This window comes from Cnephaeus nilssonii (assembly GCF_951640355.1).
Source record: "Cnephaeus nilssonii genome assembly, chromosome: 5".
NCBI classification, from domain to species: Eukaryota; Metazoa; Chordata; class Mammalia; order Chiroptera; family Vespertilionidae; genus Cnephaeus; species Cnephaeus nilssonii.
Genome location: NC_137076.1, coordinates 28,686,656 through 28,808,551, shown reverse-complemented (window position 1 = coordinate 28,808,551; position 121,896 = coordinate 28,686,656). Strand labels below are relative to the sequence as shown.

The 121,896-nt window shown below is 55.6% G+C and overlaps 1 protein-coding gene and 1 pseudogene across 4 annotated transcripts; both read right to left on the bottom strand.

The window, feature by feature from the left end:
- Positions 1 to 3,023: 3,023 nt before the first annotated feature.
- On the bottom strand, positions 3,024 to 69,550 carry PTPRS (protein tyrosine phosphatase receptor type S). Of its 3 annotated transcripts, XM_079773233.1 has the most exons (35): positions 69,417 to 69,550; positions 62,274 to 62,470; positions 55,948 to 56,093; positions 55,214 to 55,355; positions 52,246 to 52,434; positions 46,837 to 46,947; positions 35,684 to 35,953; positions 33,676 to 34,257; positions 32,625 to 32,758; positions 32,008 to 32,152; positions 25,486 to 25,544; positions 25,239 to 25,353; positions 23,899 to 24,092; positions 21,541 to 21,658; positions 20,193 to 20,801; positions 19,687 to 19,784; positions 19,107 to 19,360; positions 18,455 to 18,548; positions 18,135 to 18,350; positions 17,565 to 17,722; positions 17,077 to 17,088; positions 16,746 to 16,858; positions 15,497 to 15,544; positions 13,310 to 13,407; positions 13,104 to 13,227; positions 12,386 to 12,561; positions 12,187 to 12,306; positions 9,501 to 9,655; positions 9,127 to 9,412; positions 8,807 to 8,985; positions 7,611 to 7,737; positions 7,372 to 7,497; positions 5,102 to 5,256; positions 4,808 to 4,943; positions 3,024 to 4,210 (listed from the first exon to the last, which is right to left on the bottom strand). In XM_079773233.1, the coding sequence occupies exons 2-35, from the start codon at positions 62,362 to 62,364 to the stop codon at positions 4,142 to 4,144; spliced, it is 5,649 nt and encodes a 1,882-aa protein (XP_079629359.1). In that variant the 5' UTR covers positions 62,365 to 62,470; positions 69,417 to 69,550; the 3' UTR covers positions 3,024 to 4,141. The 3 variants fall into 3 exon arrangements, with proteins under 3 accessions (XP_079629359.1, XP_079629357.1, XP_079629358.1); XM_079773231.1 differs by lacking the exon at positions 17,077 to 17,088 and having other exon boundaries at positions 25,239 to 25,544; XM_079773232.1 differs by lacking the exons at positions 15,497 to 15,544; positions 17,077 to 17,088 and having other exon boundaries at positions 25,239 to 25,544.
- Positions 69,551 to 113,968: 44,418 nt separating this feature from the next.
- Positions 113,969 to 114,240, bottom strand: LOC307099985 (coiled-coil-helix-coiled-coil-helix domain-containing protein 7-like; annotated as a pseudogene). The gene has a single exon. The product of its transcript is annotated as a coiled-coil-helix-coiled-coil-helix domain-containing protein 7-like (transcript).
- Positions 114,241 to 121,896: the final 7,656 nt, after the last annotated feature.

Here is a 121,896-nt window from a genome sequence, read left to right as displayed (position 1 = left end):
GAGTTTCCCTTTATGACCTAATACATGTTCTGTTTTCATGATAGCTCTGTGTTTGGGCAGAATGTACATTATTTGTTGGTCATAAAGACCTGTACGTATGTTTGATCACGTTTGCTATTACATTATTCATCAAGATCCTTATTTTGAGGACTTGATCTTTCTGTTCCTGAGTTAGGTTCAGTCTCTAGCACCACTGTGATTCTTTCCATTCCTCCTTGTGGGTGTTTTTGCTTTAAACATTTTTAATTGTTGTTGTTAGAGATAGTGTATTTAGGGCATTTGCACTTAACAGAGCACTACAGTGCTGTGGCTCCTGCCAGATCCATGGTGATGGGAGGTGGGCTCCGTCCTTCCCAGCCTGGGGCTGTGGTGTGTGTGGCTGATACTGACCACGGGCCGGCAGAGCTCATAGATGCCTTGAACTCCTTCACTATGACCATGGGAAATGGGCAGACCTGGACCCACGTCCAATTCTACTACTTACCATCTGCATCATCGTGGGCAAGAGACCTGACCTCTTAGCACCTGTTTTCTGATCTGTCCATTATCAGAAGGATTTGGCAAGTATACAATAAGTGCTCAATAAATGGGGTGCATGTTATGGTATCCTGTGGCAGGGCCAAGATAGCTGGGGATATTTAGTGTCTTGGTGGTCATGCCTGTAGGTTAAGACAATTCCTAAGGGTCCTCCTCTTCCAGGAAGCCCTCAGATAAATTCCTGCCCGCCACCACCTACTTCGAACCACAGCCATGAGCATCTCAAGGGCTGAACCACAGAACTGAGGGTCACACATATTAATTTTCCCTGAAGACCCTCTTAGTCCAGTTTCCAGTAAGGAGGGCAAGATAGATCCTATTTAGACACCTCAGAGTCGTGGGCTGGGAGACCAGAGGGGCTTTTAGAATGGGGCTTTGAGGACCGAGTGGGAGTTATCTGGGCAGAGTAATCATCTGAGATGATTCAGCAAGGACAGTGGTCTGCAAACCGTGGCTCGCGAGCCACATGCGGCTCTTTTGCCCCTTGAGTGTGGCTCTTCCACAAAATACCATAGCCTGGGCGAGTCTATTTTGAAGAAGTGGCATTAGAAGAAGTTTAAAAAATTTGGCTCTCAAAAGAAATTTCAATCATTCTACTGTTGATATTTGGATCTATTGACTAATGAGCTTGCCGACCACTGGGCTAGGACCAAACTTAGGTAAGAGTCTGACGTTTCTGTTCATTTTGTCCCACAATCTGTCACTAAGAAGAGGATCCCTCTCCTTACTGAATTCAGAAGTCAGGAGCTAAATGTATTTTTAATACAAAAGTACCTAAAAAATTCCCAGTTAATTTCACTTTCATTTTTATTTTTTATTAGGATTACTCTCTAGTTATTTGAACTGAACGCTTGGAACATTTGTTTTTTTAAGTTCACTAGGTTTCTGAATTTATTGCTTTCTGAACCATGAGTTCAAGGCTATATATTTTCCTCTGGGCACCTCTTTGGCTACAATCCAAAGGTTTCATTACATAATACTAGTACTTCTTTATATTTTCTTTAAACCCATGCTTTATTTAGAAATGTGTTTTAAAATTTCCCACATTAGGCCTTTTGGGGGAGGCAGACTTTAATTATCACTTACATAATCTACTCCTTGGTGCCAAGATCAGGTTATTTTATCTAATATTTGTTTCTTGGAATTTGTAAAGATGTCCACTGTTGCCCTGGCCAGGTGGCTCAGTTGGTTGGAGCACCATTCAGTGTTGAAAGGTTGCAGGTTTGGATTCCCGGTCAGGGCACGTGCCCAGGTTGTGGATTCGATCCCGTCAGGGTGCATGCAGAGAGTGATATCTCTCTCACACATTGATATGTCTCTCTCCCTTCCTATCTCTCTAAAAATCAATCAAAACATGTTCTTGGGTAAGGATTAAAAAAAAAAAAATCCACTGCTGGTTTTTCTAAATGCTGATTTTTCATAGATGGTCCATGAATATTTGCGAATTTGGGGAATATAGAATTTGATCAATCTATTTGATATGTTTACGAAAGGTGTTGTCACAGCTTTTATATATTTTTGAATACTGGACCTGATAGTTTCTAAAAGGGATGACCCCACCCTTTCCTACCTAACCTGGGCCCGTCCTCACTAAGACCACCCTTCTCATCCCTGGAGCCTCCGTGTGACCAAGACGGCTGCTAAGCGGCTGACGGGCGGGGAGTCGGGGAGCGTATACAGCGCTGACACGCCGGGCGAAGGGCGTCAAGGTATAGACAGGAAATGGCTCCCCTGCACCCCCCGGGGCCAGACCCTGGCTCTGAGTGTGGGCCCACTCACTGGCCAAGAACAGTGTCCCTAACCCAGTGCTGCCTTCCGTGGGCTCAGCTCCATCACCGGCCCTTCTGGAGAAGGCAGCGTGGCTGGAGATGAGACCGACCAGGAATCCCGGCTCCAGCTTCTGTCTGTGTGACTTTGGGTTAGCGCCTGCCCCTCTCTGAACCTGTTTCCCCATCTGTAAATTGGGCTGATGATGCCCATCTCAGAGAACTGGCTCCCGATAGGTGCTCGATGGTAGTCACACTATAATCAACAAGAATAACTATCATCAAGGAGGCCGCCCCTGTCAGACCAGAACTTGGGTTCTAGGTTCATATCCCAGCCCCTTAGACACTGTGTCATCTTAGACCAGTGGTCGGCAAACTGCGGCTCTGTTGACTAATGAGTTTGCCGACCACTGACCTAGACTCTCGATTCCAATAATTACAGGCTGTTGTTGTTCCTTGTGATGAAGCCCCTATTCCAGTGGTCGGCAAACTCATTCATTAGTCAACAGAGCGGCAAACCGTGGCTCATGAGCCGCATGTGGCTCGCAAGCCGCAGTTTGCCGACCACTGCCTTAGACCAGCAACACCGCCTCTCTGGGCCCCGCCCTCGTTGGACTGTCACACGACGGAAGGAGAACACAGCTTTTCCAGACCCCCGCCAGCCCCAGGACAAGATGGGACAGACAGGGGCACGACAAAGATGCCACCCACGGCCGGGTTCAGACGATCTTCCTTTAATACAAAGTCGATATATCTACATACACAGAGGTGGGAAAGCCACCCAGCTGCTTCCGTTTGAATAAACAGTGTTGAGAGCAGCGGCAGATCTGCTCTTGTACAAAGAGGAAAACTCGCTTGCCCAGGGGTGGGGGATACCGTCCTTTCTGCTTTTGCCCCGGAACTGCCCCATGGTCCCAGGGGAAGGCGCCCTGAACGGGGCAGCACGCAGCCTCTCTGTCCCCGAAAAGGCAGCATCTCCCGTTCTGTTCGCTCTTCCTCCTCGGGGGCGAGGGATGGGAGGTTCAGGCTGCAGTGCCCACCCCTCCACGCCCCACCCTCAGCACTGTCCTTGATATGTCTGAGAATTTAATCATTAAAAAAAGAGAGAGAGAAAAAAAAAAAAAAAGGAAAAAAGAAACCAGGAGCAAAAGGGCGTCCTATTCGTGAGGGAGGCCGGGCTCCTGAGGGCAGGAAAAAGGAAGAGGCCAGCCACGGGCCAGATGAGGGCGCACGGCGGACGCAGCCGCCACACAAGACCGTTTCCTGCTGTGAAAAAACAGACTGCGAAGAGAACAGGAATAAGCAATGCTTTTCTTTTTAAATTCATTGACTGCAAGTCACTTTTTTTTTTTTTCAGTTTGTTTCTTCTTAAAAAAAAAAAAAACACGGGGAAAAAAATACGTTATTTTAAAAAAAAGGAAATGTCACTGGATAGTTACACGGAGAAAAGAAAGCTGAACTCTGCCCTCCCCTCCCAGCCCGCCGCCCCCAGAGTGCAGGCTGGAAGGAAGGCTATCTGGGGGGGACGCGAGGGGTCAAGTTCATGGCCCCTGCCCTCCTCTGGTTCTGGGGAGAACCCCCATTTGCTCACCATCCCCCCACCCCCCACCCCGGAATTGCTCATTTTGGAATCGGAAGGAAACGAGGAATGTGGCAAGTATTTGAAGGCGGCGGCCGTGCCAGGGAGGTTGCTGGGGGCCGCATGGGGGGGCTCGAGGGGCCGCGTCGTTCCCAGAGACCGTGTAGAAATGCTGCCGCCGGAGCCCAGGCCTCCCGGCCCCCCCCAGCGTGGGCAGAGGCCTCCGGAGCGGTGGAGTCAGGCCAGGGCGACCATGGCTTTAGGTTGCATAGTGGTCAAAGCTTCCCAGGTACTCCAGGGCGGCCTGGTAGCAGAACTGGTACTCGTCCTGCGGGAGGGAACAGGGGCTCAGCCGGGGCTCTCCTGCCCCGACGCCTCCCAGGGCCCAGGGCAGCCCCCCTCCTCGGCCTGGCGTGTCCCTCGCATGGGCTGACTCTCCACCCGAACGCCCTCCCCTCTCTCTGCCTACAGGTCATGTACATCTTTTAAGACATGCTTGCTCAGCCGCCCTGCCACCTGCCCCTTCAGGCTAGGGGTCTGTGACCCTGGCTGTGTCTCTCCAGAAGAGTTTGGGGACACTGTTAAAATGCCCCGTGTGAATGCGATCGCAGGGAAGACCCTTCCCACTCTAGGTGTTTCCCCATCTGGAGAGCGTGGGATGTTAGAATCTGGGGCCTGTTCTGGGGTCGTGGCTGAGCCATAAACTTGCTGTGACTCTGGGACAAGAGCGGACCCCTCTGCGTCCACTTCACTTCTTGGCTCTGGACTTCAACCTGCTCTCGTGTCGAGAGCCGACTAGTCCCCTCCAGCCCAAAGCAGGAGCACTGAGGACCGCCCCTTCACGGCGAGCCCACCTCACAGAGAGGAAACGGAGGCTCGCGAGACAGAGTTGCCAGGCCGGGGCGTCTCCCCGTCCCCGCCTCACCTCCGTCTGCACCATGGCTGGCCTCTGGGTCCGCAGCATCTTCACCGTCTGGAAGATGTCGACCACACCTTCGTACCGCATCCGCTCCAGCACGATGCTGAGCGTGATGAAGACGCCAGTCCTGCCCACGCCGGCGCTGTGGGGGGAAGGGCAGCTCAGGGCAGGGGCTCTGGGGCCCCCAGCTCCCCCGGCATGAACATAGCTCAGACTGGACCACCCGAGGCGGATGGTTATCCTCCTGAGGCCTCAGTTTCCCCAGCCAGGAAACGGGCTGGGGCTCGGGGAGCAGCGCACCTGCAGTGGACGGAGATGGGGCCGTCCTGGCCGAACTGCTCCTTGGTCTTGTGCACTTGGCCGATGAAGTCAATGAAGCCCTCGCCCGACTTGGGCACGCCCTGCTCCGGCCAGTCCGTGAACTGGAACTGCCGGACGGTCCGGGACTGGCCGTCCTGGAGAGGAGAAGAGCCCCATCTCGCTGTTGGCTGTTTCCCGTCCCACCCCCATCCTCCCCGCCCACCCTGAGGACTATCGGCCATCTTTCGCCGAGATGCTCCAGTCTCACTGCCAACAACACCGCCCTCCACATCTTCTAGGTCGCCATCCAGCTCCCAGGGACACTGTCCACTCCCCACCGCCCAGCTGCTCCTCCCTCCACATGGCCATCCCATCCCCCACAACCAGAGCGACACCCAGCACCTCCACGCCCGGCCAGCCCCCCTCCCACCCATCTCTGTGTCCTCGGCCCTCCTGCGCGGCTCCGAGCACCTCCCCACACCATCGCCTTCCATCCTTCACCACCCGGCAGTGCCACCTTCCACCATCCACCGCTCCAACTCCTCACTTCCTGCCCGAGCCGTCCCACCCCTCACCACCCACCCGAGGGCAGCAGCCCCTCCCTCATCTGCGGTTTCGTTCCCATGCTTTCAGTTACCCGCCGTCAACTAGGGTCCAAAATAGGAATTGTGTATTCCTGGAATTTCCCATTTAGCAAGTTTTAAATGGTGTGACGTCGAGGAGTGTGATGAAACCTCACACCCCCTGCCCGGCCTGGTACGAGGCATCCCTTCGCCCGGGGTGGGGGGTCGGCGCCCTACACACTCCGCAGAGCTCACGTTCCAGGGACCCAAGTTTTACTTCATGTGGCCCCAGAGCCACGCACACAGCTTTTGTTACCGTGTCTTGTCCCAGCTGTTCTAGTTCCTCATTAGTGGTTGTTAGCTACTGTTGCTAATCTCTTCCTGTGCCTAATTTATAAATTAAACCTGGTAACTGTACGAATGTATAGGAAACCGTAGTCTATCCGGGGCTCGGTGCCATCTACGGTCCAGGCTTCCACTGTGGTCCTGGAGCACAGCCCCCGTGGGTAAGTGGGGACCCCCGTGCTTGCCACCCTCTATCACTAAGAGCGCCACCAACCCCTCCTGTGTTACCCCCACTGGCAACTGTCCCTGACCATCAATGAGGTCACCTTCCACTGAATCCCCCCCGACCCCCCATCATCCTTCCCTCCAATCGGCCTTCCTACACCCAGCAGCGCCGTCCGCGTCTTCACTCTGCCATCCTCCATTCTTCACGACCCAACAGCACCTTTTCCCACAGCCCGTCATTCCGGGTTCACCCTGGAGGGGACCCACCTTCCACTGACCTCCTCTCACCGCCTCCCCTGTCACCGGCTCCCTCCAGCCCCATCCTCCTCCGTCTGCACCCCGCACAGCACTGTCTACTGCCACTGAACGCTCATCATTCTCGACTTCTAGAGCCATTTCCCATCGATTTTCTTCACCATCATCACCCCCTCCTCCCCGCCCGGCTGTTCTCCAATCTCCCTCCGTCCACTGCTGATAACACATCACCCTCACGGGCCACGCTCTCCATCCCGTTATCCGCACGTTCCATCCTCCAGTCCCGTCTTCCTCCCACCCAGCACTGTCCTCCCCGTCCAACAGCACAGCCTTCCACTGATTCTCCAACCACATCCCACCAACCCACTGGCCCCATCTTACACCAGCAGCACCAGCACCACGACCAAGGATGCTGCTCCTTCAATCCGGCTTCCCCAGCCACTGGCAGCACCCGCCTGCCCTTCCCCAGCCCCCACCCCCACCCCTGCCAACATCCCCTCTGCCTGTCGTTTCTCCCTACCGGGTGGTGCCAACTCCCAGCACCGAATCCCGTGGTTCACCACCCTTTTCCTTCCCACGGCACCAGCTGTATCCGATCCCCACCAGCTCTCAGCCCCTCACACTCTCCACTGGCTGCTGCTTCCAGGGGACACCCCCTCGCTCCCTTTCACATGACCCCTTGGGCCGTGTTCCCTAGTGAGGGGTCACACATGCTCAGATGGGGACACTGTGGGGTCAGCACAGGGGCACGCACGGTCCTCCTCCACCCACCTGGTGGCAGGAGCGATTGGTCAGCTCCCTCTCTCCTCCCAACCCCCGTGCTTATTCCTGTCCCTGGGCCTTTGCTTCTACCCCCACTGGGGAGCCGTCTCCAGACCACCAGGGCACCAGTGAGCTCGGCCTGGGTTCTAGTCCCTGCCGCCAATGCGTCCCCGCACTCACCCGGGCGTCCGTGACCTTGAATTCCCGCAGGATGTACTGTGGCATGTTGTACTCCGCCATGGGATCCACCACAAAGTACTGGTAGCGGGCGGAGCGCTCGGCCGGCCAGTACTGATGACATTTTTCCTGTCGAGGGGATGGCATCAGTGGTCAGCCCGGTCTGGGTCCCGCCGGGCCTGCCCTGCCCCCCGCGGGGCCTCCCCCCGCAGCCCCCGCCCGGCCCTCCTCGCCCCGCGTACCCGGCCCATCTCCCGCAGCTTGGTGAGCATCACCACGATGGTGGAGTTGTTCTCCCACAGCATGCGCCAGAAGTCCTCCGTGGTCTCCGCGAGCGGCCCCTGCGTGGCGATGTAGGCCTTCTGCTGCCTGCGGGGTGGGGTGTGTGAGTCCAGGCTGACGGGGGGTGGCCCCGGGCCGAGGCCTGGCACTGGCTTGACGCTGCCCGATGGGTCAGGAGCAAAGCAGGACCACGGCAGCCGCACCTGCCACGTGCCCGCCTCCTTGGGAACGGCTGACCGTGGACCGCCTCCCTGGTGAATTCGGCCCTCCAAACCACCCCCTTCTGCACACAGGGAAGCCATCGGCCTCAGGACACACACCAGCTCGCAGAACTGCCCGCTGGCCTCTCCTGCCTGCCCGCGCCACCTCCCTCAAGTGGCAAACTACTTGGGTGTCTGCACAGGCCACGTCCTCTCTCCCAGCCAGGCCTTGGCACAAGTGGTACCTTCTGCCCAGACAACCTCCCTTGGCCACGGTTTCTCAACGTCAGCAGGACTGACCTTTGAGGCTGGCTCACTCTGTGATGGGCACTGTTCTGGGCAAAATCCCTGGCCTCCACCCACTATATGCCAGTAGTAGCCACCTCTCCCCTCCACACGTACTCAAATCACAACAATCAAAAACGTCCTTAGTCCAGCCCGTGTGGCTCAGTGGTTGAACGTCAACCTATAACCCAGGTGGTCAGGGTTCGACTCCTGGTCAGGGCACATGCCCAGGTTGCAGTTGTGGGCTCCATCCCTGGTGGGGGGAAGGCAGGGGGGCAGCCAATTAAGGATTCTCTCTCATCATCGACGTTTCTATTTCTCTCTCTCTCTCTCCTTTCCTCTCCAAAATCAATAAAAGTATATATGTTCTTAAAAAGTCCCTAGACTTTGCCAAATTTCCCCTGGGGACAGAATTGCTCAGACAGAACCACGAGCATAGAAGAAAAGATGGACCCACATCTTTCCTTCGACCACGAGCGTGGGCGCGGGGACAGGGACCTGCCTACCTGCAGCTGACCAATCGTTATGAATGGCAGCCCTCAGCTAACAGCCTGGACGATGCCCTCCCTCCGCCTCAGCTGTGCCTGGCGACTCCCAAGCGAGAATGGAGGCCCCTCAGGGACCAGGCTGGGACCCTCCGGGGCCGAGGATCGCCAGGCAAAGGCGGGTACCTGTAGCCATCGATGAAGCTGGCGTTGATGTAGTCGGAGCCCTCCACGCCCCGGATGGGCTGCAGGCAGACCCGCGTGCTCTCGTACGGCATGATGTTGACCAGGCGGTTCTTGAACTTGTTACAAGGCAGATTGGCACTGATGAAGCGGGATGTGTGGGCTTTGGAGTTGGCCAGCCGCTGCGGGGCGAGGAGGCAGGGCTGCCATCAGAACAGCCTCCAGCCAGAGCCCCGAGGGACCGCGGTCGGCAGGGATCACCACCCACACCCGGCCCCCATCGCTGGGGGCGATGTCCGTCTCCGCTCCTCGGCCCCTCCCACCTTGAACTCGAGCTCCATGCCGGTGACGTGCTCGCCGGGCTCCACCTGGGCCAGCTTCTGGATGTAGGCGTAGAGGCTGCGGGCGGGCACCTCCGTGTTGCCGCAGCCCACGGCCTCCAGCAGGGCCTCGTGGATGAAGCTGTACTGGTCCTCGGTCTGCACCATGTAGTTGCGCTGGGACCGCATGAGCGTCACGTGGCCGTACACATCCACCGTCTTCTCCGGCTTGATGCGCTCCAGCATGGCGTCGATGACGATGAAGCAGCCTGTGCGGCCCACCCCGGCGCTGCGGGGACAGGGGGCGACCGGGGTCCTCAGGAGAGGGGAGAGCGAGCGGGGCGCGCAGGTGGGAGCGGGGACAGGGACCTGCCTACCTGCAGTGGACCACGACGGGGCCAGCATCGGGGGGATTGCAGGTCTTGACTCTCCGTAGGAAAGCCAGGAATGGGGTGGGGTACTCGGGCACCCCGTGGTCCGGCCACGCTGTGAACTGGAACTGGCGGACTTCACGCTTCTCGCTGGAGCCGTTCTGGGAGCCACAGGGACACGCCTGTCACCACAGCCCGCCACCCACACGCAGAGGACACCCAACGCACGCCTCCGACCCCTGCGCCCATGTCTGACTCGGGGGCCCAACTGCCCCCTGACACAGAGGGGTCCCCACAGGAAAGTGTCATGTCTGTCTCACACAACAGGGCCAACATTGTGCCCCCACTCTCTCCCTCCACCTGCTCCCTCCATCCCAGCTGATGGCGGTCCCATCCTTCCAGGTGCTCTGACCAGAACTTAAATGTCACCCTCGACGTGACTCCCTTTCTACACCCAACATACCGGCCAACACTATCACGGCCTTCAAAGTCTATCCTAAACCTGCCCACTTCTCACCCCCCCATGGCAGTCACCACGGTCCTCCCCATCATCATCCTGGCCCCTCCAGTCTGCCGGTGCCACCCCCACAGAAGCCAGAGAGCGCCTGTGAGCATGAGTCAGGGCCCGTGCCTCCTGTGCCTACAGCCCTGAGGGCTCCCACCTCCCTTGGGGTAAAAGCCCAAGTCCTCCCCATGGTTATAGGCCCTGCACAACCTTCCCCATCCCCTCCTTGTCCTCATCTCCTCTCTCTCCCCGCACTGTTCACTCAGCCCCAGCCACGTGGCCTTCTCACTGTTCTTCCAACACGCCAGGCACGGTCCTGCCCCAGGGCCTTTGCACTAGCTGTGCCTTCTGCCTGGAATGCTATTTCCCCACATCTCATGGCTCCCTTCCTCCAGGTCCCCTAGTACACATTCTATTCCTCTCCTCTGCTTTATTTTCATCCTACACATGAGATTTCCTGTCGTGTATGGACCTTGGTCTCAGAGGGTTTTTGTAAACTTGACCTCCCCTCCCCCAAAGGCAAGAGACATAAAAGAAAAAATAAATGAATGGGACTGCGTCAAGCTAAAAAGCTTCTGCACAGCAAGAGAAACCATCAACAAAACAAAAAGGCAACCAACTAAATGGGAGAACATATTTGCAAGTGATATTCCAATACAGGGCTAATATCCAAAATATATAAAGAATTCATACAACTCAACAACAAAAAAACCATCTGATTAAAATATGGGCAGGGGACCTGAACAGTTTTCCAAGACATACAGATGCTCAACTTCATTAGCGACCAGGGAAACGTAAATCAAAACCGCAAGGGGGTGCCACCTCACACCTGTCAAAATGGCTATTACCAACAAGACGAGTAATAACAAGTGTTGGAGAGGTTGTGGAGAAAAGGGAACCCTCTCACAGCTGGTGGGAACGTAAACGGGCACAGCCACTATGGAGGCTGCCCCCCAAAATTAACAGTAACCCATATGGCCCAGCAATCCCTCTCCTGGGCATCTACCTGAAAGACTTGAAAACACACATAAAGATCTATGTACCCCGATGTTCACTGCAACATTATTCATGGTGGCCAAGACTCAGAAACAACCGCAGTGTCCTTTGAAGGACGAATGGGTAAAGAGGATGTGGTCCGAATACACAACGGAATGCTGCTCAGCCAAAGGCCAAGACAAAATACTGCCATTGGTGACAACGTGAATGGACCTTGAGAATATTACGCTACATGAAGTCAGACAGAAAAGAACAGGAAGCAACACATGAACACACTCGTACGTACAGACAACAGAATGGTGGTTACCAGAGGGGAAAGGGGTCAAATACACAGTGACAGGAGGAGACTGGACTCGGGCGGTGAGCACACAATGGAGTACAGAGATGTCATATTCCCAAGACAGACACCCTAAGCGTATTATCGACCAATGCCACTACATTTAATAAAAAAGGATTCATTATTGGCATGTCTTTTGTCCGTGTCTTGTCCACTAGACTAAGCCCCACAGGGTCAGGATATTCCGTCTGTCTTGGTCCCTGCTGTGTCCTGGTGCTGGGTCAGGGCCTGACACACAGCAAGTGCTGGACGTGTGTGAATGAGCTAAGAATCCTTTCTGCCTCCTCCTGTCCATCCACTCAGCTTTCTGATGCGCGGGCCAGGCCTGTGCTTCATGCTGAGAGAGGACCTGACTGAGTCGAGGGAGTATCGTGGTGCCGGTAAGCACCTCCTCTCCCCTCTGGATTGCAAACTGCTGCAATGGAGAACCATGGATGTAGGACAGGTGGAGCCGTACTACGGAGAGCAGCCTTCAGTTAAATACTTATCTGAAGATTACCTTTGGCCCAGCCCTGACTGCCCAAGGCCTGCGGGGTCCCTCCAGCTCTGTTCCACCCAAGACTTAAGCTCCCTTAAGGGCAGGGCTTAGCCTCTGCCAGGACCCGTCCGAGGCCCAGGAGGATAACAGATTCACTGCTCAACTGGGTTCTGCTGGTTTTGTTCTCTCGCGGTGGCCAGGGACACGAGGTGCCCCACTCCGAGCCTTAGGCTTCATGAGGATGTGGTCAGCCTGGGTCAATGCCTGGTTATCTCCGCCTGATGGGGAGCTTCCAGGGCAGAAGCTGGGCCCGTCTTCCTCCTCTGCCTCCCGCTCTCCCTCTGCCCCCCTTAGCCTCCAGCCCGGCCTGGCCTACCTTGTGCAGGGAGAAGGTCCGCACGCAGAACGTGGCCAGCTCGATGGTGTCCAGCAGCGTGACCTGGATGAAGCCGTAGGTCTCCGTGCCCCTGTTGGGCCAGTACTGGTCACATTTGATCTGTGCCGGAAAGGAGAACGGAGGTGAGTGTGAGCCTGGGCTGGCTGGGGACTCTGGGGGGGCGGGGTCCAGGCCTCACCCGCGATTTCTCCTCTAGCCGGGTCATCATGACGATGGTGGCCGAGCGCTGCTCCCACACCATACGCCAGAAGTCCCCGAAGGTCTCGGGCAGCGGCCCCTGCGTGGCGATGTACGCGTTCTGCCGTCGGTAGCCGTCCACATAGTTGGCGTTGATGTAATCGCTGCCCACAATGCCTACGGCGGGGGCGAGAAGCCGAGATCAGTGGGGGCGCCCCGTCCTTTCAGGCTGGCTCCATGAGCCCAACTGGAAGCCCGCTCAGAGCGCCCCGATCTGTCCCCCAGGAATCGTGGGCAGACGTTAGGATCCCACCTCAGCACGGCTGCCACGCGGGGCCGGATCGTGCGCTGTGGGGCCGTCCTGGGCACGGCAGGGTGTGGAGCAGCATCCCCGGCCCCACCCTCCAGCTGTCACTAGAACCCCCTCCTCCAACCGGGGACCACAGAAGTGTCCCCAGACACTGCCCTACGTCCGTGGGGGGCAGAACGGCTCCAGCTGAGAGCCAGTGATGCAGAGAGGCCGGCGGAAACACATGAGGGATAGCAGCCATCACTGAAATACACATCTAACCACTCCCAGTGGTTCCTGTGCTGGACCAGGCCTGAGCCCAGAATCAGCCTCCTCCCCATCCGACCCCTGGCTTGTCGATGCTGGCCTGCCCTGTGGCCTGGAGGCACGGCGGGGCTGTGGGCACTCGGGAAGGAGGAGGGCAGGATACCTTCAATGGGCTGGAGGATGACGCGGGAGTGGTCGTAGGCAATGACGTTGGCGTAGCGGTTCTTGGGCTTGTTCACTTCCAGGTTGGAATGCTCCCACGTGAACTGCTGGCCCGGGTCAATGGACTGCGGGGAAGGGGAGGTGGGGGTGTCAGGTGGCCATCGGAGGGCTGGGGCGGGGGGAGCCTGGGGGGAGGGCTCAGCTCACCTCGTACTCCTGGGAGAGCTTGAGGCTGTCATTAGCCTTGAGGCGCTCCGTGTGCTCCGCCATGTCTGAGATGGGGATCGGCGGGTGGCTAAGCATGCCTGCGGGGAGAGCAGACCCCGCGGTGCGGGCGGTCATGGGGGGCCAGCCCGAGGCCGGGGGGTGGGGGTGCTCTACAGTGTGAGTCTGCGATGGACGAGCTGTGGTTAGAGGGCCTGGCGGGTGCGGGGACCCTGGCCCGAGGGTCTGAGTGGAGCAGCAGGGGCTGCAGCCCCGGCCACGCCCGGCACCCCTGCTCACACGGTCCTCCCACTCTGTCCCCACCCAGCTGGGGGAGGGGCGCCCTGGAGGACTTCAAGCTCCTAGTGCCTCGTGGCAGGAAGCAGGCGGGTGACACAGAAATGGAGAAGCAGATGGCAGCTGGCTGGGCCTCCAAAACACTGTTCCCTGGGGTGGGAGACACACTCCTTCCTGCCCCTCTGGGGTCCGAGGGCCTACGAGTCCCCTGCCAGGAGAGCTGGGGGCCTGCGGGCAGTGTCTCCGCCCAGCTGGGACAGACACTACACCCCTCACTCTGCAGCCGTTTCCTCATCCTGTACACGGGCCCTCCTGTACACGGACCATCTTGTACACGGGCCCTCCTGTACACGGACCATCTTGTACACGGGCCATCCTGTACACGGGTCATCCTGTACATGGACCACCCTGTACACGGGTCATCCTGTACACGGGTCATCCTGTACACGGACCCTCCTGTACACGGGTCATCCTGTACACGGGCCATCCTGTACACGGACCATCCTGTACATGGATCATCCTATACACGGACCATCCTGTACACGGGCCATCCTGTACACGGGCCATCCTGTACACGGGCCATCCTGTACACGGACCATCCTGTACACGGGTCATCCTGTACACGGGTCATCCTGTACAAGGACCATCCTGTACACGGGTCATCCTGTACACGGACCCTCCTGTACACGGGTCATCCTGTACACGGACCCTCCTGTACACGGGTCATCCTGTACACGGACCCTCCTGTACACGGACCATCCTGTACACGGACCATCCTGTACACGGGCCATCCTGTACACGGGCCATCCTGTACACGGGTCATCCTGTACATGGATCATCCTATACACGGACCATCCTGTACATGGACCATCCTGTACACGGGTCATCCTGTACACGGATCATCCTGTACATGGACCATCCTGTACACAGGTCATCCTGTACACGGACCATCCTGTACACGGACCATCCTGTACACGGGTCATCCTGTACACGGACCATCCTGTACACAGGTCATCCTGTACACGGGTCATCCTGTACACGGACCATCCTGTACACAGGTCATCCTGTACACGTACCCTCCTGTACATGGACCATCCTGTACACGGGTCATCCTGTACACGGACCCTCCTGTACACGGGCAATCCTGTACATGGGCCATCCTGTACACAGACCATCCTGTACACGGGTCATCCTGTACATGGATCATCCTATACACGGACCATCCTGTACATGGACCATCCTGTACACGGGTCATCCTGTACACGGATCATCCTGTACATGGACCATCCTGTACACAGATCATCCTGTACATGGATCATCCTGTACACGGATCGGTGACAGCCCTGATCTTTGAGCCCCTGGGGTGTGGTGGTGACTGGAGGCAGGGGGGTGGGTCTGGCTCTTTCTTCCTGATATCTGGGTCTGCCAGACCCGTCTCCACGCCCGGGCCAGTGCTGGCTATGCGCTCACACAGGCACTCGGCAGCTACGTGAATCGGGTAGAGTGCTGCCAGGCCGGCTGGTAAACAACTATTGTTCGGGTGGGGCGCCCGGGGGTCTCCCAGGAGCCCACCCCTGTGGAGTCTGAGGTGGGTGTCCATCTGTCTGGTGGCTATGCCTGCCTGTCACAGGGGTGGGCTCCTGCTCTGCCTGCCTGTCACAGGGGTGGGCTCCTGCTCTCCCGTACGTATGTGTCTCCCCTGCATCCCTGTCCCCACCCCCACACACAGTCACAACCAGCACTCTAAGGGCACAATGGGCCAGACCCCTTTCCCTTGAAGCCAGCGCAGGACAGGCGGGCAGAGAGAGGTGGCGGGATGGAGAAACCAAAGATGAAAACAAACGAGGGGCGGGTGAGGAAGGGAGCCGAGAACAGAAAGACACAGGAACTAACTTTCAAAGTGAAACCCCGGCTCCCTGAGGGGGCTGCTGAGGCCCGAATCTGCAGAAACAGCAAACAATAAATAAATGAAAACACGCGGGGCGCGGCCTCCCCCACCCCGTGCTGGGTGCACGCACACGGCTGCCACAGACGCAGGGCAGAGCACTTCAGCAGTGAGGGGCGCGTGCTGCGGCCCGACCCCAGGACCTGGAGCGGCGGCGGCTTCCTCTGCCTGGCGTTTAGCCACGAGTCTGGGAGGATCCCACCGTTTTAGTTTCTTCTGTCAACGTCACCCACACCCATCTGGCCTTGGGTGCCCCTGTGGGTCATTGCGGGGTTTGGAGAATGCAGGATGGTGGGGGAGAACTGAGGGTGGAGGAAGAACAGGGGCCGATGCCATGAACTTTGAGAGGACGTCAGCCATCAGTTAAACACACAAGTTGAAAGCCCTCACGTGGATGGAAACAACTGCCATAGGAGAGCTAAGAGAAGGAGTACGTTCGAGGTGCCACATGGAGACCTCCCATGATTCCTACGGAGGACGGCAGCCATCAGTTAAATACGTTTAAAATCTCTATTTGGTTGGGAAACCGAGTTAATATGAACCAGTTCAGAAAGAGAAAGCAGATTCCAGAGTGCAGGTGGAGGGAACGAGGGAACCACGTTAAGAACAGCCGCCATCAGTTACATTAAAAATCCCTTATTTGGTTAGAAGCAGCTGGCACGAGCCTGGTAAGAGGGAGGAGGCGCGAGTGCGTGGTTCCTGTACACGAAGAGGATCACGGACAAGGCTGATTCAGTTTCCCACCAGGCGTGGCGGTGACCTAAGCTGCACCTTATTCATCTACAGGGAGCTGTTCGGAGGCAGAAGGCGCACGAGCATCTGTGGCCGTGGAGGGGAGATGCAGGCCACGTGGGAGGTATAATTAGTGTCTTGCTAGGGGCACATCCCAGGGAGTGTGGAAAAGGCCAAGTGGTCTTAAGACTAGAGGTGTGAACAGAAGCATAGCTCTTTCTGCCAGAAGAAAGGAGGAGGGCTTTGTGGTTTTTACACGTCCTTTAAGCTCCCCACAGAAGACAGCAAAAGCCTCATGTGGTTGTAAGCAGAACCAACCCATGTGAGTTCCAAGCCTGGAACAGGTAGGAAGCTGGGAATCAGGAATTGACTGCACCAAGCAGTGTGGCGAGGCAGGGGAGGTCGCCGCAGGCAGCGTCCTCCCCCCGGGCAGTGCTGTCCCTGGCACCTGGGGTAAGCACATACCTGGTGTCTGGAAGTTAATGCGCCTCATTTCCACGGGGTCCTTGGGGTGGTGGGGGGCGAGGTCGGCGTTGTTCAGCAGGCATTTGGTGCGGGGCTCCGAGTCCTTGCGTTTACTTTGGAGGAGAAAGAGAAGAATCGGTGAGTGCCAGCATGTGCCCACAGACGTGTATGCACGTGTGAACACACTCCAGGCCCTGTGTATATGCACGACTGGGGTTCCCAGGGTCATGTGTACACACGTGTGCAACTATAGGAGCAGCCAGGGCCCTCCCCCCACCCATTCCCCCTCCTCGGCCTCCTTGGGCCTCTAGAGGGCAGGGCCAGTTCTTACCTGTCAGGTTTGCTGCTCCCAAAAGCAGGCGCGGGAGAGGAGGGAAAGAAGACAGGTGAGGGGGGTGGCCACGTGGGCCTGCTCTGTAACGGTGGGTGGCTTTCCTAACCTCTCTGAGCCGTGGTCTCACCCAGGACACGGGGCTCATCCTGGTTGCCAGGCCCACACCCTCCCTGTCTAAGCTGAGACAGGGCCCACGTGGCCGCTGGGAGCACTATCGTCAGTAAACTGGACAGACAGCCTCTGCCCCAGGGCACTGTGAGGCCTAAGAGGAGTCAAGCCGCTGGCCGGTGTGAACCCCAGTCCTGCCACTCCCCGAGCTGTGTGACTTCGATCAGGCAGCTTAACCTCTGGGCTCAGTCTCCCCATCGATACCATAGAGGGCTCCCGTGCTGATCTTCTGAGATGGCCGCCCCCAGACACCCTCCTGTTCCAGGAACCGCCCCCCCCCCCGCCCCCCTTCTGTCAAGGGGAGTGCCGGGCCTCACTTCTTGTAGAGCAGGATGGCAATCACGATGCAGATGATGAAGACCACCGCCAGCACGGGCCCGATCACCCAGATGAGCCCCTCCTCGCCGTCCACAATGGGCTGGGGGTCCGGGTTGTCCAACTGGAAGGGGTCTGAGAAGGGACTGGCTGCGAACGTCTGCGTACACAGGTGGAGAGAGCGTCCATCAGCGTCCCTCCGCCTCACGCCCCGCTGCCCCTCCCAGGCTCCACACCCTCCCGTGGCCCCCGAGAACACTGGCCCAGGTCCCCGCCTGCCACTCGGAACCCCTTTCCGTTCCTCCTGCCTCCAGACCTTTGCCCGTGCAGACCCTGCGGTGCCTTTTCGGTTGAACTCCTACACATCCAGCCAAAGCCCCAATCCCCAAGCTCCTTCCTCTGAAACGCCTTCCTCTTGGGATTCCCCCCTCTTCGAGTCCTTCCCTGGGCCCAGGAAGCTGGGAGGATCGGTGTCTGGTTCTGAGGTCAGGGCCCTGGGGGCTGAGGCCATGCTGGGGCCGGCCTCACTCAGCGGGCGTGGCTGGGTGTGGGCGACAGCGCTGGGGACCTACGGGCTCGCTCTTCTGCAGCACGGCGAGCACGAAGAGAACGTAGCGGTGGCCAGGCTCCAGGCCTCTGTTGTCAAAGCCGCCGTACTGCTTCTGGTCCCCGGGCTGGAAGGTGGGCGGCAGCACGGAGAAGCGAGCGGCGATGTAGGGCCGGGGCACCTCCAGCTGGCGCGAGTGCCGCAGGCTGCGCCTCTGCAGCCGGGAGACGTCCTGGATGAGCTACGGACACAGAGGCGTGGGCTGCTCAGAGCCCGGCTGGGACCCACGGGGCTCGGGACCGCTGGGACGTGTCTGCCCCCCGCAGGCTGGGCGCTGGCCCTCACCTCCTCCAGGTCCATGTCCTCTGGGCTGCCCAGGGGGGTCAGGAACTGGCCGCCACGAGACTTGCGCAGCGGCACCATCACAATGAAGTAGTTCCTGTCAGGAGACGGAGCGTCAGAGGGGCGCTGTCTGTCGGCATGCCCGGACAGAGCTGCTCTCTGCGGGGTGAGCGGGGAGCCTCCCTTTCTAATTCCTTCCCTTCTGCTCCCACAATGGGGTCTGCTGCCCTGCAGCCCCAGCCAGGCCGCTGATCACGCGGACTTCTGCCTACAGTCTTTCCCATGCAGTTGTATTTCTTGAATTCCTACGCACCCTGCAAAAGCCCCAGCTTCCAGGCGCACACAGTTTTGGAGCCCTTAATTCTTCTCTGCCCTTCACTGCCACACCCAGGGGCCGAGAGTCTGTGTAGAGCGGCCTCCCCACCAATCTGGGAACCCCAAACCAGTAGAAGGTCAGGCACACAGGGTGTCAGAAAACGGAGAAGCACTGGACCTTCGTGGGGACCACACCGTTGGGGCTGGCGGAATCCCCATTATCAACACCACCCCAACACGCCTCGGCTCCGGACCTAGCCCTAACCCTGGCCGAGAACGGAGGCTCAGAAAGGTCAGGTGGCTGGCTAACGGGGGCGAGGGCCCTGGGGTGTCGGCATACTGGACGGGCACGGGGCTCTGGCCGTCAGGAAGGTACACCAAGATGAAGCCGTCGGTGTTGGGCTTGGGGGCCACGCTGGGCTTGCCGCTGAGCAGGTTGAAGGCGGTCCAGGCCGTGACCGTCTGCTGGAGGCCGCCCAGGCTGCTGCCGCGGTTGGTCAGCACGAAGTTGTAGAAGGTGTTGGGCTTGAGATGCGTGATGAGCTTCTTGGTGGTGCGGCCATCCACGTCCAGTGTGAGCCCGTTGTACTGGATCTGCGGGCCGGGGCTGGCTGAGTGGGGTCTGGGCTGACCTCTGACCCTGACTAAACCTAGATCCCAGCTGAGCCCTAACCCTAGGCTGAGCCCCAATCCTTGCTGAGCCCTAATCCCAGGTTAAACTTCAATCCCAGCTGAGTCCCAACTTTTGAGACCTAATCCCCGAGTGAACCCCAACCCCAGGCTGAGCCTCAATCTCCAATGAAGCCCAATCCCACTCAGCCCCACGTCCAGCGGAACCCCAACAAGCCCCGACTCCAGACCTAGCCCTCACCCTGGCCAAGCTCTAAAGCCTGACCCGCACACCGCCTGCGGGGCCACACCTTGTAGGGGGTGGGCGAGTTGTAGTTGTCGGGGAACTCCCAGCTGAGCAGGACTGACGTCTTCATGATCATCTTCACCTTGAAGTTCTTGGGGGAGACTGCCAGGCAGCAGTCCAGCGGGAGAGAGCAGAAGAGAAGCCCCGTGAGTGCCAGGGAGGGCCGGGCGGGCGGGGGGTGGGGCGGCCCAGGCATTCCCTGTTGTCCGCTGTGCCCACGGCCTTCCTGCCTGGCCCTGGCCCGGCCCTGCCTGGCCCTGTCCCAAGACCCTGCGGGGGAGACGGCGCGGCTGCAGAGAGAAGGCAGAGGAGAAGAGGGGTGGGGGAGGGTGGTGCCACCGAGGCACGTCCCACCTTTGCCAACGCCAGAGCCTCGGGGTCCAGACTCGCCTCGAGCAGCACGAGGAAGCAGAAAAGTGACCACTTACCTGGCGGGGGGAGGGAGGGGGCTGGGGTGGGGGTGGGCACAAGGCCCGGTCCGGCTCTGGTGCGGGGTCTCCGCGCGCCTACCTTGGTCCCGCAGGAACGTCCGGTAGCGGACAGGGGGGCTGTATGGGCCGGGGCCCCGGCGCGTGTGGGCCCGCACTTGGAGGTCATAGGCCGTGTCGGGCTTGAGGCCCTGCAGCGTGAGCACATTCTCGGCACCCGGCTCAGCCGCTGCCAGCAGCTCAGTCTCCCGGGCGGGGCCCGGGGCACCGGCCTCCCGGACGGCCACCGTGTACTTGACGATGGCCCCGTTGCGCTCCGCAGGCACGGGTGGCAGCCAGCGCAGCAGGACAGTGCCGGCCGAGGCGTTGCCCGCCGCCTCGAGGATCTGCGGGTGGCCACGGGGCGTGTCCTCCGGGATGCTCAGGACCTCCGCCGCCTCCTCGCCCAGGCCACCTCGGCTCCGGGCCGCCAGCCGGAACACATACGTGGCCCCCTTGTGCACGCCTGATGCCGTGTAGTGGTCCTCGGTGGGCAGGAACTCCAGCGTGGCCAGGGGTGACGAGTCCTCTCGGCCGAACTGCAGGCGGTAGCCCAGGACCTGGTCCTCGGTGGTGCCAGCTGGGGGCTCCCAGCGTGCCAGCAGGCTGCCCTCGGGGGTCTGCTGCACCGACAGGGTGGGGCGGCCCAGCACTGTGGGGACACAGGGCCAGCATCAGTGACCGCCCGCCAGTCAGTCAGGGAGCACGGGGCAGGGCTGCAGTTTTAAAAAGTGGGTCTCAGAGAGGCCTCACTGAGAAACAACAACTTGAAGAAGGCAAGGTAGGGCCCCAGCTGGTTGGGCTCAGTGGATAGAGCGTCAGCCTGTGGACTGAAGGGTCCCAGGTTCAATTCCGGTCAAGGGCACATGCCTGGGTTGTGGGCTCGATCCCCAGTCGGGGGCGTGCAGGAGGCAGTCAATGATTCTCATCATTGATGTTTCTCTCTCTCCCTCTCCCTTCCTCTCTGAAATCAATAAAAATATACATATTTTTAAAAAAGAAGGCAAGGTAGGGAGCCGCAGGGAGGTCTAGGAGGAACAGTGTTCCAGGAGAGGGAACCACAGTGCAAAGGCCCTGAGGTAGGCCTGTGCTGGATGAGGGTAAGGAACAGCAAGGAGAACCCAATAAGGAAAACACCCACAGCCAGGAGGGGGAGGGCGTTAGCCGTGGCTGTTCACTATTTGCATCCGGATGGAGCCCAGTAACTAAGGAAGAGAGTGATGACGAGGAGATGGGGCTGGGCCTTGCTGGGCCTTGAATGCCCCTTGAGCAGCCCCCTCCCCGTCTGCTCTGGCAGCGCCCCCTGCCCAGTACACCCTTCCCCCACGTGGGCTCAAGAACGCAGCAGGGACGCCAGGGGCAAAGGAGCCGTGGGGGGAGGGGTCTCATACCTGCTCCCTTGGTCACTACCACCTTGGGTTTGCTGCGCGCGCCATCGCCTTTCATAGTGTAGGCGGCTACAGTGATGGAGTAGGTGGTCTCAGGCTGCAGGTTTGTGATGATCATCTCCTGCAGGCAGGGGTGGGGTCAGTGAGGGGCGCAGGGTGAGGCCAGCCCTGTCCACCCTCCCTCCAGGGCTGGGCTCAAACAGCGTGGCTGTGGGGCCTGGTCCTCAGACAAAGACGTGCACACGACCTCATGCAGAGACCCCGACAGGGAGCAGGTCCATGCTGAGATGGGCACATGCAGCCTCCCTGGAACAGGGAGTTGCCCCTGCCCTCGTCATCAGGCTCCCAACCCATCCCCGGAGCCTGTCCTCACTGCAGCAGCCACCAGAGGGTGCCTGTGAGCATCGGAGTAGGTCCCATCCCTCCCCTGCCCACAGCTCTCTAGGTTTCCCACCTCCCTTGGGGTAAAATCCCAAGTCTTCCCTATGGCCTACAAGGCCCTGCCCTACCTGCCATATCTCCTCCCCACTCTCACCTCCTTCTGTTCCCCTCACCCACTCCGCTCCAGCTACAAGGACCTCCTTTCTGCTCCTCCAACACGCCAGTCACGGTCCTGCCCCAGGACCTTTGCACGGGCTCTTCCCTCTGCCTCCACTACGACCATTGGTGTGCTGGAATTTCCTATCCCAGCTCACGAGAGCCAATATTTAAATTTTCAGGAATTTTGTGAGCCAGTTAGTAAACACCGCCAATACTAAGAAGTAAATTATGTAAACTTACAATTAAATAGAAATTTAAAAAGCGCAGCGGTATTAAATACTCAATACCCCCCTCCTAATCATTCTACTACGTTTACACTAGGTTATCCGGTCACTTGTCCCTTGTGGCAGAAAACTACACAACAACTGACATGGTGGGAGTGCTGACCCCCCGCAAAGGCTACAGGTCAGGGCTGCCCCACCCACCCACCCGGAGAGCTGACATTTACACCACTGTCTCCACCCGCCTCCACCAGCGCTGTAACGATATGTAACGATACGCATATTCGTATCTTTCCCCGTTAACGTCCCTCTCCCACACGGGACTGGGATCCCAGGAGGGCAGGCTCAGAGCTTTGTCTCTGTCAGGCTCATTTCTGCTGCACCTCCCTCAGGGTCTAGCCTACAGTAGGTGCTCGGTAAATGACTGCTTGTTCAACAAATGCCAGAGCACCCTGGCTTGCACACACACCCACGAACACCATCACACATGTGTCCATGTTCCCACACATGCACACCACAAACACGTCCAGCATGCCTGGGAGTTGAGGGGGGTCCCCAGGTCAAGAGCATGAGGGGGGGGGGCAGGGATGCACGAACAGAGGGTCTCCTGCCCTGAGCCTCACCTTTAGGCCCTCCCGGGGTCTTGGGGGAGGGGAGGCTGAAACTTCCCTATGGAAGGGGGCAGGGCGTGTCCATTTAGCACCAGGCCTGGGGCTCTCAGAAGAGCCTGTGGCCTCCACAGGAAAGGCAGAAAGACAGCCCAGAGGGGCAGCGACCGGCCCCGAGTCACACAGCAATCCCAGCCCTGGCTCAGGGCCTCCGGAACACGCGTGGGAGGAGGAAGACAGTGGTGCTACAGGCCTTCCTAACCCCGGTCCCCTGCCCCTCCCTCGCCCAAGGGCCAGAATGAAGTGGACACTTGGAACAGAGAGAGAAGTTTCTAGGTCAGGGAAGGCTGCAGCAGGTGACAGAAGGGTCAGGCTGGGTTGGAAAGTGGCCCAGCTCTGGTCTGGGTCCGACAGGGGAGGCGGTGGGGTGGAGGAGTGGGTGGGCACTGTAGGAAAGGCATCCCAGGCCTCAGGGACAGCTTGTGCAAAGGCTTGGTGGTGAAGACGGCCAGTGTGTGTGTGTGTGTGTGTGAGAGAGAGAGAGAAACTGGGATCCAGGGGCTCCCCAGGTAAGAAGGAAGGGATGACCTGTCTTGTGTCCAGGTCACTCCTCTGGGGTCCCCCGCAGGTGCCCCTGGGGCGGCTGTGCCCATTTGCCGGATGTGAAAACTGAGACTGCTAGCTCCAAGAGGGGTGCATCGGGGACCCAGGGGAGGAGACCCTTTGACAAGGGGCGTGCAGGGGTGGGTGTCACAGAACAGCAAGGCACGGCCCCAGGCAAGAGCACGCCAGTGGCCAGAGGGCACTACTTACATATTCGGCCGTGTCATCCGTCTCCCACTGAGCGTGGGAGGAGGCGGCAGGGGAGAGAGGAGGAGATGAGCGGGGTGGCCAGAGAGAGAAGCAGCGAGAGGGCAGGAGCGCAGGGGTGGGGCACATCCCCACCCCCCGGAACGCCACCCTCCCAGGCCCTGCCCCAGAGCCCCGCCCACCTGGGCATCAGCCAGCATGATGTCCTTGATGCGCGGCGGCCCCCGGGCCTCAGCGCCCTCCATGCGCACGTAGTGGACCTGGTAGCCGCGGATCTGGCCATGCTGCCGGCCTGGCAAGGGTGAGCGCCACAGCACGCGGATGGCCGTGGCGTTGAGCGCCTCCGCCTCCACCTTCCGCGGCGGCGCGCTGGGCACTGGCAGGGGGAGGAGGGAAGCAGGAACGAAGGGGAGGGTGGGGGGTGGCGTTACTGGGGCGCCCGGCCTTGCCCCGGGCAGCTGCCCGATGCCGGGGTGACAAGTGGCTGCTGATTAACTGGGCGCCCTAAGCGCACACCACCATTTACAGACGGGCAACTGCGCAGCCCAGTGCCCATGGCTCCCTCCCAGGGCCGCCTGACATGAGAGGGCACCCTCGCTTCTAAGAACCGCAGGCAGACTCCACCATCCCACAGCACGCCTGCCGCATGGGGGCTCTATTCCCGTTTACAGATGGGGAACCGAGGCCCAGAGAGTGGACTCCATGGTCACAGGGTTAGAAAGAGGCAAAGCAGGGTCTGACCCCAGGCAGTGCAGCTGCCCACTGGGCACCGGAGCTCTTTCTCAGCCAGCCCCCAGATCGGGGCGGCCCACCCCCCCACACTCCCCTCATGAAGAGCTGCTTCCGACACAATGTGGGGCTGCCCACCCGACCTTCCAGGGCCATGGCTCGGAAAGCAAACCAGGGGCTCAAAGGGGCTCCGTGTTATTGGGGAAGCTCCCCGCTTCATCCAGCCCCAGGCCCTCAGCATCCATCTCACTTTGCAGCTTAAAACTTTCTACCTCGCAACGGGCCGCGGCAGGAATACCGACACCCCGGAATTTGACCAACGGTACAAATCGGTCTCTCTGTCTCCCAATAGCTGGTGGTTAAATGTTATCAGCACACAGTCAGCCTACGCTTAGGTAGGAGGGGTCAGACCCAAGAAGCCGCAGATCTGGGCTCATCCCAAGAGAAGTCTGAACGGTAGGTTTCTGGGGTGAGGGACCATAGGTTTTCTGCAAGTGCTACTTGCTGCTTCTTACATTTGGTTCCGTGGTTTCTACCACTGGACCAAGTGCCGGGGGTGCCAGCTCCACTTCCCAGGCACAAGGCTCAGGGAGCCGATGGCGCCCAAAGGGCTAGAACAGAGAATTCCAAGCCCAGGAGCCAGGGTTTCTCGGGGTGAGAGCTGGCTTCGCGTCTCCCTCTCGTGACAGTGGCTTCTACCTCTGGGCCACCAGCCAGCCCAGTTTTCCAGACAGGAGGCTCCGAGGCGGGCGGGCGGGGCCTGCAGGGGTCCCCAGGCCAGGGCGGTGCTTACCGTCCTCGTCGGTGCGGACGACCACGGGCGAGCTCTCGGGCCCTGGTCCCACCTCTGTGTGAGCGACAGTCGTGATGCGGTACTCCGTCCACTTGTCCAGTGCCTCCAGCAGGATCTGAGTGGTGGTCGGGGGGATGCCGTTCACCTCCTTGGGTTGCGGGTCCTCCGAGCCCAGCGGTCGGTAGCGGACGCTATAGCTCACCAGGGCCCCGTTGTGTGTTTCCGGCGGTGGCGGGCGCCAACTTACCAAAATGGCCGTGGAGCGTGTGCTGACACACTTAACATCTTGAGGGGGGGCAGACGGTTCTATTGGAGGGGGAAGAACGTGGGGGTGGGGAAGGGAGCGGGATGGGCAGGGAGGGGACGGGGAAACAAAAGATGGGAAAGAGAAAATAAAAAAGAAGATGATAACAAACAAAACAGGACCAAAGCAAAGAGAAGTCGAACCCAAAAGAAGCGGGTGTCAACCAAAGGTGAGATGGGTGGGTGGGGGTGGGGGCTGGGAGGGCTGGCCAAGAACACTGCACTCACTTACGTGGCTGAACCTAGCTGACACATAGTAGGTCTTAGGTAGTGGGCCGCCACAGTCCCTGTGGAGCACACGTGTGTGCCAGGCATTGTGATGAGAGGAACAGCCATAAAAGCCCCATTTATTGGGTACACACTATGTGTCGGGCACCTCGCCAAGTGGAATAGCAATAAAAGCCCCATTTACTAGGCACCTACTGTGTGCCAGGCATGGTGCCAAGGGCTTCACAGAATAACAGCAAAAGCATCTATTTATTGCCTTGGCTGGATGGCTCAGTTGGTTGGAACATTGTACACCGAAAAGGTTGTGGGTTTGATTCCCCGTTAGGACACATGCCTAGGTTGCAGGTTCGATCCCCAGTCAAGGCGAGTGTGAGAGGCAACCAATTGGTGCTTCTCTCTCACATCGACCCCTCCCCCTTCCTTTCTCTCTAAAATCAGTAAAAACATATCCTTGAATGAGGATTTAAAAAAACAACCTATTTACTGAATCCCCATATTACACCAAGCATCATGCCAAATGCTTCATAGAATAGTAAATGTACTTTTTAAAAAATGTTTTTATTGATTTCAGAAGAGAGGAAAGGAGAGGAAGAGAGAGACAGAAGCATCAATGATGAGAATCATCGATTGGCTGCCTCCTGCACGTCCCTTCCCGGGGATCCAGCCCACAACCTACTGTATGTCAGGCACTGTGCTGCAGGCTTTACTGGATAACGGTAATAGTCCCTGTGTGCCCTGACCGGGAATCGAACCGTGACCTCCTGGTTTATGGGTCAATGCTAAACCACTTAGCCACACCGGCCAGGCTAAATGTACTTTTTAATCAAACATCTACTATGTGCTAGATATTTTGCCAGAGGAAAAACAATAAAAGCCCCATTTTCTGGGCACCTACTGTGCGCCAGCCACCATACCAAGTGGAAAAGCAATAAAGTCCCATTTATTAGGTAACTACTATGTGCCAAGGGCTTCACAGAATAACAGTAAAATGTTTATTGAACACCTACTGTGTTGCTAGGCACTGTGCCAGAAGAATAGCAAAAACTCCATTTACTGGGTACCTATTGTGTGCCAGGCGCACCACCAGGGATGGTATAACAGTAAACACATTGATTTACTGAACACCTACTGTGGGTCAGAGGAACAGCAATAAAAGCCCCATTTATTAGACACCAACTGTGTGCTAGGCACCTATGGTGCTAAGAGCTTCATCAGATAACAGTAAATGCATTTATTTACTGAATACCAACTGTGTGCCAGGGGATACCACTGCCAGGGAATAGCGATAAACGCCCTATTTATTGAGCACTTACAGTGTGGCAGCCACCGTGCCAAGTGGAAATGCAATAAAAGCCCTGGCCAGTATGGCTCAGTTGGTTGGAGTGTCGTCCCATACACCAAAAGGTCTCGGGTTCAATTCCCAGTCAGGGCACATGCCCAGGCTGCAGTTCAATCCTTGTTCAGGGCGCATGTGGGAGGCAACCTATCAATGCTTCACTCTCACATCCATGTTTCTTTCTCTCTTTCTCCCTTCTCCTTTCCTCTCTCCCTAAAATCAATCAAGAGCATGTCCTCGAGTGAGAATAATAATAAAAAAGAAAGACCCATTAGGTAATTACTGTGTGCCAAGCACCATGCCAAGGGCTTCACAGAATAATAGCAAAATACTTATTTATTGAACACCTACTGTGCGCCAGGTACTATGCTAGGTAACACAATAAAAGCCACATTTATTGGGCACCTACTATGTGCTAGGCATTGTGCTAGAGCTTCGTAGGATAATAGTAAGCACATTTATTTACTGAACACCTACTGTATGCCAGGAGAATAATACTGCCAGGGAATAGCAGTAAAAGCCCCATTTCCATTTATTGGGTACCTACTATGTGCTAGGCATGGTGCTAAGTGCTTCATGGGTTAACAGTAAAAGCATCTATTTACTGAACACCTGTTCTACCAGAGACTCTAGAGGCTACCCCCATGGCTTACAGCAACCAGGATCACTGTCTCGGCCTCACTTGAAAATGATGCCAATGTCTTGAGCAAACTATTGTGTACCAGTTAGCCTGCCAAGGACTATACCAGAGTAATGCAAGTGCCTACTGTGTTAATCCTAGGTTCAGGGCTTTATAGAGAACACAGCCCATATTTAGCACCTACTGTGTGCCAAGGTCTTTATTAATCAGAGTTCTGATCAGAGTTCTGTTTTGACCCCCTACTGTGCATCTGGCACTACACTAAGCATTACAGATCAACAGTAAGTCTTATTTACTGAGCACCTACTATGGGTGGGGCATCATAACAGCCCTCTAAAGATAAAAATAGCATTGCCTTTTATGCAGCACCTACTGTGTGCCAGGCATTGTGCTAGGAGGCTAACTGAAAAACAGTAACAATTCCCTTATATTAAACACTTACCATGTGCTAGGCACTGTACTAAGGGCCTTGTAGAAGATTAACAGTTCTCACTTCTTAGGCACCTACTGTGTGCCAAGAACTGTTAATGCAGTAACAGTAGTCCCCATACATTAAGGACCTACTGTATGTCAGGCACTATGCTGAGGGCTTTATTGGATAACGGTAGTAGTTCCCATGTATTAAGCACACCTACTGTGTGCCAGACACTATGCCAAGGGCCTATAAAAACGGTAATAGTTCTTATTGAGCGCTTACTATTTGTACACATGATGCCAAGGGCTTTGCAGATAATAACTCCACGTTTTGAGCAAAATCTGTGCTCCAGCAGCATGTAAGGCCCTTTCAGACTGACAATGGCTTCCATCTGAGCACCTACTTTGTGCCTAGCACCAGGCCAACCTCTTTTAAGAAAGTACCACTTGCCCTAGATGGTTTTGCTCAGTGGATAGAGCCTGTGAACTGAAAGGTCCCAGGTTCCATTCCGGTCAAGGGCACATACCTGTGTTGTAGGCTCGATCCCCTGTAGGGGGTGTGCAGGAGGCAGCCGATCAATGATTCTCTCTCATCACTGATGTTTCTATCTCTCTCTCCCTTCCTCTCTGAAATCAATAAAAATATATATTTTTTTAAAAAAAGAAAGCACCACTTATTGAGCAGATTGTATGCCAGACATTGTGTCAAACAAAGGCTTTGCAGAATAGTAGCCTCCATGTTTTGAGTACCTACTGTGCACCTGGCATGAGGTTAACCTTGTGACAAACTGCTAATACCATCCATTCATTGAATGCCAACTATATGCCCAGCACTGTGACAATCCGTGTTTAGATTTAAAACAGCAGCTGTATATATGAAGCATCTACTGTGTGCTAGGCAATGTACTACAGTGACAGTTACCACATATTAAGCACATTCTGTGTGTTAAAAGGCTTTATGAAATAACAGCAATAGTCTCCATGGGTTGAGCACCTACAATGGGCCAGGCCCTGTGTTATGGGCATTACTGATAATAAACCTCAAGTTCTATGCACCTTTTTTGCCCACGCAGCACCCTAAGTCTTCTATAGACTCAAAATGCATCCTACTGATCATACCTCATTTAATACTCATGACTCTCCTAGGGAGCCAGATCTATCACCCCTATAGCCCTACCCCATGCTACAGATGGGGAAAGCAGGTTCAAAACACAGCTGCTTGGTTTCCTATTATCACTGATTGAGTACCTACTGTGTACACAGCCAGGCCCCCACCCATACTGGTGCTTTTTATAGATCACCTCCCATTTTGCAGATGAAAAAACTGAGACCAAAAAATAGCAAGTTGCCTGCCCAAGGTTACATGGCAAGGATCTAAATCTGAGCTCAGCTGTTCTCCACGGACTCTCTCAGCTTAAGGCTGGGAAGACTGACCTCAGCCTGTACCTTCTCTCAGCTCAGGCCAGTTGAGGGTGGCTGGAGCCACACTCCCGCGGCTGCCCAGGACTCAAGAGTCAGCCTTGCTAGAGGGAGGCCCCGAAAGTCACTGGCCTCGCACCGAGCACCTTCCCCATCATGCCAGCCTCCCTGTCCACTGGACATGTGTTTATAGAGCATCGACTACAGGCACACCCTGTGCTCGACCCGGGGATCCAGAGATGAGTTGGAAGCCCCATCTTCAAAGGGTGATGAGAGAACCCAAGGCACTCCAGTGACTGGCTTCAACCAGAATCACCCTCCAGCCTCCCTTAAAGTGAAATACCAGAACTAGACACTTGGGGGTCCCTCCTTCAAAAATAGACACTTAGGGTCCCCTCCCCCATTTCTTGACCAGCCACCCCAACCAAAAATGCCCAAGGGAATCATCAGGCAAGAGTGAAAAAACCACTCAAGGAATGTGCCGGAAGGAATGGATTCACTGAGAAAGGGGGAGGAAAAATAAAACCAAAACCATAATAAAATACAAAACAACAGTGATAGTGATGATGATGATGAGGAAAACCATAATAAAAGAAGGACGCCTTCCAGAGCACTCCCAGTCTGGTTACCTACCTTCCACTCTTCAACTGCTAACCTATAAGACTTTCTTACGAGGGAGGGAATGGCGAACGCTGAGCTACCAGGCGAGACCCAGCTCTGGGTGGGTCTCCAGACGCAAGCGGGCCTACAGCCCTGCTCCGGCCCCAGTGCGGCCGCAGCAGCTCCGGACAGGTGCCGACGAGGCAGGCAGGCGGGACGGTGTCTGGGGAGACCCACGGCTGAGTGGTCTGGCCTCCACCTACCCTTGAGTTCAGCCTAAGCAGCCCGCAGCCCCCGGGATACGCCTGGCCCTGAGTCTCGGCTGTCGTTCTCTCAGGCCCCACCCGTCTCAGGGCGAGAAGTGGAGTCCCTTCTCCCCCAGTCCCTGGTCCCTGTCCTGGGCCGCCCCCGAGGTCCGCAATGCTGGGCCAAAGCCGCTTTGTCGACGACCCTGGAGGCCGCCTCCTTCACAATCCGGCCCAACCTGCACAGCATCTTGGGAGGGGGTGGGTGTGGACAGAAACACAAACACGGGACTCGGGGCGTCATAAAGACAGAAACAGCAGAGGCCTTTGACGCAGCATCCACTGTGTGCCAGGCACTGTGCGAGGCGGTAACGAAAAGCAGTAAGATGTCTGAGCAGGCATGCTTCTTGGCTGTGGGGTAGATTGGGGGGCGGGGGGGTGAATTTGGGCTCTGGCCTGTCCGTGCAGCCCAGAGCGGCGGGGCAGGTGGGAGCACACAGGGTGGGCCGTCTTTGTGAACCTGCTTGAGACCAGCGCGTACTCACCTTCACGGCACCCGTGCCGGTCTCTCACGTGGCCACCCGAGCCACAGGACACCCTCACTGATCGCCTCACGCACAAACACGCCCAGACGCCTGTGACCTGCAGAGCGCTCGGCTCGGCACGGAGGGGGGTTGGGGGGAGGAGGGGAAGGCTGTGTGTGGGGGTGCATCTCCAAGGCCCCCGATCCCAGTGGCTGATGCCCTGGCCCGAGTTGCTGTTATTCTCGACTGACCCGAGACTTCGCCCGGGAGCACACACCTAGGCGGGCTGGAACGTCAGAGCAGGGAGGCCTGGGTGGCTAACGCGACTGACTGAGAAGTGGGAGGGGAGGAGGGCCTCCTCGACGAAGGCCGCAGCAGCGGAGGCCACGCCAGAGGCCACACCAGGCCACGCTGAGCAGAGAGGAGAGAGCAGAGGAAAGAGAGGGAGGCAGGGACGCAGCAGGAGGGGCGTGTGGAGGACCTGGGTTCGGAGGAGGCAGGGAGGGCGGTGCCGGGGCCACGGTGTGGCCCAGAGCCAGCTCCCGGCTGCAGGGTCCTGGCCAGAAGGGAACTGGCTTGTGACAGGAAGGCCGGGCAGGCACAGCAAAGAACGCTGGGAATCTGAGAGCCCTGTAGTGGGCCCTGTGCTATCCTAGGCTCTGGCTCCCACCACCCCGTCCTCGGTCATGAAGACCCTGTGTTGGGGGAAGGGCCACCTGGGGTGCGAGCTGTTACAGCCACATGCACCCCTCTCATTAGTCCCAGATCAGGGAGAGGAAGGGAAAGAGGTGCCGTCAGCAACTCCTCCCAAACGAAGGGCAAAACCACAAAACTGGTCCCAGAGACACAGCAACCAGAGCCTGTAGGACCCCCTGCCCTGGGGGGAAAGCGAGGGCAGCGCCCGTGGACATGTCTGAGGTCGAGGAGCCAGGAGGGGTGAGCCAGAGGCGCCCCCCCCACCCCTACAGCAGGATCCTTCCTCCTGGGTCAATGCACAGGGGCCATCTGCGTCGGCCGAGGTCCCCCCAGAAGACGAGGGCGGGGTCCGCGAGACACCTACTGGACTGCAGCGTGCGCTGCCGCACCACCGAGGTGAAGGCGCCCAGGCCCTGTGGGGAGCGTGCCGCCAGGCGGAAGGCATACTCCGTGTTGGGCTTGAGGTCGTCCACCACGAACGCTGTGGCCGGGTCGAAGGTCCTCCCGACCTGGGAGCAGGGGCAGGGGCCGGGGCAGAGAGAGACACCGGAGAAATGGAGACATACACAGAGAGAGACACAGAGAATCAGACAAAGAAATGCCAACAGAGACATAAACAGACACACACAGAGAAACAGAGAGGGAAACAGACATATCAGACAGAGGTGACGAACGAGACAGAAAGACAAAAAGACAGAAAAAGGGAAATGGAGAGGCACAGAGAGAGACACCAATGCATTACAGAGTGAGACACAGGAGAGGAGAGAGAGACAAGGGGGCAGAGGGGCGGGGGAACAGACAGACACGGAGACGGAGACGGAGAAACAGAAAGGAGAGAGGAGGGAAAATGAGCGACACGGGGGGCAAAGGGCAGGGGGAAGAGAAACACCCAGACGTCAGGGGGACACGGGAGGACGCGCCAGCAGGCGAGGGGGCCCAGTGAGCGCCCTGCCGCCTCGCCCCCCACGGGCCTCCGGGTACCTCTCTGCCGTGGTCGCCTTCCCGGAACAGGAGCTCATACTTGACGATGCTCTCCTGCCGTGGGGGGCTCCACGAGAGGCCGATGCTCGTCTCAGACTTGGCCTCGGCCCGGAAGTTCATGGGCTGGCCAGGCACTGGGGGAGGCAGAGGAACCGCGATGGGGGAGGCCGGGGCGGGGTTCACCCCGGGGACCTGACCTGCCGGGCGCCCGCATTCCCCTCCGAGTCCCGTGGAGCTCAGGCTGCTTGTCTCCGAACGCTTCCAGAATGTTCTCCCACTGTTCTCACTACTCCTATGTTCCCAGAAGCCCCTACTGCCCTCTTGTTGTCAGCCGTCCACCTCAATTCTCCCACCCTCGCTGCGTCCAATGGAAAAAACATTTACAAACCCCCTTTTCAAACCTTCCCCGCCCCCCACATTAAGTGACAGAGAAGGTGGTGGGGACGCTACTTGGAATGTGCAGCTCCATCCTTTCCTCTGTGGGGGGCAGAGCCCCAACCCTCCCGTCCCTTCGCGTGGGTTGCCTCAGTCTTCCTGGATTTGGGGTTCAGAAAGCCTGAGCCCATGAGGAAAGGACGAGAAACTGGCAGAAAGCTGGGGTCCCACACACCTAGATGGCTCCCCGCCACCCCGCCGTCCTTCCATCTGAGAGGCCGGAGCCCAGCCCACTGCCTTTGGGTTATTTCGAGACGGCGGCATGCAGCTCTCCAGTGAGAGCAGCGGTCGGGGCTCTCAGACGCCCACGGCCCGGCCGTGAAGAATGACTGGAAACGGCGGGGAGCTATCTGGGTGTCTGACTGCAGCCCCGCGGGCTAGCCAAACTAGACTTTCCAAGGGAAGCCAGAAATTCGGGTTTTCTAGGACAACCTCCTGCTTTGAAACGCTGGCACGAAGGTATTTTAAAGCGCCGTGTGGGACAAACCCACCACTTTGTGGCGTCCAGGCGAGATCAGCCAGCTGCCCGTCACCGCTGCACCGCGGCCTCTCCCTCTGCCGGGGGACCCCGAATCCTGCTCCCCCACAGGAGCCACACCTCCTGCAGGCACCTCACCTCCCTGCTGCGTCTTGACCTGGATGGGGTCCGAGAGGGGCCCGTCGCCCACGGAGGTGAAGGCCAGCACGCGCACGGTGTAGGTCTCGTCCTCCAGCAGGCTGCCCACCGTGGTCAGCAGGCTGTCGTCCACGTTGTGCTTCTGCCAGTTGCCCACAGGGTGCTCGGGCTCCATGGTGTAGTAGATCCTGTAGCCCCGGATCAGGCCGTTGGGCTCCACGGGCTCCTCCCACTGGATGATCATGGTGGTGGCGCTCAGCATGCGGGCCTGCACGTTCCGCGGTGCACTGGCTGGGGCCTGCTCGCCCGTGCGGGTGACGACCGACTCGCTGGGGGGGCCCTGGCCGATGGAGTTGACGGCTGACACCCAGATCTCGTACTCGGAGTTGGGGCTCAGGCCCCCGATGCTGTACCGCGTCGTGGTGATGTCCTCTTTGATCTGGTACGGCCCGTCTTGGCTCTTGGATTTATACTCGATGACGTAGTAGGACACGGGGTCTGGGTTACCCGAGTCCCACGTGATGGTGATGCTTGTCGCCGTGTTCTCTGTCACCACGGGCGTGCCGGGGGCTTTGGGGAGAGCTGTGGGTGGGGGGCATGGTCATGGGCCGCTTCCTACGGGCCCGGAACGCTGTGTCACTCTCAGCTACACCACTGCTCTCTCTGAGCCTTGGTTCCCTCGGCAGTGACATCGGGCCCAAGGACCCCTGTCCCATCACCTGGAGCCGGGTCAGCAAACGCCGGTCCAAAGGCTGGCACCTGCTTTCGTAAATACCGTTCTATTGGAGCGGCACTTACTTACGGCCAATGGCCACTATTCCACTGGGATGGGAGAAATGAGTGGCTGCAGCAGAGGCTAGATGGCCCATAAAGCTGAAAACACTTACTTTAAAAGAATATTTGCTGTTTAAGAAAAATATTCACGTTTGAAGGAAACACAGCTCTCTGGTTCACTCTGCTCAGCCACAGGGCCCTTCTGTCTGTTCCCATTCACACTTGCTGTTCCAGTACCTGGAATGCCCAGATGGCCACATGGCCAGCTCCTTCTAAATCCATTCCTTAAGCCTTCACTCACCACCTAGGCTAGAAGCTACCTTGCCCAGTTCCTATCACCACATAGGTTATCTCATTTTCACATGTGTCCGTCCACCCCACCAGTAGGGTCCAAGTGTTGTTTACAGCTGTGTCTCAGCACCTGGATAATTGTGGCTTTCTCCACACCGGCCTCAGGAAGCATTCACCAAGAGTTCAATCCCTCGGCAAAATGACCAACAAACCAGCTGACCTAGGGCTCATTAAACTTTTCCTGCAAAAGCTCAGACAGTAAATACTTTTAGCTTTGCAGGCCTTTGTTGAGACTAAGCTCTGCTTTTGTAGCCAGAAAGCTTCTATAGACAAGGCATGAACAAATGGGTGTGTGCCAATAAAACTTTATAAAAACAAGTTGAGGGCCAGATTCAGCCTGAGGGCTGCAGTTTGCTGGCCCCTGTTCTAAAGCTAGAAAAATATTTGTGGGTACCTTCCTCTGAATCTCACCACAAACTTGAGACATAGGGAGAATCTGCCGTCCTCACACCTTACCCTCCCGATCTCTCTGAGTCTTTACATAAGCTGTTCCTTTTCTTAAAACTATGCTCCATCTCCTTTGGCTTACTCCCTTTCAATTTAAAGTCTTTCCCTGACCTCACTTTCCTGGGAAATGGGACCTTTACTCTGGGGGTGTGAATGGCGCTATGTGGCCCCCATCACAGCCCTAACCAGCCTGTATCATAGCTACATGGCTACACAGGTGTTTCCCACTTTGGACTGTGAGGTCCACAGAGCAAGACCATGCCTCATTCCATGGGGGCAGGCCCAGAATAATGTATAAGCAATAAACATATGACCACAGAACTATCCCCTTCAAAGCCAAGAACGTCCAAAGCCAAAACTCAGAGGTGTTCTACCTGTACCCCATCACCTGCACCAGGATCAGGGGCCCCCCTGCCTCCCCACGCCCCCTGCTTACATTTCACTGTGATCTGGGCCACAGCCTCGATGACGCCCAGGCTGGACATGGCTACACATGTGTAGTTGGCAGAGTCCTTGACATCCGTGAGTTCCAGCACATTCCGACCCACGGGCATGTCATCTTCGGGTGTCAGGTCCTCAGCCCCCTGCATCCACTTGACATATGGCATGGGCGAGCCCACGGCTACACAGGTGATGTTCACGTTGCCCCCTGGCATGATCTCGTGGCTCATGGGCAAGATGGAGAATCGAGGAGCCACGCGGCGGACTGGGGGCAGGAGGGAGATGAGTGGGGTTGGGTGTTGGGGGGGAGACAGAATGCAGAGGGAAAAAGAAAGAAAAGCAAGAAGAAAGATAGAAAGGAAGGAAGGAAAGAAAGAAAAAAAAGGGGGAAAAAGTGGAAAACAATTTAAATATAAACAGGGCTGTTTCCTTTTCCCCAGTTGAATTTTTTTAAAATTCCAAATGAAAAGAAAACAAAGAAACCAAATTAAAAAACCAAATTCCAACACAAAGAAACCAAAACTTCAAAGGAAGGTACTTCACAAACAATAGAGATATATCGATATAGAATCAGAGACATGAAGCATTATTTCATAGCAACAGGGTTTCAGAGACCAGAGGCCTGGTCACAGCACAGTTACGAACACAAAAATTTATCAGCTGTTTCTCATCTTTGATGACAGATGTGGCTTCAGGGAGTTGACCCTCAACTCGCTCTCCCAAGTGGGGAGCTTCGGAGGGTCCTGGCTGCATGTGGGGGGCTCTGGGAAGGACAGGATGAAGAGGGGAGGTCAGGGGAAGAGTTGGAACCAGGCGGCACAGGGGGCTGGGAATCTCAGCGCCCCCCCCTCTTCCCCCTGGTGACAAGGGCCCCGCCCACTTCCCCGGGGGCCCTCCAGGAAAAGATGAGAAACTCTAATGAAATTTTTGTGGTTTTTGGGTATAGAAACCCTTCTAAAAGCTTCTGTCGGATCTCACAAGTTTCCATTGATAAATGCAGCTCTCAGAGTCACAAACAGCATGCAAAAGAGATTGGTTGAGAGAAGGAGAAAGAGAGAGAGAGAAAAAAGAGAGAGAGAGAGGCAGGAAGAGGAATGGAGAGAGAGCTAATGCATGGGAGAGGCCTGGATCTCAGGGGCCTTAGTGCATACTCATGTGGGTGCCAGAGAGAAGAGACAGGGGAGGCAAGAGAAAGAGAGAACACAGGGAGAGGGACAGAGAGAGGGAGGGAGAGACAGAGAAAGGAGGAGGAGGGAGGGGGCCCACTTCAATGCTGCATATTAATTCTAGCGGATGTGACCCAATGTGACATGCCACATTGTCACATCACAGCCCTGGCAGAATACAACAACAACGATAATAATAATAATAATAATAATAATAATAATAATAATAAACGTGGGGAATGAACTTGAACGCTGAGAAAAACAGGGACATGTTCTGTGCATTTCTTAGCAGGGAAGCGGATGCAGCCTTCGGTCCCCATCTTGCAGACCACGAAGGCAGCAGGACATGTTTCGGGGGCTCCATTTTCAGAAGTTGGACAGGTTTCTGGGCTGGGGTGTGGGAGAAGGAAGGGGCTCATGCTCACAGGCACCTGAACTTCCAAATGGCTTGCTGCCCCTTGGGGAGGCGTACGCCGTGGGAAGGACTGAGGGTAGTCTGGTAAATCCTTCCAGCCAGAGAGAGCTTATCCCTGGCTAAGACCCGGGACCTCAGGAAGCCACGTGGGCAGGTCCCCAGCCCTGGGTGGGCCAAGGAGTCTGGTCTCTAACTGTGGGGAGGACAGAATGGAGTCTCCAAAGGCAGCACAGGGCCACGTGACTGTCCGCGTTCCAACCTGCCTCTCATTTCCACAGGGTGAAGGGGTACAGCTGCACCCTAAGAGGGTGCTGGTAGGGGGTGTGGTCTGCTCTACAGAGGAGGGGGCTACAGGGGGTAAACTGAGGCAGCCTGGTTCCTGCTCTTGCAGCCTGGGTTCCCAGTCGAAACCCCAACCTCTGTTTTCTGAACCCCTGAATGGAGGCAGAGAGACGGGGGGAGCTCCGTGGGGGGAGGGAGGAGGGCCAAGATGCTGGCAACCCTTCGGAAAAGGAAGCCCCACGAAAAGTCCAGAGTCACACTGGAGACAGGATGGAGGGCGGGGAAGGCACCCCCTGAGGGAAGGAGTGGGGGCAGGGCAGGGAGGGGAGACAGAGGGGCCATGCTGACAGACAGACGGGGGTGTGATGGGTGGGGCTCTGAGATGGGGGCAGCTTTCTGGCAGGGCTGGGTGGAGGGTAAGGGGAGTTGGAAGAAGAAAATGGGGTCCGGCCAGCCAGCGGACGTGGTCCAGGCCAGCCACCGCCACCAGCATCCACAGCGAGGCATACGAGTGGGATGCCCGATGCTGCGTTGTCATGGAAACGGAACACGATGGGGGATGAGCGCGGGGAGCTAATTAATCAAGGACAGAAAACAGCATCGACGTCCAAACCAGGAGAAACTAATGAAGAAACAAAGCGGAAAAAAAGGAGAAATCCAAAACACCAACCAAACAAAAAATTCTTCCAAAACAAAACACCCAAAAGCAAGAAGAAAAACAACAACAACAACAACATGGAATGGGTGTGGGGCTGAAAATCGGGGTCTGAAAGGAGGAGGGCTGTGGCTTCCCCAGGGAGGTGCCCCCCACCCCTGGCAGAACACAGGGTCTGGCCCCCCTACCCAGCACCCAAGAGCCTCAGCGCCACAAAGGTGACATCCTCGCAGAGAAAGAACCTTCGGGGCAAACCAGCCCGGCCCCACTGGGGTCCCCTCTATAAAGCCCCTCTAGGTCCACTTCTCCTTTAGGGCTGAGCAAACAGGACCAGACACCAATGGCACAAGAAGACCCGCTCCTCGAGGCCTGTCCGGGCAGAGGTGGGGGCACTGCGGTGGCTGCAGAGCCCTCTGGCCTTGGGAAGACCCCTCATCCTCCCGGAGCCTCAGTTTCCCCATCTGCAATGTGGAGACAACCTGTGACATCCTGAGGCCACTAGGCTGCCTGGGGCAGTGCCTAGGACAGAGCTCAGCCGAGCGCAGGACGAGTGCCGTTTCCTGCCGGACTTCCGGGCTGCTGGGAAGACCAATCGATTCTCTGCTTTAGGAGAGTTGGGGGATGGACTGGAATTAAAGCATTTAAAAAAGGAAATAGTAAGAATTGCTATTGAATCCCTATCTCACTGGATCCCCAACCACACTGAGAGGCAAATGTTCTGATGCCCGGTTGTGGATGAGGGAGTGGAGGCTCGGAGAGGGGCCAGGGCTAAGCTGGGAGACACAAAGGAAGTGGCGGGGCCAGAGATCAAAGCCAGGAATGCCCGGCCCCTGCCTCGGGTAAAGCGAGCCTTCTCTTCGGTCCCCGTGGGAGGTGGCAGAATCATAGCCAGGTGTCCCTTCTTGGCATTTGGCTCTTTGAACCTTGTGTGTCCTTACCCACTGAGGACACCAAAGAGGGCAAAAGTACCCGTCCCCTATGCACAGCTGTCCACTGGATAGTGCCCAGCGACCACCAGTTGGATAATAACCAACAACCATCATAATAAATGCCCAGAGCCTTCAGTAAAAGGCTTACACGGAAAGGGATTGCTGGGACATCAAAGGGCCTTAAGCGCTAGCTTTAGAATTTAAAGATTAAGTGTGAGCCCAATTTATCCCTCGGTAAGGCTCAACATCCCGCCCAAAAGACCCTGTTCACATCTGATCTTAAAATATCTCCCCTCACGCCCAGCTGGCGTGGCGCAGTGGTTGAGCATCGACCTATGAACCAGGACACGGTTCGATTCCCGGTCAGGGCACCTGCGTGGGTTGCAGGCTCGATCCCCAGTATGGGGCGTGCAGGAGGCAGCCAATCAATGATTCTCTCTCAGCACTGATGCTTCTATCTCTCTCTCCCTGTCCCTTCCTCTCTGAAATCAATAAAAAAAAAAAAAATTTCTTTTTTAAATCTTCCCTCAGGAAGTATCACAATTTGGAAAGTACCTTTTTTTCAGAAGTAGAGACAAGGCATACATCTTGAATATGTAAAAGACTTGCTGTGTGAGGTTGTTAACTGTAAGTCAGTTAAATGTGGGAGGGCATTTATCAACCACAGTAATTTTAGTGCCTAGAATCCCCACCATGGCCAGCAGCCATCAGTGAGACGGATCTGCCAATAGCTATAAAAGCTGACGCCTAAGACACGTTGCCCACTTGCTTTCTCACCACCCCATCCCCTTCGAAGGGTGGGCCGTGGGAAGAGGGCTGGTTTGCCGCGAGTTTGGGGAGGACTCTGCCCTTTGGCACCAGGTGACGCAGACCCTGTGTTCTGCCCAGTTTGGTGCTGACACCCACCCGCGTCATCTTTCCACCCCCGGCTGCGAGATTGAGGTGCGGGTGAGAAAGTAAGGTGGGCGCGGAGCCCACGGGACAGAGTGGCCCCGCGGGACCCCCGCCCCCAATTACCGACCTGAATGGAGGGTCCAGGCGGGTTATAAGGGGACCACACCAGCCGTGGTCCTCAGCACGCTGCAGCTGGCTCTCGTTTCCAGCTCTTCTCATCACCGAGTAGCCGGGGGTCCCAGCGGGGGGACCCGCGTGGGTGAGGGGTCAGGAAGGTGGGCGGTGGGGGGGGGGGGGGTGGCGGGCTTGGGAGGGGGTGGGTCGCTTCAAACCCCGATTCACATGGAAAAACAACTCAAAAACCATCAAAGCAACCGGGAGACGACCCCTCCCCCAAGCAGGAAGAGGCAGAAACTCAAAAACCAAAAGTGGGGTTCAGGGGGGAAGGGTGGGGGAGAGGGGAAGGGGGAAACTCAAAAGTGAGGTGATCTGGTTGAAGCACTAGGTAAGGGAACTCGACAGTGTCAGACATCTCAATGGTTCAGCAAGCCGCAGCTCCGAGGGGTGGGGGTGGGGCTCTGCTGGGCATTTTGGGGTGAGAGAAGCGACTGGCTGCTCCTCTGGACTCCAAAATGAGGATGAGGGTGGGGAGGGCAGGGGAGAGATGCCCAAAGTTCTGCAGCCTCCACGGGTTGAAGCTTAGATTACACCTGTCAGGGGGAGGGAGGGGCTCCGAGGCCTAATTTCAAACCCCGCTTCTCAGCCTCTCCACTGAACCTCAGCCTGTAGCCCAGGGAGGGTGGGTACGGCCTGCCCTATGCCTCTCCCCCTCAACCCCCACCTTCCTGTCTCCCTCCTCCCTCCACCAGCTCCCTCCGCCATCAGGCAGCATGCGAGGCCTGGAGGGACCTGGCTGGACCCGTGGCCCACGGGCTGACCAGCAAGCGGCCTTGGCCTTGGCATTTTGAGCTGGACATTTTGCTGCACTGAAGATTTTTCTATTGGTGTTGATTCTTTAATACCCTCTCTCTCCCCATGTTTTTTTGCTGTTGTGTTCTAGCAGAAAATGAGATGAGATCTGGCCAATCGACGGACTCCCTGGCCCCTTGGCTGCAGCTGGGACGCAGGCTTTCCAGATGACAAGGTGTAATCTAATGTTCCCCTCACCCCCACCAAAAACAGAGGAAACAGCGATGCAAAGAGTGTGAGGCAGGCAGCAGGCGAGAGGTGTCTAGAGCTCAGTGTTCCTGCAGAGCGCCTCCCTCCCGCCGCCCGCCAAGCCCACCCTGGAGCCCCCTCTCTCCTAGGGATAGGGTGGGATGAGGAGAAGGGCTGGGTCCTGATCGGCCATCGCCTACCCCCAGGGTCAAGTCCGGGCCCTTGGGGGCAGCGTGGCTGGGTATAATCGGCAGAACTGGGGAGCTGGCCAACACTCCCCACTGGAAGTCTTTCTGGAGATATAGGAGGGGAGAGGGGTTCCAGGCCCGATATCTTCAACTACTCCTGTTTCGGGGGGGGGGGGGGCCAAGAGGTAAGGGGAGCCCTTAGAGGTCATGTCCACTAATTATATGGCTTGAGTGCCAGAAATTTAATTTTAAAAACAATCTGTCCTATAAAATTCCATACTATGAGTTGATATGAAAAGACCGGGGGACAGGTCTCAAAGGAAAGGTTCTGAAGAACGCCTCGGAATGGGGCAATCTAGATCTCCCTCTGGTGATGGGCATCGAGTCCCAGGTGCTCAGCTCAGCATTCGAGACCGGCGTGAGTGACGCCAGCCCCACATGGCCTCCTCCAAAACCCTCATCGTAAGTCCCTGGAAAGTGAGTTACTCCCCATGTCTCCAGCGGCTCTGAGTTCTCCCTGCGTGTCTGTCCCCACAACGGAGGTGTGTGGCCCACCGTTTACTGGGTCCTGTGCATCGTGGTTCAATGAGGCTCCATTGCTAGACCAAGCGGGAAAGACACCATCTTTGGCCACTAATTTATCCCTTAACGGCTTACAATTTTCAAGACAAAAAACAGCTTTAACAGCCAGGGAGTATATAATCTGGTCACCTTCCCACCTTGTCAAAAGCCGTGGCCGCACCTCCCCAGGGGGGTTCTGGGAGCGTGGCTGCCAGCTGCATTACAAAACGGGCTTGGTTTTGACTCTGGTCCTTTGGATCTCAGAGATGAAGTTCAGGGGAAGGGCAAGTCTGAATATCCCACCCCCTAAACAACCCAGGATCAGCAAAGCTCGTGATGGTGAGTTGAAAAAAAAAGAGTCAGATTTGGAAATTCTTTGCAATTAACCCCCAGGGCTGGCTGCTCTGGCAACAATGTAAATGCTTGTAGCGTTGAAGGCAGAACAAACGTGCCAGGTGGCCCATATCTCGTGGGGGTGGGCTGGTTCTTATCTGCAAGGGTAGCCTAGCACCCAAACTGGGCCTTTTTTTGCCCCCTTCTGATACTGTGGCCACAGAACTGCCTAGGGGAATGACAGGGCACAAGAGGAGAGACGTGGCTCTGGGGAGGCCACTGATCTCACGGGGATGGGTTTGGAGCCAGGAGAAAATGAGATCATGAAATGGCCTCAGAAAAGCACTAGTAAAAAATGAGATCTGAGCAAACGAATTAGCTTCTGCCCTTCTTTTCCAAGCACTTTCCCATCAGCCATATTCTTCAAACAGGGGATCTGTGAAGTGCGTAACAGGGAAACCGAGGTCCCCAAACAAGGCCAGTGCCTAGTCCAGATCATTTGCTTGAAGTCTTGACTTCCCTGTTCTACCACAATCCCACCGGCCATTTCTGTTGTGCCATGAACTACACAGGGCCCTTGAGGAGCGTTCACTAGCTTGATGGAATCCTCCCAACACCCTGTGAGCGAGACATACTAACGACCCTTCCTGTTTAGATGAGGAAATGGTGGCTAGCCAAAGCCACACGGCCAAGAAGCAGAGGCAGGGTTTGAACCCTGGTCTGCCGGAGCACAGAGTCTGTGCTCTCACCACTAGGCAATACTGCCCCCAAAGTCCAAGTGGTCTTCAGAGACCCTCACCTCCAATTCACTGGGACATGATTTTGGTAGAGGGGCTGGGAGACCCCTCTCTTCCATCTTTTGGAACTTCCTTGAGGGTCAGCCTGATGCTCTCACAGTGGATTAAAAAAGACAAGAGAAACACATCTCCTCTTTTTGCATCCAAACTCCTCTTGCCAACTTGGCCCTAGGCTTAATAACTGGGAGTTACGTAAAGGGACAAGAGGGGGAAAAGGTGACCCCAGAGAGGCGGCCTCTGCCCTCGGTGATCCTCTATGCTGGGCAGAGGCTGGGGGCTGGAGATTTGACATCTAAATGGGTATTACTGGAGACTGGTTTGGGGGTTGGCGTGGGACTCTCGAGGGTTTGCCATTATTCAAGGGAGGGAGCAAATGATGGGAGCATGCATCTCTGAAGGTCTGCGAGAGTGAGAGAGACACAGAGAGAAAGAGAGCCGACAGAGAGAAAGGCAGAGAGAATCGGGGAGGCAGAGAGAGGGGCGGAGAGGCTGTGTCCAAAGTTCCCTTGGGTTTTCTCCAGAATTCCACAGTTCTGATGCTCAGGGACTCAGAAAGTGACCGTGCTGTATTTCTGGACAAAACACACCTGTGACTAGACCCAGAGCCTGCGAGGTGGTGGGGGAATCGGCCGACGCTGCTGGGAAGGCGAAGGCATGACGCGGAAGGCCAGGATAGCTGGCGAAGTACTTCCAAAGTCTGCCGTGCTACGTTTTCTGATGGGCGGTTCCGTATCTGTGCCCAGCCAGGCCCCACAAAGTCACACACCAGCTGCCATTCCGAATGCTGTCAAGCATGCATCATTTTGGGAGGATGGTCCAGTTTAAGGTAGCCACTTCCCACATGTGGACTTGTCACCATATTGAACAAGAACTCAAAATGCCGACGGCCCATTCAGCTGTACTTCAAATGCCTGTTTTTTGGGGGGTTGTTTGGGAGTGGGAGGTGGTCTCACGCCGAGGCAGAGGATGGGAACCTGCCTGCTTAAGTCCCCTTCCCACATTGCTGCCTGGCAAGGCTGAGGTGCCAGATCTGGGTAAAAGGGGGCTGGCTGGGGAGGGCCAGGCAAATTGGGCTGCTTATGACACCCCACCAACTTATGACCACCTCCCATCATCTGTCTGCCCTCCCCGCCTTGAACCCGGGCGGTCACTTTCTGCCCAGCATCCCAGCTGTGGGACTTCCACCCTCCCAGATGGTAGTTGGGACAGGAACACTGGCTTTTAAGTCACAATGCGTTTGGAGAACAACCACAGAACAGCTCAGCCCAAGAAACCGAAATCAAATAGCACAGAAACACAAGACAGAACCAAAGACAAAATGCTTTGGAGGAGGAGGGGGCCGGGTGAAAGGGATGGGAGGGGGGAAAAATAACGAACTGATCGGTTTTTTCCCCCCCAAAATGAAACAAAACGAAACCAAAAATACCTCATAATTAAATAAAAGGAATAAAGAAAGAAAAATGAAGAAAACCAAAAGAGAAAAACGGAACGGAAGACGAGAAACACTCCAACAGAAGGCGTTGGGAATTCACCAAACCGAACCGACAAGAGTGGCATGCAGAGAAATTTTTACATTCTCCCAGCATGCATCAGGCCCAAGTTACCATGACGACGAGGAGTGCAAAAAACTTAGCAACAACATTACCAACAGGATGCATAGAGGCGACCACAATGCAAGCATCGCATGTGTGCGGCCTGCCCTAGGCCGGGCTGGGCGCGGCTGAGATTTTCGTGTCTTTCTGGATTTTTGCTCACGCTTGGCGGTTTTTTTGTTTTGTTTGCTTTGCGCTTATTATTCGTATTCCGTTCTTTTTTTTTTTTTTTAGTTCATTTATCATTTTCCACGTGCGTGTCTTGTGTGTGTCCATGTGCGTGTCTGTGTGTATTTCATGTGTGTGCATGTGTGTGTGTGTGTGTCACTTTCAGAATGTAAAAATGTGGGTAAAGAAAGTAAAAAAGAAAAAAACACACCAACCTTCTCGAAGCTCTGAGGGATGTAAAGGGGGTTTGATGCAGAACACAATGACATGGGGAGGAGAGAAAAAATAGGGGAGATACAGAGAGTAAAAAGAGGACTTCCCAAGGCTAAAAGCTGCAATCGCTTGTTGTTTTCTTTTCTTTAAACCAAAAAATAAAAATAAAATTAAAAAATAAAGAAGAACAGCAATGACCTTTTTCCTGTCCTCCACTCCTTCCTTGACAAACACAATCTATATTTGCCTTCCACAATTCTTTTTTAAGTTCAATTATGGAGCATCTGAGACCCAGGCAAAGATTGGGAGGCTGGATACCCCCCCCCCCAAAGGAAGGAGGCACATGCCGGGGACCCCACCTCTGGGGGGCTGAGGACACGAAGGCCCCTCTCCCTTGTCATAGCCTGGCTAGAGGCCCGCCCCCACCCTGCTTGACCTCTGCCAGACTTCTACACCCCATCCCAGGTGTTTGCAGAAAAACGAGCAGGTTAGACAAAGACCAGTCAGTTGGAGCCATGGACGCACTATAACTCACCAGAGGGCCGTGGCAGCGGGTCAAATGCGTGCCCCCTGCCCGCCCGCCCGCCCGCCCGCGTCCCCGTCCCCTCCCTCCATGCAGCCTCCTCCTCAGAGAACAGATGCAAAACCCAAGGTGCAGAACCAAGGAGCGGCTTCCGGGCCGGTGGGCTGTGTGCTCGGTAGGGCTGTGCTTGGTGGGCTGTGGGTGAGGGAGGAGCCGCCCCCCTCCCGGGTGAAGAATGGCAGGGGCCTGGTGTGTCAAATGGGGAAACTGAGGCCTGGAGGAGGGCTGTGATGGCGTCAGGTGCACAGAGCCCGTGGGGACAGCCCTGAGGCAGGCAGAAGCTGTTTCTACCACCAATCTGATCAGAAACATCCGTGGGGAGGCGGGCGGCGGGCGGAGGAACGAAGTCAGTGGAGGAGGCGGGTTAAAATTTCTGAAAGGACCGAAGAGCAGCAGCATAGGGATAAGGGGTCGCAGACACACCTGGGGGCAGGGGAGCCCCCAGGGTCTTTGAGGGGACCAAGGGACCCCAAAGGAAGTATGTGTAGATGCTTCCGGGGGCTTCCTTGGGGGGAGGGGGCTGGGGCAAGAGCCCCATGCCGCGGGCGGGAGAAGCCTGGCTGGCGTGACAGAGCCCGGAGCTGGGGGCAGGTGCCTGCTGTGCCCTGGTCTCGCGCTGGCCCCCCCGAGTCCTTTCTGAGGGTGACTGGGAGAGAGAGCACTGGACTCCAGGAAGGCTGAGGGCCAGCCGTGGGGGGCACCCTCGAAGACCCCTCCCCAACTCTTAGATGGAGGGCGCTGGAGGGGGGGGCAGTGAGGCGAGCTACGAGGCCACGGATTTTGGAGAAGCGAAGCGAGCACATGACAAGGGAGGCACGCACGACACACCACAGAAGAAGCTGACTGGGGCGGGCGGGCGGGTTGGGGCAGAGGCCTGCAGACTCCCCCGGCCCTGTAGGCTCAAGGCTGACCTGACCCCCCACCCCCCACCCCGGCCCTGTTCCCTCCTGCTACCCTCCTCCACGTCTGGTACTCCACTCGGGCGTCCATCCCAAGGCACAGGGGTGGGCACTTAAACTGCCCCATTTTACAGGCGAGGAAACTGAGGTCTGGAGAGGGACGCCGCCTGGCCCAAGGTGCTGCCTCGACTGGGCACGGGTGCCCTCCTGCTCAGGTCTGCAGGGGACAGGGGAGCCCAGAGGCTGTGAGCCCCAGGAGGAGGAGGATGGGATGGGGCGGGTCCCTGCCTTCGACCTGGATACGGCGTTCCCTACCTCGCACGTAGAGGTTGGCAGGCGAGGAGTAGCGCACGCCGGCGCTGTTGGTGGCCACACACTCATATTTGCCCTGGTCGGTCTCCTCGCTGCTCTCAATCTGCAGAGCCCCTGTGGGGAGAGGGGAGAAAGTTTGCCCAGTCAGTGGGGACCCAGGGGTGCTCGGAGGGCTCTCCCAGAGCCCCATCTGGCCCGGCTCTTGTTCCGGCTGGGCCGGAGAGGTAGACGAAAGAGTTGAGTTAGCCTGGAAGCCCCAGCTGGGTCGGCGCCCCCCCGGCTCGTCTCCCCCCGCACCCCCCCCAACTCCCAACCCCGCGCCTAGCCCCTACCATCCTGAACACACCACGCTCCCCAGAAAGCCTCTACTGCCACCGTAAATGCAGCCGGTCACGGGGCTGGGCCAACGTGAACTACGTGCCGGGGGAGCGTGTGCCACGAAGGCGTGTTTGCAAAAGCAGGGAGCGATGCTGTCCCGGCAAAGGGAGAGACGGGGTGAGCATTCGTAACCCGCGGTGGTCATTCCGAGACCCTGGGCACCCGACGGGCCACCCTGGGGATGTGCGAACCAGGGAGCTGGGGGGGGCTGTGCTGGTGTTACCCAGTGCCCGTGTGTAGGGGAACATACTAGTAGGTCTGGGTTCCTCACGCGTGTCTGCAATCACGGGCCCCAAAGCCCACAGTGCCGTTAGTCAACAGAGGCAGGGTTGTCATTCTCTAAGGTTTTGAACAAAACTTCAGGACTGGGTCACCCCTGCCGACAGTTAAAGCAAAGGATGTTGAGAACGATACACCTCAAGCATGTTTGGAACCACAGGCCTGACTCAAAGGATTTGCTGGTCATGAGCGAATAGAAATTTAAAGGGGCCGGTTTTCTCAAGCACGTTTACAACCACAGGCCCAAATCACAGCTCTTCGTGCCCTCGAGGCCAGTGAACACAGGGCCGGGTTCCCCTCAGCATGTTAGAAAGCACAGGCCCAAAGCAGACGTCACTTCCCATGAACCCAGAAGAATGAATGAAACTTCTCAAAAATACGCGAAAGCACAGGCTGCGATCAAGCACTACAGTGCCCGTGAGCAAATGCAAATGAGCCCAGGACTTCCCCAAGGACACCTGGCATCAAACCCTCACTTCCACAAGTCAGTAAAGACGCGTGAACCTCTGTGAGCGTGCCTGAATCACGGGCCTGGACCCGAGTGCTTGTTGACCTATAAATAAAGACGGGTGAGGATCTCCAAGTGGGTTAGAATCCCAGGCTTCCATCAGAGTCCCTGGCACCAAGAGTCCGGAAATCCAGGGAGCAGTAGGTATCTCAGCAGACCCCGCCTCCTAGCCTCGTTCGAGGCTGTCCCAGGGGAGTGATGTGGGACGTGTCACGTGGGAGGTGGAGGAGGGTCCGTCTGCCCCATTAACATTCCTACTTTCCCCGACTTCCAGGCTCTGGGAAGCAGGAATGCAAGTGTTACTACAGAGGCCCAGAGAGGGCCGAGAGGCTGCCCAGTCACGCTGCATTTCGCAGAAACACCGAACTGGACGCGGACTCTTTCCTAGGGCTCCTATCCAGGCCCATTCTAGTCCGCTCTCTGGGGCAGTACCCAGGGGCCAACGTCAGACCTTGGAGACTGCCGGTCTCCCGGATCCCTCAGGCTGGAACCCCCAGATCAAAGCTGCGGAGCTGGGAGACCCCTCTGTACACTCACTTTACCGATGGGAAGATGGAGGCTGGAGATGGACAAGGGCTGCGTACAGAGCCATGGTCACCAACCTGGCTCCTCGCACTCTGGGTGGGCATGGGAGGCGCTGCCCCTGCCTGAGCAGGAGGCGGCCCCACGCCTGCAGCCCGGTGGCCTGAGGAGCCACCATGGCCGGACTCAGCCCTCGAGCCACAGACAGCAACATAGACACAGAGAATGGAAGAGCTTTGGACAGAGTGTCGAGGGGAAGACATGTGGAGGGGGGGGCCTGAGGCAGCCCCCCATGGAGCCTGGGGGCTGGGTGGGTGGCAAGAGAGCATGAGTGGGTGGGTGGGTGAGTCGAGAGCCTCTTACCTCGGATCGGAGTGCTTTCTGAAAGGGAAGCAGAGAGAGTCAGGTGAACGACAGGAGGCAGTCCTGGGGGCCGGGGCCCCAGGGAGGTCAGGCCAGGCCATGAGCCGAGCCAGCCTGGGCCTAAGGACCTTGCAGACCCCGCCGAGGAGCGGAGGCAAGGCTCCCAGGAGCAGGGTGGGTTGGAGGGCTTGTCAGTCAGGAGGGCTTCCCCCAGGCGGGCAGGCACTCCTGGGGAAGGAGGGCATCGAGCGCCAGGGAGGTCTACGCCGGCCAGGCCTGCTGGCTGCCTTCCCTCTGGGTGGAGGGAGGGAGGTCAATGACCTCTCTTCCCCTTTTCCTTCTTGGGAGGGATAGGGAGCAGTAGGGATCTCAGGAATCGTGTTAGCCACGGTGGGAGACGGGTTAGTGCCCCAGGGCCGGGCATTAATAAAGCAAAGGGAAGGTGTTACAGACAGGCCAAGTAGGACAGACGGGGAGGGGAGTGAAGGGGGTCAAAGGGAGAGGGAGGGCCCTGCAGTCTCCTTTACTTCCGAAAGGAAAAGAGGAAAAAAGGGCTATGTGTGTGTCCACGTGGGTACGGGGGCAGAGACAGCTCAGGGGACAGGAAAAGGAGGTCCCGGACTAGAGTGTCACCCTCTGCTCATCTTCTGGGGGGGGTATCTCCCCAACTCCCCCGATGATAGCTCATAACCCTGCTGAGGACAAGGGGACCACAAGGCCAGGGCAGAGATGTTGAGGGTGAAAAAAAACACCAGCTCCTTTGCATGGCCCAGGCCCATTTTACAGACAGACAAACTGAGGCCCAGAGGGGCCAGGGAATTGTCACACCATGAGTCAAAGGCAGGGGCGGGCCTTGAACTCAGCTATCCAGCCTATCACGTTGGGGGCTCCCTAACCTGAACTTTTTGGGAACACCGTGTTATCTCTTAAAAAATCCTCAACCTGACAAGGCCACCCTCTCCTCTTTACAAGAAGAAATGAGAACTTGCCCAAGGCTGCAATGTGGAGAACTAGAATCTAGGGCAGTTGGGAGTCTAGGTCAGCCCTTGCTTTGGGCTATTTCACTACACATCGATGATGATGGTAGAAGCTAGAGGCTAGCGAACAGGACTTCTTCCCAGATGCCCAAATAGACCATGGCCACTGTAGTGAGAGGAAAAAGATGTAGCCAAGGAAACATAAGAAGGAAAAATCATGGGCCGCTACCAGTCATTCTCACCTTAGTAAGAATTAGCCCAGCAACTGGTTTCGGGCTGGATGCTGGGAAAAGAGGATGATGAGCAGTGCCCATGATCAGCCCAGTTAGAAAACTCCCGTCTCACTCCAGCCCCAGCCCCAGCCCCCAGACTTCTGTACCTTCACCCCTTTCCAGCAGTGTCAAGGCCCAGAATGGGGCCGGTGGATTGTTATATGCAAAGCTCCCGATTTCCCCTCAGCACCCAATCTGGGGTTGGAATGGCCCCGTGTGGCCTTGCCTTTTTTCCTCTTTCCCTTTTGGGCTCCTCTCTCTGCAGCTCCCGCTGCCTGGCTGGGGAGGGCAGGGTTAGTAAACATGCCACGCGGAGTGGGTCCCAGTTACTGTCACGGTGGCTGTTAGTCTGAGGGGAAGGGACAGGGGGACAGAGAGGGAATGTTAGTTGTTGACATGGTGAAGAAATGAGACTTACCAAAGGTTTCTGAACGTTTACAACAGAGGGACAAGAAAAAGAGAACAGGATCGTTAACGGGTGGTTATGCAGACGCCTGTACACTCGTGGGTGCGGGGTGCGGAGGGAAAGTCAGAGTAATCAGATTTATCAGGATTCACAAAGCAGCTTACGTTCCCTGAGCACCTCTTAGGGGCCAGGCGGTCCGTCCTGGGCCCCACAGTCACGCCAGGGACCGAGGCCCAAAGAGGACCTGCTCTAGGACACCGCTGACATCTGACCCCGGCACCAGGTCCTGAGGTCCATGCTCTTGATCATTTCACTATACTGGGGAGACGATGGTGGAAGCCAACAGGGAAGCAACTGGATTCCCTTGGTTGCCATCATCCCCCCAGCTGAACCCCCAAAGCTGCAGATATCTCCAGACAGGTCGGGAGGGTCAGGCTCTCTCTCTCCCAGGTGCAGAAATTCTGCTCTTCGTGTCCGCCCTTTTTCAGGGCCTGGGTCTTCCCTGGGGAGGGAAACTGAAAGCAGAGGGTGGGCAGACAGGCTCCCGGGAAGATGTGGCCGGGCAGCGAGTAAGGGGCACTGAGAACCATTGGGAGGCCTCAGGCACGGGTGGCTCCCAGGCGGAGTCCTCAGGGGAAGGGGAGAGGAAGCAGAAAGAGGTGTGTTCCAACGTGTGTACTCACAATGGACTGAAACATGCGTGAGTGCACATGGGCACATCCCTACCACCCGTGTCTGCACACACAAGTGCTAGGGGGCTGTGGCCTGAGATGCGTGCACGTGGGGGGACTGTCCTGGGTACGGGTGCACGGAAGGGACTGTAACACGGGTACACGTGTGGCTGAGATGCACACAGACAAGCTCTGCCCTGGCAGGGAGAAGGCGAACCATGTGCTGATGGCATGGCTGCATGTGCCACAGACCAGATCACACAGGGAGCCCAGACAAACACATGGACATGTCGTGAAGCAGGGGAAAACGGACACAAGACACACACAGCCCCCAGACACGTGGACTCACAGATGGGGCACGTGGGTGCTCTGCCGAGGCAACTGTGCTCCATCCCGGAGGTGACCAAGGCCTTGTGCTCTGCCCCCGGGCCCCCCAGCCCAGCCAGGGCCTACACAAGCAGGCGAGGCTGCCTGTCTGTGCCCCACAAAGACAAACCTCCACCACCGTCCTCTGCCTGCCTTTGTCCATAACTTCCTTACGGCTTCCGCCTTGGAGACACTATGCCTGCAGCTCTCCACGGTCCCACCTTCCCTGTCTGTGCCTCTCTCTCTCCTCTGGGGACGCCTACTACTTTAGCATAGAAGAGCCTCTCCCCATCCACCTTCCATGGCTCCCATCATCTCTGCCTGTCTGTCCCGCTCGGTGTCCCCACTGCTGGGCACTGCAGACAGACACCATCCTCTGTGCCTCGCTGGGAACTCACTGTGCAACACTGGCCCATGATGTGCCCACTCCGCATTAAAGAACTCTCCTCCTATCATCTACCACAGCTCCATCGCCCCTGCCAGCCTGTGCCCCATTATATCCCCACTGGTCCAGCTCGGAAGACACACCCCATCATCGATGCCCTCCACGGCTGCCCACCATCTCCGCCTTTCCATCCCCCATCAGCCCACAGGGCCTGGGCCCTGGAGATGCTGCCCTCCCCCTGATGCCCTCTGTGGCTCCCAGATCCTCCTGGCCACCTGCACGCACCTGATCTCAGCTGCTTGATGCGCCCATTGCTGGCACTGGGGTCCACGGGCAGGAAGTCCTTGAACCAGGTGATCTCGGGGTCAGGGTTGCCGCTGGCAGCACACAGCATCGTAGCCGTCCGCGTCCGCTCCACCACCTTCAGCTGGGGGCCCATGTCGATGTTGGGGAAACCAGGGGGCAACTGGTCCTCTGAGGACAGAGAGGGGAAAAACAGGGCAAAGGCCCAGTTATCACATGCCACCCCATCCAGGGTAAGGCTTGGCACAGCCACCCTCGACGGGAGCCACATCGCCCTATTCCCTCAGGGGAACAGAGGGCTGTGATTGCGGCCCATGCGTGGAGGGCAAGTGGCCCCAGTCCCAAGTCCTGAACGCTAACGACGTGCCAGGCTCTGCGTAGGTCCCTTCCTATGCCCTCCTCAGAGAAGAGGCCTATTTCAGAGGGGAAACTGAAGCTCCGACAGACACACACCTGTGCCAGGTCATACAGGCAGGACACGGCAAGGCTGGGGTTAGCACCTAAGCCTGGCTGAGCCCGGAGGAGGCTGGGATGGCAGCTGCAAAACCCCCAAACCAGGCCTGGACCTATCGGGGTCTGAGGGAGCAGTAGGACCCTGTCTGAGGTGCTTCAGGCCCCGAAGCCTGAACGACCAAGAAGGTGGTTCTCATTAGTACCCATAACAGCACCAGAGGCTGATGCCCAAACAAAAGGGCCTCAGTTCTTGGCACTCGGAGCTGGCTTGTACATGAGGGAGGCTGGTCTGCCTGCAGCCCTCTGTGCTCCTGTTTCCATATGTGTGCATGCATGTTCACACGTGTATACAGCCACACCCACACCTGTCCACATGTTAGCACTTCCCATGTGCATGCAGCTCTGCTGGGGTCCCCGTGAGCATGTGTGGGTGGCAGCCAGCCAGGGTGGGAGCAGGCACGTGGGTGCCGGGGAAGGCCTCGGCCGCCTGACGTTACTGCGAGCTCCTAATTAAACAAAATTGTTCATCACGCACCACATTGTGCCCTATTCCTCGGAGTTTAATTAAAACAACGGCGTGGGAGGCGTGAGTGGAGTCCACAATCAGATAGCAGGGAGGGAGGGAGAGGCAGGGAATGCCGGGCCCAGCAGCTCAGATGTTCCACGCTCAGTGTGTGTGTGTGGGGGGGGGGAGGGGGGAGTGTGGGGCCTGGGGCCTGGGGCCGGGGAGGCCAGGCTCCTGGGTCAATCACCCGGGCTGGGTGCCCAGCCAAGCTCGTGTCCTTCTAGCAGCCGGAGCACAGAGATGCCAGGGAGGCCTTGACGGGGGCGGGGAGTAGAGACGTAGCCTTCCCAGACGCCCAGGGCACTTAATAGATTCACAGCTTGTTCTTTTAACTCTCTGAGAGCTTACAATGGAGGCTGGCACTGGGCACGGGGAGGCAGGCTGTTCCCGCTATGCCCGGGAAAGGTCAGGGCAAAAATATCTGCCGGGAGGAGCAAGGCGGGCCAGGCCTCTGACTCCTCCCTCCTCCTTCCATCCCTGCAGGACAGGCTCCAGGACCCATGCAACATGAAAGGATGGGGCCTCTAGTGAAAAAGTTATTAAGGATTTCCAGATGGTCACAGCAGAGCTTCTGAGCGCGGGACCCTGCAGAGGTCACACACCAGGGTCAGGGACAAAGTGCCCTGGGGCCAATGGGATGCCTTCTCCCAGGGCTCCAAGCTGACCACAGCTCTGTGCCCTGGAGGACGCTGGAAGAACACCACCCGGGGCCACATGTGGGCCACCTCCAACCTAACTGCCGGCTGTGGCTCATACTTATAGGTCAGAGAGGGCCAGGGTATCCCTGCAGGGGACAGGAGCAACCCACCCACCTGAGAGCTGCAGAATGGTTGGTGGCCAAGCCGGCTTGTTCAAACGAGAATAACAACAATGACAATAATAACAATATCAGACAGATAGACTCGATCGAGTGTTCATTCCCTGCGTAGCACTGCATGAGCTTCTCACTTGTAAGGACCACTCATCTAATCCATGAAACCATCCCTTGTGCTGAGCATCATTATTATCCCACTCTGGAGATAAGGAAACTGCAGCCCAGAGAGGTTCATTAACTTAGGCAAGGCCACACAGCTTCAGAGTGGCAGCGCCAGGATTTGAACTCAGGTTGCAGGCCCCCCGGGGTTAAAACCACCTTGCAATAGAGAAGGCAGTAGAGAACAGCTGGGCAGGGATTTGTGGCAAGGCTGTCTGAATGCTGCTGGTTTATAATGAGGAAGCAATTTTCTTGTGCCCCACCCCAGCCCACCTGAAAGACCAGCAAATAGTCTGCTGAAGGAGTGTTACCAAAGGATTCGTGTGAATGTATGAGGAAGTGGGCGGGCAGCTGTTTCTGCCTGTCTAAGGGACTGACACACCCTCATCTCCAGGGAGAGCTCTGCCATTCGGAGTCCTCTGTTCCTCCAGCCATAGTCACTGGCTCAGGCATGGGCAAGCTGGGCCAGAGTGCACCAGTCCTGGGCTATTTGGCCCTCCCTTTTGGGTGGGGGCTTGGAAGCCTGGAGTTACTGAGGCATCTGAGGATACGTGTAGAAGAAAATAAGCCCTGAGGCAGAGAGTGAGCTCTGAGAACACTTGTATGAGCTCCTGGATCCAGCTGAACCTGAAGCTGGACGCATACATTTTAATTACATGAACCAATGAATTCTTTCTCTTACTTGAACCAGTTTGGGTTCAGTCAGCCTCTTGTAATCAGAAGAGCGTGACTGAGATAAAAAAAGGGGGATGGCTCTCGTCTCTGAAGACGCCTCTTTGCTGCAAATGCTTACTAAATCCTATCAGTAGGCTCTGGGCTCGGTGGTATTAGGGGCTAGAGAAGAGAGAGCAAGGTCTCCCAAAGAGAAAAGCCAAAGCAAGACTTTCACAGATGTTTTTGGTGTTTGTCCCCAAAGCCTAGGGCCCGTGCCTCCCCACCGACACGGGGGAACCCAGTACCTCGGAGGACAGTGAGCTTGGCATGGACCGTGATCTCCCCAACGGAGTTCTGGGCCACGCACTCATACACGTTCTCATCCCGAGGCGTCCGCAGCGGCTGGATCCTCAGCACGGCCCCCGCACTCCCGTCAAACTCGATCGTCTGCCGTGGGCAGAGAAGAAAGGTCAGGGCAGGCTGGGGTCCCAGGGGTCCAGGGGTCCAGGGAGAGGAGCTGGGGCTGTACACACCTGTGTGAGGATGTCCTACGTGTATACACTAAAGGCATAAAACTGGGCCTGGGTATATACAAGGAAAGAGTGTTAAGTGTACATGGGTGTGTGCCATGCACATTAAGCATGTGTGACTGCCATGTGAAGGTGTGTTGGATGTGGAAACATGCATGTCTAATCATGTGCATGTGTCCAGATTCCTTCCTGTGAGCAGTGGTGTTGGATGTGAGTCTGTGTGTCAGATAAGGCTCAGAGAGGGCAAGGCCCTGCTCGAGGCCACACAGCATGAAGGTGGCAGAGCAAGCCAGCCTGGCAGGGCCCTTACTGAGCAGGCGGGTGGGGCCACATGGCGGGGAGCGAGTGGGAGAAGGGTCCCGCTGGAGAGGGTGCCCAGCCAGGCTTGCTGAGCCCTGGCTGCCCACGTTACGTCTGGGGAACATCCTGTGACATCTTCCATGACGGAGCCGCTATGGCCCGATCTGGGGGCACCGGCCCCAGGCTACCTCCCCACACCCCCAACTCACCTCAAAGCGCTGCGAGTTGACTTTTTTCCCCTTCTTGTTCCAGGTCACCCGTGGCTTGGGGTCACCCGTGGCCTGACACACAAAGGAGGCCACACCTCCCGACACGCCGATCTGGTCTTTGGGCTCTTTGATGAACCTGGGGGGCTCTGGGGAGAGAGCAGGAAGAAGAGGGGCTCCAGTGGCCGGGACCTCATGGGGCCATGCAAACATGCCCCCTCAGCCCCCCTGCCTGGCCATGGAGTTACCACATGAGCTCAACAGGAAGGCTGGAGGAGGAAGGTGAAGAAATGCAGCCATTGATTGCCCCCCTCCTCAAGGTACCTGTGGGTACCCCGGGGTCTGCACAGCCCTGCCTCACCAACCACCCCCTGGATCAACAGCCACACTTGTATGTGGACACAGCCTCATGTGGGCTTACCCGCTCAGTGCCACAGGGGAGGGTCGAAGGGGAAACCCCTGAGATTCTGAGGTCCCCAAATTCAGCACCTGGAGGCCCCCCAGTGGTGACTAGCCAAACCCTGAAGGGTCTTTCATCTGGAAAAGACTTGGCAGGAGATAACTGGGTCTAATCCCCTAGTGAGACATGTGGGGAAACTGAGGCACCAAGCAGGTTAGTAACATCTAAGATGAGTGCCATCTAATCCTCTTGACAGTGCTGAGGGGCAAGGCCATCGTAATTCCCATTTCACACATGAGAAAACCGAGGCACTGACCAGACAAGACACTCGCTTCAGACACACGCAGCCAGCCAGCAGCTGAGGAGGGGTGTGAACCAGGCTGGCTCCTGTGCCCACAATGTTTGCCCCTCACAATGATCGGACACAGTCTCTCCACGAAAGTGTCACGTGGGAACCACTATGTCTTTAGCATCCTTAGAAGCCTCAACTCTGTACCCAGGACAGGCTGCAGTTTCCAGCCAGAGTTTAATAACATTGTTTCCTTTTTATTGACTTTTCACAGTAACCTCTGAATTGCCCAAAGGGATACTGAATTCCCACTCACAGTCCAACTACAAGGTACCTCATAAAATGAATTCAGTTACTTCTGAGATCTTTACCAGCAGACTCAAGGACTGCACGTACAAGGTCCTGAGGGGAATAATCTATCCATCCAACCAAAGGGGAGTGATGAAATGAATACTGGGCTCAGCATGAAGTGGAATACTATGCAGCTGCAAAAAAAGAAACAAGGACGCTTTTCAAATGAACTATTAGGGGAAAAACAGCAAGACATATCATGAAATGAGAAAAAAAGGGCTAAAAAAGTGCAGTGAATGCTATTGTTTGTGTGAGAAGAAAAACGAAAAGGGGAAAAAGAGAGAGAGGGAGAGAGAAGAGAGAGAGAATTTAGAAACAGTGGCGACCTCCAGGGACAAAAACCACAGGAGGAAGGAGGTACCTTTTTTAGATTTAGAACTATTTAAAGATAAATTTTAAAAGTTTTAAAGGGTTGAATAAAAAGGTAAGCTAATTAAAGAAAACTGTTAAGTAAAAGTTTGGGGTCTGAGGAGAGGCAGAAAGGGGCTGAACAACTCCAACTGCAGCAACACTGGGCCTCTGAGCCCTCAAAATCAGCGGAGAGGGCCGAGGCCACCGGTTTCAGCTGGAAACGTCTAGCTGCTCGGAAGCACCAAAAAGCTCAAGGAAGCGTCAGGTTCCACGTCCGGGTGCCGTTTATCCCAGTCACGGACGGCTCAGGCGAGGCTTGAACAAAGCAGAGTGCCCATCAGTGACCTGACTGCCTCACCTCCCTCATTCAAGGCTCTGTCCCATTGGTGTGACAGCTGTCTACACTGGCCATCTCTCTGGAAAATGGGCAGACCCACCGCACGTGGCAAGTGTGGCCTCATTCAACTCCTGTGTATCCCTCTGAGGCAGTGACTGGTAATCCCATTGCACAGATGGGACGATACAGATTCAGAAAGGTCAACACCCTTGCACAAGGTCGCACAGCTCAGAAATGAGAGCACCTGGATTTGAACCGGGGCCTCTCTGTCCCCAAGACATCTTATGCTCCTACCACCTCCAGGCCTTGCGCCTGACTTTGATGTTTTGCTCCACACTGAGCCCTGGGCTGGGCCCGCCTCCCTGGCTCTGGCTGCTGGCTGCCCCTCCTCTGAGCCTCAGGAATGGTGACGGGGGCCATATGGGTCCCCAGCCAAGGTCACGGGGAAAATCACTGCGGCCAGGTCAGGAATCTTACTTTTGGGAAAATCCTCCCTCAGAGCCGCTGGATGGAAGGGCAGAGCAGCTGCGGGAGGCACAGCTGTTTATCAGAGCTGGGGACACCCCCCTACACCCACCAACCCGGGGAAGGAGACACAGGGGGAGCACTGCTCTCCCACCCCCCTGGAGTCCCTTCCCCCTCTCCTCCCTTCATCTGGCAGCTCCAACCTCAACTGGGCCAGCACCTACCCCGGGAGCCTTCTCAGATTACAGCAGGCCGGGTCAAGAACCCCTCTGTCCCCACCACGGCCTGGATGTCCCCATCACAGCCCTGATCCCACGGGGCTGAGATACCCGGCTCTGTGCCACAGGGCAGGGTGGGTACGGGAAGCCCACTCTCCGGGACCCCATCATACCTCCTCTCTGTGTCCAGTGACCGCTGAGAAAATGGGTCTCTTTGAAGCCCATTAACACCAGGCCCGGTGAAGCTGCCTACTCGCTCCTGGGCTCCCCGTCCCTGCCACAGCGGCCTTCTCGGCCTCTCCCGGTGGCTCCAAGATCCCAGCCGGCCCAGGAGAGCTCTCGACCCACTGCATCCACCACTAGAAAATTCCTTGTGGATGCTCGGATTCTCTCATTCTCTCCCCTCCTCTTCTTGGCAAAGGAGCCCGGGACACAAGAAATATGCACTGAGTACAGCCGCAGTTTGTGCCAGCAAGCGCTCATTTTGTGCTAGACCTGGTGGGGCTCAGCACTATTCTACTACCCATCTCACAGATGGGCAAAACTGAGGCTCAGAAAGGGTGAGTGACCTGCCTGGGGTCACCCAGCTCGTGATGGGCAATGAGCTTGGATTCCAACCCGGCCCTATCTGGCTCCCAAGCCCTGCAAACAGCAGGCTTGATAAATGGGACTTGGGGTCATTGTTACTGAGAGCACTCCAGAGGCCCCGTTTCTTAGATGAAGAGACTGAGGTTCCGAGTGGTGATGCCAACAGCACAGAGGCTGGGAAAGGCCCGATTTCTGTTTTTCCACTTCAGATTCTGCAGAGAAGAAACTGGTGCCAGATCCAGAGACCCACCCACTGTCCTCTTCAACTCGGCCTGGGCCGGCCCAGAGCATCCTGGGAAGGTCCCACTGGACCAGGAGCCATTTCCACAGCAGAAATCACTCCTCCTGGCGCTGGCTGCCCGCCCCCCCCCCCCCCCCCCCCGGGGCTCTGTGCAGCCCGACAGCCCCACCTCAAATCTCTCCCTGAGGACCTCGGCCAATCCCTGAAGCTGGCGGTGCCAATCTTGGTGCCCGTCGCCCCCCCTGCAGGGCCCCAGATGGCAGGGCTCCTACTAAACAGGCCCACCTACTGGGGTCGAGATGTCCCAGCCCTGAAGATGGAGACCTGGGTTTGAATCTAGCCCACTACCAACACCTAAAGTCATCCAGTAATCATAACTAAGGGCTCACAAAGGGAACACCCACTGAGCCAGGTCCTGCTACGTGCCAGGTGCTGACATCCTGGGTCACACCCATCATCGCCCACCTGGTCCCTCAGCTCCTAAGGTGGCTCACAATGGTCTGTCCTCCCCACAGGAGCCACCAGAGGGTGTCAGTGAGTCAGCTGCTGCCCCTCCTCTACCCACAGCCCTCCAGGGCTTCCACCTCCTTAGAGATAAAGCCCAGTCCTCCCCAAGCCCACACAGCTTGGCACAACCTACCCCTCCCCTCCCCCCCTCACTTCCTCTCTCGGCTCCAGCCACACAGACCTCCTGGCTGTTTCTCCAACAAACCAGGCCGGGTCCTGCCTCAGGCCTTTGCACATGCTATTCCCTCTGCTTGGGGCACTTCCCCAGACACCTGTGAGGCTGCACTCCTCAGCTCCTTTAAGCCTCTACACAGATGACACCTACTCACTGTGACCTCCCCCTGCCCCTCCCCCATGCCCTCATCTCCCAGCTTATCTTGCTCCTGGGCATTGTCCACCATCCTCTCTCCCTCCCCAGATTAGCTGCTCCAAAGGGGGTGAGATGTTTGCTTTGTCTTCTGTGTCTAACCCGGTGCCTGACACAGGGTAGGTGCTTATGTGAATGAGAACACAGTCCCTCCCATGTCACATGATCGAGCCAGGATTCGAGCCCAGGACTAGAAGTCTGTGATCTCCATCCCTCATCACAATGGCCCCTTTGTGGCCTCAGTTTCCCCACCTGAAAAGCGGATGAGCTCAGCTCCACCAAGGCCAAGGCTGGCAATTATCAGTGGAGCAAAATGGCGAGCAGTAAATACGTATTTATTCAACCAGTGTAGTTAAATCAGTGGTTCTCAACTGGGGGGAGGGGACATTTTTGTCTGCAGACATCTGTAGTTGTCACATTGGGGGTGCTCCTGACATCGAGTGGGTGGGGCTAGGAATGCTGCTCAACCCCCTCACCCCCACAGTGGCCAGGACGGCCCCCCTCCCAAAGAATGACCAGGCCTCCATGTCAGCAGTGCCCACAGGGAGAAACCCTGTTAAATAATGAATGAAAAACTAAAAATTCTTAGGGCCGTTGGGTGATGATTAGGTCATGAGGGTGGAGCCCTCCTGAATGGAATTAGTGCCCTGATAACAGAGGCCATTCCCACTGCAGGGAATAGAGCCCAGGAAGGCGCAGGCCCTGACCTGGCGGGGACTGGACACCTCACAGCCCAGCCACGCCCCGACTTTGGACTGGAGGCAGTTTCATACCAAGGTGGGGAACCCAGGCTCTGGGGCCAGGCAGCCCAGGTTCAAATCTGAGCACGGCCACTTCTTGGCTGTACTGTAACCTGGCTGTGCCTCAGTTTCCCCATCTGTACAACCGGGATGGTGATAACAGCATTCATCTCATCAGATTATGGTGGTTGATCTGATGTGTTAGGCACTTACTAAAAAACAATGTGAAGACGAGAAAAAGCACCAATGGACACGACAGCTCTGTGTGTCTCCGGTGTTCTTACCTAGCAGCAATAACTACTATGCTTGTGGCAACGTGGGATTGTGGGCCTACTATGTGCCAGGCAGCATACAGGGGCTTATCATGTGTCTTTGTCACAAGAATGCTGGGACAGGGATAATGTTATGAGTCTCATTCAATCAAGGAGGAAATGGCAGCTGAGTCACTAGCCCAAGGTCACACAGCAGGTCTTCAGCAAAACCAGCCTGATCAAAGATCCGTTTCTTTCCCTTCTGGCCTGACACTGTGTCCCCATGGGTCTGAGTGATGCCTCCTCTAGACCAGGGGTCCTCAAACTTTTTAAACAGGGGGCCAGTTCACTGTCCCTCAGACCGTTGGAGGCCCGGACTATAGTTTAAAAAAAACTATGAACAAATTCCTATGCACACTGCACATACCTTATTTTGAAGTAAAAAAACAAAACGGCAAAAACACCTGCATGTGGCCCGCGGGCCGTAGTTTGAGGACTCCTGCTCTAGACCCTTCACAGTGGGTCAGATCTTGGTGCTGGGCCCACAACTGACTCTCATCCTATTCATGTTACTGCCAGAAACGCAGCCTTGTCCATCTCCAAACTGCACCTACCTCTTTCCTCACCTCCTTGTGTTAACACCTTCACCAGGAATGCCCTTTCCACCAGCGAACTCCTACAAACCCACAAAGCCCCACTTCCAATGCCCTCTCTTTCCTAAGAAGCCTCCCCTGGCTCTGCCTGGAAAGGTTTGGATGCCTGTGTGTCTGCCACCTGGGTGCTGGTGTTTCTACCTGCAGCAAGGGAAGGTAACTCTTTGGCTCACTCAGGAGTGAGGGACTTCAATTAAGTCCCTGCCTACTCTGAGCCTTAGGTTTCCCTCACTGGAAAATATGGAAGGTAAGAGAATTAGCATGCTGGGTTTTGAGAGGCTGGAGGGAGATGAAGCAGGTAAGTCTGTATTTAGCTCTGGGCTTGGTGCAGAGTTGATGCTGGGGAAGCAGACATTATCATCGTTACTATTATTGCTTTAATAATACCATCGTTATTATTTACCTCTGAATCTCTCAGGACTCAGTGCATAGTAGCCATTTTACTCAGTAACATTCATGGAGCACAGAGGCTCCACTTGGCAAAACCAGGAGCCCTGGGGAGGACAAGTGTTCCCACAGGCACCCATAAATGCATACCCAAACTCCCGCACACCCTGCGCCAGGCTCTTACCTTCTGCTGCGCAGCCTCCGACCAGCAAGACCACAAGGAGTCCCACGGTACCAATCACAGACGCCACACCAGGGCCCCAGGCAGGCGCCATGCTTGGCAGTGACCTGCAACCTCCAACCTCCACCCTGGAGGGGGGGATGGCCCCCGTCCCTCGCAGAGAGGACTCGAGCCGAGCCAATCGTCAGATGAGGCAGCGTCTGCAGAGACAAGGGAGGGGCCGTGAGAGGGGAGCAGGGGAATCCGGGAGGCCTTCCTGGAGGAGGCAGCAGGAGGAAAGGGGCAGCGGAAGGGTCACAGGATGGGGAAGACAGGATTACAGGACAATGGGGGAGGGTCAAAGGGTGGTGACGGGTGGAGAGAAAGTGCTGAGCCCCAACTACAGAGGAATGTTTGTGTCCCTGCCCCAAAGGCATGTTGGAATCCTAACCCGCAATGTGATGGTATTAGGAGGCAGGGCCTTTGGGTGAAGATTAGGTCCTGAGGGTGGAGCCCACCTGAATGGGATTAGTGCCCTGATGCCAGAGGCCCCAGAGAGCTCCCTTACCCCTTCCACTCTGTGAGGACACAGCAAGAAGCCAATGTCTATGAACCAGGAACTGGACTCTCACCAGACACCAGACCTGCCGGCACCTTGACTTGGCACTTCCAGCTCCCAGAACGGTGAGAAATAAATGTCTGTTGTTTATAAGCCACCCGGTCTCTGGTGTTGTTATAGCAGCCCAAACAGCAATAGCCCCCACACCCAGCTGAGTCCCAATACCAGACTGAACCCCAAATCTGGACAGAAGCCCTGACTCCAGCCAAGCCCCAAACCAAAACACCAGCTCTAGCATTTGCTCTGAACACCCAATTTCTCCCCCACGTAGCCTGGAACTCCGGAAGGATGAGGTTCCGGCTAACACTGCCGACTGTCCCACGCCCGGCCCGTTCGGCCACCAGTCCGATCCTCCAGCACACACCTGTTGGTCCTGCCCGGCTTTCACACCTGCTGTGGCTCCCGCCGCCCCCGGAGGAAGCCGCCCCTGCTGACAGCCACACGGCCTGAGCTGTCTCCCCTACAAGCCTCTGCCCTGCTGTGCCCTCTGCCAGAAATGCTGTCCCCTCCCTCCCAACACATGGCAAGTCTCAGCTCAGTTGTCACTTCCTCTGGAACCCTCCTTGCCCCTCCAAGGTCAGCCCCCCACCCCATTCCACATCCCACGGCCTCAGAAATGACTAAGATCATCCTCCACAACATATACCCTAGTTTGTAAATTAAATGGAATGTTAATCACTCAGATTCGGTTTCTCCCACAAGAATCTAAACTCTTCTAAAAGCAGAAGGGTCCCTTGTTGCAAGAGCAGAACCCCGGCTGGCCCCCTCCCCAGTCTCCACTTTGGCCAGAGTCCGGGCAGAGGGTTGGGGGGGGGGGGGAGGGAGAGACCCAAGGATAAGGCCCTTTGGCCAGGGCAACCCTGCACCCACCCCAGGCCGTACTCTGGGTGTGTCTGGGCCATGGCCACAGGGTCGAGCGCCACATAATGATGGGGCAGCCCCTATCATCTGGCTCCCAAAATACCCTGCTGCGGTCACCTCGCCCAGCCATGGAGCGGCCCCAGGGGAGACTGGGTGGTGGCAGGTCATGACCCAGGGTAGAGGGTGAGGAAGCTGGGATTGAGGGGTGGGGGTGGAGGTAGGGGGGGCCTCAAGCTTTGAGTCAGAACAGACTCAAAGAAGGAATCTGCCCGGTCAAACCATAGACAGGCACTCAGTCGGACCACAGACACACAGGGAGACCAGAAACAGCCACAGCTGTATGCACAGTCAGGCAACAGAGATGGGGCCACACGCAAAGTCAGGCAAATAAAATGTGCGCATAGTCAGGCCACGGACACAGGCAGGCACAAAATTAGATCTCAGACACTTACAGTCAGATAAAATACACACACAGCATCACAGTGGGGCAGGGAATACGCGTACATGGCCAGGCCACCAGCACAGGCAGATGAGAGATGCACAGGTCCACACAGAGGCCACAGACACACAGCAGACAAGAAACTCACACAGGGTCACAGGCAGGCAAATAAAACTTGCACACAGTCAGACCACAAACACAGACAGGTACAAAATCAGACCTCAGACAAACACAGTCAGAGAAAATACACACGTAGGGTCACGGTGGGGCAGACAATACACATGCACCGTCAGACCACTAGCACAGTCAGATCAGAGACACAGCCAGACAAGAGACACACACAGGGCCACAGTCAGGCAAGCAATACAGGTATATGGTTGGGCTGCAGCGAAGTATAAATATGGAATCAGGTCAGAGATCTGCGGTGCACAGGAAGGTCAACTTAACACACGGACCCCAGACTGAGATGCGTGCACACAGTCAGGCTACAGAGACAGGCCACACAGCACACCACGCTTCCACCCAGCCAGACAATAATCCAGACATACAAAGCCAGATCCCCTCATCCACACATACGTGTAGACAGGCATGTACACAGACTACAATACACACTCAGACACAACCAGCTGGGGAAACTGGAACGAGCACAGCCCCCCACGCTGTACCCCAGCCATGGGACCTTTAAGAGTGAAAGTGGCCGATGAGGAAGGTGGAGGCCCGGCTGAGGCCAGGGCGAGCACAGCAGCTGGTCCCACCCACAGATGCACATCTGCTTGACCACATCTGGGGAAGAGGGCTCAGGCCCAGACCACTTTGGTTAGCTGGGTGGGCCCTCAGCAAGCCTCTGGGGAAACCAAGGCAGCACAGCAAGCCTGCAGCCCGGAGGGGCTCAAATCCAGGGCTGCCCAGCCTACCATGGGCCCCCAGGGGAGTGACCTCCCTATTCCAGCTCAGTCTCCTCACCTAGGAAACCAGCTGGCAAGGGAGGGGCCACCTGCATGAAAGGCCTGGTGCAGGGGAGGCCCGAGCTACAGCTGCTTCCCCCACTCTCCACAGCCCACGGGAGCCAGGGGCAGCAGCGCCTTCTAAACAAGGCAGCTCCCAGTTACCCCCTGGCTCCTGCAGCCCCGGCCTTGCTGGGCCCATGCCTTCTTGATGTCCGGGCAGGATGGGGCTACTCCAGGTACAGGCGGGCCGGGCCATGAGCTCCCGACTCCCTCAAACCCAGCCTGGTGTGGGGAGGGAGAGGACACAGTGTTAGGATGATGACGTTGGAATGAGGGTGGGAGCACAGGACAGAATCGGAGAGGAGAGGGTCAGTCACCACTCACGAGAGAGAAAGGGGAAAGTGTCTCTTCAGCCCCCATAAACTCTGGAGGAACTTGCTATGACAGAGGCTAAGACCCTGCAAAGCCCACGACCCTCCTGCTTTCTAAGAGTCCCCGAGGGTGGGGTCATTTGCAAGGGACCTGGGGAGAATACAAAAAAGTCCTGTCAGCTCTGCCTTCAAAACCTATCCCAAATATGCCCACTGTTACTTTTGCCTCTTCCTGGTCCAGCTCCATCATCACCCACCTGGGCCAATGCACTCCCACCCTCACCCCCCATAGTCTGTCCTCACCCCTATGAGCACCGGGATCACATCCCATCCCTCCTCTGTCCACTGCCTTTACCTTGGGGTAAAAGCCCAAGTCCTCCCCTCCCCCAACCCATAAGGTCCTGCAGGACCTGCCCCTGCCCCTCCCTGCCCTCTCCCCACTCGCTCACCTGCTCCAACCACAATGGCCTCCTCACTATTTCTCCAACCAACAGGTATGGTCCTGCCCCAGGACCTTTGCACTGGCTGTTCCCTTGCCTGGATCTCTCTGCCTCCAGATTTAATGGTAATGTTATTACTTGGCTAAGAACTATAAGGTGAATGGAAATGGGGGTGGGTGTCACCCAACAAGAAACAGCAAGAAGCAGTACCTAGAGGCCTAGGAGAGAGATGGGAAGAGATTAGGGCAGAAACACAGGACGGCAAGGAGCCCGAGGCAGCTCTGGGCAGGAAGAGACGTGGCCAGGTTGGCAGCCAGCCAAGTCTCCCTGCGCCTCCTTCAGGAAAGCAGCCTGGGACACCAGCCCTGCCACTGTCAAGAAAGGGAAACCGAGGCAGGCACACTGGGGCTGCAGGATACCACAATCCCCTGTTCCCGGAAGATGGTGTGGCTGTTTAGAAGGGAACAGCCTCCCGTGGGAGTTGTAGGAAATAACGGGCAGCAAATGAGGCTCGGCCAGGGCTGGAGAGGAAGGAAAGGAGCAGCCCGGGACCTGGAGCCCAGGGTGCAGGGAGGGTCCTGCCCTGCTGTCAGCTGAGAGCTCTCTCTGTGCCGGGTGCTGAGCTGCCCACCATTTGCTCCCAGCAGCCAGTTTTGGGGGGAAGAGGTATGCCCTCCTTTCAAAGATGAGGAAACTGAGGCTCACAGAGGAGTCCCTAGCGATGTGCCCCAGGTCCCTAGCTGGGTCCTGGGTCCTCTGGACCTTGGGTCCAGAGCCCATATTTAATCACATGACTGTCCTTCCTTGGCCACTGGGATCTCAGGAAAGGGAACGACCCTCTCAGGGCCTCATACAGTCTGCTGGGCAGCCACTGGGGGACCCCAGACTGTGCTACTGGGGGACGCGTGGGCGCCCATTCCAGCCAGGCGCCGGGGCGTGGGTCACGCGATCCATGAGCCGGCCTTGTGTACCCACGCAGAGCACGGAGCATAAAGGGGTGATTATGACCCAGGACTGCGAAGCGCACAGGCTCTATGTCACCCTCCGAGGCGGGGTCTCCTGGGGCCTGAGGATGCCCAGGGCCTCTCTGCCCACCTGAGGGTTCATCCTGCGCAACTCTGACCCTCAGGAGACTTCCCACGGCCTCGGGCCGGGGAAGGGAAGGCTGGGGATGCTAGCAGGGGGGCCGAGGACACCTGGTGCTGGACCCCCTCTCCGCCCTCACACCCACCCCCTACACTTCTCCCTCCCCACCGCCTCCCTTCTGGGCCGGAGACTTTCCTCAGGACAAAGCCCCAAAGTCCCCCAAGGGCAGGAGCCGGGCCTCGCTGGATAACTGTGCCCCCAAAGGGCCCAGCAGGGTCCAAGCTCTAGCTCTGAGTCACGGGTGGGCCTCCACGCCCCCCTGGGAAACGCTCAGGGTTAGGCCGGCCCCACCACCCTCCCAGAACTGGGGCGGGGAGCTGCCTTTAACTGACTATGGATTTGCATTAGGGGCTGTCCCAAGAACAGGAGCGGAAGGGCGAGCAGACAGGGAGCCAGCCCCAAGCGGGGAATCAGTACCCAGCTAGATGCCCGTGTGCCAAGCCCTCTGACCTGCTCCTTGAGCTTCCTTCTGTTTGACAGATGAGGCCACTGAAGCGCAGAGAGGGGCTGCTGCTTGCCAAGGCTCACCCAGCATGGAGGGGGCTGGGCTGGGGTTCGAAGTCTGAGACTGGTTCTCATTCGAACCCAGAGCCTGCACTCCCCGAGGGCCCAGGCTGCCAGGCTCGCTCAGACCAGCACGTCCCCTGGCTTCAGAGAGGAGCTTGAGATGCCAAGATCTTGGCGCACCCCTACCCCCCAGGACTCCCCAGCTCCTCTGCTCAGCGTTCTGGGACCTTCCCAAAGGTTACCACTGTTCCCAGAATGCAGTGGTCTGCCTGGGGCCTCTGGGCCTTTCTTAACTGAGTCCCTCTAACAGGTACACCCTTCCCCAGTGGTCCACCTGTCAACTCATCCTTGAAGCGGAAGCCACAGATCCCCCCACCCCGGGACCCTTCCTCCGCTCCGCTCTGACCCACACCCCTGCAGCTGGGAGTGGCTGTGTCTGCTCTAAAACCTCCCCTGGGTCTCATCTCCGTCCATTAAAATCCAGAACTGCTGACTCCATCAGGTTGCACCCCAGTGCCTTGCTTGCCCCACTGCCCTCCTCACTGGCCTCTGGTTCACACAGGGGTATTTGTGTATGCTGTTCCTTTCCCCAGCACATCCTTCCTCCTCCCCCATCAAACCTCAGCCTTCACACTTGTCATCAGGTCTCAGCTGAGCTGTCACCTCCTCCAGGAAGCCCTCCTGAACGCCCCAGGCTGGATCAGGACCCACTCTGGGCTTCTCCAGGACCCTGTGTCTCCCCTCACAGCTCTGCTCCCGTCATGGGCCTGTCATCCTCCAGGATGGGAGCCTTCTCCCCACCCTGAGAACGTGGCAAGGCCCCGGCAGATACTGGATGCCTACTGCGTGCCTGGCCCCACTTGGCACTTTACCCACATCATTCTTGTGGTCACGTCCATTGCAGAAGTGGAAACTGAGGTAAGAGGGAGACACTGCAGGCAGGGGAGGCCAACACAAACATGCCGCCAGCTGCAACTTACATCTGTTCAACTTGAGCCTTAAGGGGTAGAAGTGAGACTCGAGGAGGGGCAGGCAGGACATGGCGGAGCGGGGGGGGGGGGGGGGGGAGGGGGGGTTGGGCCCCTGGAGGGAGAGTTGCAGGAAGTTCCTCTGAAGAGTGGCCCAGGACTAAGAAGAACCTTGGGAAGCAGGACTCCCAGGCAATAAAAGGGATTGCTGAGGCATAGGTTTGGTCGGCCGATAATGGGAGGTACAAAGGCATGGAGCTTGGGGTCAGGAATGGGAGGTGAGAAGGTGGGTGCTGATGTGCTTGCCCTAACCCCCCAGTTTATTAAAGCCCTAACAAGACACAGTGTCAACCTGGGATCCACAGGCCAGAAGGGCGCAGGGACAGATGGAGAAACTTTCCGTGAGTTTTAGGGGTGACTAAGAGCAGAGACCTCAGTCACATATCCCCCCACCCCACCCCCATGGTCCAGCCGCCTCCTCCAAGGTCCAGGTCCCCGAGGAAGGATGCAGAAGCCCCCCAGCAAAGAGCCGTGGGCTGGCAGCTAAGGCTGCCCAGCCTGGCTCCGCCCCCGGGAGGTGGGGGAGGAGAAAGGGCTGGGGGCCAGTCGGGGGAGGGGACCCTGCGGAGCATAACGGTCAGGAGTTTTCCAAAGTGAGAGGGACAGGCCTGAATGGGGGCGCACCAGGCAGTGTGGGCTAGAGCGGTCCCTGGGGCTGGGCTGGGCCAGGCCCGTGCGGGAGGGGGTGAGTGAGGAAAGCGAGAGTACCCCCTCCCCTCCCGGGAGCCTAGAGAGGGGGGGACAGGGAGGGAAACAAAGCCCAGCGCAGACTGGCCCTAGAGGTGGAAGAGAATCCCAGGTGCACTCACCCCGCGGCTCGGCTCAGAGATCGGGGTGCCCCGCTGCAGCCGGTCCCCCGGCCCCGCGTCCACTCTGAGCGGCGTCCACTCTGAGCGCTAGCGCCGCGCGCGCAGGGAGAGGCCGCGGCCCTAAGAGCTCGGCCTGGGGGCGGGGCCGGGGGTGGGGCTCCGGACGGAAGTGGGGCGGGGGACCAGCGGGGGAGCCCCATCAGGGGGCCCTGGAAGCCTCCAAGGGGTTCCTGTGTGCGGAAAGCCAAGAGGGTACTATGCACCCCCACATGCACATGCATGAGAGAACACCCTGAGACACCCTTCCCTTTGGAAACCTGATGACAGAGGGAACCCCTATCCTGCTCCCCCTCCCCTTCCAGGTGCTGATCGTGGCCATGGCAACGGATGAAGGGACTGGAAGCCCGAAACAGCAGAGGGCTCCCCAAACACACCCAAATACTGGAGGTCGGATAAGGGGCAGAAAGAGCCCCACCCAGTCTGATTTGGATGGCAGAGGCCGCGCCCCCACATACACAGAAAGCCCCAGAGGGTGGGGGAGGGGTGCAGGCACAAAGAGGCTGCCCCCCTGGTTGGGGTCTGGGGGGGATGAATGGGGACACAGTGGCAGAGGCCCCTCACCTTAGGCACAACCCTGAGGAAGGGGCGGAGAGCGCAGGCCCAGATTGGAAACAGATGGGGCCACCGTGCCAGGCCGGAGACACCCGATCCACAGGGAGGGGTGGGTGGGAAGGAGGGGGAGAGGGAGGGGCGGCCCCTCCCAGGCAGCCAATCCCGGCCGTGCTGCTGCCCCCGTGCGGGTTTGAAAACTCCAGGGCTGAGACGGGAACGCGGGAGGCCCCTGGGGTTCTGGGAGCTAGGAGAGGCGTTTGGAGAGGGGCGGAGACCCTAAAGGAGACCCGAGGGCTCCCGCAGGGGGCTGGCTCCCCATCTGCTCCCACCCCTGGCCCGGGGCGAAAAAGCCTGGTTCCACCATTAGTGCTCAGGATAGCTAACAGGTATTGAGCTCCTGGGGTATACTAAGTGCTCTGCCTGCTCACCCCACCCAACATCACCCTCATTTTCCAAAGGGGTTAGCGGAGGAATAGAGATTAATTGTCCAAGGTCAAAAAGAGCAGGGACTGGAACCAAGGTTTGGGTCCAGAGCATGAGCCCTTACCCACAATGCTGCAGGAGGCCTGGAGTGGCGGAGGGTTGGGGAGGAGAAATGGACAAGTTGCTACAAATTTAAAGTGTCCAGGGACACAGCAGTGTTGGACAGAGACGGCCCCACCCTCAATAAGCTCACTGCACAGTGGGGCAAAGGACGGCTGTGATGGGGACATGCAGGCAGCTGTGGGCGCTCAGGAGACCCTGATAAGGGTTCAGGGACAATTCACTTCCCAAGGTGGCCTATCCATGCCCTGCTATGGCTGCCTTAGAGGGTCCATTCCCCACCTCTCCTGGGTAACCTGCCCCTTTCCCAACCTGTGCCTCAGTTCTCCCGTCTGCAAAAAGGAGTGAATGATGCCACCTCCCCAGCACTGGTAAGGCCTGCACTGGAGTTCCCAAAGCCCCGAGCGCACAGTAGGTTCTCTGTGAATGTCTGGATGTGGACTCTATACAGAACATATAGTAGGTGCTGCTAAACACAAGATACTCCAATATCTCCTCCCCCCACAGCCCAACTATGAAATGCACACAGTAGGTACTTTATGAGGTGCTACACTTGGCACCTCAGCACCCCGTGGCGCACACAGGAGGTGCTCTGTGTCAACATGGATGTGAAATCATGCAGTGTAACCTCCTCCTGCTTGGCAGGGTACACAGTGGGCCCGCAGGAAATGCCACCAGGAGCATGGTGGGCGCTTTGCTTGCATTTGCAGACTGATGGCCCAGGCACAGGGCTCATACACACTCGAATGAACCCAAGCTCGCCCATGTGACCTCAAGGAAGAACCTGTTTTCCCAGCTTTATTAAGAACCAGGCCCACAACAGGCGCCCAATGAATCGAGATGTCAGGGCGCCTGGGGCAGAAGTGCGGGTCTCTGGGTCGTCCAGGCCCCAGGGGATGGTGGCTGAAGACCTGCCACGCCCTCCCCAGCCAGTCCTGCCCTCTCTGGGCCTCCTGCCCATGTCTCCTTGGAGATGACCTCTTGCCTCCATGCATGGCAGTGACCACATGGGCTGGGAACACAGCCACCTTCGAGGTAAGGGTGGGAGAGATCTGGGCGAGGAATGCGGCCTGCCTCTGGTCTACCCCAGCGGGGTGACTCCATCCACACAGCAACCTGAATGTCCCCATCACGGCTCTAATCACCCTGTTCTTTAACTGCCTGGTCCCGGGCCTGCCTCTGCCACCAGCCAGACCGCCGAGGGCAGGGCAGGGTCTCTGTCTTGATCAGAGCACACACCCTGTACTGGGTCCCCAGCACCCAGGCCTGCATGGAACAGCAGGTTCTCAGCAAACCTTCACATGAACAGCCAGGACCCTCCTCGCCCAGGAGAACCCGCTCCAACCTTATTCTCCCCAGGGGCCACAGGGCACGGCACCCTCGTCACAAGCAGGCATCTTCACCCACCTTCTTTTTTTCTTTTTCTTTTTTCACCCACCCTTTTAAAACAAAAAACTTCTGAGCACCTACTGTAATAAGCCGTGACTGGTTTGAGGCACTAGGGACATAGCAGTGACTAAGTCTGACGAAGATCCCTGCCTTCATGGAGCTGATGTTCTAGCGAGGGCAATGGAAGGGAAACAGAAGAAATAAAATACACCAAGGATCGGTGATCAGTAAGTGCTATGAAGATGGACAAAGTTGGGGGAGGGGGGATTTCAGTCTTAAACACGGTCAGGGAGTAAGGAAGTGACATTCTACCGAAGATGTGAAGAAAGTGAGAGAATGAGAAAGAGGTAAGGATGCTTGGAGGAAGTGCGATAGGGGAGGGCACAGCACATGCAAAGGTCCTGGGACAGGACCATGCGTGGCTGGTGGAGGAACAGGGAGGAGGAGGCGTGTGTGGCTGGAGCAGAGTGAGTGAGGGGGGGGGGGATAGAGGGAGGAGGTGAGGGCAGGGAGGGGACAGGGGCAGGGATACAGGGCCTTGTGGGCCCCCAGGGAGGACTTGGGCTTTTCCCCCTTGGGAGGGGGAGACCTGGAGGGATATGGACAAAGGAGGAGCAGACCTAACTCAGTGCTCACAGGAGCCCTCTGTCCACTGCAAAGACATACTGTAGGAGGTTAGGGGGGTCCGGAGGGGAGATGACTGCACATATTCAGGCCAGCAATGAGGGGGCTGAATCAGCTGGAAGCACAGGAAGGGAGCAGGGGAGGAGTGGGCATGTTCTGGATAGACTGAGAAGGCAGAGCCAACAGAATTTTCTGAAGGACTAGTTGTGGGGCATAAATTAAAGCAGGGACGCAAGGACAACTCCAGGGTTTTGGGCCTGAGCAGCATGAAGGTTAAGAGCTGCCACTTCGGGGAAGCCCTCCCTGACTGCTTTGCCCTCCCGGTGCTCTTGAGGGCTGACCCCAGGAGCTCCCGAATGCTCGGTTATGTCCTCTATGTACACCCAGGAGGAACTGTCCTTGGGGAGAAGCATGGGGCCTGATCACGTCAGCCCCTGCAGCTGCATTTGGGGGGGGTAATTTTTTTTTTCAAAATAACTTTTCTTCTAATTATAAAATAGGCGCGCGCAGCAGAAAATTTAGAGAAAATCAGCATAAAGAAGAATATAAAAATTGCCCACATTGCACGCCTCTCCTGGAGAGAAAATGTGAGCATGTGGTCATTTTCATTCACTCTTTCCACAAACATGTATTGAGTACCTACTGTGTGCCAAGCCAGTGGGGACACAGCAGTGGGCATGATAGAGCCAGCACCCCTGCCCTCAAGACAAGTGAGGAAGACAGACACTCCGAGGGAAACCAACATTGTCAGTAGCATAATGCTGGTCAGCGCTGAGAGATCCCAACAACAACAAATGCACAGGGAGGCTCTAGATGCCTGGAGGGGCCCAGGGGACTTCTCAGAGGACCTGGTGAAGTCAGCAAATCCGACATACAAGCACCTATGGAACAGACTTTCAGGCAGGAGAAACAGCAAGTGCAAAGGTCCTGCGGCCAACTGTGCCCTTCCAGTCTTCTGTGTGTGCAAGTTGGTACTTCCTTTTGAAAATGGAGATCACCGTTATAAGACCATTTATTTATCTGTGTCCAACCCACGGAGTTCAACCAGTTCCTACTTGTTCTACATGACAAACACCACCGAGAGGGACATCCACATATGAACCCATGGCCTGTGACTTCCTGCACAGAAGTTCCAACCAATAAGTATATCTGTTGGGATGTCCTACAGCCTTTGACACCCACCCTGATGTGGGGCCCTCAGGCAAAACCACACACACCTCGGTAGGACCCCCCTCTCATCCCCCCCCCCCCCCCACACACACACACACACACTCCTTTCCCTCTCCCAGGCGCCCGTTGTCCTCACATTTGGAGCCAAAATCCCTCAAAGTTTCACTTACAGGCAACCGACAAACTCCACACTCTTGGGATCCAGAGTGAGGGAGAAACTGGTTGGGCAGCTTCCTTTCCCAGCACAGTATCCATGACCTGGGGCAGTGAGCGTGTGCCAACCAGCCAGGAGCCTACTTCACCCACACTCGCATCACGGTCCTGGCGCCATCTCTGCCTGCTAGCTGCACCGCAGTGGGCACACTGCCCACGACGGGCATGTCCCAGCTCCTCAGCTGCCTTTTTCACCTGCAGGTTCCCCAGGCCCAGCTCCCTCCCTCTCCTTCCAGAGAAATCCAGGATGCCTTCAGGTGCAGCTGGATCCAGATGCACCTGCTCTTCCCATGTTCTCCCCTCTCAGCTGATGGCAGCTCCATCCTTCCAGAGGCTCCGGCTAGAGCCCAGGGGCCAGCTCAACTCTTCTCCCCTCATCTGCTCTGCACATGCTGCTGGTCTGCAAATAACTACTCCCAAGTCTCCCTCTTCAATTTCTTATGAACTTGTCCATCCGTCTCCATGTGCCTTCTTTGTCTAGTCCCCATTACTGCCTGCCTGGACCTAAGTCACCTCCACCCTGGTCCTCCAACTCATGCCTCACTCCCCACAGTCTGTCCTTCCCGCAGGAGCCAGAGGTGCCGAGTCAGGTCCTGGGTCCTGTCCCTCCTCTGCCCACAGCCCTCCAGGGCTCCCACCTCCTTCCAGGTAAAAGCCCAAGCCCACCCCACAGCCCACAAGGCCCTGAACAATCTGCCCCATCCCCTCCCCCTCCCCCTTTCCCCTTTGCTCACTACACTCCAGCCACACGGCCTCCTCTCTGCTCCTCCAACATGCCAGCCACAGTCCTGCCTCAGGGCCGTCGTACAGGCTATTCCCTCTGCCTGGAACACCCTTCCTCGAAATTTTCGTGGCCGTTTCCTTCTCACCATTCAGGTCGCCCTCAAACATCACCTCCTCACAGGCACCCCAACTGACCTCACTACCATTCAGGTAGCACCCCCATCACCCTTTATCCCACCTTCCTCTATTTTTTCCTTTTTTGGCACTTGCTTTCATCTGAAATTACAGGGTGGGGCAAAAGTAGATTTAGAGTTGTGAGTACGTGAAACAGTTTATATATATTATTATGTATTAATTATTGCATTAGTATTCTCCATATGAACAACTGTAAACCTACTCTTGCCCCTCCCTGTATTTACGCCTTGTTTATTGCCTAGATCAGCACTCTCCAGCAGGGAACCAATAGCCACGTATGACTAGTTAAATAAAATTAAACAAAATTCAAAATGTAGTTCCTCAGTCGCACCGGCTGAGCTTCCTGCATGTGAGGCCCATGGCCAAGGTACTGGTGCAGATCTAGTGCACTTTTTAAAAATATATATATACGTTTTTATTTAGTTTAGAGAGAGAGAGGAAGGGAGAAGGGGAGAGAGAGAAACACTGACTGGCTGCCTCTGGCACCACCCCTACTGGGGATCAAGTCTGAAACCAGAGCAAGTGCCCTGAACTGTGACCTTTCAGTGCATGGGACTGCGCTCCATCAGCTGAGCCGCACCTGCCCATGTGACATGACACAGTGCCTTTCTATCATCACAGAGAGTTCTGTGGACGGCTCTCCTGGAGACTGGGAGCCAGGACAGTGGGGCTGGGCTGTATTTGGTCACTGCTGGGCCCCAGGGCCTGGCAGAGCAGGTGCTCAATAAATGCTCTCTAGACAAACGAGGGAACAAATGAATGGCTAAGAGGCTTTGCAAAGCCTGGAGGCGCCGATCTGCAGGACAGGTCCACAAGCTGGGATTAGCACCGGGTCTATCTGAGTTGCCACCCAGGTACTCTCTGGGGGCTGCTACTCTAGGCCCAAGGGCAGAAATTTGTAAAAAGCTGCCCTGGCCAGCGGCAGACTCCCAGACTCCTTGTTGCAGCCCAGCGCCATCATACTGACCCCGCCAGAAGCAGGGAGGGGGGAGGGGGGGAAGGGCCTGGGCCCCTGCCAGGCAGGGTCCTCTAGGTTGGGGCCCCCACCAGGCCCACCACCATTTCCCACGCTGAGCCACCTGTGGCCGCTTCCATGGCTCTGGCCACATGCTCTCTGCAACGTGCCTCTACGACCAGCAGCTCCCAATGAGTAGCTGGAGCTCTCTAAACGCCCCCTCCTTGCTCAGGCCTCCTACCACATCCCAATGCCCTCAATCTTACTACATTCAGCCGGCTCATGCCTTTCCCTTAAGCCTGTGATTTTCAGCTAGTGTGCCGAAGCACAATGGTGTGCCCCAAGAATTCTGAAAACATGCAATACCTGACTCATTTAGTCCGGGGCACTGACCTCTTTCCCTTAGATTATCAAATGAAAAACCGACAACAGGCAAAACAACAAGATGTGTGGTGTGAGAACAGCCTGTCTTGAACCATAAATACACTGAGTGGCCAGATTATTATGATCTCTGAACACATAATAATCTGGCCAATCAGTGTATATCCAATATAATAAAAGGCTAATATGCAAATTGTCCCCTCAACCAGGAGTTCAACCAGCAGGCAGGCTGGCCAACCACCCATGTCCCCTTCCCCTGGCCAAGCTGGCCGGACCCCACCCATGCACGAATTCATGCACCGGGCCTCTAATATATATACTGAGTGGCCAGATTATGATGATCTCTGAACGCATAATAACCTGGCCACTCAGTGTATATAGGTCATACAATAGAGCTGCATCTTATTGGTCACATCGTATAATAAGGCTATGCCCAATTGGTTAATTCTTGGTACCAGAAATCCTTCAATACAAGTATAGGCACCTGATTTTTTTTTTTAAAGTCACTTTGGAGTAATAAAAGGTAGGTAAATTTTTTTCTTCTTTTTGGTAAATCAATCAAAATTATACCTGTTCTTTGTCAGACCAGCAAAAATATATATTTTTGGTGTGCCGTAGAATTTTAGTAATTAGTGCCATGAGATAAAAAGGGTTGAAAATCACTGCCTTAACCTAATTTACTTTAGAATCTGGTAAAACTAGAAACTACTCCACAATGCATGGCTCTCCCCGCCTAGCCTTGAAAGTGGCCGGAAAAACTGTTACAATGAAAGTATGTACAGAGTTCTTCCATCTTCCCTGGACACTGTTGCCGAAGGCAGCAGCCTGAAAGGATCTGGTTATAAAGAGGTTGGATTGGCAGGTGTTGGGGTTCAAGATCGCCCTGCACCTGACTGAGTCTCTCTCCTCGCCCTGTTCCATATGAACCGCAAAGGGAGTCACTGCTAGTCTGTGCCACCGGACACCTCCTCCACGGTCACCCCGAAACAGCCTCATTCTGGGGCAGCCCCACTTTAGGAATTACTGTCCACAGGAGGCAGGAGGATACGGTTCTTTTCCCAGCTCTGTCCCCGGTGAGCCACGTGGCCCTGAGCTAGTTCTTGCCACTCTCTTGCCTCAGTTTCCCTACCTGTAGAGAGGAGAGGAAGATCGGTTTTTTTAGTGCCCGAAGCTGATTCTGTAGGTTCAAGGTCTGTGAAGATCAGGAAAACGGAGGGAAAGGCCAGCGAGGTCCCGGAGGCAGGGTGAGGCGGGGCCGGGTCTTGGTCCCTCACTACTCACACCTCAGCATCTCCCCTGCACCAGGTGCTGTCCCGAGTTCTGGGGACACAGCGGGGGCCAAAGCAGACAACCGCCCAGGGCTCTCCTCTAGGGAAGAAGAGTGACAGACACAGCCAGCCAGGCAACGACGGGTGAGGAGCACGTTCTGGGCAGCGGACACAGCATATGCAAAGGCCCTGGGGTGGGACTGAACACACTGAGTTCCAGGGAAAGAGAGGTGGCTGGTAGCTGAGAAACGGGATTAGAGGGGTAAGGGATTAGAGAGCGTTTCCGTTGAGAAATGAATATACCTGAGGCCTGAACAATCACCACACTCCTGCAACCATTTCCTTTCACACCCCAGCTGCACTAACAGAGCCCCTGCACCCCGGGCTCCAGGCTGAGCGCTAGGGCCTCCGAGTGGCCCGGGCAGCCCCAGCCCATCTTAAGGGGTTCGCCGGCCTGTGGGGGAGGAACACGGGGGCTCCAGCAGCTAAAGACCAGCTCTGTGATGGGGGTTCCCCTGGCCTGCAGGGGGGCAGGCTTCCAGAGGCGGTGCTGTTTAAGATGTGGAGAAAGAGAAACGGGGAGAGGAGACCTGAGCAGCACTGGACAAAACGGAAGAGGTGAGAATAGGAACCTTGGCCAAGTCCCTGTCACATCCCACAGGTGAGCAGCTAGGGAGGGACTAGGGAGCCAGCTGCTGGGGAGGTGGACCTGCTGTGAGCCCAGGTGCAAGTACAGACCTTCAGCTCCCAGAGCTCTCAAGTCCAGGGAGAAGGTGACACCTTTAGGCAGGAGTCTGGATTTGAACCCAACCCCATCTCCCCCAAATGATTCTCATCATTGATGTTTCTATCTTGCTCTCCCTCTCCCTTCCTCTCTGAAGTAAATATATATATATATGGTCCAGCCTCTCATGTATATATACTAGAGGCCCAGCGCACGAAATCATGCGCGGGTAGGATCCCTAGGCCTAGCCTGCAATCAGGGCCATCTTCCGCCCGTTTGCCAGTCCCCAGTCCCGCCCCGCTGCCAACACCCACCCTGGTTCCCCGTTTGCCATCTGGCGATCTATCGGAGCCTGCGGGCTGAGGGGAAGGACCAAGAGGTCTGCCTTCCACCCGCTCGCCAGTCCCCAGTCCCACCCCGCTGCCACCCACCCCGGTTCCCCATGGTTCCCTGTTGGCCATCCAGCGACCAGAGCCTGCGGCTGGGGGCAGGGACCGAGAGGTGGTCAATGCACCTCACAGCGACCGGTCAATCGTTCATCCTGGTCGTTACGCCGTCATGGTCACTGGCCTTTTATTATATAGGATATATATATGGGGGGGGGGGGGGCGGGGAGGCTGGACCCATTTATTACAATCACCCGCTGCTCACCCGAGGCCATGCTGAATCTCTGCATCCATGCCTCCCAGGCCCCTGGGGAAGCATTTGTCTCTCTCTCACTGCTGAGAGGTGTAGGGATGTTTTCACATTCCCTTTGAGCCTGCAAACAACACCTCCAGAAATGTATCTGATAGACACGTTCTCCTGAAATGACACACTAGACAGTCCTCACCCCTGAAATGACACATGTAGAAAAATCCTCACAGCAAGACTTGAAATAACGTAAGTGCCCATTAATAATGGATCCGTTAAATATGCAGCAGTCCAAGGGACCAAATAATGCCACAAAAACATCAGTATCTCTTAGTATTATGAGATTAGTGTCACAGCTGTGAAAAGGAATGGGGTTTTTCTCAGTGGTTAAAGTCATCAGCCCTCGGACTGATTCCGGTCAAGAGCACATACCTCCGTTGCAGACTCAATCCCTGGCCCCGGTCCCGGGTGCATGCAGGAGGCAACCAATCGATGTGTCTCTCTCTCACATCAATGTTTCTCTCTCTGTCTTACCTTTCCTTTCACTCTCTAAAAATCAATGGGGAAAATATCCTTGGAATGGGGAGGCTAGATGTACAATTACAAAATTACTTTTTAAGATACGGTATTTTTAAGTGGGGGAAGAAAACACCAAGGTACAGAACAGCATGTAAAGGACGCTACCCTAAACAAAGGAGTATAAATCTGCCCGCCCACTGAATGTTCGCAGAAGAGCTCCACATAACTGCACTGTCCAAGACGGTAGCCATGACTGCAAGTGTCTGCTGATATTTAAATGAAATAAAACGGAATGCCATTTAAAATCCAAGTCCTCAGTTGCACTAGCCACATTTCCAATGCGTAAGAGGACATCTGGCTAGTGGCTACTTTATTGGAAAGTCCAGGCAGAGAGCATTTCTATCACTGCACAAAAGTTCCACAGGACTGATGCAGAACCGGGTGCAAGCCACGCCCCCCAGGCCAAATAAAGCTTTATTGGCACATGGCCACGCCCATTCACCTGGCTCCTGGCTCTGGCTGCCTTCCTGCTACAGTGGCAGAGTTGAGTGGTAGAGACAGGACTCTCCACCGCGTACGGCTGAAAAGATTTACTATCTGACCCTTCGCAGAAAAAATGTACTGACTTCTGTTTCTGGGGAAGGAGAGGGGGAGGGAACTGAGGACCCGGGGCGGGGGGCGGGGGGAGGGAACAGCAGAGGCATTCCACTGTGCACTCGTCTGCATCTCAACGGTGCCCCATGCGTATGCATTATCTGGCCAGAAACATAAATTAAAAATTAAAGATGTTGCAAAGTGGAGATGTGTATTTATTTTCCTGCCGGTGGCATTCTGGATATTACCAAGCTCCAGACAATTTTGCCAAGAGTGGGCAAAAAATGGTTATCTCGTTGTTTTAATTTGCATCTCCTGGGAATCTTTAAACACAGATAAATGTCCAACCCCAGACTCCTAAGGAGCAGAGGGCAGGGACCCCATCCGTCTCATCGGCCGCAGTGTCCCCAGCATCCGTGCGGGGTCAAGCAGACAGTGGAAGCCCAGGAAGTGGGCATGAAGGACGGAGAGAACTGGGCCCAGGGACAGGGCCGCAGTACAAGGCCTGGGATCGTTGGGGCTGGCGGTGGGCATGGAATGCCAAGCCATGCTTCCCCGAGGCCGTGTCACCCATGGACACGGGGCCAGCCTGGCTCCTGGGCAGGAGCCTGTGTACCACCCTCCTGGGGAGAGTGCTCAGCAGAGGGGGAAATGGGCAGGGGGGCCGGGGGACCTGCAGCCGCTGCGGGGGAAGGAACCTCAGGCTCCAGACCTGGAGAGAAATTATATATTCATCAGAATCTTAAACAAAAGCCCCACAGCCGCCTGTCAGGCAGGCTCTGGCTTTTATGGTAATCGGCGATGAATTACCCACAATGCCCAGCCAAGCGCAAGTGGTTCTTGGCCCGGATCCTAAGCTAATTTTTATATGTTCGTGTGTATATAATTTCCCTCCCTCTCTCACATTCCTCTTCCATCATTAGTGGGATTGTGGGGGGACAGGGGGACACAGAGGGAACCCTGGGTGTAAGGCAGGGGGTGCTCAAGTCCCTCAGGCCCACCTGGCACCCGCCCCTGGGCCCAGAGCGCATGGAGGCTGGAGTGCAGTGCCAAGCTGGGGCCAAGGGGAGCCTGAAGCCACCAAGAACTGAACTGGGGACCCAGGGAGTGGAAGACGCACAGAAAAGAAGGAAAAAGAGGAGCCCGGAGGGGAAGGGCGGAGTGCAGGCCCGTGAGTGGGGTTGAACCCCTGCCCCGTGCTGTGTGGCCTGGGGCAAGTGCCTTAACCTCTCTGGGCTTCAGCCTCCTGGTCTGCAAACCAGGACCCCTCTATATCCCCACAGGGAGGCCTCCGTGAATCTCTGAATTTCTGCCCCAAGAGCCCCAGCAGAGCTTGGAGCTGGCAAAGTCCCAACGCAAGCCCCATCCAACCCCAAAGGTACAGCTGGGCGCTATTTGTGCGTAGGCTGAGAAAAGAACGCGCCTTGCCGAGGGCACCGGCCCCTGTCACACCCACCCCTGCAGGAGGCCCACACCAGCCTCCACAGCCCCTCCGCCTCCTGGGAACCTGGGTGGCTGTCCTGTAACAGCGGGGTCCCCGTGCCTGCCCCTCTTGTCCTTGCAGATGCTCAGGTCTAAGATCTAAGTCATCCTTATTCCTTTCAATCCCACCCTCCCCCAAACGCTTGGCCGATCCCACCGGCTTTTGTGAAAAACCCTTCCAGAATCCACGCACTCACTCCCCCTCTCTGCCTCCATCTGGTTCAGCCCCCGTCATCTCCCACTTGTTCTAGTGCAGTCACCCCACCCCCGCGCTAGTCCCCCGGATTCTGCCCTTGCCCCACAGTCTGTCCTCCCGGCGGTGGTAAAAACACACCTGAGGACACCTGAGCCCAGTCCCCTCCCTTCTCTGCCCATAGCCATCACGGCTCCTCCCTCCCTCAAGCTGAAAGCCCAGGCCCCTCCGAAGACCACAAGGCCCTGCACGACCTGCCCCACCCTCTCCTCCCTCTCCTCCCTCTCTCCGCCTCACTCGCTCTGCGCCACTCACACGGGCTTCCTCGAGGTTCTTACGACCCAGGCAAAGTGCAGCCTCAGAAACCTTTCCTCCAGAACTCCGCATCGTCTACTTCCTCACCTCCAGCTAGCCTTGACTCAAACGTCCCCTCCTCAGAGAGGCCCGCCTTGATTCAGTAGCTACAACAGCCCCTCCTCATCACCCACCCCTCCCCCTGGCTTCATTCTCCTGAAAAGCGTGGCATCCAGTAGGCCCTTAATAAATGCTTAGCCTATTTATGTGTGTATTGTCCTTCTCCCTGCTACACTCCAGGCGGAATGGGTGTCCCCCTCCGTCTTCTGCACCACTCTGTTCTCGGGGCCGGCACGCAGGAGGTGCTCCCTACGTCTCCACTGGCGAATCCAGACCCCCCACAGGGGCCTGCGCCCAGAAAAAGCACTACGATGGCTTTCGCAACACTCGGAAGCTTTTCTCAGGGCCCGGAAGAAAAAATTAGAACTGAAGCATCCCTGGAGGAATGGGGGGAGGGCAGGGCAGCGGCACTGGCTCCGTGGCAGCAGCCAGAGGAAGAAGAAAAACATGCCTGTCCCACCAAGCTGCCACAGGAGGCCCCACTGGCTCACTGGTGCCCGGCGCGGAGACTGTAAACACCCTTTGTAGATGACCAGGCGAGACCCAGCGAATGCTAATGTGGAAAAGGGAGGAGAACAGAGCTACAGGAGCTAATGCTAAAGTAACAGTAGCAGTGATAATAACTGCTGATAATGTAAGACCATGTACCGTGTGCTGGGCACTGTTCAAAGTGCCTTCCACGTAACACCTCACCTAACTCTCTCCATTTCACAGACGAGGAAACAGCGTTTCAGAGAGGTCAGGACACTTGCTCGAGATCGCACAGCTCAGATGTGGCAGAACGGGGTATGTGGTGGCAATGCGCCCCCCCCCCCCCCAGCAGCCAAGCTCCATGCTTGGTACGTAGTAGGTGCCCAATAAATGCCATGGATGCCCAAGGGCGAAGGGAGCTGAGGTGGAGATGGTGGGAGCTGTAGAGCAGTCAGTCGGGCGCTTGCTGGGGAGGGGAGGGAAGGCTCGAGCAAGCAATACACAGAGGGAACTGGGCCACGGGGAGCAAGGCCTGGCTCGGAGGATAACAATTGCCTGCCATTCTCATTTCCTCCTGTGACGGAGATGGGCAGGCCTGGCCAGGGCCCGCGGCGGGCGTGGAGCCAGAGTCAGCGGGGACCTCCCCACCTGTCACCCGTGATGTGTTCATCAAGAGCAAAGGAAATGTCGTAACCATCTAGGGTGGGTGGCAGGAGTGGGCACGAGGGGGCAATTCTCGGGTGGGGAGAGATGAGCCTGGCCCTAGCCCAATGTGGCCCCTCGCAAACCTGTTTCCCTCGCTGCCTCAGTTGGACCAACCTACCATTTACCCTGTGTCTACGGAGAACCCTATGGTGACAGGTCCGAGACCACAGGTTTGATGAGAGTTCAGTTCCAGGCTCTGTTCCTTCCTTACGGTGTGACCTGCAGCAAACCATCTCCCACCTATGAACCTCAGTTTCCCCCTCTATAAAATGGAGCTGTCGCCCGCTGGCCTGGGACAACCTTCCCAAGCCACAAACTTTACATTCACAGCAACTCTGGGTCTGGATTTTGGCCTAACCTCCTCCTAGTTCTATGGCCTCAGGCAAGTGGTTTAAGCAACCTGGGTCTGCTTTTCTTCTGCTTGCACCCCTGGATTGAGCCATGCCTGAAGGTGGTATATTCTAACACCCTTCTCAGTTACAAGAGCCAATCAATTCATCTGTTGTTGTTTTTTAATAGACAAAAAAAGACACACACAGAGAGAGAGAGAGAGAGGAGAAACACTGATTTGTTGTTCCACTTATTTGTACATTCATTAGCATTAGTTGATTCTTGTAAGTGCCTTGACCGGGGATCAAACCCACAACCCTGATGTATCGGGACGACACCCTAACCAACTGAGCTACCTGGCCAGGGCCCAATTCACCTGCTTTTATACTAAAGTCAGTTTGATCTGGGTTTCTTCCCGTTCAGGCTGCAGGCCCACCGTGTGCCTGAGGCCGAAGCCTCATTAGTAGTGGGGCAGGGACTGAGGGTGTGAACCCTTGAAGGTTACTGCTCAACAGTCAGCTTGTCGAAGGACTTCAGACAGAACCAAACCTCTGGGTCTCGGGTCTTTCGAAACACAGTCACCGGAAAGCAACACGCCCGTGGGTGTCATCATCCAGATCTGGGACAGAGAGCACCAACCGTTTACATCTGCTCGGCGCTGGGCCCGGTGCGAGACGCGAGGATTAAACAACTTCACCTTGAGGGCTTCACTCTGTACAGAAAGGGAAGTCTGCCCACACCGTTCCCTCCTCCTTACACGCCCTCCCTTCCCCACTACCCAGCTAACACCTACTCCACTTCCACATCTTAGATCAGCGGCCACCTCCTCCAGGAAGCCTTCCCTGACCTCCCCTCCCATCCTTTAGTCCCCTCCCCCATCCCAGTTCCAGGCCTGGCAATTGCCATGCTTCACTGAATTTAAGGTGCACAGTTATGTTACTTACCAATAAGAGAGGGGGGGAAAAACCACTGCCAATTAAATTGGACACGACTTCCTCATCACAGAGAATTATCATTTGATAGCTACTAAAAGAGCTTTTTAAACTTCTTTGAACAGAGATTTTGACGACTTTTCCTTCCTGAACAGGTACAAGATGGAAAGTACAAGTAAAATATAAGGTTCAAGCTTCCCTGAAACGCCTCTGAACTGCTTTTCAACCCAGACTTGCCCCTTTGGGGGGTGTTGTGCGCGGCACCAATCCCCGTGTTGCCAGGCTCCAGCAACCTAGCATCTCCCATGGGCAGCTGCCCCGGGGCTTCCCTCCGAGCTGCCAACGCCCCCTGGAAGGGATCCACAGAAGGTATCAGCGATGGCCGGGGCTCCTGCCCGCCATCACGTGGCCCGAGCACTGTGGTTTGTCAGCTGACACTTTGGAGGCTACAGTGACCAAGGCAGGAATAACCACTGTGACTAAAACTGCCTGGTGCATAGCAGGCGCTCAAACAACATCACTGCGTGAACAAACAAATGTCACAGAAAATGAGAGCTCAGAGAGGCTGGGCACTGGTCACAAGTCACACAGCTAAGCAAGAGCTCAGTGAGGGCAGACGTGGAACTGAGGTCTAACAGAATCGCCAGTTCTGCACCGTTCTGCGTGGCTCACAGCACGTACAATGTACTTTCCTACAACAGGACAGGGTGTGATCCCCGGCAAACCTCTCAACTGAGCCTTTAAATGCACGTGGTTAATCTATAAACTAGGGGAAAGGGATGGCTGTTGAGGACTTGGGGAGCAAGCTGCACCCCAGCCAGACCCAGCAGCGGGTCGGCTTGCCTGGCTGCCCTGTCACTGTGCAACATCTGTCCAATGACTTCACCTCCCTGGGCCACGGCGTTTTCATCTGTCAAATGGGTATGAGTCTCTCCCTCAAAGCTCCTACGAAGATTAGACTCACAAAAAGTCTGCCTTCAAATTCTATCTCAAATCTTACCACTTCTCTCCCCCCCGCCCCCCACTCTTTCTCCACCTGGTCCAGTTCCATCACCACCCCCTGGAAGAGTGCAGTCTCTTCTGCCCTTGTCCCTGCCCCTCTGCCCTCAGCCCCCAAAGGCTGTCCTCCCCGAAGCAGCCACCAGAGGGCGCATGTGAGCATCGGAGTCAGGTCCCAACACCCCTCTGACCATATCCCTCCAGGGCTCCCACCTTTAAAAGCCCAAGTCCTCCCCAAAGCCCACGAGGCCCTGCACAACCTGCCGGCCCCCTCTCACTCACTCTGCTCCAGCACATGGGCCTCCTTACTGCTCCTGCAACATGCCAGGCATGGTCCTGCCCAGGATTTTTCATGGGCTATCTATCCCCTCTGCCCAGAACATTCTTCCCCACATATCCACCTGGTTCCCTCCCTCACCCCCACCTGGCCTTTACTCAAACTGTCACCTCCTCAATGAAGCCGTCCCTACCATCCCATTTAAAAGGACAACCCTCATCCCTCCACTCCCAAATCCCTTTTTTTCCTTTGCTTCCTCTTATCACCATCTAACATGACACATATTTTATTCTGCTTACTGTCTCTGTGATCAGAACACGAGCCCCACACGGCAAGCACTTCCTCGCCAGCCGGGTCCCCGCAGAGAGCCCAGCACACAGTAGGTGTCTGAGAGACCCCCTGGATGACGGAAGGCACAGATGTGGGGGAGGCAGTGGCAGCAGCTGAACCAGCCGCTGGGCGAGCATCAGAAGCATCCGCGCCTCCTCCAGCGGGGCCCTTCCCGTCCCCGTTTCTGAGCCATCCCTGGACCCTGCCCTCTGCCCCCTTTCCTGAGCCTCCAGCTCCAGTCGGAGCCATCCGGTGGCCCAGCACCTGCTGAGCACACACAGGAAGCAGAGGCCCCTGCATGGTGCCTGTAGCCTGGGCTGGGCATGTCCCTCCCGCCAGTTTAATCCCTGCCCTGGTGGGAGAGGAGGACCTTGAGGTTGAGCCAGGACCCCGAAGTCAAACAGCTGGACTGGAGAAGTATACATCTCGCTGATCCCGTTTCCAGGAAGAGCCGGCCCACGGAAGTTCCCCGATAAATATTTAGCAAATAAACATATGATTTACAAGCGCCATCTCACCCTCACACTGAGCCCAGCGCTGCTCTAAGGAGTTCACCCTTAGGAACTCACTGCATCCTGCCAAGGACCCTGGCAGGCTGGGGTCATCAGTGCCCCCATTTTACAGATGGGGACAGTGAGGCCAGGAGAGGTGAAATCACAGCAAATAAGGAATAGAGCTGGGACTTGAACCCAGGCCACCTGGTGCTAGAGTCCAGTTCTTAACCACCCATTTACACAGTCTCAATAAATGATAAGAATAAAACATAAGAAAATGCCTATAACTTCTACAGAGTATTAGCTGTGTTGGAGGCCCAGAGAACTTGAGCCATTTGCTTACGTCCTGGGATGGCCCCATTTCACAGACAGGTAAACTGAGGCTCAGAGACGTTCTGACACTTGCCCAAGGTCAAACAGCCAGCAAGAGACAGTGCTGGGACTCAAACTCAGGGCTTCCCCACCGGTCTGGGGACCGTGGAGCTGTCATGAGCCTATGGCAGACGCTCTTGGCTCTGCAAACCAGACACCCCTCAGTGGCCATGCCTCGATGGAATAGTCACAGGGACACACAGAGCAGAACCTAAATGACAAGTATCAGGAACAGGAAAGCAGCCCTGTGAATGACAGGGCTTCTTCAGGCATAAAAGAGGGGTGAAAAAAACCCACCTAACACCAACTATATTTTTAAAGATCCCACAGCAGTAAAGAGACTGGCCCGTCAGCAAGGCGTCACATCCGTGGGCAGGCCGAGGCCCCGGAAGGCTCGCAGGGACACGGCTATTTTAAAGGGGCTATTTCTGGAGGCTGAGGTGAGAACATGGGGGCGAGAGAAAGGATCAGGAGCTGCCACTGGGACTGACTCGGCCCGCCTGGACTGGCCAACTGGTTGGGGGCAGGGCGAAAAGAGAGAACGCGGGAGCCGCCACCTGCTGGGTGCAAGTGTGGGCGCTGCCCCCAGCCAGGTGGAAGACCTCAGACCTCATCTTCCCCTGTGGCCAGAGCTCTGTTTGTGCAAAACAGATGCACTGAGCCCTACTGTGCACAGGCGCTGCTGCGGACAGGGCAGAGAAGACAGGCAAAAACGCCTCCCTGGGGAGCCCCAGCCAGAGCAGGAGGCAGATGATAAGATACAGACAACATGGAGATGGTGACAAGTGCTTCGAGTAAAAGCAGAGCAGGAGGGGGAGCGGGGGAGCTGGGGAGCGAGGCACATTTTGCAAATCTTAATAGGGAGGTGCGGGGAGGCCTCACTTAAAAGTGAGCAGAGTCCTGGCCGGTTTGGCTCAGTGGATAGAGCGTTGGCCTGTGGACTGAAGGGTCCCGGGTTCGATTCCGGTCAAGGGCACATAACAGGGTTGTGGGCTTGATCTCCAGTGGGGGGCGTGCTGGAGGCAGCCGATCAATGATTCTCATCATTGATGTTTCTATCTCTCTCTCCCTCTCTGAAATCAATAAAAATATATATATATATTTTAAAAATGTGAACAGAGCCCTGGCCAGTGTTGCTCAGTGGGTTGGGCGTCATCCCATGCACCCAAAGGTTGCCAGTTCGATTCTTGGTCAGGGCACATACCTGGGTTTCAGGCTCGATCCCTGGTATGGGCATGGAGGAGGCAGCCAATTGATGCCTCGCTCTCACATTAATGTTTCTCTCTCTCTCTCTCCCTTCCTCTCTAAAACTCCATTTAAAAAAAATTTTTGAAGAGAAGAGACCTGAAGGAGACAAGAAAAGCACCGTTTACTGAGGCACACTGTACTGCTACTGTTAGATCAAGTTGAGCTGCGGGTGCCAAAAAGCTCAAGAGAGGCGGGATCTCTCTCTTTACATCAAGTACGCTCCTAGGTTGGCCTTTCAGGGCTTTTGTGCCCACCCCACCATCTAGGGGCCCAGGCTCCTTCCATCTCTTGGATTCCCTCATTCTTACCCATGATTCCTGCCTCATGATCCAAAAGGGCTGCCGAGTGCCGACCATCACCTCCATATTCCAGCTGGGGGGTAAGAGGGAGCATGCACCACTTCCCATTTCCCGGAAATCCTGCTTATTTATCCCACTGCTCAGAATTGAGCCATGGAGCACAGATAGCTTCAAAGTACAATGGAAAGAAAATGCTTCTTTTCACCGGGTGCCCATGTGCCCGGTTAAGTCATGGGATTCAACTGCTATGGAGAAGAGAAGGGATACAATCATATGGCCCCGTGGGGTCAGGTCTTAGGTTCCAAACCAGTGCATCTGGGACACTTTGGCCTGGAAAGGTAAGATGGAAGTCACTGGGGCCAGCCCCCTGCCTCCACACCAGGATGGTTTTCACCCATCCCAGGATCCACCTCCCCCAAAACCCCAAGGTCAGAAACAGTGCCCGCAGCCCAAGTTCAGGCTCTGCGTTTTGGAGGCTCCCGAAGGCAGCACCCAGTGCGTAGTCTGCTCTCCCCGAGCACCAGCGCCCACGGCACCAGGCATCCCCATCCTCCCTCCTGCCTGCCTGGTGAGGACGCCTGACCAATTCATCTCCTTCTCCACAGTAAACAACTGTCAGGGAAAATAAATAGTTTTTAATAGGCTCATTAATTGAATTCAGGGAGAAATAACCTTCTCCCCAGGCCGTTGAGAAGGAATACTCAGATGCAAACAAGAAAGTCCAAGCAACTCAGTCAGAATGCAGGAGGGGACCTGGCCTCCCTGCAGGGCTGGGAGACCCCCAGACAGTTCTCGCCACATTCAGCAACAATGACTCAGCCGGCAGGGGGAGGGTTCCTATCCCCGGCGCTTCACAGCCTCCGGAGGTTGGAAGTCTCCCGTGAGTCTAATGTGGCTTTAATGGCTCAGTAGCCCTCGGCCTCTGCTCTAAGCCTGTGGTAGCAGCTAAAGGATTTAATGTCTTTTTTTCCTCCCATCACATTTTTTGTCAAGTCCCACCTACTTATGTCAAGGATATACCAGTTTCCCATCCACGAGTAAGATAACGTTTTCTCTTTTCAGTTTTTAAAGAGAACGGGTTTAGAGAAAACTACGCAGTCCTTAGGAGGACCAGGCAGCCAGGGCAAGAGGCACAGGTCATAGTGAGTAAAATGAGGGTGGTGTCCCTGCAGAGCACTGGACAGGGAGTCCAGAGCTCTCGATGCAGCCTGCAGGGTGACCTCAGCACAGACCTAGAAGGTCAGGACTGACCCCCCTCCCCCCGCCCCATACCTGCCAAGACTCTGGCCACACTAGTGTGTCTTAGTTTCCCCACCATGGCTCAGGTGGTTCTGGGGTAGGCCTCCTGCCAGCGTCAATCACAATGTCAGCCTGGCCTGTGGCTGTATCTGCCCAGGGCTTGCTATTGGCTCCTGCCAGCCTGCTCTTGGCACTGCAGCAGGAGGCTCTAGGCATGACTCCACAGCCTTGAGAGAAGTCAGACCTGGCCCAACAGCTCCCCAGCTCCCCAAACCTTACCCTCACAACCCTATACACAGGTCTCCCCATTTGCTCCCAAAGGCCTTAACCCTCACATGGTACTGTACAATGTTTATGCCAGTACTTTCCAAGCATCCACGGAATGGGTCCTTCTAACCACCCAAGAGAGTCTCACACCCATTTTACAGACCAGCAGACTGAGGCCCTAGCAGGTGGGTCCACTGGCCCAGGGTCTCACCGCACATGAGACCAAGTCAAGACTCCAATGTGGGTTCTCCAAATGTCAAAAGTGATCCCCCAAAGAAAGCCTGACCCATTCCTGGAGGCCTCTTTGGTGTCCTCTCCAGCAATCTGGCTAGACACAAAGGGTATCAAATTGAGTCTTAAAATCACCTCGCCTGGCTGCTGTGCACTTTCTGGAGTTCCGGCTCATTTGGGCCTCTCCCAGATGGGAAATCTCATGGACTATTTTGAGGTTCCCTGAACCCCATCCTCAAAATCCCTGGCTCTCAATGGCCACTCATCACTGCTTCTGTGCCAGACACCTCAGACACGCAGAGGCTCAGAGACGGCTAGTGAGTAGCCAAAGTCACACAGCACCTCCACTCCCGGTCTCCTAGCCTCCCTGCCCAGGGCAGAGTGAGCTGAGCAGGGTTGTCTGAGCTGCTGAGGTGGGGCTGGGACAATTAGTATGGGGTGGTGGCGGCTGCAGAATGAGGTAGGGGGAGAGGGTTAGGGAGGCCAGCAGGGACTTTGTTGCCAAGGGGCGAGTTTGGATGTGCCATCCAGAGAAGCAAAGCAACTTCCCTAAAGTCACACAGCTTGTGAGAGGCAAAAACAGGTTTGGAACCCAGACCTGGCCAACAACAACATCCTTCCCTCTGCTCCGATCCCAGCCGCCATGGGAAGCAGCCTTCTGGCTCCATAATTGCTACATAATTGCGGGGCCCACTGCAACATGAAACCGCAGGGCCACGGAAAGTTATTAAGAATTTCAAGAAAATAACAGCAAAGCATTAAACCAAGTGCAGACCCTCCTGAACCTCCACAAGCACAGAAATGGCACCTCAGCTTGGTGTGGGGCCGGGGCAGCCCTGACCAAACCCCCGCTGTGTGCCTCCATGTCCCTACCCACAAGCGGGCCACGGCGGCCGCCTCTCAGGGCCATTCTAAGGATGAAGAGAGAAAATGCCAAGAAAGCTGAAGCCCAAGGCCAGGGACGCAGTGTGGGCTCCATGACGAGGGCTCATGTCTGCTGAGGTGACAGCCCTTCCGTTGGAATTGTTGGGAAACCGTAGGTTTGGGACTCGTCCTCATCCCCCTAGCGGTTCATGAAGATGGGGGGGCGGGGGGCGGGGGAGGAGGACACAGTCATTCAGCCCCTACGTGTGCACCCCAGGTGCCTGGCACCATATCAGCATCACACCACTTCATCCCCAGTGACGCAGCAGGCAAGCTTTGTCCCCATTTCACGGATGAGAAAAATCAAGGCTTGGTGGTCAGAACAACAGCTGGGAAGATCAGTGTCAGAATTCGAAATCAGAGGTCTCACGTTTCCAAAAGCCCTCCCCCAGTGGGGACAGAGTCCAGGCTGCCGGGACCAGGTGGGACGAAAGGGGGAAAAAAAACAAACCTGGATGTGACAGCCCCTCCACGTTCCAGATCCAGCACCATCGCCAGACACCTCAGCCGTTCCCGATTTCCAGATCACACGTCATGGCAATGACACGCTTCTGATAATCAACTGGGCAATGGGGCCGGGACAGGTGCACAGTGGGAACCCACCAGTCACCTTAGCGTTCCAGTCCCACAGGACCCTGCGAAGCGTGGGAGGTGGGCATCCATGGACAAGCCCACAGCCTGACTTCTCCTGCTGCTACGCAACTTGAACAGGAACCAGGGTCTGTCTTCTCATCGGCACGGGTGACGCCGGGGCCGGGTCACTCCCTGTGGGGGGTGTTGAGCAGCATCCCTGGCCCCCACCCACTCGATGCCAGAAGCATCCCAGGTGTTCCCATTGCCGCGTGTCACCCAGGGAGCAAAATCACCCCTGGTGGCAAACCACTCCAATAAATTCTACAAATGACACCGGTGACCCCCATGCCCCAGCCTTGAGAGCAAACAGGTATGTTCCGGAAAAGACGGGAGTGTGAGGAACGGGTCCTGCAGCCAGGAGATAATTCACAGCCCTGCCCCACGGGACCAGCCGGCTTCCTTCTGCTCAGCATTTAATTTAAGTCAAGTTTATCGTTATGACCGATATTAATATAATCAGAGCCAACGTTTATCGAGCGCGGACGTTGGCCCAGGCCCTGTTCTCGGCCCTCCCAGGAGTTATCGGGCCAGTGCCTCTACAAAAACCCATCGAAGTGATTTCAAATCTTAAACCCATTTTACAGCCTAGGAAACAGAGGCTCAGCGATGGCAAGTGAGGTGGTTCGAGGTAACGCAACCAGCAAATGGAGGAGCTTTAAGAAAAGATCCAGCCCTGGCTGGTTTGGCTCAGTGGAAAGAGTATCAGCCTGCGGACTGAAGGGTCCCGGGTTCGATTCCAGTCAAGGGCACATGCTCGGGTTGTGGCCTCAACCCCCAGTAGGGAGCGTGCAGGAGGCAGCCAATCCATGATTCTCTCTCATCATTCATGTTTCTATTTCTCTCTCCCTCTCCATTCCTCTCTGAAATCAATGAAAATATAATAAAAAAGAAAAAGATCCAAAGATGTAAAATAGGGCAATTTCATGTAAAATCTAGATTCCTGGTTTTTCTCAGAAAAACTGGCAGAGCGGGCTATGGAGCCATTCGGGGCTGGGGGAGCCTGCCTGGCCCACACCACTCACTGGCATTTCCTGCTGAGCCCTGATGGGCAGTGGGTTTGAGAATGATGTTCCTGCTGCCTTTCTGCCTCAGTTTCCCCTTCCAGACTGGTGAGAGGGGACCCAGCCCACCTTCCAGGGGGGCCTTCCACCTTTCACTTCTGCTTCCCTCACCTCCAGCCACACAAGTGGGTCCCCCCTCCCCCAGCTTTGCCCTTGCTGCCCCCACACCATCTCAGAGAGGCTCTCCATGTGCCCCAGACGAAACAGTGGCCAGGTGACGTACTAGGTGCCACCGATTTTCAGCCTCAGAACCCTTATTTATGTACTCACTATCTCCCCCAATACACCGCAGGGTCCGAGGGACCCAGCTTGCTTTGTTCACTGCTGTAGTCCCAGAACTTCGTTTTTATTTGCTATTATTTTTATTTTTTTTAAAAAGAAAGAAAAAGTATTTACACAGTGCCTTCTCTGCCAGGCTTATTTCATGTGCCTCTCACAATACCCCTATCATGAGTGAAGCAATGCCAAAGCACCCATTTTACAGATGAGGAACTGAGGCACAGGATGGCTATGTAACTAGCACAAGGCCCTACAACTAGCCCAAGGCCCATAGCCAGTGAGCCGCAGAGTCTGGCTCTCAAGTTCTCTGGCAGCTGGTATTCCTTCAAATACTGATTGGCTGAACGAATGAATCGGCAAATGAATGAACGGATGAATGCTTGCACATCAAGCTTGTAAACTGACCCTCTCTTGAACACCGCTCAGTGAGGCCGTGGTCAAAGCTGAGACCTTACAGCTGTGAAGTGTCCCTGACCGCCCCCACCCCCCCGACAACCCCCCACACTTGCTCAAAGCCACCATGGATCCTGGCGGTCAGAGGTCACCGCCTGGGGTCTCAGGAGCACCCAGAGCCTCCAAAGCAGCCGCTTGCCCTCCCCATCAGCCTCACCTGGCCTCCCGTGGCTCAGATCCTACCAGGCGCCTGGCCTGGTCCTGCTAAGAAGTGGGGCAGCCTTGATTAGGCAGCCAGTGACGGGGAACGCCCCAGTTTGCAGTGGCTGAGTCATCCCAACATTTCACCCAGGCTGAACCCCATGGACGGACCGGGGGTGGGGGGCACGTCAAGGAGCCCCCGCAAGGCAGGTCCCACTAAGTCACAATGCACTGCTTTATCCACATTCACTCATGTAATCCTCCCAAAAACCTGCTTGGCGGGTACTATTACTCTCCATTCTACAGATGTGAAAATGGAACCACAGAGAAGTTGAGCAACTTGCCTCAGGTCACACAGCCAGCGAGTGGCCAAGCTGGGATTTGAACCCAGGCAGCCTTGGTCTAGCATCCAGGCTCTTCTCTTACCCTCTGAGGAAGGCAGCTGTGAGCCCAGAGCCTCCAGAGTCACTCTCAGGTGCCCCCAGCAGCTGAAATGTCATTAAAATGACTTCTTTGACAGCTGGGCAGAGCACCTGACTCTGCAGCAGTTAAGACTTCAGATTCTGGCATCCCTTGACCCTGGGTACAATTTCTCACTCTGCCACTTACAAGCTGTGCAACCCCAGGCCAGTGAAGACCCCTCTCTGTGTCTTAGTTTCCCTCTCTGAGAAATTGGGCTCCGAGCACAGCAACTGAGCTCACAGGGGGTGTGAAGGTCAAAGACATGAGGACATGCTTCGTGTGCTTACTCAGCATAGGGCCTGACACGGGGCGCCAGCTCCAAATAAGTCGCAGCAGCTATTATTATCCCCCCGACATCCCCTCATTTGCCGATCACAGGGTTAATTGTAAGCGGCATTAAATTATACACACAGATGTGCCGACCTTGCTTCCCCAGAACCCCTAAATTTCCACCAACACTTAATTACCCACACGACAGCAAGACAACAGACCGTCTTCCCAGGCCCTCTCTGCCCCATCCCCTGCTCCCCCCGCCCGCCCCCCCACCGCCTCCATCAGGGGATCCCACTCCTCGGGCTGCGTCAGACACACAGCATCTCATGTACCAGCTCGCCAAGAAACAGGCTGTGATTGCCCTGACCCTAGAGACGAAGCAACACAGAGGTCAGCTAACCAGCCCAAGTGTGCTCAGGAGAAGCAGGGTATGGGGTAGAAGTCAGGGCTCTGACCCCGAAGCCAGAGGCCTAACCTCATTTTGCAAGAGAGAAGGTTTCCGCACAAAGAGGTTACAGGGCCGATGCAAGGCCATACAGAGAGGGAGAGAGGAGGGGACAATCGGGGAAAATGGGGATTTTCAGTTCCCCCAGTAGGAACACCGGGGACTCCCAACCTTACTACAAGGGGCTAACAGCAAAGATTAAAAAAAAAAAAAAAAAAAACCCACCTCAAAAGTCACAGGGACCACCCAGGGAGTTCTGAACAAAATCTGCCCGTTGGAAAGAAAAAGGACATTTTGCAATTCGGCTCCAGTTCAGACATTTTCGGGGTGGGGGGTGGAGGGGGGTGGTCACTGCAACCCAGAAACCTCGCCAGGGTGGAATCCATGGGACTAAGAAGGACCCAAAAGGGATGCTAGACAAAAAACTGGAAGGATCTTCAGGTCTGGGACCCCTTTGGCCTCGGCAACTCTGGGGTTGCCTTGTTATCAGGAAAGAAAAGAGGGGATTCCAAGGCCAGGCCAAACACACCAACCCCAAGGTCCAGCCTGGACAGGCAATGGGGATCGGCAGCTCCTCAGAGAAGGGGGCAGGGGCGGGGGGGACAAGGAGACAAAAATAAAGCAATGAAAAGTCCAGGCCCTATCCGTGAGTCACTCCCACCCGCTCACTAATTTTCGCCTTTGCAGAAGTGTAAGGCAATTGATTTTTTCATATTCCCCATACACCCCCTACACACACACAACACTTCAGAAATATCAGCCAGAGACAAGACAGAAATGATACCTCGGGACTCCCCACCCCCCCCCTCCTTTTTTTGAGTGTCTTTTATTTCCTTAAAGCAAAAAAAGAAAGGGAAAAAATGGGCCCACATATTATACTCAGTACCCTTGAGCTCCTGAAAGGCAGAGGAGGTGACAAACTGAACCACAGGGCTAGAAGACCCAGGTGTCACTACTTCCCGCCTATCTCAGCACTAGGATCTGCCCGCCTCGGGACTGTCCGTCCTCCGTGTAATAGGGGAGCAGGCACTTGAACCTCAACTCCCATCTTCCCCAACCTGCAAGCCAGCAGCTTCCTGGTTCCAGACCAGGTGGGAATAGACAACATTTTAAAACCGTGTGGAAAACCCTCGTACCCTGGTTCTCCCTCATAGAGGAAATGATGTGCCTTTGTCCAAGCACCCATGGCGGGTTTTCGTTGGCATGGCACGTGGATCCTGTACAGGCACAGCAGCTTTGCCTTCATCTCTCCTCCTCCTGTCCCCACTGAAGGCGGAGCCACCCTACCTGGTGAGCAGGTGTGTGTGTGTGTATGGGAGGGGGGGGGGGTTCTCTCCAAATACCCCACCCCCGGCATCTTTTGCTGCACAGAAGAACAGAGCAAGGACAGCCTGCACCCGCTTCGTGGCAGACAAATCTCCTTACAAATTCTGGAAAGGGGGATGCCCACCACCGGAGGGTGCTCCAGGAGGCTGCCTGGATGAAGAGAAGCCGGGGACTCTGGTGTCTCAGTGCCCTTGCCGACCCCCTCCCCCCTACATCCCTCCAGAAGCACGAGACCCCCCTCCCCTCCCTCCCACACACACACACAAAAAGAGGCCCGGCCTGCAAGGCGCCTGCCAAGCCCACCGCACTCTTCAAGAACCTTCAGCTGGCTCCCAGTGACTCCACAAATGGAGCCTAATGCAGTCGGGTGGGGGAAATTGCTCTCAGCTGAAAACATTAAGCTTCGTCAATTATTGCCCAAACCTGCTGGGTTTATAAATATCCATTTTTATTTTTAGGGTTTTCCTCCCCGCCCGGAACTCTCTCCACGCTCCCGCTCTATTTCCCCACGCACCGTCGAGGTGGGTACCAAAGTCACGGTTAGCAGGTGAACGCAGAGGGCGCCCGGGCGGAAACGTCACGCTGTGCCTCAGAGTCACATCGTCCCTGCCGGTCCCTGCCCAGGCCATGTGGCAGCAGACATCATCAGCAGAGCCACAGGTCTCCTGGCGCCCGGATGCTGGAAGCGGCAGTTGGAAGTGCGAACTGCGCTCTGACACCTGTGAAATGAATGCTGCTCAATGCTGATCCAGAAGATGGGAGGGGAAACTGAGTCACCCTTGGAAATCCCTTTGCCCAGCAAAGGTGGATCTGACTCCTTGACCGGGCCCAGGTCCGGGAAATGCCAGGCAGAGGCGTACACGCTGTGCGACCCAGATACAGAGAAAATGGGGGGATAGTGATGGCTCCCAAATCATCCACCCAGAAGCCACCACTCACCCCCGAGGCCCAGGGAGCTTCTCCCTCCCACCCGCTCCCTGGGCCACAGCCCCCGTGCTGGAAGAACGCCTCGTGTCTCCAAGTGGATCCGCGGACACGGAGATGCCCGGGATCCCCTGGGAAGCAGGGAAGAAAGCCGGGCTCTGAGGGGGAAGACCAGAAGCATGGTCAACGGACGATGATTTCTGTGCAGCAGGCAGGCACCTGGTTTTCAGTGACCCTCTCTTGGCACCCACCCCAGGCCTAGATCAGGGGCTTGCAAGGAACCTTGCAGAAAGAGGGTTCGCTGGGGAGCCAGGCACACCACCCCAGCATTGCCCTCCAGTGCCAAACCTGGGCCACACCAGAATGGCCATCCCCCATCTCCCCAAGGGAGTGGATCAGGCTTTCAAAGTCCACTGACATGACAGACACCACCACCCCCAGTTACCCCCTGGGGGGTCGATGTCACCAGCCCAGGCGGCAAGAATAGAAAAACGCATGAGCTCACCAGGCAGGCCAGGTCTCCCTCGATGTTTCGTTTGCCGGAGCCCAATTATACCAACTCTCAGTGTGACAGAGTATGGCCGGTAGCAGCCCCCAAGGGGCTGGGCCCCATGAAGAAGTGCATAGTCATGGTGAAGGTGCCCCCACCCCACCCCCACCCCGCGGCCCCGGGGACAGGGCAGAATAAAGCTTCCTGGAGAGGAAGAATGGAGACTTGGACAGACAGCAGGCAGCACAGGCAGCAAAAGATGCCCAGTGAAGGGCATCTTGGGGGGGCAGGGGAGTCCAGCCAGTGTCATCGGCCCAAATTGGTGGTCTCTGGGATTTGGGGGCGCAGGACGCAGCCACCCCTAGCCCCAGCTGCCTACCATCCTCAGCCAAAGTATCAGCTGGCAGAGGAAGAAGCGCACTGAAGGGCAGAAGGCAGGCGAGATTGGCAGGGGGAGGGGGTACAAAGGAAAGGGACCCTGGGAGGGGGAGGGGAACTATGCAAATGGCAGAATCAACTGGGTTCCTCAGCCATTAATAAAAGCTTCAGCAGCAGCAGCAGCTGGTATCATAGGAGTAGCGGGGAGGGCTGGCTTCCTCTCCTGGAAGGCAGCTCATCGGGGGAAGCAGTGTGCCCCAAACAAAGAGAGGCCCTCGTCCCCTGCACCCCAGGGAAAACTACAATGGGGGACATCGAAAGAAAGCCAGAACCCCAGCAATCAAAAGTCTGGATGGAAGCCACGGGGGGACCAGAGCGGGTGGATCCCTATCCTGGGGACCCTCCAGAACCCTCCGACTTTGTCCCACTTCGCATAGTCCTAACGCCCAACCTGGACACCAGACACCCGGCTCCACCAGCCCCGTTCCCAGGCTGTTTGCTCAGGGGTTTGACTAGCAGCAGAAGGGCCCCATGCTTAGAGTGGGAACTCCCCCTGATGGAGATGGGGGGAACCGGGGAATCCCAGCTGAGCCCAGCAGGAGGGGAGGTGCCCCTCAGAGGGAGGCGCCGGGGAGGTTTGTTAATTTGAGGGACCAGGTCCCTAGGGGGTGGCTAAATTGGAAGAAGGGTTGCAGAGGAAGGGGCCTCTCCAGAGCTGCAGTTACGCAGCTACTAGAGGAGGATTTGAAATCGGGAAAAGGTCACTTCGGAGGAGGCTCCAGATTGGGGGGTGTGGCTAAAAAATCCAGTTTGCGGGGTGTTCCCTGATTTGAAAATTTTGAAGAGAAAGCGGTTGAAGGGGAGTTCCCCCGGTTTAGGGAGGTTCCGTGGGGGGTAAGTTTCCTAGATTTGTGGGGGTAAGTACGAAGGGGGGGGAGGTCCTGAATTTGAAGGGTTTCCATAAGGAGCAGTGAACTTGGCCGCAGCTTAGACGAAACCCTTGAGCCAGGGCACGGACACTCTAACTCGGGGAGCCTCCCCTCAGGGCAACCCCCATCCCCCTCACGCCCCCTTCAACCCTGTTCCGACGACTCCGCCCCCCGAATGACGTCACCGACCCTCTCCTCCCAGCCCCCAGGGGGCTCCAGCGGCGTGCAAAACCCCGGGACAGGCGACGTAGGGGCGGCTTCTCCTCTCCCGGGACCCCCAGCGCCCAGGGGAGGTCGGGTGCCGGGCGCGCGCTCGTCCGTCCGCCAGAGTCCCTGGGGCTGGGGGCTAAGCCTCGCCTCGCCTGGGGGGCTGGAAGGGGAAGCCAGGGCGGCAGAAGGGTGGGGCAAGGCCAGGGTGATGGAGGGGCGCTCCCCTTTCAAAGGAAAGACGGGGCCGGGAAGGCGCTCGAGGGAGACGGCATTGAGTCGGGGGTCTCCAGGGGATGGGGACTGGAGCGGGAAGGCGTTGGGCAAAGCAGCCAAGCTGGACGCAGCTGCGGGTCCTCCCTTGCTCCCACCTGGAGCCACCCGTCCCGGGCTGGTCTCCACTCCGGGGCGCCCGCGCACCCGCATCCCCAGCCCCCAGCACAGCGCCCCCTGCCTTCAGGGCCCGCCCGGGGTCCCTCGCCGGTGCTTAGGGGGCCAGCACCCCCTCCACACACGCACGTACCCCTGCGCCCGCAGCCCGGGGTGGTGCAGCCGGCGGCGCTGGGCTGCTTCCAACGCCGCGCTCCGGGCGAGTCCAGCCCAGCCCCCTCCCCCGCCGCGGCGAAGCCCCCCGCCCCGCCCGCGGAGCCTTCCCGTAGCCCCCGCCCAGTCCGGCCCTCGGGGGCATTGTTCGGACGCAGCTGGCCGGGCGCAGCGACTGGGCATGCAGCCGGCTGCAGCGGAGCGTCCTCCGAGCACAATGGCCGTGCAGGCTTACCCAGCACAAAGCCGGCGCGCTGCCCACTCCGCTGCCTCCGAGACCCCCACTGGAGCGCCTGCAATTTTAGGGTAATTCGGGATTTTTGTTCCCCCTTTACCTGGAGGCTGGCTGGGCTGGGCTCCCCCGGCTCTGCCCCGCTTCACATCCTGGCTGTTACAAGGGATCCGAGCGGAGCCCAAGCGCCAGCGGCTCGCGGCATGCGCGCGCCGGCCGGGCTGCCGGGCGGGCGGCGCGAGGACACTCACTGCGGCTCGCGCTCCCTTCGCGCCGGCTCGCGCGCCCCCCTTCCAGCCGGTGACGTCATCCCTTCCGCCAGCGCCGCCGCCACCGCCGGCGGCTGCGGGGCGGGGCCGGCCCGCGCGCGTCACTGCGCAGCCGCGCAGCCGCCACGCCCCCCCGACCAATGAGGTGGCGTGGTTGAGCCACGTGGCCGCGGGCGTTTAAAGGACCGCGGGAGCACGTGGGGCGCGGGGCTTCGCGTGACACGTGGGCGGTGGCGTTAGCGCGAGGGACCGCTCTGATCACCGGTTGGCGCGTGAGCCCCAGGGCTCTTGGCACGAAGGCCATGGTGCTTGCCATGCCCTGCTGTAAACTCAAGGCTCCCCAGTGCTCTTCGAATAAAACCCAGCCATCTCTCCGCATCTGCACCCACGACTCTGTCCCTAGAGCTCCGCGATCCAGACAAGCTGGCTCCTTCAACAAACTGCTCACTCCTGACTTAGGGACCTTGGCCGTGCTGTTCCTTTGTCTGAAATAGTCTTCCTCCAAGACCTAATTTTTGCTCAAATCAAATAGCAAGTCTTCGGAGAAGCCCTCCCTGACCTGGGCCACCAACCATCTCACGCCCCATTCTCTATCCATCATCCTGGTTTTATTCTGGTCATACTAGAATGTGACTCCGTGGACTCTGGGATCCCTGTGTATGGGTTGAATGAATGAGGGAATGGATGAGGGAGCATTTCCTGCGGAGTAAACACTTTACAAACTTTCTACCTAAGTATCATTGTCAGCTGCCCTGGAGTCAGGACAAACCACCACAGGAACCCCAGCTCAGGAACTTACTAGCTGTGTGGGGCCCTGAGCCTGCGTTTTGCCACCTGCAAACTGGGTTTCCCTCTCTGGTTCTCAGTTTCCCATCTGTAAAATGGGGCAAGGTAGCCAGCCCCCTGCTCACATGGAGAAAGTGTAAGGATGAGTTGTGATAAGGTGCCTGCCTAGCCTGTAGTTGATGCTTGAAAATGGGATAATGGGGCAATAAAATGAAAATAAAAGGAAAGGATTACCACGGGAGATGTGAGTGTTCTGACACCAAACAAGATTGCACGTTGAACATGTTGAAAGAATTTTATTTCTTCAAGGTATGTATTTGGAGAGGGCCTCATACCCACAAAGGAACTCAAGTTTAGAATTTGAGGGTTTTTTTCTTCCAAAATCGTTGATTCATTCATTCCAGGCCAAAGATGCAGATATAAACAAAAGGCATTAACTGGGGAACAAAATGAGAAGGCGGAAGTCATAAATAGGAGGAGAGGAGAGAATGAATAATTAAACAAGGGACCTAAATTAAGCTTGGAGTTTCCCAGCGGCCAGTGCAGTGGCCAGGTTTGCAGAGCCTATTTTGTCCTTCCAAGCTCCATGACCTAGCCATCGGCAAACTGGCCTCGGTTTTTGTCGTCCAAGCGGTGGGGACACAGCCCCATTTTGAAGGATCAAGTGGTATGGTCCCACAATCTCTGAGCATGGTTTCTCATACACAGTAGGCGCTCAGGCCTTGCATGCTCGATGGAGGCAGAGTGAAATGAGACTGCAGGCTGATGGATGTGGCATGAGCCCCAGCTCTACCTATTAAGGGGTGGAACCTTGAACAAGTCACTCTGAGCCTTACTCTTCCGGCCCTGGCTGGTTTGGCTCAAGGGATAGAGCATCGGCCTGTGGTCTGAAAGGTCCCGGGTTTGATTCCAAACAAGGGCACATACCTGGGTTGTGGGCTCAGTCCCTAGTAGGGGGCGTGCAAGAGGCAGCCGATCAATGATTCTCTCCATCATTGATGTTTCTAACTCTCCCTCTCCCTTCCTCTCTGAAATCAATAAAAATATTGGGAAAAAAAAACAAAAAAGAGGGCAACCGCATCTACCTGTTTCTTTCAAGCAACAAAGAGAAACGGATGTAAATACGGTACAGTGTGTGCCTGGGAAACCCATCCCTTCAGGCCCTTAATCTGTACCAGGCTGTTTTATGGTCTGGGACACAGAAGTAAACAAAACAGGTTAAAACAATTCCTGCCCTCCAGGAATTAATAGTCCAGGGGAAGCGATAGACAAAATCTCACTCCAGGTAAAAACCCAACTCGTTGGTGAAGCCCACAAGGTCCTCCCCGACCTGTCCACGTCCTCTCTTTCCTCTACCTGTCTCCCTTGCTCACTCCCCTCCACCCACGCCAGCTTCTTCCACGGTCCTTGCAAACACCAGTCAGTCCAGCCTCAGAGCCTTTGCACTGGCTGTTCCCTCTGCCCAGGATGCTCTTTCCAAGGTGGATGCTGCTCACCCTTCATCTTGGGACCAGATTACTTATTATCATTTGAAATGATTTTGTATTTTGGCCAGTTTGCTTTTTTTCTGCCTGTCTGCCCACTCTAGCTGTGCCTCCGTTTGCCCATCTATAAACGGAGGATAGAAATCATCTCTATCTCCTAGGGCTGTTGGGAGAGTGAAGTGAGCTGCATAACGCCAAGCCCCTGGCACCAAGTATAGGCTCCAGAAGGACTTGCTTGATAAATGTGGCCACTGTCCATGGGAAAGTCAGGATGGCTAGCCCAGGTGACCGTAGAGATCAATACGAGGAGAACAGAGCATGCTAGTCTGATATTGTGCTAGCCTCCGGGCCGCGCCAGGAGGTTGACAAGTGTCAGAAAGGCATTAGGATTCAGTCACACCAAACCAAGACTTCCTGCAAGCCAGAGCTGGAAGAGAACCCAGGAGAGAATGCTCTCTCTCCCCGGGGGCATGGCTGAAACCTCAGCGTCCCACCCTGTGCCAAATGCCGGGATCCGGAGGTGGGCTCTGGGTCTCCGCCAGCCTCTGCACCTGGCCAGCAATGGGTGCACCTCGTTGTTTGTTGGGTGAAAAGTGCAGTCACTGAACATTCCCATCTTCTGCTTGGGCTGGGGAACTCTGCCCCCTCCCAGCCTCCTCCTCCTCCTCCTCCTCCCCCCCCCCTCCTCCTCCTCCTCCTCCAGCCCAGCCTGCCCACCTCCCAGTGATGCCCAGAACCTAGTAATTAGCTCCAGTGTGTTTTTGTTGAGACACTCCAGAGAAGCCATGAGCTGCCCAATACAAACAGGACTCCTTGTGCCAAGTTCAGGATTGTCTGCATAGAACCCAGCCTTGGATCCCTATGAGACAGGTCTAAAGCATCCCCCTATGACTCTGGTGTGCCAGAGATTCCACCACCATTACACTTCTTCAAATTAAACATGGTTCTCTCCCTCTCCCTTCCTCCCTCTACCTCTCCCTCTCTCTCCCTCTTCCCCTTCCTTCCCCTCCCTCTCCCCTCCCTCTCCCTCTCCCCCTCCCTCCCCCCTCTCCCTTTCCCTTTCCCTCCCTCTCCCCCTCCCCCTCCCTCCCCCTCCCTCCCCCTTCCTCCCTCTCCCCCTCCCTCCCCCTCCCCCTCCCTCTCCCTCTCCCTCCAAGTTCACTTCAAATGCTAAAGAGAAAAGGGGCACATGGGAACACCGCATTTGCTGAATATCAGCTCTCTACTGGGTTCCGTGGGGGGCTCCTTTGGGAGTCTGCGGATTTAGTGCAGCAGGTAAGTGCTGGGGCATTGGAGTCAGAGAAACATGGGTTCAAATTGTGACTATGGCACTTGACAAAACTCAGCATCCCTTCATGACAAGGCACTCAGCTAACGAGGCCTGGAAGGACACTTCCTCAGCCTGGTAAAGACAGGGCACCACAGCCGCCATAATACTCAATGGTGACAGACTACTGGTACATGTCCCCCTAAGACCAAGAGCAAGATAAGGATGTCTGCTCTCACCATTTCTCTTCAAAACTACTGGAAATTTTAACCCGGCAATTGGGCAAGAAAATGAAATAAAAGGCATCCAGGTTGGAAAGGAAGAAATAAAACTATCTCTATTTGCGCATGACATAATTGAGTGTGTAGACAATTCTAAGGAATCCACTAAAAAACTATTAAGACTAGTAAACACGTTCAGCAAGGCTGCAGAATACAAGATCAATACACAAAAATCCATTTTATTTCCTATGCAGTGGCAATGAACAAACAAAATGAAATTAAGAAACCAATTCCATCTGCAATTGATCAAAAGAATAAAATACCTAGAAACACATTTACCCAAAGAAGTCTATAACTTATACTAAGAAAACAGCAAAACATTGTTGAAAGAACACCTAAATTGATGGAAAGACAACCCATGTTCATGGATCAGGAGATGGAAGATGGAATATTGTTAAGATTTACAGATTCATCTCAATCCCTATCAAAATCGCTATTGGCTTCTTTTGCAGAAATTGACAAGCTGATCCTAAATTTCATAAATAAACTCAAGGGACCCAGAATAGCCAAACAATCTTACAAAAGAGCAAAACTGAGGGGCTCACACTTCCCAGTTTCAAAAATTATTACAAAGCTATGCTCATCGAGACACCATGGTACCAGCATCAGAATAGACATGGAGGTCAATGGAATAGAACCGAGGGTCAATGGAATAAGCCCTGGCATCTTCGATCAATTGGTTTCATCCAGGTTGTCCATGCAGTGGGGCAAGAATAGTCTTTGCAACATGTGGCACTGGGGAAACGGCATATCCACAAGCAAAGGAATGAAACGGAACCCTTACCTCACACCGTATATAAAAACTAACTCAAAATGGGTCCTAGCCTACATGAAAGAGGTGAAACTGTAAAATTCTTGGGTGGAAACAGGCATAAATCTGCATGATCTTAGATTAGGCAATGAGTCCTTTTGGGGTTTCTATTCTAAAATTGGATTGTGGGTGGTTGATGATCATTTGGGAGTATACTATAGATATTGAATTGTGCACTTTAAACTGGTGACGTGTGTGCTGTGTAAATTATAGCTCAAGCTGAGAGGCTCTGTGAGGTGACGTCACAGGCCCAGGGACAGTCTGAAACAAAGACCAGCCTGGCTGACCTGTAGAAGCCATCCCCTTTTCTTCTTCCATCGTCCTACCCCTGGAGAGTTTTCCCAGGCCGTGCCGACTTCAGGCTTGCCCTTTCTGTCGGTCCACATTTTCCCTAACTCGCACAAGGCACCTGCAGGAGGCCCGACTGACTCTTCCAGCTGGAGCAGCCCCTGGTCTTAAGTCACTATGACAGCTGGGCTGGCGGCCGGGATGGGCATGGAGCTTGGTAACCCATCCCACAGAGCCTGGCACAGCCTGGGGCTGGCTCAATACCTGCTGGGTGTGGGACCTTCCTGAGTGTGAAAAGGCTTAACTCCCTTCATTTGCAAACTGTGCCCAGATGAGATGCTTCTTGGGAATAGACTGCACCACAGCTGGGGGTGGGGTGGGTGGAGGGGAGTCCTGGATGAAGGGGAAAGGGCTTATTCTGGGCAGAGCTAGAAGGCTATGAGCTGGGGTGGGGGGAGAGCCAGGGTGAGGTCAGCGCCCTAACTGTGGGATCAGAGTGACATCGCTTCTCGCCGTCACTAGACAACCACAAGGGCATCCAAGGGGGTGTATTGCACCCCAGGAGGTTATAACATTGTTCTCAGCTTACCTTTCTATAGTTGGTACACATGGTTCTCTCCCAAAATCTAACCAAGCCGCATCCACCGCCAGGCAATGCTACCCAGCCTGTGTTAACCACTGCGCAGTCACTAAGTCAGTTAACAAACATCCAAGAGCAACTGCTAGTTGCCTTTAATCCTGGGCAGTTATCAGAGACGTACCTGGCACATAGTAGGCACTTACTGGACACTATCGTGTTCCCTCACCCCTCCAAAGGAAACCCAGTCTCAGGGAGGGGGCAGCGTGGCCAAGACATGGCGGGGGCATGGATGCCGCAGCCCTCCACCTGCCACCCTCTGCGCTCCCACCCCGCCGTGCGGCTGTGAGTGGGATTGTCCTGGCAGCGGAGATGTCGTGCAGGATAAAACGGGAAGCGCTAAATAAATCTGCTCGCCTTGCGTCCCAATTACCCATCAAGCTTCTTCTCTTCGGGTGCCTGGCACTCTGGGGCCCTCAAGGGGGGGGGGGTGCCTTTCCTGTGCCCCAGGGTTTCAGAAGCAGTACACGGACCCCCCAACCTAGGGTCACTGTCCTTGTCCCCTAAGAGGACATAACTTTTCTTGGAACAGAGAGAAACCAAAACATTAGACCTGTTTCTGAGCTAGGAACAGGCTGCCGACGGAAAGGGGAAGGTCAAGGACATAGCACAACAGAAACATCCATCTGATGAGCACCTGCTGCGTGCTGGGTGGGAGGCTGAGAGCTCCCCGGGCAGCCGAGCAGTACGAATCCTCCTCAGGGTGATTTCTCCCTATTTTACAGCCAAGCAAACTGAGGCTCTGAGTTGAAAAGGATGTACTGGCATTCGCCTAGCTTGGGAGAGACAGGGCTGGGCTTCCGGCCCCAGGTCTGATTCAGCTCATTCTAAATTTATCCGTGCATCCGTCAGACAATTACGGGGCACCTAAGCTGCCTTCTTAACAGAAGAGATAGATGTGAAACCAGATGAATAAACCTATGGTGAGAAGTGCTGGTGGGTGAAGAACACCTCAGGCAGCAGGAACGGTCCGTGCAAAGGTCCTGGGACAGGACAGTGCGTGGTGTATTGGAGGAACAGCAAGGAGGCCCGTGTGTGTGTGTGTGTGTGTGTGTGTGTGTGTGTGTGTGTGTGTGTAGCAGAGTGAGTAGGGGGGGTAGAGGGAGGAGGTGAGGGCAGGTTGTGCAAGGCCTTAGGAGCCACAGGGAGGACTTGGGCTTATACCCTGAGGGAGTGGGCAGAGGAGGAAGGGGGACCTGACTAAAGTGCTCACAGGCGCCCTCTGGTGGCGGCCGCAGGGAGGACAGACCATGGGTGGGCGAGGGTGGGAGCTAGGACACCAGGTTGGAGGTGACAGCGCTGCCCCAGCTGGGTGATGACAGGGTGGACCAGGATGCAAGCAGCATAGGGGGGAAAGTAGCTAGACTGGGGACAGGCTTGGGAGACGAAGTGACCCTTGGCCTGGATGACCTGCAGGGACTAAATGGGGGCACATTTGGATCATTAACCCAGATGACAGAGCCCCAGGACTGGGCCCCCAGGCATGCACTAGTCAGCGGTGTACACACAGCCCCGAGTCCTCTGACTCCTGCAGCTGCTGCCCCAGGGGCTGTGTGATGAGGTTGAGGCGCGTGAGCCCCTCACCCACAGGCCGGGCAGCCTGTGCCCCAATACCCAGTAAACAGGAGCCCACTCCACCCTGAGCCCTTGAGCAGGAGTCTGCAGAGGGCTGAGTTGGAAACAGCGAGATTACTGCTGCCAGCCCTCCCAGTGTGTGCCAGATCCCACCAGCCCTTATAACAACCACAGCTCCTGATGACCGAAGCTGGAAGTGTCACCAAAATCGGCATTTCGGAGTGCACGCTCTGTTCCAGACACTGTCCCCAATGCTGCCTCCTACACGCCCCCCACTGGGGATGTGCCCGCAACCAAGGTACATGCCCCTGACCGGAACCAAACCCGGGACCCTTCAGTCCGCAGGCTGACGCTCTATCCACTGAGCCAAACCGGTTAGGGCTTATTGATTTTTTTACAGAGAGGAAGGGAGAGGGATATAGAGTTAAAAACATCGATGAGAGAGAAACATTGATCAGCTGCCTCCTGCACACCTCCTGATCAATGTTTCTCTCTCATCGATGTTTCTAACTCTCTATCCCTCTCTGTAAAAAATCAATAAAATATATATTTTTTAAAAATCAATAAAATATATATATATTTAAAAGCCCTGGCCAGTTGCTCAGTGGTTAGAGCGTTGGCCCATTGACCTGAGGGTTGCTGGTTTGAAATTGGGTCCAGGGCACATACCTGGGTTGTGGGTTTGCGCCCCACCCCCCACTTAGGGCATCTCTCTCACATCGATGTTTCTCTCTCTTTTCCCCTCACTGCTCCCTTCCACTCTCTCTGAATAGCAATGGAAAAAATATTCTCAGGTGAGGATTAACAAAAAATAAATAAACAAACAAACAAACAAATAAATAAATAAACTGTGATGATTAATTATGTAATTGACTGCTTAACTCCTGTTTTCCCACACATTCTCCATGTCAGGAGGGCAGGGCTTGCTGTCTGCTCTTTCTGCACCTTGGACTACAACCGACACGCATTAAGTGCTCAGTAAGTGCTTTTGAATGAAATGAATGAATGACACATGTTATACACTCTCCTACCTGATTCCTCCCTGTGCTCCAGTTTATCAGCGTTTTCTGAATTAAACCCACCCCCTCTTCGTGAGGTTCCAAGCAGAGAAAGTGGCACAATCACCTCCCTATTTTTTCACTCCATGCTCCTGTTAATATAATCAAAATGTTTTCACTTTTTTTTTCCCCTTTTTATGTTTTTCTCATTCAGGAGAGGAAAATGTTAAAATGTGTTGATGTAGTCAGAAGTGTTTTAAGCTTCCAAACAATTCAAACTTGAGAATCAAGTGATCGCGGAAGAGCTAAAAAAACACATTCTCGTTTATTAGGAGGAGAAATAAAATGCCATTTCAATGTGACAGAGGCTTGTTAATGCCGGAATATAAAGATAGACACTTCCTGTCCTCCACACGCAGACTTCACCCACAGCTGGTGCCAAGCCCTCCGGAGCGGTGGAGGCAGAGTAGCCACAAAGAGAATGTAATTGCTCGGAGCTGAAGCCCGACATGTTCCTGGGGCCATGCCAGGAGGGAATGAAGGTCACGGAGGATCGAGATGCTGTGGGAGGGGATTGCCCTTGAGGCCCTTTCAGGAGAGAGGAGGGCCCAGGCTCCGTCTCCTGGGGAAGGGATTCTCATTTCCTGTTGCATATTCTGTGGGGGGGGAGGGGGAGGGGGGGAGGGCCTTCTCCTATTGGTCAGGTCTTGAAGGAACGTACCTCCTCCCGGGGAGGGAGGTCTCTAGTGAGCAGTTGAGTACTCACTGTGTGATCTTGGGCACATTGCATTCCATCTCCTTGTCTCAATGTTCCCATCTGCCAAATATGAACAATATTTTCATTTTAACATTGTAATATGAGCTATGATTATTTGCTGTTATTATTAGCTCTTCTTATTGTTTCTGTTGTTGCTTTCACAACCCAAGTGGGGTGCCTGCCCAGCCCATGGACTTTTCCTGAGAATTGCGCTGACCCTCCACCTCACTAACACGGCACCCCTGCCTCATTCACACTGCGACCCCCACCTTCCTGTCTCAACAGGCTGAGCCAATCAGATTCTTTCCTCTTGGAGCTGGGAGTGAGGACCCCAACACACCCATTCCAGGTTCCAGACACTTCAGACCACACCCCTGCCTTGTGGGAGGGACAGGCACACTGAGGAATAAAGATGATGTTGAAAATTGTGACAATTGCTACAAAGAAAGAAAAGCATCCTATATAATAAAAAGCCTAATATGCAAATTGTCCCTTCAACTGGGAGTTCGACTGGGAGTTTGACCGCTCGCTATGACGTGCACTGACCACCAGGAGGCGGCACGGAACATGGTGGGCGTCGGCGCTGTGACACTGGCAGCGGGCCGCAAAGCGCTACCGGCCCCGATAGGCCCCAAAGAGAGCGGGACCGCAGCGGGATGGTGGAGCAGGTGAGCAGGTGAGCAGGTGGCACCAGGCCAAGGCAGGTGCGAGCGGGGCCCAATCACCCCGCTGATCACCCAGCAGATGTCGACCAGCAGCAGCGGTGGGGCCACGGCCTGGCTCCAGGCGCTGAGGGAGCCGGGCAGGGGCCCGATGACTCAGGTGGAGGGGGGCGCGTGGGGGCTTGGGGACCCAGGTGCTACCCAGGGCCCAGAGGTCAGCTGGGACCTGCCCTTCCATGCCAGACGCTCTTGCTTCAATCACCAGCCAGGCCTAGGGACTGCACCCGTGCACATATTTCGTGCACCCGGCCTCTAGTGGTAACATAATGGAAGGGTAGATGTTGGGGAGACTTTAGCCAGAGTGGCTGGCTGTGGGGAGCTCTCTGAAGAGCTAAGAGATGGCATGGAGGGCAGGAGGGAACAGCAGGATCAAAGGCAGGGCCAGGAATTTGGATTTCATCCTCGGGGCAATGAAAAAGGAACTAAAGGGATTTTTAACAGGGAAGGGATTAAACCTGTGGCTTCACATGGTCCATCTGGAAGATGGAGGAACCTTTGTCAGTCTGTGTTCACCTCACAATTCCGACTGCACACCCACACATTTACGGGAAGTTGCTCCTTGGGGGCTGGATTTTGAACCTGTGTCCCAGTTCTGCAGGGAAAGGTGCTGTAATTGATTAGTGATGCCTGGATCTTGTCTCCTTGGGATAGTTTTGTTATTGATTAGTGATGCCTGTCATGGGCAGCTGAGGAGAAAGAATATGGGGATTTGTGTGTCACATTTGCCATCCCAAGGTTAAGGGGCTGCTTCTGCTCAGAGAAAACCCTCTACACGCTCCTGGAAAAGACAGTAGGATGAATCCTGGACTCAGACAGATCAGAGCTCAAATTCTGGCTGAACTGCATCTTCCCTATAAGACTTCAGGCAAGTCACTTCCTGTCACTGAGCTTCATTCCCTCCTCTGCAAAGAACAGAAATCTCTCCCTCCTGGGGTTGTTCTGTGGACTGTGTGGACTGTGTGCCATGCCCAGCATGCAATAGTGCTTGGCTATGGTTGATGTCAGCCTGTCCAGACCTCCCTCCCTGTAGCCCAGGGTCTAAAGCTGACTCAGTTTTATCTCCAGACCCGGCTCCAGGGTTGGTTCCAACTCTGTCCTCCAAATCTGGCGGATACCCTCGGCTGCATCTTGCACCTGGGTTCTGTCTCCAGAGCTCTCAGATCTTTGGCATCCACCATCCGGTTATGCCCCCACCTGGTGGCAGTGCACATAAAACAAAGCAGGCACAGGGACAGATGGGCTGGGGACTCAGTTTGGGAGGGGTGTCCCACACCTGGCCCCAACTCACTTCCCTCCACCTGGGCCTGCCAGGGAGGGTGCTCCTTGCCAACCACAGTGGGGGCTGTCCCCATGCCTGGCTGCCTCCCAAGTCTTGGCCTGGTGTTACAACCTCAACATTTATGCCTGCAGGTGGCTGGGATCACGTTACCTCCTTTGTTACCTGGCATGGACTAGAGGGACTTTGGGGAACTGTGAGGAGGAGGAGGAGGGGACACCTCCAAAGCATCTTGCTGGTGCCTGAGCCAGGGTAACTTTGGGAAGCAACAAATGCTCAGGATGAGACAAGGGTGAACCAAGCTGGGATACAAGGGGCAGAGGTGACCTCCCTCTGCTACTCCATTCTCACCTGGTCCCTTAACTCCCATCCCTACCTCTCACTCCAACACTCCATCCTCCACTCAGCAGTCAGAGGGAACATTTCAAAACACAAATTGTATCCTGTCCCTATTCTGCTTAGTTCCTTCTGTGGCTGCTTTTGCCCCCGGGGAAATGAATGGATGGATAGATGAGTGAATTAATTAATGAATTAATTGCACTTGTCAGCCTGTTTCACACATGGAGCCAGAGAAGTCTCTGTAGAACTTGAATCAGAATATTAGGTCACTGGGTCCTGTCTCTCTTCCACAGGTCTCCAGTGCTCTCTTAATCAAGTCCACATTCTCCACATGGCCCACAAGCCCCTGCCCTGCCCTGCCCTGCCCTGCCCTCAACTCCTCCCTCTCCCCCTTGCTCACTTTGCTGCAGCCATATGTCCCTCACTCTTTCTCCAACATGCCAGCATGGTCCTGCCCCAGGGCCTTTGCACAGGCTGTGTCAGTGGCCTGGCACACTGTTTCCCAAGCTCTTTTCTAAAAATAATTTTTTAGTCTAGCCAGTTTGGCTCAGTGGATAGAGTGTCAGCCTTCGGACCAAAGGGTCCCGGTTCGATTCCAGTCAAGGGCACATACCTCAGTTGCAGTCTTCTCCCCGGCCTGGGCCCTGGTGGAGGCAACCAATCGATGTGTTTCTCTCAAATTGATATTTCTCTCTGTCTTTCCCTCTCTCTTGCACTCTCTCTAAAAATCAATGGGAAAATACCCTCGGGTGAGGATTAAAAAATAGATAATTTTTTATTTTTCAATTACAGTTTATGTACAATATTATATTTGTTTCAGGTGTACAACCCAGTGGTTAGACATTTATATAACTTACAAACAGATCACCCCAATAAATCCAGTACTCACCGGATACCATACATACTTATTAGAATATTCCTGACTATATTCCCTGTGCCGTACTTTACATCCTCATGACTAATCTGTAACTGCCAATTTGTATTTCTTAATCCCGTCACCTTTTTCACGGGTACCCCTAACCCCCTCCCACCTGGCAACTGTCAAACTGTTCTCTGTATCTCTGAGTCTGTTTCTGGTCTGCTTGCTCGCTCATTTATTTTGGTTTTTAGAGTTCACATATAAGGGAAATCATCTGGCATTTGTCTTTCTCTGTCCGTTTTATTTCACTCAGCACAGTACCCTCCCTGCCCATCCATGTTATTGCAGATGGCAGGATTTTATTCTTTTTTATGGTTGAGTCATATTCCATTGTATGTGTATGTACACACACACACACACACACACATATATAATTCCCTTCTTCTATATTCATTCATCTATTGATGGACATCTAGGTTGCTCCCATATATTAGCGAATGTAAATAATTCTGCAATGAACATATGGATGTGCATGTCTTTACAATTTAGTGTTTGGGGTTTCTTCAGATAAGTACCTAGAAGTGGAATTGCTGAGTCCTTCCTTGTCTTTCTCTCTCTCTCTCTCTTTTAAAAAATATATTTTTATTGATTTCAGAGAAGAAAGGAGAGGGAGAGATAGAAACATCAATGATGAGAGAGAATCTTGATCGGCTGCCTCCTGCACGCCCCCTACGAAACCCCCGGCATATGGCCTGACCGAGAATTGAACCGTGACCTCCTGGTCCATAGGTCAATGTTCAACCACTGAGCCACGCCGGCTAGGCCCCTCCTTGTCTGTTGGTATAGCCTTTGTTTTAAAGTATATTTTGTCTGATATAAATATTGCTACCCCAGCTTGTTTTCTTTTCATTTCAATTTCCTAAAGTATCTTTTTCCATCTTTTTACTTTCAGTCTCTGTGTGTCTTTCGATCTGAAGTGAGTCTCTTGTAAACAGCGTATGTAAGGGTCTTATTCTTTTGTTTTTTAAAATATATTTTTACTGATTTCAGAGAGGAAAGGAGAGGGACAGATAGAGACATCAATGATGACAAAGAATCATTGATTGGCTGCCTCCTGCAAACAGCCTACAGGGGATTGAGCCCACTACCCGGGCATGTGTCCTGACCTGGACTGAAACCCTGACCTCCTGGTTCATAGGTTGATACTCAACCATTGAACCACACCAGCTGGGTGAGGTCTTGTTTTATCTATTTATATGTCTTTTGATTGAAGCATTCAATCCATTTGCATATAGAGTAATCGTTGATAGATAAATGTATTTATTGCCATTTTATTATTCATATTTTTATCTTTTTTCCCCTTCTTTTTCTTAAAGAAGACCCTTTAACATTTTTAAAATATATTTTTATTGATTTCAGAGAGAAAGGGAGAGGGAGGAGAGAGAGATAGAAACATCAATGATAAGAGAGAATCATTGGTCAGCTGCCTCCTGCACGCCCCCTACTGGGGATCGAGCCAGCAACCCGGGCATGTGCCCTTGACGGGAATAGAACCCAGGACCCTTCCATCCACATGCCAATGCTCCATCCACTGAGCCAAACCAGCCAGGGCTCTTTAACATTTTTTAATTAAAATTATTTATTTCCTTTTAACTTAATCAATTTTCATGCAAACATTTAATAGGGCATCTTTCCCTTTGCTCCCAAGATTTCATCTCTTTCTGCTGCTCTTTGGCATTGTTGACTTCACTCCATTCTGTCTTATCTGCACCATGATAGAATTCCAAAATTTCCGGCAGTTTTTGTACTTCAGGAAGTAATTGGAACACCTTTCCCTGTCACCGTTATTTTTATCCACACCTCTGTCTGGTAGAAGCATCCGATTCCAACAAGCAAGAATGTGTGTCAGGACCTCTCAGGCTCCATGCTACCCCTGGCATCCTAACCGTCTTCTTACTTTCGGTGCTGCGCTGCCAGACACTGGCCGTCTCCAGCTCCGGACACGTCAATCTCTCATGCAGCTGGACTTGGTGTGCATCCCAACGTGCTGCCCTTTCATAGTTCTTGTAATACTGGTTTGGTGGTGATGAACTCCTTTAGCTTTTTCTTGACTGGGAAGCTCTTTGATTCTAAATGATAGTTTTCCTGGGTAAAGTAATCTTGGTTGTAGATCCTTGCTTTTCATCACTTTGAATATTTCTCTCCACTCACTTCTTGCCTGTGAAGTTTCTGTTGAGAAATTAGCTGAAAGTCTTATGGGAGCTCCCTTGTAGGGTAACTAACTGCCTTCCTCTTGCTGCTTTTAAGATTATCTTCTTCTCTTTTTAAATCCTCACCTGAGGATATGCTTATCGAGTTTAGAGAGAGGGGAATGGGGGGGGGGGAGTGGAGAGAGAGATAGAGATACAGGGAGAGAGAGAGAGAGAAACAATGATTAGTTGTCTCCTGTACACCACCACTGGGGATTGAACTCACAACCTAGGTATGTGCCCTGACTGGGAATCAAACCCACAACCTTTTGGTATATGGGACGATGCTCCAACCAACTGAGCCACACTGGTCAGAGCTCTCTTTGGGTTCATCTTGTTTGGGACTCTGCACTTCCTGGACTTGTGTGTCTACTTCCTTCACAAGTTCAGGTAAGTTTTCTGTCATTATTTTTTCCAACATGTTTTCAATGTCTTGCTCTCTCTCTTCTCCTTCTGGCAGCCCCCATAATGCAAATGCTTGAAGTTATCCCACAGGCTCCTTATACTATTCTCATTTTTAAATTATTTTTCTTCTTTTTGCTGTTACGATTTGATGTTTTCTGCTTCCTTAGCTGCCAAATCACTGACTTTATTTTCTGCTTCATCTACTGATGATTCCTTGTAACGTAGACTTCGTTTCTGACTGGTTCTTTTTTATGTTTTCTATCTCCATTTTTATGTTTCTATCTCTTTGTTGAATTTCTCACAGAGATCTTTGAGCATCCTTATAACCAGTGTTTTGAACTCTGCATCCCGTAGATGGCCTGTCTCCATTTTGTCTAGTTCTTTTTCTAAAGTTTTGTTCTGTTCTTGCATCAGGGACATGTTTCTCTGTCTCATGTTGGCTGCCTATCTGTTTGTCTCTATGGATTAGGTAGAGCTGCCACGTCTCCTTGGCCTCATACGGTAGGTGTCCTGCAGGGCCTAGTGGCGCAGCCTCCCCAGTCCCCCGAGCTGGGCACTCTGGGTGCACCCCTTGTGTGGACTCTGTGCACCCTCCTGTTATAGTTGAGCCCTGGCTGCTGTTGGTACATCAACAGGAGGGATTTACCCACAGGCCAGTGGGCTGTGAGGACTGCTCACGACTAGTATGAAAGGTCTGCCGTGCAGGGGCTGACTCCACGGAGCAGAACTCCGGTCAGGGGCTCCGGTGCCTGCTGAGCCCACCCCTTGAGTGTGTCGCTTGTGGAGTGGTCAGGTGGTGCATCAGCATGGCTGGTCTAAAGCTGTCCACCAGGTTCACTGGCTCTGGGGCCTCCTGGGAGGTGCAGGCCAAGGTCAACCACCACCTGTGCTCTGCCTGAGGGCACTGGGCCTCAGCACAAAGTGATCTGCGGAAGGCTGCTACTTGTCCTGGGCTTGGAGGTGCCCAGGAGAGGCCAAGTTTCAAACAAGGCTGGCTGCCGCGAGCGTCAGACCAGGGCTCCCTTAGCAAGAGGTCTGTGGTACATCGAAGCCAGGTACCGCCTATTTGAGAGATTTTAGGAAAGCCCACAGCATGAGCCAAGATAGGCCGGTTGTATGGAAAAGCGACTAGAAAGGGCCTGCAAGTTGGATGGGGTCTCAGGAAATCACCGGAGGGGGCGAGCAGTGTCAGCCAGGCTGATGGAGACTTAGCTGTGGTGCCTGTCCGCTGGCCCTGTCGGGGAGGGCTCCGCAGAAGAACCATGGCCTCTGCAGGACTTCGGTCTGGGAGAAAGCCCTCGCCAGACAATGCGGTTCCTCCCTGCATGTCCCTGGCGCCTTTTGAGCTGCCGTGAGTCCGAGGAAGTCTGTGCGCGGGGCCCTTTAAGAGGAAAGCCTGGGCCTCCAGCAGCCCTCCGTCTCACTCAGCCACAATCCCCACTGGTTTTCACAGGCAGGAGTTACGGGGACTTCTCTTCCTGGTTCTGAAACCCTGAGCCGGGAGGGCCTGGTGTGGGGCTGGAACCCCTTGCTCCTCCTGGGGGCCCTCCCCAGCCCAGATATCCCTCTTGATTGTTAACCTCCACACAGGGTGGGGCCGGCCAGTTCCAGGTCTCCGCCCCTCCTGCCACTCTCAGTGTGTCTTCTTCTGTACATCCTTCCTTACGGGGCTTCTGTTCAGCTTGACTTCAGGCGGTTCTGAGCGATGGTTGTTCTGCAGTTTAGTTGTAATTTTGATGCGGTCGTGGGAGGAGGCAAGCACAGCATTTACCTATGCCACCATCTTGACTGGAAGCCCCCCAAACTCTTGACTGAACCCCCAGCTTCTTCTCATCACTAAATGTCACCTCCACTGAGAAGCCTTCCTGACCACCCTATCTGAGCACACGCCCAATTATTCTCTGCCCCTATTCACTCCCTTCTCAGTTCCAATTCCCATTTGGTAAAAATCCATGCATCTGTCAGGGATTACTTACCTGTTCAATGGCTGTCTCTCCTGCTAGAACCGGTCGCCTTGGGCAAGTCCCTGCCTTCCCCTGAGCCTCAGTTTGTTCATCTGTCAAATGGGCCACCAGACACTAAGACCACAACCGGCTTCCTTGTTCCCTGCTGGGTCCCAGCACGTAGGACAGCGTCTGGCACACAGTAAGTGCCCAAATATATGCACGCATGAATGAATAAACAGACCACGTAGCAGATTCGTTCACGCACATGCCCAGCACGGCGGCCTCTCAGAGCGGCCTTTCTGGGGCTGGTGAGTTGGGTCTGATTGAAGAGGCACAGGTACAGATGTCACTGTGGCATCTGTGTCCCCACCGGTGTCCCTTCTCATAACGTCCAGTGAATCTCAGCCGCTACTTCCCAGCACATGCCCAGGCCGCGCGTCCGAGGGCACACGTGGTGGTAGTGTGTGCCAGGCCCCACGTGGCCGCCTGGGCCCTGTCACTCCTGCGAAGTACCAATCTGCACTCCTTTCCATGGTTTCTCCTCCCTGCCACCCACATCCAATCAGCCAGCTGCTTCCTGGGTCTTGAGTCTCAGAAGCTGACACTCTGAAGGGGGCAGCGCTTCCCAAGAGCAAAGCGCTTCCCAAGGTCCCAGGAGGACGGACGCTAATTGAGCGCCGACTGCGTCCAGGCCCTGTTCCAAGCCCTTTGTCACAGTTTTCACAGTTAGTTCTCCCCCCGCCCCGGGAGGCGGGGAGTACGAGCCCATACCACAGGTGCGGGGGCAGATGTGCCAAGAGACGAAGTGACTTGCCCAAGGCACCGCGCGGGTAAGCGTGCCGAGTGCAGTGTGCCTGCGATGGCAACAGGAGAGTGCGAACCGCCCGACCGCCCGTCTGCAGGGACGGCTCACAACAGCCTAGTGTAACCCCCCAAAGAACTGCGAGCAGGTGCTCCGAAGGCAACGTGCCCGTGCACGCTCACCGCAGCGCTGCTCACAACAGCCCAAAGGTGTCCGTGGGTGAGCGAACAGGTGCACACGACCTGGTCCATCCAGACACTGGTATTCAGCCTTAGAAAGGAAGGAAGCTCTGCCCTGGCTGGTGTGGGTCAGTGGTTAGAGCAGGCCTCGGGTCTGATCCCTCGCCCCAGTTGGGACGCATGCGGGAGGCAACCAATCGATGTGTCTCTCTCACATTGATGTTTCTCTCTCTCTCTCTCTCTCCTCCCCCCCTTCCCTTCACTCTCTCTCAAAATCAATGGGAAAAATATATCCTTGGGTGAGGATTAACAAAAAAACCAAAAAGGAAGTTCTGACATGTGCTGCAGCATGGATGAACCTTGAGAACATGGTGCTCAGTGACATAAGCCTGTCACAGGAGGACACATACCGTGTGATTCCACTCACAGGAGGTCCCTAGGGGAGTCAGATCCACAGACAGAAAGTGGATTGTGGGTGCTGGAGGTGGGTGGCGGGGATGGTTGTACACGGGTGTGAATGTGCTGAATGCCACGTAGCTGAACACTTAAAAATGACAGAGGTGGGCCCTGGCCAGTGTGGCTCGGTTGGCTGGAGCGTTGTCCCATGCACCAAAAAGGTTGCGGGTTCTATTCCAGTCAGGGCACATACCCAGATCAGGATGCGTATGTGCGTATGGAGGTAGCCGATAAATGGTTCTCTCTCACACTGATCTCTCTCTCTCTCTCTCTCTCTCTCTCTCTCTCTCTCTCTCTCTCTCCTTTCCTTCCTCTATCTCTAAAATCAATAAATATATATTCAGGTGAGGATTAAAACATTAAAAAAAATTTTTTTTTTGCATTTTGGGGAGATGGCAAGTTTCTGGATCTTGATAATGGTGGTGGCTGTACAATATTGTGAATGTTCTAATGCCACTGAGTTGTACATGTGACCATTTTAAATAGTTAAAATGGTAGATTATACACAGTGTCTCTTTTGCCATATTAAAAAGTCTGTTTATTCTCTCAGCGGAGGCGCTGACAGCAGCATAAGGAGGGAGAAGCCAGGTTCCGGTGAGCAGTGATCTCAAAGGTGTACTGCTAAGTGGCAGCAAGGAGAGGGCAGGACGGCACTTGAGTGCACGCGTGTGCGAGAAGCCGGCAAGGAGGGAGAGCGCACAGGTGCTCATGTGCGCACACGCTGTCCGGGAGGAACAGGGACCTGTGACCGTGGCTGCCTCTAGGGGTGGGCGCTGGGTGACTGGGCCCAGGGTGGGGAGGAGAATGTGTGTGTTTTTTTTCTCCCTGAACTCTCGTACCTCGAAAGGCAGTGGTGAAAAGCCCAGCTCTGCCTTTGACCAGCTGTGTGACCTTGGGCTGGTGACGTAACCTCTCTCTGCCTCCGTGTCATCACCTGCCAAACAAACATGGTGATGCGCCCTTCAGAGGGATGCTTGGATGAGGAGAGAATGCATTAATACCAATCAGGTGCTGAGAAAAGGGTTTGGCATAAGGCAGGTATATATATATATTGTATACCCCGACCCACCTTCCCTATCCAAACAAAGAAGTACGTAAGACTCTCTTTTTTGGGACTTTGCATGAATCGTGCATGTAATTCTTAGTGCCCGGCGCCTGGTCCATGGCTGGCATCTACAGCCTCCGAACTGCTGAGCTCACCCCTTCTCCGCTCTGCTCCCAGCCAGGGACCCAGCCTCCGAGCAAGTGATGCAACCTGGGGAAACCGAGTCCCTCAGGCCCCGGTTGCTCCCGTAACACCTTGGGCATCCAGTTCGCTGGAAGAGTCCAGGGTGGGAATCTTCTCCTAGTTGCCTTAATTAGCATCTCGCAGGAGCAGGTTGCCATGACTTCAGGAGGACGTCTACGGGGGTGGAGCCTGGCCAGGCTGCCCCGGGAGGGGCGCCCTCCTCCCCCGCAGTGGCGAGCCTGGCCAACCACCAGCCTCGGCATCAGGGTGATCGGGGGTCGCATCCAGACTTCCTTTTCGCTGCGTGACCCTTTTCCTCTTCTGTGAATGAGGACTAATAAAAACATCTCCTTTCTAAACTGCTCGGAGGATAGAGGGAAATATAAACGCCCAGCTCTGGGTTAGGAGGCCTAACCATTATTGCAGTTATTAATCAGTTGGAAGAAAGTGGTTTTAAATAGAATCCCACTCATGATCCCCAAATTGTTTCTAAGAAGAGAAAAATATCTGAGGACCACACAACGCCAGGACTGCTATGTCTGGGGGCTGCGATAGAAATGGCCATAACAGCTGGTACTTAGGAGCCACCTAACATGTCCTAAGGGCATTAGATGTTTTAGTCACGAGGTGTGGGGGACTGTATCCCCATTGTACAGATAAAGAAACTGAGGCTCAGCGAGGGAGCACAGCTTGCCCACAGTGCGCCATGACAGAGCGGGGATATGAACCCAGGTGGCTGACTCCAGTGTGCTGTGCCCACCACGTGGCTGTGGGTAACTCTTATCCAATGTCATTTTCATTGGGGTCCTTCTGTAAACATCTCCCCACCTGAAGATGAGAAGGCCATTCGTCAAGCACCAGCTGAGGGTCCCCCCCGCCCCCACCTCCACAGGTGGGCACATCTGTATAATCTTACCTCCTTGCAAGAAAGCGTTGCTTCATCCCACCATTAGGGAACCTGAGCCCAAGATTGAGGACGTGCCTTAAGGTCATGCAGTAAGGCAGGGCCGAGCTGGGACAAGACTCTTCTGTGCTGGTCTCCACTCTATCTGTTCAGTTCTGTCCACTCCTCAGGGGATGGTGAGAGAAACAGAAAGAAGACAAAGTGATTCGAAGAAAAACTGGATGCTGGTGCTAAGAGGTCTTCTGATCAAGGAGGACATCAGTGAGCGGAGTTTGGGGTGCATGGGGAGGTTGTCTCTCCAACCTGGCTCCAGGGCCAGAAAAGCCCCCCAAAGGGATATTTTTCAGCTGATATGAATGTTGTGAACCCTGAGACGTGGACCCCAGAACTGGTCCTGCAGAGAAGGGCTGTGTGGGAGGGAGCTCAGTGTTCCACCCTGAGCACAGCTCAGAGCCGGGGACCAGGAGGGACCTGGCTGGCTCTGGTCCTTTCTACAAACTCAGGCTGATGGTGGCATGCAGTGCCCAGGATGTAGGGGAGGGAGGCACGGAGTCAAACCTGGGCGCTGCTTTGAGAACATCAACATAATGGGCAGAGATGGCAGGGGAGTTAGTAGGACAGGTGAGAGGGAACAGAACACTGAGCTCAGCAGGTGTAGACACAGAAGGGTTGAAAGGAAGAATGGATGGATGGATGATTGGTGGGCAGGTAGATGATGGATGGATGGGAGAATGGACGATGAATGAATGGATGAATAGATGGATGGATGCATGGGTAGGTGGATGAATAAGTGGGTGGGTGGATGGATGGATGGATGGATGGATGGATAAGAGATAGATGGGTGGATGGGTGGATGGATGGATGGATAAGGGATGGATGGGTGGATAGATAAGGGATGGATGGATGGGTGGGTGGATGGATAAGGGATGGAGGGATAGATGAATAGATGAATAGATGGATAGGTAGATGGATGGATAAGTAGGTAAATGGGTGGATGGATGAGTGGGTGTCTGGATGGTGGATGGATACATGGATGAGTGGATGGATGGGGGATAGATGGATGGATGGATAAGGGATGGAGGGATAGATGAATAGATGGATAGGTAGATGGGTGGATAAGTGGGTAAATGGGTGGATGGATGAGTGGGTGTCTGGATGGGTAGATGGATACATGGATGAGAGGATGGATGGGGGGTAGATGGATGGACAGATAGCATGCCTACCTATAACAATAGTAGCTCAGTGATATGAGCTCTGCCTTGCCAAGCAGAGCATGTGCTGAGAACATGACCTCACCAAGTCCTCAGGTTGACTTTGGTGGAAGTGGTGGTGGGGGGGTGTCTCGCTGATACTTTCACTCCAGATGTGGGGCATCTGAGGCTCAGAGAGCTAAAATCCTTCCTTAAACTCTCAGCGGTGCGCCCTTCCCACCACTG

Bases quoted from the DNA above. Each gene is read 5' to 3' on its own strand.
- PTPRS (XM_079773231.1), bottom strand. From the start codon at position 62,364: ATGGCGCCTGCCTGGGGCCCTGGTGTGGCGTCTGTGATTGGTACCGTG. The intron at 56,094-62,273 runs GTAAGAGCCTGG...CTCTCTCCCCAG, and splicing joins CGGAGGCTGCGCAGCAGAAG to AGCCCCCCAGGTTCATCAAA. The intron at 19,361-19,686 runs GTGTGGCCCCGC...CCCGGCCCGCAG, and splicing joins ACTCGCCCACCCCCTACAAG to ATCCAGTACAACGGGCTCAC.